The sequence below is a fragment of the Cyrtonyx montezumae genome, unplaced genomic scaffold (assembly GCF_038088225.1).
Source record: "Cyrtonyx montezumae isolate F1298 unplaced genomic scaffold, pur_monq_1.0 scaffold_13, whole genome shotgun sequence".
Classification (NCBI taxonomy): domain Eukaryota; kingdom Metazoa; phylum Chordata; class Aves; order Galliformes; family Odontophoridae; genus Cyrtonyx; species Cyrtonyx montezumae.
Genome location: NW_027071859.1, coordinates 10,467,869 through 10,612,047, shown reverse-complemented (window position 1 = coordinate 10,612,047; position 144,179 = coordinate 10,467,869). Strand labels below are relative to the sequence as shown.

The 144,179-nt window shown below is 40.5% G+C and overlaps 2 protein-coding genes across 3 annotated transcripts; one reads left to right on the top strand and one right to left on the bottom strand.

Moving 5' to 3' along the window:
- Nucleotides 1-41,865: 41,865 nt before the first annotated feature.
- RAD51AP2 (RAD51 associated protein 2) lies at nucleotides 41,866-49,957 on the bottom strand. The gene is made up of 3 exons (XM_065731087.1): nucleotides 46,075-49,957; nucleotides 44,847-44,948; nucleotides 41,866-41,984 (listed from the first exon to the last, which is right to left on the bottom strand). The coding sequence occupies exons 1-3, from the start codon at nucleotides 49,955-49,957 to the stop codon at nucleotides 41,866-41,868; spliced, it is 4,104 nt and encodes a 1,367-aa protein (XP_065587159.1).
- Nucleotides 49,958-68,822: 18,865 nt separating this feature from the next.
- On the top strand, nucleotides 68,823-143,747 carry VSNL1 (visinin like 1). Of its 2 annotated transcripts, none has more exons than XM_065730682.1 (4): nucleotides 68,823-68,946; nucleotides 101,711-101,877; nucleotides 141,341-141,556; nucleotides 142,772-143,747. In XM_065730682.1, exons 2-4 carry the CDS (start codon nucleotides 101,716-101,718, stop codon nucleotides 142,967-142,969), a joined length of 576 nt encoding a protein of 191 aa, XP_065586754.1. In that variant the 5' UTR covers nucleotides 68,823-68,946; nucleotides 101,711-101,715; the 3' UTR covers nucleotides 142,970-143,747. The 2 variants fall into 2 exon arrangements, with proteins under 2 accessions (XP_065586754.1, XP_065586755.1); XM_065730683.1 differs by lacking the exon at nucleotides 68,823-68,946 and adding an exon at nucleotides 76,884-76,903.
- Nucleotides 143,748-144,179: the final 432 nt, after the last annotated feature.

Genomic DNA, 144,179 nt, shown 5'->3' with positions numbered 1-144,179 from the left:
GAAGAGAGGAAGTGTTCCCTCCTCAGAAGAAATCCCAGCCTTTAACATTTCAGAACAAAACCCTCATTAGTAAGCAGGCTCTAGAAATTCACTGGGTTATGACAACTTTCTGAAAGGCATTCCCAAAACTTCAAGCATTTTCTTTGTTTGCCTAGCGGGAGTGCAACAGCAATGCATCTTCTTTTCAGACAGCCCTGGTCAGACAGACAATCTACAAGTACAGCCAAAATGGCTTTTGAAAGCATTCAGCTTCTGTGCTGCTACAGCTCAGCGCAAATGTCCCTCTGACCTCACTCAATCAGCAGGGCAGCTGATGGGGAACAGGCTGTATTCATACACAGCTGGCAAGAAGAAAAAAGGAGCCAGGATCTGGAGCTCCCCCCTACCATGCCCATGTGCTCATTCATCCCTGAGCAGAACTATTCTGTCCATCAGTTTTCCTGTAAAAGAGAAGACTCAAATCTTTCCAGCTTGTGTGCCTCCGATCACAGAATTTTGCATTTTCTGAAAGAAGGACATCAAGAATGACCCTGCATTTGAGCTATAACTTGTTTTTTGATGCCTTGAGAACCCTAAGCTACACTTTAAGACTTGTGAGGAAACATTTTGAAGTAAAATGGAGGATTCAAAGTGAAAATTCAAGTGCTTGCTAATTCTTTGATGCGACCCAGGAATATTTCAGTGGGAATGGTGTTGCACTGTACCGAAGTTAGCTTGAAAAAGAATGTCAGTGTCAGAAGGTCTGAAACAAATATGTTGGCACTTAATGTAGCTAGCTGAAAACATTCAGTGGCTTCAGGTCATACAGCAGAAAGCCTTGTAATGACTCTATAGGTCATTTGTAATAGAGAAGCTATCGGAGGTTTGTGCCATACGCTTTTAAGATGCCAGCCTTTTCTTAGCCTCTATTTCTGTTCCAACTGCTTCTCTAATCACTCAAGTGTCCTTCTGACCACAGCACACTTTGTACTCAAATAGATACAGGTATGCACTGCAAATCTGGGGCCAAACTCTGTGCTGCAGGTGGGATGTGCTCGTAAAAGTGTCAGAAAAGCTTCAGAAAAAGAAGAGTGACCAATGGTGTATGTTCTGCATGTTTAATCCCAAAAGGAACTCAGTCTTTGAGACTGAAAGATTATATTTAGATCAGACCAATGAGTTAATCGGTGTAAAAAGGACTGCCTAACACTTTTGATTTCTTTGCCCTTTTTAGCCCTCAGTTTTGCAGTACTTAGAAGATGGCCAGTTTTATATTTGCAGGGAGATAACATCTATTTATATTCCTTTGCATATTTCTTTTGTATAACAGACCAGTATTCAAGCAATAGGGTTTATAACACGTTATGTTAAACTTGCACTGTGGCATCATTTTGTCCAGTGGAGTCACACTGCATTACACAGGGAACTGGGAACGACGAAGCATTATTGCTTATAGATTGTTAGTCTTCAATATTCCATGATCCTGAAACAATTCTAAAAGCTGAAATGAACTACGAAGGGATCATAGAATCATAAAATGGCTGTATCTGAGATAGAAAAACACTGAAAAAAAATGCATGAGAAGAGTAAATAATACATCCGTGAATGTGGGCACTTGCCCCTGTGGATAGCAAGAGCTGTGTTACAGATGTTCTGCTGCTGCAAAGCTCTGGGGTAAAAACAAATCCTATAGACAGTGGTAAAAATTTTATCAGAGTGACATACACACAGGAAAACAGAACAAAACAAAACAAAGCAAAGAAAATAAAGGTAGAAAAAATGAAAACAAAAATAGAAAAGCAAAAAGCTTTCCAGCCCTCCAGTCCTTCAGACATGAAAGAAGCAGACAGAAGTCAGCTTTGTAAGGCACTGGCTTCCTACAGACTCTGCCTGCCAAAAGCTGGACTCACAGAAGAGCCTCTGCAGTTCAGTAGATGTATACAAATGCTGTAGGGGATAGATGATCACTGTGGCAACCTCCAAAAACAGGAGGGAGTATGGAGACAAAAGGATGATGGTTTAAGTGAACAGAAGGAGAGTTAGATAATAAACATTTCCTGAAGTCCTCCCATCTTAAAATCCATTCCATACTCATTCCTGAAGCAGAAGGCAAGGTGTGCTTTCCTATTAACCTCTCAGCTGTTGTCTTGAAGCATACGGACACTCACACCCTTTTCTTTCAGAAATGATTGTGCTGGAGAGGACACAACACAACAGTATCTTAAAGAAATTACAGAGGAAAAACAAAACAACCAGGCAGACAAAGAAATAAGGCAAATTAAGTAAAATTAGTCCTCAACATGGGTTATACAGCAGCTGGGGTTCTGTTAGACAGTTATGGCTGAGGATTTACAATCACAAAAATATATGTCTGAAATGTTTTTCAGAAATGAAAATCTCTTGGCCATTTTCATGTCCATAAAATTTAATTCTGCCACAGAATTAGCATTTTACTACCCAGTGTAGTGACAGTATTCACATTTTTAAAGCTACTACTTTGATTTGGCATCAAATTTACCAATGTGAATTGCATGCTGATGTGGAAGTACATAAGCACTGCTCCAAAAGTAGTGCCTCCTACTTTATTATGTTGGCCTGTGATGTCAGAGGTAGATGATGATGGTATGGCAGTAGAGGTTGAACCTTACCACCAATATCCTATTACATTTTGCTGGCATGTGACAGATGACAGCAGAAGGGCAGCCTGATAAAACGGAGTCTGATGTGGAAAAGCATGTGAAACAAAGGTGTGTCATTGAAGTCCTCCATGTGGAAAATATTGCACCCACTGATATTCACTGACGCTGAACGTTTATAGTGACCAAACAGTGGATGTGAGCACAGTGAAGTGGTGGGTTGTGTGTTTCCACAGTGACAACAGTGATGTCAAAGACAAGCCACATTCTGGAGGGCCATGTTCAGCTGCCACACCACAAAACAATCAGCTTATCCACAGAAATCATATAATGATGGTGGCTATGTTGAAAAATAGTTCTTTGTAGCTGAGAATTTGTTCTATCAATAGTTTTATTGTGCTCTTCATGTTTGTTGTAGTTTCCATGGAATTAAATAGAAGGCATTACTTTCAGAGCAACCTACATATAAAAACTTCTCCAATCAAATGCCATCAGAAATAGAGAGGAACGTCATCATTTTAATACAGCTTTTCAGTACAATTGAATTTTACAGGATTGTCAGGAGGAATGGTGCATTTTGATGTACCATTAGTACACTGGTAGAAAGGGAAAAGCTTCACCCTTGGTATGAGGAACACACTGCACACACCATGCTTTTATTGTAGTTAAGTAGTTCTACTTTTCAGGGTTTAAAATTGTTTAAATTAACCTTTGAACGCTCTTTGTAGCTATTTATCCATAAGCTATGTTTAAGCTGCTACAGCTCTTCTGAACAGTGAAAGGCAGAACTGTAAACAACCAATTTTACCATCAGTATTTCCACTCTACCTAATCCTCCCAGTTTTCGTTGCCTTACACCCACGTGAACAAGAATTTAATAATTTCAGAGTTACACTATTTTGTGTAACAAAAGCCATGTAATAAAAAAGACAGCCATATTTATTGCTTTTGATGCTTTCTTTAGAAGTGCAAAATTTTCATCATCCTAAGTCAAGAAACCATTACCAAGATGCAAACCTGAGTATTCCCACTCTCTGTATTCTGTGTCTCCTCTTTTTTTATTACTCTTGTAGATGAAGGTAAGACTTTTCCTCACAAATCACAGTATGGCCTTCCCTCCCACTTCTGTCTTAAATGATGGTCCTCCAACAAAATGCGATAGGGTTCAGAAAATGGGAGAACTGTCTTTGGGTTGTGTTGTTTGCTGTTTTGGTCTTTTGCTATTTTTTTTCTTTTTTGATCCCTATTGACTTGGCTCCAAATTATGAGAGTTACATGGAAGAGTCCAACTGCATTCTTTTTCACATCCCACACAAGAATGAATTTCCCTGATTCAGAAAGTTATGCATTAAAAACATACAGAACTTTTTCCTATATTTTCATTATGTTTCCAGTATGGTGGGAGACTGAAATACAAACAATACTATTTCTACTTATCCTTTTTGCAGCTATGCTCCTCACAAGCCCCAGTACCACAGAATTATCTCTTGGATATCAGTAGTGGTGTGCAAGTAAGACAAATGTCCAATCAGTTTTCCTTTCTCCAAGCTAAGCCAGCCCTACTCTCTTGAGATGCTCCTCTACACCCCAGGTCTTTTAGTAGACATAAGCACAGACTGGTCACAGTCTGGCATGGTGTGTTTATTGGCATTGCACCTCCTCTTAGTTGGACAACTACAGGAATCCTGGAGGCATTTATGCTGGATGCTGTCCTTACTCGCAGAGTTCAATAGGATACTAATTCTGTAAACTAAGAGAGACTTCAAATGGGTTACTTGTCATGGAAAAGTAGACATGTGCATGCTATTTTTTAATAAAAATTGAACCCCAACATCTTCCTCCTACATTAAGTAGCTTGGCTGAGGTCAGAATAAATTGTGAAGTAAGAACAGTGGAATATTGGCCCAAATTAGGGGTCGCTATTAAAGTAATAGCAATGCAGATGAAAAACGTATTCAGAAAGCTCAGTGATAAGTGCTAACTAGGAGCAATGTACTTGCATACTATCATGTTTTGATGATGCTGTGTAGAGATGAGTCATAACTGACTGTTTCACATGTCTGCTTCACACTTGTTATGTTCTTTTATTATATTTAGTTCTTTTCTTGCTTTCCAGGACATTCATAAGCCTTGAGGAACTGCTGCATTCAGAATAATTTTCTTGACAGTAAAGTTTGTTTTATAGAAGTATCACTAATGCCACAACAAAGGATAACATTGAAGATAAAGGTGTCTCATGCTTTGAGGAATTCACAGGCAACTGAAATCAATTTCTCTGGCTCCATTTTTCAGTTCTGAAACAAGTCATTTAGAAATAGTCCATGAGCAAGGGCAGCGTGCTGCAGTAGAGGCAGTTTTGTAGTCTCTCTTGTGTTTCAGACCAGTCTTAACAATTAAGTCAACAAACCTTCTCCTGGTTATCTGGAGAGGTCCCACAAGATTGGAGGCTTGCCGATGTGACTCCCATCTACAAGAAAGGCCGTAAGGAAGACCTGGGGAACTACAGGCCTGTCAGCCTGACCTCGGTATCAGGGAAAGTTATGGAGCAGATGATCTTGAGGGAGATCACATGACATGTACATGGCAACCAGGGGATCAGACCCAGCCAGCACGGGTTCACAAAGGCAGGTCGTGCTTGTCCAACCTCATCTCCTTCTATGACTGGGTGACCAGACTGGTAGATGAGGGAAAGGCTGTTGATGTAATCTACCTGGACTTCAGCAAGGCCTTTAACACGGTATTCTACTGGGGAAACTGGCAGCCTGTGGTGTGGACAGGTTCACTCTTCTCTGGGTGGAGAACTGGCTAGAGGGCCGTACCCAGTGGGTAGTGGTTAATGGAGTGGTTAATGGTCCAGCTGGAGTCCTGTTACGAGTGGTGTCCCCCAAGGGTCGGTATTGGGGCCCATCTTGTTTAATATCTTTATTGATGACCTAGATGAGGGGATTGAGTGTAAGTTTGCAGATGACACCAAGATGGGAGGATGTGTCAATCTGCCTGAGGGTAGGGAGGCCCTACAGAGGGATCTGGATAGGCTGAACAGCTGGGCTGAGCTCAATGGGATGAGGTTCAATAAGACCAAGTGCCGGGTCCTGCACTTTGGCCACAATAACCCCATGCAACGCTATAGGCTTGGGGCAGAATGGCTTGAAGAATGTAGAGAGGAAAAGGACCTGGGGGTGTTGGTTGATGCTCGGCTTAACATGAGCCAGCAGTGTGCTCAGGTGGCCAAGAAGGCCAACAGCATCCTGGCCTGTATTAGAAATAGTGTAGCCAGCAGGAGCAGGGAGGTGATCATCCCCCTGTACTCAGCTCTGGTACGGCCGCACCTCAAGTACTGTGTTCAGTTTTGGGCCCCTCACTACAAGAAGGACATTGAGGCCCTGGAGCGTGTTCAGAGAAGGGCAACAAAACTGGTGAGGGGTCTGGAGCACAAGTTTTATGAGGAGCGGCTGAGGGAGCTGGGATTGTTTAGTCTGGAGAAGAGGAGGCTCAGAGGAGAGCTTATCGCACTCTACCACTTCCTGAAGGGAGGTTGTGGTGAGGAGGGGGTGGGCCTCTTCTCCCTGATAAATAATGACAGGATGAGAGGGAATGGCCAGAAGTTGCGCCAGGGAAGATTTAGATTAGACCTGAGGAAACATTTTTTCTCTGAAAGAGTGGTCAGGCACTGGAATGGCCTGCCTAGGGAGGTGGTTGAGGCACCGTCCCTAGCGCAGTTCAAGAAGCGTTTAGATGAGGTGCTAAGGGATTTGATTTAGTAGTTCAGTGGGTAGGGATGGTGGTAGGAGGATGGTTGGACTAGATGATCTTGTAGGTCCTTTCCAACCTAATGTATCTATGAATCTATGAAAAAGGTTGTCAAAGATCTCATATGGCATGTTGTGTTGTTCTGCAAATGTATTCTTTCACATTTTATTTTATTTTAAGGTTACTTGGAAGAAGAATCATTGCTACAATAATTGAATTACATGCTGTTGAATTCTATGTCAAATTCTCTTATTGGTTTAAATTGCAGATTTGTGTATATAGCTCAAGAATAATTTTGTGAAAATGGAACCTTAAATGTCTGCTTTGGTGCCCTGGAGTAGCTGATAACAAACTTTCAACGAGTGTCACATCTTCCTGAAAGCTTCCTCTGCATTGATGGGTTCTTTCACTCCTTAGTTCATTCACAAGATCAATTTTATTCCATGTTCTCAAGATGAGTAAAGAGGTGAACATGATTTTTTTAGTCCTTTGGGTGTTGCCCCTCTTGCTCATTTCTACACATGCAGGTAAGACCTTGTTCATTGATGTGAATGTGACAGACATATCAGCCCATAAGCTTCTCTAATGAAAATATTTTAGTTTATGCTCATGGAGAATAGATAGAGGTGAGCTCTGGAAATAGTATTTCCCTCTGGATTACATTAATCTATTGTGTAAAATCAAACTCAGATTGGAGCTAGGTTGACAATCAGACTGAAATGTCATGAGAGTTTAACATGAATTTTGGAATTCACATGAAAAATATTAATTCACCTTAGACATTTTGTTGATTGATTTTATTTCTCTCAGTTTGAAGAGGAAATACATTCTCAGCTTTAGCCAAGTTTTTTTCTTTTTTCTTTTATATTTTTCTTTTATTAAGGTACATTTATACTTAGCAATTAAAACTTATTTTTGTTTTATGTTGATCCAGAAGTTGCTCCTGTATCAATTGGAGTCGCCTTCTTTCAGCAGCTTAATCTTAGATGCATTTCAAAACAAGCTGTACTGAAGAAGAGGAGGGAGAGGATAAGAATTGGTATGACCAGAAATGTCTGGAGGGATGTTGTATCTCTCTTCTAAATTGGCCAGACTCAGATGGACATACATTTTCAGTTACCTATAACAAACCACAGGATGGAATCTAGGTTTCAAGCTGACTGAAAAAAATAAATAAAAAATAGGTAGCTCAAGTATTCTCAGTCTCACACATATAGCTACACATATAAACTGTGAGTGTTACTGGTATGGAAAGGCAGTCACATTGAACTGCAGCTTGGGTCACTTCAGGATGCTGCACTCTATCACAGAGCTGCAGCACTGGATTAGTGAACACTGACAGTTGTTACTTAATCTAGAAGAATATCACATGTTGGTGTTAGATTACATAAAGGAAACTCTTTAACCTCCCGTAGTCACAACATCTTACTGTTCCATGTGATACCATCATAAAATCTTTGAGTCAGGAAGAGATCCTTAAAGATAAACTAGTCCAACTCCCCAGCAATGAGCAGGGATGCCTACAGCTCCATGAGGTGCTTAGTGTCCCATCCTGACCTTGAGCATCTCCAGGGATACTGCATTCACCAAGAGCACTATAAGTTTAACTTTTGCTGAAATACAGAGGTTTATCCAGGCCATCTTAATGAAATGAGAACCATTGTGCTAAGCTCCTCGTGTCCCTCACCATGTTCTATCCCACAAGACAGTGCTGCGCTGACATTGTGTGATGTTATTTGCCTTGTTGCAGAGCAGACTTGTGCAGAACCACAGATCAGTCTACACTAACGATGAAGGTGGACTGGTCGGTGGCATGGCAGTCATCTGTGCTGTTGAACTGGTAGGCTGCTCCCTGACATTTTTGTCCCAGGATGACTATTATTCCTCCTGAACAGCTCCTGGTCAGTGCTCAGAAGAAGCTGGTTGAAATCAGCCACCATTTCCAATGTGCGGTGTTCAGGCAGAAACCTCTAGGGGAAATCTGAATAGCCCAGATATGAGATGTTCTACACTGCAGAATGATCCCACACTTGTTTAATTTCCCAGAACAGACACAGCTTCTCTCTTACCCCTCAGCCACTAGCTAGTTGCTTATTTCACTTTCAAATCTGACTCTTGGAACCTCCTTTAAGCATCTCAAAATGTGCCTCTTGTTCAAAACAGGCTTGAGACTTGATCTCATTGCAGAGCAGGAACATTTCTTCCAACAAAATGAGTCTGAACTGGAATGTATATAAATTTGACTTCAACTTCTGTCTTCACTACTAATGTTACTTGAGACTGAGCACATTACTCAGATTTGGGGTAAAACTTGTCTAGGACACGATAAATCTGGAAGTAGATTAGGTTCTTTTTACATATGTCTGGATTAGAATATAATGTTGATGTGCATTGATAGCATTAATAACATAAATGTGTTTATGGATTCTGATATTATGCATTCCCTAACATTTTTAATGACTTTTTTTTGGTGATTAACAGCATAGTGGATATCAGAAATTATAGCATATGCCCTAAATCAACCACAAACAAAAACAAAAATAAAAACAAAACAAAAAAACAGCTATTTTTCAACTTTCTGTTTTAAATGACAGCACGAGGGAGTTTCATAAAATGAGATCAAATATATCCATGTAAGAGAAGCAGTAGTGCTTCAGTGATTGAAGTGCTAATAGTCTTTGAAAAGCTTCTGAAAAAAAACAAGCAACAAACACAACAGCTTATATTGTGGTGAGAGATAATCTTAAAGAGCATATGGTTCTAGTTGTGATTTACAGACAAAATCTGCCAAAAATGCATGTATTATTCCAAGTCTGATTTTCTCCAAATAAAACTTCAGTGACGGAGGAGTTTATTTTCTCTATTTTGTGTATCATTCACAATATTTTAGTAACTAAATCAAAACATACTTGTACAGTCCCTGAGATGTAATTCTAGAAACCAAACATCTATGTGTGTGTCTTTTGATATTTGCAAGGCATTTTTAAGGAAAAAAATAACCAACAAAAAATTGCATTATTTAAAAGTAAGAAACTAACTGCCAGCTAAGCACATAAATTGCTTAACTAATAAGAACTTCATTCAAATATATATGTTTACAATGGCAAATAGTTTGCCAATAGTTCTAATGTCTCTCTAAGTTCTCTGTGAGGTTTCTTCTGCAATTAAAAATTTCTCAGGTGAGGTGATAAGCAACTGAAAGCCCAACAGTTACAGTGAGATTCCCGAGGCGTTCTCCTGCATTAATAATTTTGAAAAGAAGTGCAGAATCACAGAATTGTAGGGGTTGGAAGGGACCTCTAGAGATCATTGAGTCCAACCCTCCCGCCAAAGCAGGCTCCCTAGACCAGGTCCAGCAGACTAACAAACTCTTAGAGTAAATGTGGATATTATTTTGCAGGCTAACTAATGGGAATTAAAAAATTCCTCAGATTTCAAGATACTAACGCTGGAAATAGTGTATGGCCTCAGTAGAGATAAAAATCTTGCTCTTGGTTTCATTGCTAAGAAGAAATTGTAGAGAGAAAATGAATTTTGGTAGCCAGATACAAATATCTTCCACGATAGTAATTGTTGGGTAGTTCTGTGTGAAGCCAGGAATTGGACTCGATGATCCTTATGGGTTCCTTTTATCTCCAGATATTCTGTGTTTTTTTTATTCTTTCCTTGCAATTTGAAAAATTTTTAGAATACTATGTGAGGATGTTCTTGCTGTGATCTCCTGCAATATGAATTTGCAAACATTCATGTGTAAATGATGACTTCAAATATAGATATATTATATATAGATATACAAAAAGAATGTCCTATCATCTATTGCGTTTCCAAGCTATATACGTAGAAAATAGAATAAAAATAAATAATAATATTTTAAAATAGCCAGAACAATCTGAGAGCTTCCTACTCAGCTAGCACAGAGGGGTCAAAACAATTTCCAAGAAATAAACAGAACCATAGATAATGCTGGCAGGTTAACTTGATTCACCCTATTCGCTGTGCTACTTTACAGTGAAAATGGTTAAGGAAGATGGAAGAGGGAAAAGTAGATTGAAAAAAAGGAGACAGAACAAATTTGTACATGTTGAGCATCAGGAGCTTAGATTCTCTGGGATACGACCTATGCAATATCGTGTCTCTTTAAAAGTCTTCCTAAACGCTAATTTAAATAATAACAAAAAATATAAAATAAAATAAAAATAAAGGAAAAACAAGACAATGCTGTCCTTCAGTAAAAGAACCAAGAAAATCCACCTCTTGCAGACTTTCAGCATTCTCAGTGCTTTCACCAGTGATGGACTGGAAGAGTTCTTGCAAATTTGCATTTGTCAAGACAGGATCACCGTGTTCCCTCGTGTATTTACATTGTAGATGAGGAATAAATGCTTTTGGCTTTTATTTCTGAATGTAAAATTATCAGCATGTCAGTTTTGGGTGTTTACACAAATATTTGGTAATTATGGATTGAGGTACCAGAGTAAAAAAGAGGCTTCTTAGGGCACAGCTGTCACCTGCCCCTATGGAGGAACGTACTCCAAAAAGCTTATAACTAGAGATGTTAACAGTGCTCATAGAGAATAACACTTAAAAAGTAGGACTGATTTGACATCTTTTTTCTTAGCTTAGGAGAAGAGGTCTCAAAAATCATAAGCAGTGGTGGAAATGAAAATAATAACCCTTCATGAATTAAAAAAGCTTACTGTTAAAACACATCTTTTCAACTTTGACATCAACTTACCATTCACTTTGATTTATAAAAAGACGTGTGACTTTTAGGAAGTAGCAAATACTTGCATATAGTCTGACAAAACCATTAAGTGAAGTTTTTTGGTTTTGCCAGAACGCATCAGCACCGTTCATTTATCTGGGTCGCTCCTTCCCTACTCACTCCTACCAGACAGTAAATTCACAAGAAAGGGGCTGTGATTCTGACTCGTCTCCTCTGCAAAATACAAAGTAATAATGTATACCCAAGCAGCTCTTTTCCTGCTTCCTTCTATTTTCTCTTTGTGGACATTCACCACGGTTTTATTTTCCACTCTCACTGGTTATTTGCCAGCAAATGACTTCTGGGTTGCAGTGGCATAAGAGAACAGCCAGGCTTACTAATTCCTGCAAACTTTTTGAGTGAATCATTTCTCATACACTAAGACAGTTCCTTCTATTGTTATAACATAAATTTTAAATGCCAAATGCAACATTTTGTGTGTGTGTGTGTGAACTATTAAATTTCATCAAATAGAAAGGACCAAATTAAAGTCTGCTATAATTTAAATGATTTCACCAAGAGCTCATCAAAGTTCAATTGCCTTTTGATCTTCAAATGCTGGAAGAGATAGTTATGATTACATGGATCCATATCGTGGAACAAATATATATCAAAGTGTGTAAGTAAATTATGTGGTTTTTCTTGCATTTTAAGATGTGCAGCATTACAAAGTAGTTTTGTAAAAATGTTTTTTTTTTTTTTTCAGAAAACACTGATTTATTGGAACTGAAACTTTTTGCCAGTGTGTAGCCTTTTTCTCACTCTCCTCACTTGGACAATTTTCACAAAGACAAAGTAAAACTGTAATTACAGTTTACAACATCACAACCTCCCCATTACTGATATTTTGGTTTTTGCAACACTTTTTGAGATGTAAGAAAAACTGCTCAGAGTTCCTAAGGTCAGTCAACCGATGGTACTTCTGTTTGAAGAATGATTTTTTGTTCCATCTCTTTTCCCCACACTTTGATTCCATCACATTTCAAAATAGGACTCTTTTTTTATTAACGTTAAGATTTTACAAGACTATTTTCCATGCATTGCAATAAGCAATGTGAAAAATGTTTGGGGTGGTATTTATGGCACTATGAAAATACATGTATCACCTATGACAAGGATGTATAGTAGAGGAAGATAAGTTTCTCTTTTCCTTCATCCATGCAATATGAGATTGCTGTCCATAGAGATAAGTCAGCTCATTGAGAACTTATCATTCTTGTTGACTGCACAGATATTTTCTCTTTATAATTAATTATTCCTTTTACATATAGAGAGAGTAGATAGAACTTTCTTTATTATTTAACATTATTCAGGTGTGCTGTGGCACTATTTAAAATGCTGGTTTAGATAGTTCAGTTAGGTCAATATGTTTTTACTTTGGCACTCGATTTTCATCACTGAATCAGCAAGGTTGGAAAAGTTGTACAAGATCATCCAGTCCGAAGTCCACCTATCACCAATTGTTCTCACTAAACCATGCCCCTTAACACAATCTCTAAACATTACTTGAATGTGATTTCACCATCTCTCTGGGCAGTCCATTCCAGTATAATGGAATGTATAATTCCAGGCAATTATAATAATAATAAAATACAACAACACAACTCATATCTTAGCTTCCAGGGCAAGAGGCAAAACACCCAAATTGGAACACAGGGGTTTCCATGAGAACACTGGTGAGCATTTCTGTGCTGTGTGAGTGACAGAGCACTGGCACAGGCTGCCCAGAGTCTGTGGGGTCTGCCTTGGGATCTCCAGCAGCCACTCAGATGTGGTGCTGTGCTCCTTGCTCTGGGTGTCCCTGTGGAGCTGGGGTCAGGCCAGAGGGACCCAGGGGTCCCTGGCAACCTGCTATTCTGTGGGTATGTGATTCAAAATCAAAATTATGTATATATATAATAGTAATAATTTTAAAAAGTGAAGCAACCTATCTACCTAGAATATTTACTGCTTCGCACCCTCTCAACAAATTATCTGGTCAAAAAAACAGGATATGATAGATAGGCCTTTCACCTTTTTGACAACATAGTACTCATTTATCCCTTTGCAATTTTCCTGCTGTCCCAAGAGTACAGTATGAAAAAATGAAGGATAGGAACATGAATCACAACTAATGTAATCTGAAAAAAAAGAACCCACAAAAAACAGCAGTGCATGTTTAGTAATTTTCCATTTGTTTTGCCTTTGAATTTCTTTTATCCACATGTACAAGATAGAATTGTTACTTCCCTTCACCTCCAAGGACAAAAGCAAAAGCAAGGATTTCTTCCTTTAGAAAGATGTTTATAGAGGTATCACTGTATCTACTATGTATGCACATTTAATGATATTTAATTTTGAATCCTGTCCAGCCAGGAAATGCTGTGCTGTACACTCATTAAATGGGCATTCTGCTTGGTTTTGTCCACTGAGGCACCAGAACCTCTCTAGGAAGATAGGTCATGCTACCTTGTCTTTGGCAATCATTTGGAGGTCTTTCTATCTTGATTTTGATTTAGGCTTCCAGAATGTTATTTTAGAAACAAAAGCAAGTGTGTGCATCTGAAACCAGAGCATTCAGATCTAAGAATGTATTTATTTCTCAACGGGAAAAATAATGAATGAGCTAGACAGGAGTTGTCATTTGAAGTAATGCCTTTAATATCCATGATATCTTGTTTGGTACCAATTTCATGGTAAAAGTTTATGTATGGATTTTGAGGTTATAATGCAAAATCAGAGGACTTAATTGTTATAACTTACTGAAGGGCCATAATGTGAAGAGACACATATCACAATTACAGAATGAATCACTTTTCATCTCTCAGAATTCAGACATTTCCATCCTTAAGAATAATCCTTTGACCTAGTTGCTGTAATCCTTCTCTCTAACAACTTCATTTAGCATCCCACTGCATCTGCTGCCTTCCTCTATAGAACTTCTCTTGCTCTTTTTTCTCTGACCCATTTTGCTCCCCAGTTAATGCACACAGCCCTGCAGCTTTTAGTTTCTTGCTACCTCTTTTGCCTCTGACTTCTTCAGTGCTGTACTCCGTTCTCAGAAATAATGATCAACAGCAGTAAAACAGACTCTCCTTTCAAACCCCTTGTAATACAGAGTTTCTCCTATGGCAAAGTTTGCCAAATCCCAACAAATATCACTCTGTCACATAAACCATTTAAACCTCATTCCTGTGCACTTGTCTAATATTTGATATAGGCTATGATTCTGTGTGTGCCTATCATGTTATGCAGCACATTGCCAACACCTAAGAAATCAAAATAATTATAAAACATAAAAGCGTTCATTGCATCTGGCCATATTTTACTTGAGAGTTTGAGTCTTCAAGTCAGCAGGAAAGATAGGTATCACTGGAAGAAAATTGGACCAGCTACAGTTAAAATTGGCTTCTGGAAACGCATTTCCAATTTAACATCTAAACATGGTAGGATGAATTTAGATTTATTAGATGGTTTGATATTGTGATTGGCAAGTTTGTTGCTGAAACAACTAAATGAAAGGTTAGAGTTCACAAAATTTAGGTTTGGAACTGCCTCACAGTTTCTGAATGGGATGAGTTAAGTCCTCTGAGTCAGCCCTTGTGCCTCAGAAGAAACACTGGTGACTAACTGAGCAAGAGGCACAATTCTTAAAAATAAATACGTGAAATAAATGTACATTTATAATGGCTAATTGTTGTGACAAATAATCTGCAAGGACATAATAAGTGATGAAGTCTTTATGCAAATAATGGAGTAAAATTACTTCACTGTTGGCTTGTTACTTTAATGGCATTACAAGAGAAATACGAAGGGCTGCTAGTTTGAGAGACAGAAGTTGTTTTCATGGCTAGGTAATTCCATGGTGGAATGGTGTTATCTCTAGAGTATTTTGCATTCAAAATAAATTCTATTTAATTTAAAATGTTTTATCAAACAGTGTCAGCTGCATGCTACCCTTAACAGAGACCAAACATAGAAAACATCTCCCTTTTTTGTTATTTGCAGTTCTTCTGCTCACACCCAGAAGTGCAGTGTTCTCAGTGAGCCCTCTTTCCCATCCAGTGCTGATTCACAGATTGATGCTCCTTTGTTCTGCTGCAGTGCTGCAGACTGGGAAACGTCCTCTTTAGAGCATATTTAACACAAATGTACAACACTTAGGGGCTCCTAAAATATGCATGTTTACTTGAGAAAACAAAACACAGAGAAAAACTGGAAAAAGATATAATCTTTTTAGATTCTATTTTTTAGATAGTGCTCATGAGAGACACTGGAGGCTTAAGCTCAGTTGCCACAACATTCTGAAGGAATTCAAGCTTTTACCTCCTGGAAATATGAGCTTTTCATACAGCTAAGACTCTGCTCATTTTTGTAGTCAAGAATATGACATTATTCACAAAGAATTGGTCTGAAAAGAGCTCAAGTAAGCAGCAATGCCACAGCACTCATAACAGAAAGTGTGATTTGGTTCTGAGCCCAGATTAAGATAAATATCTGAAGTAAACTCCTCATTTCCCATCTGAGACTTGTTTTTCTTTTTTTTTTCTGCTCTGTTAAAGTGCAATTAATTTAATTTAAAACCACAGTGGTTTTCAGCAGAGAAACTGTACTGATAGCTGTGTTTCCTACCAGAGTAATTGCTGCAAGCGTGTCTCTGTTCCATTGATGGAAAGACAAACAAGCTTCAGCTGCTGAAGAGAGAAAAAGAGGAGCACAGTTACGGGAAAGCCTCTGCTGAAAGGCAAGAGAACTCATCTCTGTTGCCACAGCCCAGCTGATGCTGGTGTCTGGCAGCATGAATGCTTTTCCTTCTCTGCTCAAGTTAAAAAAAATTATAAGAACCATTTCTTTGGCACCATCTTAACAGAAACACAATGTTGGTTCCAACCAATTCATGCTTGTGAAGGGACACCATTTTATGAGCGTAGGATGCTACCCATGCTGGTGCCTGGGAAGTTATGTCACTGTACTCCAGCCCAGGGTCATGCACAGTGAGATGGGGCTGTAGGTTGATGGTTGGCAGCTAGAAGGTTGTGATGTATGCCAGAACATATATATGTAGTTTATTCATATGTTCAACACTCAGACATGCAAAAAATAAGTAATGCCATTTCTTTTTTTTTTTTTAGCACCAGAAAATTAGTGATAAAAGTGCTAAGCCCAGTGGAGTTAGTAGTGTTAAAGCAGCCATTCAGTCTATTGATTTAAAATGGGTTTGGAATGCCTTTCTAGAAGAGCCTCCTGGAATTAAGAATAGCCAAACTGGAGTTCATTGCCTGTGGTACTATTTGCAGCAGCCTTGAAGTCTAATGCCAAAAATCTCCAGTCCAATAGTTTAACAACAATTTGTGTTCTTGAAATACAGCACTAAATGCATAGAGGATGCCAAATCACTTTCAGCATCAGGGCAATACTACAATACTATTATTTTCATGCATGGTAGCACTTTTCATACATGCAGCTGAAAGCAACAGTTCCAAAATGGCCATCTCAGTCAGAATATGAATTAAAAATTAATCTGAAGTCTTACAGCACAGACACACAGGGCATCACAGCAAATTCCAATTATTCTCGTTTTCAACTTTCATTTTTTAATTTGCACGTGGGCAGAAGGATTTCTGTATGCTTCTCTGCATTCATCAAATAGAGAGGTCAGAATTGCCTTGCATTTCTATGAAAGTGGAAGCATTTGTTCTTGGCTTGGATTTGGGGTCAGAAACAAACTCCACATAGATACCCAGCTCCTGGAAAGACTGGAAATACTCAGATGAACTGCCAGCACTAAACTTTATTTTGCTACTGCATATTTTTCTCTCTCGTTAATTTGAGAAGTAGACAAAATTTTTAAGAATGGCAATAGCTTTAGAGGATGAAGGCAGTCTAACCCATATGTGATTTTACAGTCTTCGTAAAGTATGAGTCTTCCCTGAAGGTCTGCAGTGAAACCATACAGTAAAAGGAATCTGGGCCTGAGATGCTTTGAAAGGTATGAAGATGTTATTTTCCTGCCCTGAAGAGTGAAAGTTCTGGCTAACATTGAGGTAACAAGCACAATTTTAATACCTCAGTCATATCAGAAATAATATTTGTAACTCTAGAGTTATTCTGAATCTCAGTAGTTCCTGGGTTCCTCTGGAGGCTTCCAGCCCACAAGTAATCAAAGTCTTAAAAACATGAAAGAGTATAAAAATTTATTTAGAAGAGGGGAAAAGCCATTACTTGTTGCTCACCAGTAAATCAGGAGGAGTAGACCAAGCCACTGGCCTGATTTTTAATTGTATTTCCTTTCAGACTTGTCATTAGTGACATCATCTGAATGCCAATGTGCAAGATCATTGTATCTCAGTTCCATAGCACACAGGCAACCCAGCCACTGCAATACAGCCTAGATCTGATTTTCTTTGCCACGTTATTACCTGGAACATTCCCAGGACCACAGTTTCATCTCCGTGCCAGAGTTTCTGGGAATTTAATGCCTGTGGATTTCTAGACAGGATGTGGGTACTTAATAGCAGCTATTAGGTGCCAGCACTACATCAGGAGTGTGTTAGTTCAGCCTCTCGTCTTTCATGCCGGGAATGATGTTATTGTAATTCTGTATATTCCATAAAAGTTAAATTCTTAAATTTCATACACCATAAACTTCATTTGTGTTCTCCAGATGCATGTAGGATGATTTAAATCCTAACCACTTTAACATCTTAAAGTATAAAAAGGTTCCCTTTGGAATTCTCAGATCAATAAAAATTAACTCTGTTTGGTGCCACTATAGCCCAGAAGCTTTTGAGGAATTATGTTCATTAAAAAAGGAAGTCTTTGGTTTACTGAAACTGTCACATCCTACTAATACAATTTGCCAACCAGCTTTTCACCAAGCTTTTAACTTTCCAGAGCAAACAAATACATCAGTGAGATTAATTTTGTTTTGGCCATTTCAATTTGAAAGGTTAAAAACCAGCCTCATACAGAAGCAACCAGCAACCTTAACTGCATACAATATATCATTAGGATGTCCTCTAGGCAGAAGATTCTGTCTTATGTCAATATAATGCACGTTGCTAAATCCTTGGGTTTCGCTTCACAGAAGATACACCTTCTTCCTGCAGTGATAGGCCCTGAGACAAACATGAGTTTATTGCATTTTTTATTTCTACATCCCCTCAGCAAGAAGGTAAAATGGATAAAGTGAAACACCACTGTGATTGGTAGAGTGGGTCCTTCACATTAAGCGACCCCTAAATGCATTAACAGGAGAACAGACAGAATAACTTGATGACTTCATGTAGAAGCACTTGTTACTGTCCAAAATCTGTCTAAAGGCAGCTTGTTCTATGTCACCATTGGTCCCATAAGGACACAGCTCACTCCCGCCTTCTGCGGGCTAAAAATGCTCTGAGGACAACTTCAGCCTGTGTGGGGTTTTGTGCTTTGTTTTCTTGTTGGTGTTTTTGCTTTTAAATCTGCACTCAGGCATCTGTGTATATGTTCTTTATATCCACCTTGTTCACATCTGCTGTTTTTCTGACTGTCTTTAAATGCCTGCCCCTGTATCCTCTGCATTGCAGACACTTGCTGGGGATTGTATTGATTTTAAGCGATGCCGGTGGATTTGCTGTCCTTTTCTTCCAGTGTAAATTACAGAAATGTCATCCATGCTCTGTCAAATATTTGGCAGAACATTTCTACATATAAACAGAGCAGGTTTTATGTGAGCAGTAATGTCATACATTTCAAGTTTTATTTTACTTCCATGCATTTATTGCAGTTGCCTCAGTTTTCACCATCCTTCCTATCTAGGTTTATATGAAATTGTTTCTTAATGTGATAAGCCATATCTAGTGATGACAGAGTCTGCATTTGACTAAGCTGGACCCTTAGAATGGCAACACCTTTAGCCTTTGGGGACAATCAGCCTAATTATAGTGATTTTCTGTGAGTCTTCTGAAACCAATCATACTGTCTATTCTGAAACTGGTCATATTTTCTATAAGGGGAACTGTTAGGTATAGCAAAGTATCTTTAAAAAATCCCAGTGAAAGTCCTCCAAAAGAGAGAGGTATTATGTATAACTTTGTTGGTCACTTGCTTTACTTTGAATTAAACTTGAAAAGAGCAGTTTAATTTATTTACAGTGCTCATTTATGATGCTGTTTATCCTTGAAGAAATGAGCAACATGGGAAAGGTGATACGTCTCAATGTGTGAGACTGAATCAGACCTATCAGCATAATTTTATAATTCTTTCCTTGAGAGCAGACACATACATTTTAATTTTCTGTTCCAGTAGACCAAGCAGAATGCATTATTTTTCTACAGATATATCTAACTTTTCAGAGACTACAGAACCTCTGCCACATTCAACATGAGCCATATCTCACTCATGTCAGATATATGGGAAAGAAGACAGTTTTCAAAATCCACTTCCTGTGGCCAGCTAAACCTCATTTTTGTAGCTGTTTACCTTTATTTTCCTTTAGCTTGCCATGCTAAAAGCACCTCTGTGTATGTCAAGCCACCCTACTGTGAGTACGGGCATATCAGCTCAGGCCCTGAGCCCCAGGACGTGCAGACATCTCCCTGTGGGATTTCATCTAGAAAGTTTCTCAGACTTCTCTGATGCTGGCAGAAGCAGACACCCTGCAGGACACATCTGTGACAGCATTACCCATCTTTTACCCTGCCATCTCTGTATAAAGTGGTATGAATTCTCTTTTCACCCTTAAAAGTGAAATCTCCATCTGTCAACCATACCAGCTAGAGATTCCTGCAGGCAGAATGAAAATGGTGGAACTAAAACCTGTACCCCATCCCTGAAACTGTCTCACTATCTCACCACAGAAGCTCTTTAGACCACTTTGCCAGCAACTTTGAGTAAAATGGTGACTACGGAATTCAGTTGAGAGCAGTGCGTGGTGTCCTTTTCCACTTCCAGAATACTGTTTCTGCATTTTCTGATTAAATATAAAACAATTTTAGGATTTGGAACTAGACAGGGAATCATCACTCTTTTATCTAAGTGCCCAATGGTCAAATTATTAAAACACAAACCTTATAATCCCTTCTGTTCTGAACTCTGTGAATGACCTATCTTCCTACGTGTAAAGACAGCCACCCCAGAGGCTGAGAATCCATCACTATAAAGGTATTTTCAACGTGAGGTGGGAAAAGATGGTTTAAACCTATGGCAAAGCAACAAATTGAAATGCGTTCTCATTACTCGAGTTCTGTATACAAACGTATACATACACCAAATGTGCAAGGGCATGTATCACCACATTCAGGTGTGCATTTACTGAGCTGGGAGAAAGGTAAGATTTGATCTCTGGGATCCTGTTGAAGCGTTACATCTGCAGTCATTTCCTCACTCCCTGGAGCCTTCCCTGCTGCCCAGCCATGGCCTTGAGGCCAGAGATCATACAGGCCAGGTCAGACGGAGCCCTGGGCAGCCTGATCTAGTGCTTGATCTGGTCAATGCAGCCCATGGCAGAGGGCTGGGGCTAGATGATCTTTGAGGTCTCTTCCAACCCAAGCCATTTTATGAATAAACTACACCTAGAACAAAAAGCCAGCAAACAGTCTGATGGTGTTGAAAAAGTGATGATATGCCAGCTTGAGTTCGCAGCATAAATTCAATCTGTAATTAAAACCAAGAGTTAAACTTGAAGTTTAAAGGTGTTTATAATAACAACGCAGTGCTGAAATTCCCTTTATATTCAGAAGTTTGCTCATTTTTGGCTGAAATGTTAAGTCAGCACCCTTCTACTCCTTAGCATTTGTTCATTAATTCCTTAATGCTGAAGTGCTACTTTTTTTTACAAGTAAAGATTTTGCTGCAGTGCCCTGGCCAAGCACCAGCTTGGCACTTGGACAATTTTGCCTGACTAAATTGGAGTTCTGCTTGATACGAGACAATTATTTGTTCTCTTAAACTGAGGTGCTCTCCATTTCACTTCACAGCTAGCTGTTCTTCAGCAGTGATGGTCAATAATTCCACAAATTAGTGTAAATTTACAGTTTTTTGGGGACCTTTCAGAGTGCATATGTATGCATCTCTGATAGACTGTCTTGGAGCAAGAGCCAACTGATAGCCCATAAGTCCTCTTTCAAATTAGATTTTCCAAAGCAGAAAAGAAAAAAGGTTTTAAATATACAGAAGAAAGTTTCAAGGAGAGGTATCCAGTCTTCCTCCCACGATTATCTTTTGGCTGACCTTTGCAAGATTCTAGTGAGTGAATATTAACGAATCACCAGCACAAAAGTAATTTAATGAGGAAAACTTAACAGAGTATTTTGGTCATAGGGAAGCTGCTTCCTGTTTGCCTAGTAAACCCATTTGCTAAACGTTCAAGTATAAACATAAATGTAAATTTAATATTAATGTATTGTAATGGGATTTTTGTTACAGATCACTAAATCGAGAGCTTCAAATTGAAACATATCTATTTTAAGAGAGATTCAAATTATTTCTCTCAAGCTACAATTAGATTTCATTTTATTTTACTGTCTCCTTCATTCTTCATAGGTTTGAATTACTTTTCTCACTCATGAAATTAAACCAAGGTATATTTTACCCTTACGTCTATATTAGAAGATTTAACATTAATGTTATTTAAGTAGAAGATGCATTTACCTCACCATGTTTTCAATATTCCTTCTTTATATTTTAATGTAGAGATCTAAGGGTTTACAGTTTAATCCCAACTAAATCTTGTTTCACCATGTTACAAAATCAGTGAGAACGAAAAGCAGCTGACAAAGCAATGATGGTTATTCTGATTACAAGTCAGGCCTGATCCAAAGGACTGAATTATTGATGTCACCCCCTGTCTTCAAACAGCCTGGAATTAGACCCTTTGAGAAGACAATCAATAGTGCCAGTCAGAACTGGGAATGAATAGCCTCATCAGTTGATAAATAAGAAATAGCAAGTAAACTTTGTTTAGATGGTTACAGAAAATTGAACAGTGTAAAGTTATACAGTGAATTAACATCTTGATGAGTCATGTTCCTATGTGGAAAGATCAATTCTGGCTGTTAAGTCTATTAAATTTTTGACTGAGATAAAAGATTGAAATGAGAATTAGTTTGCCTATACCATATAGAAAAAGAATAGAATTTAAAGTGTTTTTAAAAGAAATGTGTTAAAATTGCTGTGTACTTCAGAGCAATGGAAGCACTGGAATCACAGGATGAGTGGAAGGGAAAATAACAACATTGTCTGTACTGTTAACATCTTTTCTCTCTTCCTGTATGCTCATCTCCTCTCACGATAACTTCAGGTTCTCAATCTTCATATCATTTACCAACTTATTCATACTACTCATACTGAATAAACTGGTATTAGAGTTCTATAACTGAGAAGAATACCAAGCATTTAATCTATTGTGAACAGCACAAATCTATAGAATCTTGTAAAAAATAAAAATAAAAAAGATACTATTGCTCTAAATTCTAGAACGTTTTTTTACATCTGACAAGTGCTGTACCTGAGGTGAAACTTAATTTATAGAAGATGGACTATTGGATGATGCCAGTTACTTCTATCTCCTAAGCACTGCTGTTGTCCCTGCTATAAACATGTGGGATCATGTGGCTGCCTTCAGTGAAATCGGAGATCTATGAACAGCTGAATAATGACAGAATGTTTCCTTGCTTTACTGGCTCAGTGTTATGCAAAATGGGTTCTGCAAAGAATATGCAACATTGCATCAGCTCACACTCAGAAAGCACTGCTTACCTGTTAGACAGCACAAACAAAATGCTTCATTGCTCTCTTTGTTCAAATTGTACATTCACAAAATGTATGTATTTTTCAGAAGTTCGTACAAATATTGAGTTTTATATTTCTGGAAAGATTAATTTGAAACAATCATAGAATTATTGAATCATAGAACATCCTGAGTTGGAAGGGACCCATAAGGATAGTCAAGTGTACACACAACCACTCAAAAATCAGTCTTCTGAAGCCTATTTTCCTTGATATTTCCACTGACTCCTTTCCTTTTTTTTTTCAGAACGTTTGTGTCATTCCCAGATCTACGCTGTATAATCTTATCTCATTGCTCTTACTTTTTATACAGCTCCATTATTCATGACAACAATCCTGCAGCTGATGTGAGGAACCAGATAAGAACACAGGGAATTCCGCTCTAGGAAACACATTTTAGAGTGCATGTTCTGAAGGTGCACATTGGTGCATATTCCTGACATAATGTTAAGTAAAGGTTATCAGTGAAAAGTAAGGTTTGAAATCATATTTCCTTATGTTTATCTTCAAGGAAAAATGACAGTCATCAGAATGGGGCCTCAGAAAGTGGTCAGTGCTGCCAGCAGAGGTGCAGGAGCATTCTGTACCTCAGAGAAACACACTGGGAACATCAGTACAGATATTTGAAAAATTATGATTTTTATATGCTCTGCATGAAAAAATGCATAAGCAATAAGACAGTCCATCTCCTTCACTTTCTAAGGAAAGTACAGACGAGTCCAGACTGAAAGTGCTCTTGTAGGTATGTGTGATCAGATCAGCTAGGAAGTGCTGGAGGAACTGAAGTTTCTGCCTCTTTCACTTTGACTGAAATCTGGCAGCCATCCTAGAACAGGCTTACTAAATCGAGAACGTGAGAGAGGAGGTGACTGCTGGTGGGTAAGACTGACAGTAGGGAACTTGCCAATCAAATTCATTGAAACATAATCTTCATAATAAGGAGAATGGTCTGAGGCATGATGTTTGTTTGATCATAATCAAGTTAAAATACTTCTGGCAGCTTCCACAAGACCAGTACAAATTCAGCGCAGCATTCATCAAAGAAACTGAATATAAAAACATTTGATACAGTTACATGAATAAAAAATGGAAAGATCTTGCAATAAACATGAAATGAAAACATTCTTGTTGGCAAGGATGACAACATCAAGCAGAGAATACAAGGACAGGAGAAAAGAAGTTGACATTTTTCTATGCCGTTAATTGATTACATATGAATACAGTGTGAAGGAGTAAGCTTCAAACAGGCTCAGTTTGTGTGGTTCTACAGAGAAATGTAATCTCAAATTCTGCAATTTATCACCCAGTATTGCAGGATTAAATATGTTGATACAGAGTCTCTTTACTTCTTTAGGTACCTTAGCTCCTGAAAGGACCAGAAAAAAAGAGAGTTGCAAGAGTTGCAAGAGTTGTTAGAGGTACAAGACCTCAAAACTGTTAGTAACCAGAGGACTTGCTCTTCAGTTCTGAGCTTTTTATTTGGCACTGGGAGAGAATAATAATGCTTCTGAATGGGATTTATTCAACAGACCATTAGTCATCATACTCACTGTGAACAGACTAGAATGGGCCAAGTGGTGCTGACAGAAGCTGTGGTTGGGGCAATTAAGTATCGTCCCCGTGCTAATAAGTCAGATCCAGAGGAATCCTACTGCCAGAGTTGACAAGAGGAGCAGACTGGGCATATGACCGCAAAGCAACAAAGATCTCTGTACCATGACAGCTAGCAGAGAGGACCAGAAACCATTTCCAGTTTATTTATACCTAAGCTTAATGGCTTTTACTAACAAGTAATAAAGTCAGACTAAAACAAGGAGAGAGTTTTTGGAGAATCTGCTCAGCAAGAATCTACCACCAATTTTTCCAACCATAATGTACCATTTTGACATCAGAATTAACTCCATACTAAGCATAAGTACTTGGATTTGATTTTCCAGTGGAGTGCATTTCTGTGAAACTGCAGTTGAGTCCTTTCTAAGTATAGTTTTGTATACTTTAACACTTACACTAATCTAGGAACTGAAATGATGAAACACTCAATAAGAAGTCAACTCCTTCAAGAAAGACAGCTCATTATTATGTCAGCCTGACCTCGGTATCAGGGAAAGTTATGGAACAGATGATATTGAGGGAGATCACACGACACGTGCATGGCAATAAAGGGATCAGACCCAGCCAGCACGGGTTCACCAGGGGCAGGTCGTGCTTGTCCAACCTCATCTCCTTCTATGACTGGGTGACCAGACAGGTAGATGAGGGAAAGGCTGTTGATGTAGTCTACCTGGACTTCAGCAAGGCCTTTGACACGGTCTCCCACAGTATTCTCCTAAGGAAACTGGCAGCCCGTGGTGTGGACAGGTTCACTCTTCTCTGGGTGGAGAACTGGCTGGAGGGCCGTGCCCAGAGGGTAGTGGTTAATGGAGTTAAGTCCAGCTGGCGTCCTGTAATGAGTGGCGTCCCCCAAGGGTCAGTTTTGGGGCCCATCTTGTTTAATATCTTTATTGATGACCTAGACGAGGGAATTGAGTGTATGCTCAGTAAGTTTGCAGATGACACAAAGCTGGGAGGATGTGTCAAACTGCCTGAGGGTAGGGAGGCCCTTCAGAGGGATTTGGATAGGCTGAACAGCTGGGCTGAGCAAAATGGGATGAGGTTCAATAAGACCAAGTGCCGGGTCCTGCACTTTGGCCACAATAACCCCATGCAATGCTATAGGCTTGGGGCAGAATGGCTTGAAGAATGTAGAGAGGAAAAGGACCTGGGGGTGTTGGTTGATGCTCGGCTCAACATGAGCCGGCAGTGTGCCCAGGTGGCTAAGAAGGCCAACAGCATCCTGGCCTGTATTAGAAATAGTGTAGCCAGCAGGAGCAGGGAGGTGATCATCCCCCTGTACTCAGCTCTGGTACGGCCGCACCTCGAGTACTGTGTTCAGTTTTGGGCCCCTCACTACAAGAAGGACATTGAGGCCCTGGAGCGTGTTCAGAGAAGGGCAACAAAACTGGTGAGGGGCCTGGAGCACAAGTCTTATGAGGAGCGGCTGAGGGAGCTGGGATTGTTTAGTCTGGAGAAGAGGAGGCTCAGAGGAGACCTTATTGCACTCTACCACTTCCTGAAGGGGGGTTGTGGTGAGGAGGGGGTAGGCCTCTTCTCCCTGATAAGTAATGACAGGACGAGAAGGAATGGCCACAAGTTGCGCCGGGGAAGATTTAGATTAGACCTGAGGAAGCATTTCTTTTCTGAAAGAGTGGTCAGGCACTGGAATGGCCTGCCTAAGGAGGTGGTTGAGGCACCATCCCTAGCGCTGTTCAAGAAGCGTTTAGATGAGGTGCTAAAGGACTTAATTTAGTAGTTGGGTAGAGATAGTGATAGGAGGATGGTTGGACTAGATGATCTTATAGGTCCTTTCCAACCTTACGAACTTATGAACTTATTAATGTTGCCATCTGAGATGCTAATCCTCCTTCAAAGAACTGACATTAGCACGAGACTGAGATGGAAAACAAACCATCTAGCTGCATGTGTAGCTCCTGCTCCAAAAATCACTGTCCCCATCACAGAATTTATTTTTCACCTCATTTATACACAAAATAATTTGGAATTATGTTCGAAGGTACCATGCAGATATAACAACAGTTACAATAGTGTGTAGTTAAGAACTGGGAAGCTCAGAATGCTGTCTCAGAACAGAATATATGACCACAGCAGTAATCACTGTGTTCTAGCATGTTACTCTAATTTCTTCTTCCAAAGTTCTTCTCTCTTGTGCAAATACTTAAATATTCATGATAGAAGAGATCAGAATGACAGACGAGGTTAAGTGCTCACATACTTATTGAGAAGGTAGGGCAAGCAGCTGTCAATTCTTGTTAAAACTGTCTGCAGCTGATGTCTGAGTAAAGATACATCCACACAGTACGTCACCTAAAGCATTCATGAGGCAGGCAGAAGTGAAAATATTTCTTAAGGCAGGATTTGAACAAAAGACTCCTACATCTTTGTTATGTAAGTGTCCTGACTCCTCACTGAGGGCAATGTTCTTGGCTGGTGGTGCAACTGGTGCCTGAGCTTTCCTGCTGCATTTCTGTTGTTTGCTTTTGTTAGAAATGTCTACGCTGGGAATAAAGTGTTATGTCTGAGAATGAACTAAGTGTAGTCTTGGAACAAAATTAGTATTTTTCTAATGAGAAAAAAAAATGTAGACAACAACAAAACTATTCCAAAGTAGGTATTACTTTTTCACATTTGTGTCAGTCAGAAAACAAAAAATAATCTGTTGCAGAGCCTCCAATCTTTGTACCCTATACTTATTTTCTCATAAAGAAACAATATTACATAAATTGTCAGTAATTCACAAGAGCACAGTAAGAAATGCACAGTATAGTGTGGAGTAAGGATAGAAATAAGAGAGCCATACTTTTGCTGTGCATACAGTGTCAGTACCTCAATAGGCAGCCTGACAGTGATAATGATGGTCAACTTGCAAAGCCATTGGCAGCACAGCATCAACAGCAGGAAGCACAGATATGATACTGAATGAGTCTGAGGAGGAAAATAACGTAGTTTAAACTTTAATCAACAACAATATTTTCTGTAGAACAGTAGAGCCAGGAGACAGAGTTGTACGGCAACATGGAAATGCAGTGTGATATTTGTAAGCTCATCACTCCCTGGAATTTCAGGTGTCTATGTGCCAAAGAAACAATATGAAATGATATCAAATTGAGAAACTCAGTGCCACTTCCTTGAAACATAACAATGACAGTGTCTGAATCTGGTAGTCAAAACAATTGACAATAAAGGGAAATCTCTGATAGTAATTTTCCTCATTATCCTTCTAGTATCCTGAAGGAGAATCACGGAATCACAGAACTGTAGGGCTTGGAAGGGACCTCTAGAGATCATCTAGTCCAACCCCCCTGCCAAAGCAGGCTCCCCAGACCAGGTTGCACAGGTAAGACCAGATTGCACAGGTTAGTAGTTAGTAGAGTAGCAGTTCTGAAAGTTTTGGACCACAGTGTTGCCCAACAATGTCCATCTGCTGTTCTATGGGCTGTCTGAGATTGTTGGGAAGAAATGTCAAGAATGAAGCTGTAAATGTCTGAGCATATAGGTATTAGATACAAAGACTGACAAATTCCTACTATTCCTGTTCTTGCTTACCCAGGAGTATCTTCTACCTCATTGTCTTACAGATTAGTTTCTCAAGAAATCCTTAAGGACCATATCTGTAAATCAGGCTGAATTAGATTATATTCGTTTTTATTTTTTATTATCCAGAAAAAAAAAAGAAAGAAAAAATATTAATAATGCAAAAAAAAAAAAAATCCTACAAGATTTTTTCCTTAAGAAAATCTGGCACTAGCAAGAAAAAGTAATATTTGATCTAGCAATTAAAAAAAAGACATTGGAAAAGAGGACTACTTTTTTCTCGCTTTCCATGGAAGCTCCAGAAAAAATGTCAGCTTTAATATTATAAGTGTACAAAATAATACTGTACTTCCCTTTGGATTATTTTGTCATTAATGACGTAATTCATGCAGGTCAAGATTCATCACAGAAATAAAAACAATTACACATACAATTTTATGTTTCCAAGGATTACCCCTAATGGTGAATCCTTTATATTTTTTATCAAATTCTTCTGACTTATCTGGGAAATGCAGCAAATACAGTATTCCTTTGTTACTGAATGTGAAAACATGATAGCAGTGTGCAGCTGAGAACTTGTTTGTACATATTCCAGAGACAAAACAGAAAGTGGGGAACAAGTATAATAAAGGACTTGATATAAGCTTGGACTGATGATGTTTTTAATGGAAATTTATTTAATAGAAGAGCACACGCATGTATTTTTAAAAGCTGTATAAACAAATCAGAGTAGCTCTGGGCAAATCTAATCTTCACAGCTAGCACTTACAGCATGCATTAAAGAATTCAGGCTGACACTGACCTTGACAGCACTTGCAAAAGAAGAATTTTCACAAGGATGAACACATCCTACACTGTGTCTTCAGCTTTGTGAACAGTCTTGTAATCTTTTCATTTTTAACTATATTTAATTCTCATACCTCCACTTTTTGCACCCTATAATTATTTTCAAGCAGTAACATTCTAAATAGGAGGAATAAAAGAACAGTATTATAGTGTAGTGTACAATCATAATTCAGGCCTTCATCCTCCTCTTAAAATGATCCTCTTCTGAAAATATGTCAAAACATTTTTTCTATAGCTTTCTTTTATCCTGTTATCCTTCTAACTATTTTACAGGCATATTGCTAATGACAGGGTTTTTAAAAAACAAGTAACAAAATATACGTGTTAAATAGAAAGATTTAAAAAAAGAGCAAGCATAGGACTGTCCACAAATGCTTATTACATAGGCAGAAAAAGAAGATTTATGTGTTAATTCTCTTGGCACTTGTAGCGCTGACTTCAAAATCTGCACCATGTTCAAGTTTCCTTGACAGTCACATTCCATAGATACCTGGAAAATGAAGATTTCTAACACTGCTGTTTTTAACAACCATTCCTGTTACAAAGCTGGATAACTCAGAACAGCTAGTGTTAACACAGGCATACAGAAGTGTTTGGAAAGCGTTCTGAGATAATTCTGCATCTGTCTGTTACCAAGGAACATCTCCCAGAGGGAAGACAGTAGAACAGACCAGTAGTTCACCCCAACTGATAAGTTATGATGTACTTCTGAAGCCCAGCCTAGCTTCTGTTGTAACCAGGAAGGTCAACTCTATTTGCTTTACCTCTGTGCTGACAGAACCTTAGCAAATTCAGGGATGAAAGCAGCTATGAAGTGAAAAGGAAGTGAGATAAAAAGAAGAATGCCACAGTACCTAGGGTAAAGGGCACAAGTTTCTGGCTGAATTAGCACAGAAGACATTAATAGTTTGCTCAAATAAAAGTCTGTTCCAGAAAGGCTGGGAATGGTTGGAATATAGGAGAACATAATTAAAGATCTGTTTTCAGACATCTGTAAGATTTTAACTTTCCCACTATCAGCTCCTGCCTGTGGCATACACATGATCCATCCTTCAACTCTTGTATCCTTCAATATACTCCTCCAATAAACTAAATAATGTTCAACTTAAAAAAATTCCTTGACCTAATGTGTAAACAAAATGAAAACGGAACTATCCAAAAATAGTTATGCTCTGGAAATAACATCTCCCATTTTATTATGTTGGCCCACAGTGTGAGAGGAGGATGGTGGTGATACGGCAGAAGATGTTGAACCTTCACGTTAATATTCCATTCCATTTCATTTCTGTGTGACAGATGGCAGCAGAGGTGCAGCCTGACAAAATGGCACGTGACATGGAAGTGCAGATGAAGCAAAGCTGTGTCACTGAATTTCTCCATGTAGAAAAAAAAATGATACTATTGCCCTTAATCGATGCTTTCTGGACATTTAGGGACACCAAACAGTTGAAGAGGTTTTGCTCTTGATTATATAGTGCTGTGAGCCATTCCTTTCCAGTACCAGGCACTTTTTCTTTTAAAATACTATACAAAAGGAAAAAAAAACAAAAACAAACAAACAAAAAACATAGGTTCTGTGAGTGATGTAAACGAATACATAGTACAGAAATTTGGGAAGAAGCTGTAGAAGGTATCAGTGGGAACATCAACCGGGAAATGAAAGTCCATGAAGGCTTACCTCGCTTTGTGAGCAACGCAGGCAGGCTAGAGACAACAGACAAGGAGAAAGCTGAAGTATTCAACATTTTTGCCTCAGTCAGCACTACTGACTGCTCTACACACAGCCCTCAAGCAGATTGTTTGGAAAGTTGGAACTGGGGAGCAATGTCCCTACCACAGCAAGAAAATAATAAAATGATAGAATCACAGAGTGCTTAGAGTTGGAAGGGACCTCAGAAAGACATCTAGTCCAACTCCCCTGCAGTGAACAGGGACACCACAGCTAGATCAGGTTGTCCAGGGCCTGATACACCTTTGCCTTGAAAGTCTCCAGGGACGGGGCATCAAATACATCTCTGGGCAACCTGTTCCAGTGCCTCAACATTCTCACTGTACAAGACTTTTTCCTTATATGTAACCTAAATCTATCCTCTTTAAGCTTGAAACCATTTCCCCTTGTTCCATCACCAGAGACCCTGCTAAAGAGACTGTCCCCTTCTTTCCAGTAGCTGCTCTTTACTGAAAGGCCGCTAAGAGGTCACTTTGCAGCCTTCTCTTCTCCAGGCTGAACAGCCCCAGCTCCCTCAGCCTGCCCTTGTAGGAGAGGTGTTCCACCCTTGGATCATTTCTGTGGCCCTTCTCTGGGTGCACTCCAACAGTTCTATGTCTCTCCTGTACTGAGGACTCCATGTGTGGATGCAGTACTGTAGTGAGGCCTCACCAGCACAGATAGGCAGGATCTGAGATAGGCCCTCTCCCTGCTGTCCATGCTTCTTTTGGTGCAGCCCAGGATATCATTGGCTTTCTGGGCTGTGAGAGCACACTGCTGGCTCATGTCTAGCCTCCCATCCAGCAGCCTCAGGTCTTTTCAGCCAGAACTGCACTCAACCCAAAGTCCTGAGGAAACTGGCTGACATAGTAGCCATGCCACAATCAATGACACTTGAATAGTCATGGTGGTCAGTCCCCAGTGACTGGAAAAAGGCAATGTCTATCCTATTTTTAAGAAAAGTAGAAAGGTTGGCCTAGGGATCTACCACTCCATAAGCCACACTTCAGTGCCAGAGAAAATCTTGGAGCAGATCCTCCTGGAATCTATTCTAAGGCAAATGGAAGAGTGGAAAGTGATATGGGACAACCAGGATGGCTGCAACAAGGGCAGGTTGAAAAGACACTGTGCATTTTTTTCCCAGAGAAAGGGGAAAGTGTTCTCTTTGGTTCATAAAAAATGTGTGTTTTGCACTTGGGTCAGAGTAATCCTAGATATATATACAGACTGGGAGAAGGGCTCCTTGAGAGCAGCCCTGCAGAGAAGGACATGAGGGTTCTGGTGGATGAATAATCGAACATGAGCCTACAGTGTGATCTTGAAGCTTGAAAGGCCAATAGTATCCTTGGCTCCACCAGAAGAGGGGTGGCCAGCAGGGATAGGGAGGTGATTGTCCCTCTCTGTTCTGCTCTCATGAGTCCCCATCTGGAGTACTCTGTCCAGGTCTGGGTCCCCCAATACAGGAAAGATGTGAAGCTGTTGGAGAGGGTCCAGAGGAGGTCCACAAAGATGATCAGAACTCTGGATCACCTCCTCCTGCGAAGACAAGTTGAGAGAGCTGGGCTTGTTCTGCCTGGAGGAAAGAAGGCTGTGAGGAAACTTCATTGCAGACTTTCAGTATTTAAAGGGGGATTATAAATAGGAGGGGAATCAACTTTTCACAAGGGTAGACAGTGATAGGACAAGGGGGAATGGTTTTAAGCACGAGGAGGGAAGGTTTAGGTTGGATGTCAGGGATAAGTTCCTTACAGAGAGAGAAGTGAGGTGCTGGAACGGGCTGCCCAGGGAGGCTGAGGATGCCCCATCCCTGGAGGTGTTCAAGACCAGGTTGGATGGGGTCCTGGGCAACCTGGTCTAGTACCAGATCTGGAGGTTGGTGGCCCTGCTTGTAGCAGGGGAGTTGGAAATCTATGATCCTTGAGGTCCCTTCCAACCCGGTGGCACAGTCTATTTGGAGGCCTGTAACTTGCAGTATCCCCAGGGGTCAATACTGGGTCCAGTCTTGTTCAATATCTTCATCAGCAATCTGGGTGAAGGGATAGAGTCCTCTCTCAGCAAGCTGACACACCATATGGCTGTGCTGCCATTCAGTGAGACCTGGGCAGATTAGTGAGTTGGGTAGAGAGGAACCTCTGGCAGAATGTGTATATAAAAATGGCCAAGAGATTTTCATTTCTGAGAAACATTTCAGATATATGATTTGGTGGTTGTAAATTCTCATCCATATCTGTGTTTCTAACAAAACTCCAGCTGCTGTCTAGCCCTTCTTGAGCACAAATTTTATTTAATTTGCCTTATTTCCCTGTCTGCCAGATTCGTCTTTTTTTTTTTTCCTCTCTGTAATTTCTTTAAGACACTGCTTGTGTTTCTTGTGTTCTCTCCAGCACAATCATTACTGAAACAACAGAGCAGACATGTCCAACCCATGGCCTGTGACTGCTCCGTGCCCCATGCCATCATGGCAGCAGCTCTGCTTCACCAAGTGTCACAGCCTGATCGTGTCCATGCACCCACTGCTCACAAGAACCATTGGTGTGTGATCAGCACAGTCTGGGCTGAGACTGGGACATCAGGGCAATGCAGTGATCAAGTGATGGCAAATGATTTTATGCATTTTGTAGCATTGGTTAAACACAGTTCTGTGAACAGCAAGAAATAGGCAGCTGTGCTTTCCATTTTGACAAAGGAATTTGAGAATAGATTTCAAGATTGACAAAAGATCATCAGTTTGCAACTAAATTTTCAACCCAAATACATTACCTTCCAATTTTCAAATGGAATGTATAGAGCAGCAGTCAGACACTCGATTTAAATCTTGTCATGTCTCTTTAGACTTCTATATGCCTTCTCTTACCGGATAAACTTATTCCTCACTTCACAGTCACGCTTCATTTATGTCATCACTTCTTGGCAGTACATACATATGTGCACAACTGTTTTCCAAGATGAAGCATACTTATATACCTTAACTATGCTACGTATTTTATGAGGGCTGCTCTGAAAGTAATGTTTTGTGTTGAGAATTAATATATAAATACTGTATAATTGTTTGTGATTGTATTATTTTGCTGCATTTTGTTGTTGTTGATGGAATGTCATCTGTTTTTGGTCATAGTTCTATTTTTAATGTTATTCCTGGAGAAGCTCATTTCAAGATGGTTCAGATTCTTGTACACTGCTTTTGTTGTTTATCAGAATCTCACAAACTGCATTTCCTCTACTGCCTATTGTGAACGTGTATAAGGGGCTCAAGATCATGCCTGAAGATAAAGCTATGAAAGTTGCTGCAAAAACAGTGCCTCCTACTTTATTATGTTGGCCCACAATGTCAGAGGCAGATGATGATGGTATGGCAGTAGAGGTTGAACCTTCCCACCAATATCCCATTATATTTTGTTGTCGTGAGACAGATAGCAGCACTGGGGCAGTCTGATAAAATGGAATCTGACACAGAAATGCGGATGAAGCAAAGGTGTGTCGTTGAATTACTCCATGTGGAAAAACACAGCACTTACCGACGTTCACCAACACTTCCTGAACGTTTATGGAGACCAAACAGTGGATGTGAGCACAGAGAGGTGATGGATGGGGTAATGGTGACAAATATGGAAGACATGCCACATTTTGGACAGCCACAGAGATTTTTACAAATAAGAAATGCAGGCTCTTGTTCACCAGTGCTGAAAATGCATACCTAATGGTGGTGACTATGCTGAAAACTGAAGTTTTGTAGCTGAGAATTTGCTCTGTCCAATAATGTCATTGTGCTCTTTGTAGCTGTTGGATTTTCCAAGGAAATAAGTAGGAGGTATTACTTTTGGAGCAACATAAGAGGATTGTTCTTTGTGAACAAGTTCAGTAACAGCTCCTATTTATTAAAAAAAAATCGATATTTGTACGTACAAGAGAATTCAATTTTTCATTAGACTATAATTAAATCCTTTTGTATTAAATAAGCTTCAACTATATATATCATTTTAGTAGCTGATAACAAACGTTCCAGAAATGTTTTTTGTGCATTATTGTTAAGATATAAAGATGCTTCAACATTTGTGTTTCTGTTAGAGTCAGCATTCGTAATTGAACTTAGTTAATTAAAAAAATATATATCACTAGATAACATTGCTTTAATGAAAAAAACCTCTATACATGTTGCTTACACACAAAGGCATATGGTGGGCTCCTCACCTGGCAGCCAGCCACACAGCTCCAGAGGAGCCAATGCAGCAAGGCCAGTTCATAGAGCTGATCTATACAGCTGAACACTTGCATCCTTCTCTCTGGTGTAACAATGTACCTGAGCTTTTCCAGTCCACAGTGGAAAGGGAGGATGAAGCTGGCAGAAGGCCAGACTGGCATGCCCAGTGCCAGTGTGCCTCTGTTATTTAAGAAGAAAGCATGCTGCTAGCAGCTATCTCCAGCTGAATGCCCAGCAAAGCATAAAGTTTACATAATGTCTCAGCTGGACTTCCCTCTTATTTGCATGGTCTGATTGTGTATCCTTTTATCTGGTAGATCTGTGGTAATGCTGATTTTGCTTATTAGTTGCTTGGTTGCTTGGTTTTTAAGTTTGAGAAGGCAAGTTTGAATTTCCAGTATGTTTTCCAGTATGCTTTGGGACATTTTGCTAAAACTTTACAAAATTAAACACAGTTGTCTCTAAGTAAAACTTCAGTGAATTAGGACTTTGCTGTGAAACAAGTGGTTCTAGGCACAAGAGAGCAGTCTGGTATTTTCAAACAAATCCATCAGCTAAAGGGATATTTTGCAAAAACAATATTTCACTGATTTAAAAGCAGTCGTGTTTCTAAGTTCTAAAACCTGTATAAAATGCAGACAGTTACTACCTAACATCTTCATATTTTAACAATATTTTAAGGAATTTCTACATTTTTATACCTTGACTTTTTACCAAATAACAAAGCTCTTTAGAGGAAGCATGATTCATTACAGAGATAATGATGAGGGAATTTAGAATTTTTCCTTGACATCGTTTCCCACAGGTTTTAGTATAATGTTGCCTTCCAGGCATCCACAGTGTTAGTTATGGCAGAACAGAAATATTTAAGTATTTCAAGGAACACTGTGTTCTTTAGTATCAGAATATTATGGGCAATAAACAAGAAGAGCTTGAAGCCATTGTGAGGCAGGCTAACTATGACCTTGTAGCTATTACAGAAACATGGTGGGACCTCTCCCATGACTGGAATACTGGGATTGATGGCTACAAGCTCTTCAGAAGGGATAGACAGGGAAGAAAGGGTGGTGGCATAGCTCTCTATATCAAAGAGTGTTTTGATGTTGAAGAACTAGTGGTTGGAAATGACAAAGTAGAGTGTCTATGGATAAGGATCAGGGGGATAGTCCTTAGGAGTGACATCGTGGTGGGGGTCTGTTACAGACCACCTAGTCAGGATGAAGAAATAGATGAGAAGTTCTATAAACAACTCGTAGATGTTGCACGATGGCCAGCACTCGTTCTCATGGGGGACTTCAACTTCCCTGATATATGCTGGAAATACAATACTGCGCAGAGGAAGCAGTCCTTGAGATTTCTAGAATGTGTGGATGATTGCTTCCTGACTCAGCTGGTGCAAGAGCCTACCAGGGGAGATGCCTTGCTTGACCTACTTTTCACTAACAGGGAAGGACTAGTAGGGGATGTGAAGGTTGGAGATTGTCTTGGCCAGAGTGACCATGAAATGGTGGAGTTTGCTATTCTGGGTGCCGTCAAGAGGGTGACTAGCAAAACTATTACCTTGGACTTCCAGAGGGCAGACTTTGACCTGTTCAGGACACTTGTTGCAAGGGTCCCTTGGGACTTGCTCCTGAAGGGTAAAGGGGTCCAGGAAGCCTGGATGCTCTTCAAGATGGAAATCTTAAAGGCACAGGAGCAGGCAGTCCCGGAGTCCTGTAAGTCAAGCCGGAGGAGCAAAAGACCAGTGTGGATGAACCGGGATCTTTTGTTGAGACTCCGAGAGAAAAGGAGAGTCTATGTCCTCTGGAAGATGGGTCAGGCTACTTGGGGTGACTACAGAGAACTGGCCAAGATCTGCAGGCAGAAAATTAGAAATGCTAAAGCCCAGCTTGAAATTAGGCTGGCTACTGCTGTAAAGGAGAACAGGAAACCCTTTTACAAATATATTAACAGCAGGAGAAAAACTAAGGAAAATTTCCCTCCTTTACTCAACGAGGCAGGCAATATAACCACAGATGATAAGGAAAAGGCTGAGGTTCTCAATGCCTTCTTCACATCTGTCTTTAATAAACAGGACAGTTATCCAAATGGTACTTGCCCTGACCTGGAAGTCTGGGACGGGGTGCATAATGCACCCCCTGTGATTCAAGCAGAGACGGTCAGAGATCTTCTCCTCCATCTGAACTCCCACAAGTCCATGGGGCCAGATGGGATCCACCCAAGGGTGCTGAGGGAGCTAGCAGAGGTGATTGCCGAGCCACTTTCTGCCATCTATCAGCATTCCTGGTTATCTGGAGAGGTCCCACAAGATTGGAGGCTTGCCGATGTGACTCCCATCTTCAAGAAAGGCCGTAAGGAAGACCCGGGGAACTACAGGCCTGTCAGCCTGACCTCGGTATCAGGGAAAGTTATGGAACAGATGTTATTGAGGGAGATCACACGACACGTGCATGGCAATAAAGGGATCAGACCCAGCCAGCACGGGTTCACCAGGGGCAGGTCGTGCTTGTCCAACCTCATCTCCTTCTATGACTGGGTGACCAGACAGGTAGATGAGGGAAAGGCTGTTGATGTAGTCTACCTGGACTTCAGCAAGGCCTTTGACACGGTCTCCCACAGTATTCTCCTAAGGAAACTGGCAGCCCGTGGTGTGGACAGGTTCACTCTTCTCTGGGTGGAGAACTGGCTGGAGGGCCGTGCCCAGAGGGTAGTGGTTAATGGAGTTAAGTCCAGCTGGCGTCCTGTTACGAGTGGTGTCCCCCAAGGGTCAGTTTTGGGGCCCATCTTGTTTAATATCTTTATTGATGACCTAGATGAGGGAATTGAGTGTACCCTCAGTAAGTTTGCAGATGACACAAAGCTGGGAGGATGTGTCAAACTGCCTGAGGGTAGGGAGGCCCTTCAGAGGGATTTGGATAGGCTGAACAGCTGGGCTGAGCAAAATGGGATGAGGTTCAATAAGACCAAGTGCCGGGTCCTGCACTTTGGCCACAATAACCCCATGCAATGCTATAGGCTTGGGGCAGAATGGCTTGAAGAATGTAGAGAGGAAAAGGACCTGGGGGTGTTGGTTGATGCTCGGCTCAACATGAGCCGGCAGTGTGCCCAGGTGGCTAAGAAGGCCAACAGCATCCTGGCCTGTATTAGAAATAGTGTAGCCAGCAGGAGCAGGGAGGTGATCATTCCCCTGTACTCAGCTCTGGTACGGCCGCACCTCGAGTACTGTGTTCAGTTTTGGGCCCCTCACTACAAGAAGGACATTGAGGCCCTGGAGCGTGTTCAGAGAAGGGCAACAAAACTGGTGAGGGGCCTGGAGCACAAGTCTTATGAGGAGCGGCTGAGGGAGCTGGGATTGTTTAGTCTGGAGAAGAGGAGGCTCAGAGGAGACCTTATTGCACTCTACCACTTCCTGAAGGGGGGTTGTGGTGAGGAGGGGGTAGGCCTCTTCTCCCTGATAAGTAATGACAGGACAAGAGGGAATGGCCACAAGTTGCGCCAGGGAAGATTTAGATTAGACCTCAGGAAGCATTTCTTTTCTGAAAGAGTGGTCAGGCACTGGAATGGCCTGCCTAGGGAGGTGGTTGAGGCACCATCCCTAGCGCTGTTCAAGAAGCGTTTAGATGAGGTGCTAAAGGACTTAATTTAGTAGTTGGGTAGAGATAGTGATAGGAGGATGGTTGGACTAGATGATCTTATAGGTCCTTTCCAACCTTATGAACTTATGAACTTATGAACTTATGAGAATTAGCTATGTGAATGTTCATCACAGCTCACACTTCGATGGGGTCACATCCATTCTAGACGTGATTTAGCAACTTACATTGATTTAACAAATTTCAGGATAATGAAGGCTATTTTCATGACTCCACACTAATAACACAGAGTTATGAGACCACTGCTATAGACTTCAAAGCTTTGAACTCTGGACACTACAAACTCTGATTAATCTGTGCTTGTGGAAGTCAGTGTGGACTCATCTACCATGGTCTATAAAGCCCTGTGGTTAATAGCTTCTTTTTAGAACAGTTGTCATCTAGTATCACAGTGCCCTGAACACTGGGAGTTCCCATTTGTGGTAGGACAAAAGTGAGATATGTCTAAGCCTTCTGTTAACTTCCTTCTCTTGCCTGGGGACAGCACCCAGAACAAGCTGTTCCATCACCTTTCCAGGGACAGAGGTGAGGACTCTTTAGTGTATGAAGTTATGTTTGAATCCACGGTTGGGCGCTATGATTGCCCCTTAATACATTACCTTTGTAACACAGGAATTTCCTACATAGTACTATCAACTCTATCAACTTTTTAATGGTTTAAGTGTATAAAAGCCAGTTCTAAGCCACTTGAAAATGGGCTGCAGGTGCAGCAGGTGGATGTGGCTTGAAAGAGGTCACAGCCCATGGAGAAGCCCCGCAGGAGCAGGCTCCAGGCTGGAGTTGCAGCCCATGGAGAAAAGCCTGCAATGGAGCAGAAGGTCTGGGGGGGCTGCCACCCATGGTGACCTGTGCTGTAGTAGGTCCTAAACACGGGCAATCCTGCTGAGCAGTGCTTGAAGAGCTGCAGCCTGTGGTAAGCCCACACAGGATCAGTTCAGCAAGGATGGCATCCTTGAGGGACGCTCAGCTGGAGCAGGGGCAGAGAGTGATAAGGACTGACCACAGCCCCCATTCCTTGTTCCTGTGCACTGCTTGGTAGAAGGAGGGAAAAGAGGAAGGTCAAGAGGTGGAAGATGCTTTCAGTTGCTTTTAGATCTTACTGCTATAGTCTGGTTTCAGTAGGTAAAAAATGGCATTAATTTTCCTTATGCTGAGTCCTGTGGCAGTAATTGGTGAGTGATATCCCTGTCCTTATCTCAACTCATAAGCCTTTCTGCACCGTATTTTCTCATCCTGTCCTTTCAAGGCTGGGGATGAGAGAGCAGTGTTGTTCATCCAGCACTGTAAGTTAGTGAGTTTCAGTGTAAAGAAGTGTTTTTTTATAACAGATAAAAGATGCTTACTATGCCTTTTGGACAAAATGCAGTCCGCAGAGAGCAATTTAGGAACATAAGTTTTAGAACCAGCTGTTCCCAGAAAGAAACGTTCATTGGACGTTTTTACTATTTCATAGGAGAATAATAGAAAGTATCAAGTAGATTGCAATCATTTTCTTAGAAGTTATTATCTCAGTGACTCCTCTCAACATTTTATACTAAATTTCCTTCTCTTATTTAGATCCATGTAGGATATACATCCTGACATTTTTAGTATAATACATATTCTGAGTGTTCATCTAATTAGATTCAACTACGTAGTGATTTATTCTTTGCATCACTGCAATAGACCCATAAAATTCTACAGATTCCATAGAATAATTTATCTATAGATGTGTTTCCCTATCAATTCAGTTTGCTCAGCTTTCCTTGTGTCAGCTTCAACCAATCATTATTACATATTGGAGTTTATCATCATTCCTTCACTATTTGATTCACTCTCTAATGTTTGCCATAGTGAAATTCTCAACAAATGCAATGTAAAGTATGCTCCTTTTTAAGAAAGCATGCAGTCACACAGAGATGGTTGAAAGTTTTCTTCCTGATTTGTGAAGGGCCATGAAGATCATATAATCACAGAATGGCCAAGGTTGGAAAAGACCTCCAAGATCATCCAGTCCAATCATCCACATATCAATATTTCCCACTAAGCCATGTCCCTCAGCACAACATCTAAACATTACTTGAACACCTCCAGGGACAGTGACTTCATCACCTCCCTGGGCAGCCCATTCCAGCACCTGACCACTCTTTTGGAGAAGTAATTTTTCCTATTGTCCAACCTGAATCTGCCCTAGCACAACTTGAGGCCATCCCCTCTAGTCCTATTGCTAGTTACAAGGGAGAAGAGGTCGACCCCCACTACTCCACGGCCTCCTTTCATGGAGCTGTAGGGAGAAATAAGGTGTCCCCTGAGATTCCTCTTCTCCAGACAAAGCAATTCCAGTTCCCTCAGCCACTCCCCATAAGCATTTTGCTCCAGAACCCTCACCAGATTCACTGCCTGTCTCTGAACATGCTCCAGGACCTCAGTTTCTTGTACTGAAGATGAACAGATGGCTGGAGCATCTCTTCTTTGAAAACAGGCTGAGATTTGGGGTCATTTAGTCTAGAGAAGAAAAGGCCTCAACGAGACTTTATGATAGTCTTTCAAAGATAATGGGAACCTGCAGGAAAGATGAGGAGGGACTTTATCAGGTACTGTAGTGATTGAACCAGGAGTAAGAGTTTTAAACTAAAAGAGCATACATAAAGAATGGATATTAGGAAGAAATTCTTCACTATTATGGTAGAAAGGTACTGGACAGTAAGGTTACCCATGGAAGTTCTGGGTGCCCCATGGGGCTTTGAGCAACCTGATTTAGTGGAAGGTGTCCCTGCACATGGCAAGGGAGTAGGAATTAGATGATTGTTAAGGTCTCTTCCAGCCCAAACCATTCTATTATTCTATGATTCTGTCCTGAATTTCTCTTACATTTATGCTTCACCTCCTTTTGAACTCTGTACTGCAACTGAAAAATTTTCTTTGTCTAACCTAACAAGTACATGGAACTGAGAGTACATCAGATGAAACTGACTCTGAAGCCTAAACCAAAATCCTTCAACTTAGTAAATTTATATTCCCGGAATTGTCCCGTACACATCCATAAACATTTGTAACAAATCACTTCAGAAAATAATGAGTTGTTTTAAAACAACTTAAACAGGCAGAGGATCTTAATGATGTGTGAGTAAGACAGAAAATTTCGACAGTATATTCTAATAGATGAGAAAAATATGTCAAATTTTATTAATACTGCATGAACTTTAAAAGGGTCTCATCTTTCCATTAACATTTCTACTAGCAAACATTCATCATAAAATTCTTTGCCATGAAATATTCACAGGAATATTCCTAAATAAATAAATAAGTTACTAGTGAGTACTGCAATATTAATACCTAAAAAATATATAAACCACAAAGATCAAACTAACAACATGGAAATGTAGCATAAAAACATTTCAACAATTTTCAGGCAGACTGTTTCCATTTGAAGACTGGTAAGAGATTAAAGCAAGTCATTTCAAATAAGGATGAAGTTTTTGGAGCCTAGCTTTTTTTGACAGACCAATTCTGATGGGTCTCTTGCATGTTTTAAGAGGCTGTACTCTTGTAACTTCGTGTGTCAGAAAGTATCCTAAGTATCCTACAAACAAGCAAACAAAAATGTGAAAGTAAGTGAAAGTAAAAACAGAGTTCCACACCATATTACACCTGAAATATATCAAGATATGTAGATTTGGTGAACACTATTTGCAACTTCTTAGACCTGTCCCATCTGCATTTTGTTATGCTGTAGAGTCTCTGACATACTCCTTTAGGCTGAAGTTGAAATACTGACAGATGTGTCACACTTAGATCCTTTCTAATTAGAAGGATCCTCAACATCATACTGCAAAACTTTCCTAACATACTGGTAAGTCATGTCCAGTTTATATCAATCAGCATTCTGAGAGTGGAGGAACAAACTGAGAGAAGTATGCTTTAGTACTTACCACTAGTCTGAGGGATTTCGATGTGCAACAGCAAATCAGAGTGACGCATCACTCCACTGTGGAGATAATAATCATAACACTTCAACTCATGCCACTCATTTTTCATGAAGAAGAAGAGGAGGATTTAGGTTTTCTGCTCAAAAACCTAGTCTGCTAGGTAAGGTACAGAGCATCTGGTAATCTAGAGCATTATTAAATCATCCTTGAGAAGCTATTTTGTTTTTCAGATCAGTGGGATAGAATGAAAGACAATGACTTTTTCAACTAGAGATTAGGATAATGAACCACCTGAAAGAAACAACAATCACACAAGTGAGAAAGTGTCAAAGTTTAAGACCCTTTCCAGATCTAGTTTTCATGAGTCTGTGAGAAGAAGAAGCAATGGGTAATTAGCTAGGATGTCAAATAGTGAGCCCATCAGAATCATAGGCACTCCTACTGACAGGGGATAAAAAAAATAATTCCATTTTTAAATCAATAATGAGATAGTACTGCTGCTATGCCTTTTATAAGACTCATAAGAGTCTATAGGAAGAAAAATAGTGTGCAATAAAAGTCAATCAAATATTATGGGCTTATATGCAGCCTGTAAAGCATAGCAGTTCTGAAATCAAGATGAACAGTAAAACTGCTGATGATAAATCCATTTGTCCCACCTTGGTACCTCCTTACCAATCAGTCACAGCTTGAGGCAACAGTCACTTCACGTGATGAATCAGTGGGATGTAAAACAAAGAAATTATTGATATCAGAAAGTAATAAACTGCCCTTACCAATCTTCCTTTTAACTGTGGGAGTAATATGCTGAATTATGGCAGTTTCGGTAGCTTAACTGGCTAAATTAACAGGCTTGGATGCTATAGCAGAAACAGTTCTTATAAAAAATCTGAAAACAAATTAAATCATGTAAGAGCACATTTGATGGCTCAAAATCCTATTGAAAAATTGAAGGAGACAGACACACATCAGCAGAACTTCTGGCATCAACTCCTATCAATACAGTTAGTATTCCCACTGATATGGTCTTTCCTTCAGAATAATCAATGACAATGTTCATCATAAATGGCATAAAATTCTCTCTGCTAACCATGGATGAGAGCAAAGAAGTAAAGTGCTGACTCAAGGAAAGAGGATACTCAAAGTATATATTCCATCAGCTGAAAAGGTCAATGAATTGAACATGAAATTTTTTCACATTCTTCTAGTACGCTAGAAGTGTACTAGGTGCCTATTGATTCTGACAAGTTCTGGAAATAAAGTATAGAGTGGGGCATTTCCCTAGAAATCAGATGTCTGGAAAAGGTGATTGTTACCGATCATGAGCTCAAAAGGAAATCAATCATTGTTAAGGTTTGTTTACAAACCTAGAGAAGCTTAGATGGGAAATTATAAAGACTAGAAAGTGGTGCATAGAAAATAGTTGCTGCTAATAGCAGTAAAGAAATTGTACACTTTTCTCTGTCCTTGGCTTTGTGGCTGAAAGCAGTAGAGGATGACAAAAGGGAAGTTAAACTGCTGCTCTTTTGCAGGAGCTACAGTGTTTGATCTAGCAAGCTGAACTCAACTGACAAGAAGATATGCATCCATGTTGTGCTGTTGTGCACAATGCAGCACTCTAGAATTTGAGTTTTCCCTAAGCAGTAATAACAGCTACTCCAAAAGGCAGAGGCTAGAATCCACTTGCCCCTAAAAAACAACTGTAGATCAGTGGTAAACCAAGTAGATCAGTGATAAAGTGTAAATCAAGTAAAAAAAAATTATAGCAAAACTCTCCATAAAATTTTGAAGTTAGTGTATTAAATATATGATCACAAGATGATATTTTCATTAAAAAATATGGTGGAAAACAAAAAACAATCAGAGCACATCTGTAAATGTTCAAGATTTTCAGCCATGTTATCTCATAAAATGGCCTCAGTGAGAGAAGCAACTTCCTGAATTGTAAATGATTTGCCCGAGTGAAACAGAAGATATCCATAGCTTTTTTGTTTCAAAGTTTTACAATTTCACTTCAGAATCATCTAATGGCTTTGATCTACTAAATGTTATTAGTTGTTATTAAAATTGCAAACACAATTGCAAACATTAGGTTCTTTTGGAAAACCTAATAGCTTCATGGGCTCTGTTGTTCTGAATTTTCTTTCACAAGGAGCCCAACACTACAACAATTTCAAGGAAAGTATAGCAAATCATATTTTCTTGAAGATACATTTTGCAATGATATTTGTTCCCAACAGCTCCAAAGCAGGTAAAGAAGGAGACACTACATTTTTAGACTTCTCTTCTACCCATAGAATAGAATGGTTCAGCTGTATGACTTTGCTTTGTGACCAAAGTAAAGATAGGACAGCTCTCCAGTAATGTATCAAACAAACAGATTGTTATATATATCTACATAAGTTATATTATTTCTTGCTACAATAAATAAATAAATATGTGTTTCATAAAGCAGTTCATTAGCACTGGCATCTGTGGGATAGATATCACAAAAATAATATTCTTACCTCCCTCTTTCTGTAAATTATAATTTTCCTCCTTCAAAAGTGTGCAGGATAGAAAAGCAGGGTCCCACGTGTATGGCTTTTTGTAAACTGAATAAAAATGGCCTTAAAAGGGAAGTGTAAGAAACATTTCTTAACCAACTTATAAACAAATAATTACATTTGTTTAACCAATTTATTAATTTGTAAATGTAAGTAAAACATTTGCGTGCATATTACAAGAAATATGAAGTTTTGCTTTCAGAGGTCTGTGAAAAGCTCATTAGCATATTTGTGTAGATATAATAGATGCATATTTTCTTCCCTCAAATCTTCTTACTCCACATTTAGGTAGAAAAGTGATCACTTAGTGAACAATTAATGCAGTATCTAGTTAGGTTCTCATACACCGGGACAAGGGATGCAGGTTTAACTGGCAGCATATTTTACTGTTACAATTTCACTGAACAGAACACTCTCCAGAGCTTTTCTATGATACTCTTCTAATTGTTTCATGAACACTAATCACCTTCATGAAACCTCTGCAATTTCATAGATAGTCTTGATAGCCAGAATCTTAAGTGCTGTGGAAGTGCACCCTGCTTGCTGGATGGAAAAATGCCATTCAATATAGAATGCTACACAGGCAATGAAACAGCTGAGGAACTGCCTAACTCTTTATGTGAGCATTCTACTCTTCCATTTTCTCAGACTGAAGAAAGTTCTGAATATTATGCAAAATTTGTTTTGAAAAGTTAAAGTTGATATTCATAACAGTGTGAAATTTTCCAGTGGAATACATTTGTTCTATGACCGTTTCCTTATGTGTTTATACCCTTCATTCTTATTGTTTATAAGTATCATAGAATGGTTTGGGCTGGAAGGGACCTCTTAGATCATCTAGTTCAAACCCCCTGCTAATAGGCAGGGACACCTCCCCCTATATACTTATTTAGGGCTCATTATTACAAAGTTTAAGAAAAAAAGAAATAATCTGTAGAGGAATAAGCCTGAATTCAGAGCTACAACTGCTACTACAGTGCTCAGCAGCATCAGTAGCATGGCTGTTTCACATTTGGCTACCCATAGGGAAATCTCTTTGGCCCCACAGACATTGTACAGTTCAGTGAAAACTCAGATACAGCTATGGTACTTTTTGAGTTGAGAAATGCAACTTCAAAGAAAAATATATATGCATTTGCAAAAAACAATTATATCTGTTTATTGAAAGACAATAATTTCATGTACTTACGTTCTGCAATAGGTGAATGTAGCAACTCTTCACTGGGCACACTTGAACAGTACTCGTTAGATGCTTTCATATTTTCATTTTCAAGTGATATTTTTTCATTTGATAAACTTTCATCACTGTCAGTTACATTTTCCCCTTTTATAGTACCACAGACTGGGGAGGGAAGATTTGTTTTCTTTTCAGAAACACTTTCCATATTTTCTTCTATACCCTCAGAACTAATTGATTCACAGTAATTGTTGTGAGAGTTTGTTTCCACACTAGACAAATTGTTTTCATCTTCCTTGCTAATTTTATGAAACATATGTAGCTCTTCTAGCACTAGATCAAATTTTCTTTTCAGTTCAAATTCATATGTGATTTTATTTTCTGAAGGTAAACATTCATTTTTTACATCTCCAATATATCCATTGTTCATTAAAGATAAACGCATTTCTAATTTCTCTTCTGCAGCAATGAATGTTTTAGCTTCATCTTCTGAATATGACATAATCAAGTCATTCATTACTGGCTCACATTGACTTTCATTAGTTCCATGCATTTGTTCATCACTTATCTCTTCCTGTTCTTTTACATATTCAAGATGTTGTTTCAGAGCTGTTGGCTCTAAGCTGACAGCGTTATTTGTCTCAGTATGTCCTGGTAAAGAAAAATACACTGTTTCATTTGCCTGTAATTGCAAGTATGCGGAAGTAGGACTTCTCGTGGATAGATAGGGCACAGTGGTGTGATTTTTTTCAGACTGTTTTAGTTTCTCTGCACTTAAGGAAATCCTTCTATGTCTGTCTTCACCTATGACTCCAGCTTTATAGACAAAAGAGCTGCTAGGGAGTAGTGGAGTGATATACAGACAACAACTTAAAGAACTAGGAAATATATTTCCAGAATCCGAATGTGTGTTTGGAAATTGTACAAATTCCTTTTCATGAAATAAATGTAGGGTATATGCATCTGTTTCTCTGCAATATTCCGGTCTGCTCGTTTGGATACCTTGTAACAGGAGAGAACTGCATTTTTCCATGGCTGGTTTTGACTGCTCAGGTAACATTACAGCATCTTTACTTTTAGCAGGCAAATTATGAACGCTTTCTGAACTTGTGACTGTGTTCTGTACAAGTGACAGCTTTTTGAGAGAATTATCTTGATATACAAGTGAGATCTGGTCGAACTCTTCAGAATCACTAGTAAGGGGAATTTTTTTGTATGTGTCAAAAAGAGGAAACGAGTTTTTAGACAGAAAACTATGAGAATTTCTTTGCAGCCCTTTGGACTTGAAATTCTCCTTCCTACCAGCCTTTATGCAATTAAAAGTAACTAAGAATTTTTTCACTTTACATATCATTTCCTTCGTAATCTTCACGCAACTTCTACATTTACTGGTGTTGTGTTCTTTATTGTCTCTCAAATTAAGAGGTAAAGCTCTAAGTTCCTCTCCATGAAAATAACTGTTGAGCATTTTCTTTGGTTTGTTCTTTGCCCACTTCGTGGTAGTTACCGACATTTGCCAATCTGCACATTTATTATTTACCTTTTCCAACCTCGGTTGTGAACAGGCAGGAAGGTAACTCAAACATCTAAGACTGTAATGCATCTTCTCTGGCGAAGAAGGATCACAATTGTCCTTAGACAAATTTAGACTTTTAGCAACCAACACTTGCTTTCTCACAGCCTTTCTATGACTGACAGACTCTGAGTATGTGCTGTGGATTCGTTCACTCTTTCTGGGCAAGAGGTGGTGCTTTCTGACAAATCTTCCCTTAGATAATCCACTTCCTTGGTTACGAAAGAAGATCCTTCTGGGTAGGAAAGTGGAGGTTTCATTACCTAAAGATAAAGAAAAATATCTTTTCTGGCATTCACTATGTAACTGTAAACTAATGTTTTCCACAGATTTAGAGCTTACAGTGCCTGGATAAGTTTCATATTTTTTGTAAAAATCTGTGTTTTGCATCAGATTAATCTCTGTGTGTGAATTTAACAGCATCTGCTTTCTGCCATGTGAAGCACGTTTCTCCGCTCTCACAAATTTCCCTTCAGTCAGTAATAATGCCTTCTTCTTATTGAAAACAGAAGCAAGCATTTTCTTCGGTAGTTTCACCCTCAGATGCTTTGAAATGATAGCCAGCAAACAAATGAGGGTTTTATTCTTGTGGCTTGCACCAATACTGCTCCCTACTACCTCTGGAGTATCATACTGCTCATTTAATGCTTCACAAACATCAAACCAGGGCACAATATTGTCAGCCTGACACATAAGCGTAACTTTAGCTAACGATTTGGTCCATGTCCTGCATGCTCCAAATAAAAGGTTTTGAAATGAAAACTTTATTTTGAACATTTTCTTTTCCCTCGTTACACCAAAACTCACTTTTACGTCTGGAAAATTGTGCACATCAATGGGAGTACAACTACTTTCACGTGTAATGTTTTCAATTAAATATCTTTTGATATCAAGTAGTTCATTTGTAAATAGTTCTGACTCTGCTTCTTGCAAACTAATACCACTGTTGGAATCATGCAGACCACAGTGTAGGTCTAACTTATTTTTCTCTAATGTTATTGCTGCAGTGCTTGTCTGTATATGAAATGTGTTCTCATGACTGCTATTCCTCCTCGTAACGCTGATGAATTTCTTGTTCTGAACTTGTTTAGCACCGATGTAGATGTGAATCCTTGACTTCTGGTCATCATCATTATCTGAATTCTCCAGCACTTTACAATCACTTTCAGCAAATATTTGACTACATTCTGAATTAGTGCTGCTGTCCCTGGCGTTAGTTAGAGGCAGGTTTCCTCCTTCTGCCACAGCACTGTGCTTTTGTTTGTTAGTTGCTTGATAATTCTGTTCTTCAAATTCCAAACCAACAGATGAAGCTTTCACAATGTTTTTAACATTCTGCCATTTCTGTTTCCCTACATCAGACATTTTTTGCTCACCACGTATCTGTTTTGATTGCATCAGAGTTGTTTGGCCTTTTAGCATCTTCCCAACCATCTCCTTCAAGTTAGTTGATGGCATTTCACTGCTTAATCTATTTGAGATACTAGGAAATTGAAATGTGTTCTCTGTCATCAAAAACGTAGGGATTTCCAATGGTTGCATGCATTTAAAAGGGTTTGGTGTTGGAACTATAGATGATGAATTATTGTCACCTCTTTCTGTAGTAATTCCATGATCATTAAAGTAATCATCCTTGGTTCCTGTACTGTATACTTCTTCCAGAAAAACATTTTTCTCATTTTCTGCGTAAGACAGCACAGAACAAGTATTGCATGAAAATGGAACTTGTGAAAGCTGATATTTTCTCCACCTCTGAAACAAGTTCCTGTTTAAAGGTGTATCTGAAGACTTCTGTTTAAGTTCATTGTCAGCTATTTTATTCTGCTCTGTATCATTCTGATGCAGTCGGAAGGGATTAGGTACATGTAGGTTTTTGTGTGTGTTAGTAGAACTCCACAGATTGCGTAATTCTCTTTCACCCTGCTGTCTACGGATATTTAGTGAAATGTCATCTTCTATAGCATTGTGACTTCCATTTTCGTGACTCCATTTTTTGGTGGTCAGTTTACTTTCAAGTACTTTATATAACAGTCTTTCACTGTTAGAAACTTGAGAATGGAAAGATTCTCTTATGCAAGGTTTTCTGCCTCTATCACATCTTCCATTTTCTGATGCCCAGCTGCTTTGTATTTCTGATAAATATAGAGGCTCATTTGGAGGTGTTTGATAACTGTTTGCACGTATACTTTGTTCCAACTTCTGCTGCTCCTCTTTCTCCATGCTTTTCTGATGGCTTTCTCTTTTAACACACTTTGGATACAGATGGAATTCATTGTCATTTGATGGTACAGGTAAAAATGTTGGAGAATATGTGTTTTTCATGTTCAGAAAAGTTCTATACTTGCAGAGACAGGCTGAAAGTTAAGAAAATAATAAAGTATTTATAATAAACGATCTTTTAGTTATTTCTAATCTGTACAAAATACCAATCGATAATTCTATCTCAGATCAAGTTGATATTTGTTCTGTATGCATGGCAGAGATAAACACATTATTTAAGACCACAATCTAGAATTCAAGAGATTAGTTACAAAAGACAGATGAATGCAAAATCAAAATAAGCACGATAATTTCATTGTGTCAACAAGTAAAAGGGACTAACTGCATATTCTATGCATTTTGGAAGAAAAAAAGTAGTTAGAAGAAATGTGGGGAAAATGGTGGTGATGCAGTCTTCAGGAGAAGGCCCTTTTGAGTCGTTAAAAGCTGACAGAAGTTGACAGAAATTTCTAGTCCTCTCCTCACTGTGGGACAGTTAAGTTTTGTTCATCAAATCTCCTCAGGTATGACAAAAACCTCCACCTGCCTTCATGCGCAAAGAAACGCGGTGTTGCAGGAGATGCAAATCCCAATCATGAGACACTTTATGGCGTCACACGATGTATCCCTTAAAGAAAAAGCATGCAGCAGCTCATCCAAGCAGTCCAAGAAGCCGCCTCCATCCTGGTCCGCTCATCTGCCCGACGCCGGGGCGCTCCTACCCGCCGGGGCTGAGGGGAGCCCGCCTCAGGGCGGAGCGTCCGGAGGCGGGAAGCAGCCCTGCCCCCGACAGTCGCCTCTCGCCGCCCTCCCTCAGGGACGCCGGGTCCCTCCTGCACTGCGGCGCGTGAGCCTGCAGGCGATTCTCTCTACGAGCTGGATGTCATTTTGTGTCGTTCCGAAAGCAGATGCTCACATCCAGGGCCTTTTCCCACTTTTTCCCTTATTGTTTTCACATTGATTTAAGTCAAGAACATTATCCTAGAAATACCAAGCGCTCACATTGGTCAGTGCCACTAAAATAGGTGTCTCCTGATGAAATTTCCTTTCATAATGCTTTTTTTTTTTTTTTTTTTTACGTGTGCACAAGACCAGCTGGCTGCTGTAACATCATTAACAACAGGGATTTAAAATAGAAACATCCTTAAGGATACCAGTATTTCTTTTAGGGTTTACCTCCATGCCACAGTGATCAAGTCCTCTGAAGCCCAACAGATCCTTTGTTCCTGGCAATAAACGCATTCAGGAACTGAGACTTAAAACAGTTTTCAGTATTTCTGCTTTTGTAAACAAATCTGGCCAATATCTGCTTCCTAATGCTCAAGACATAATACTAATTGAATCAATCTTTATTTAACAAGATATGATTCCTGTCTGCATTCAAGCAACAAAAAGCCTCATTGAAATCAATTAGATTACATTCACATTTCAAAATGCTGACAATGCCGTATGGAACTACAGTATCTAAAGGGAGACTGTAAGAAAGAAGGGGACAAACTCTTTATCAGGGTTTGTTGTGATAGGACAAGGGGAAACGGTTTCAAAATACAGTAAAAGGGGAGATTTAGATTTTATGTAAGGAAAAAGTTTTTTTTACTATAAAGGTGGTGAAGCACTGACACAGGTTGCAAAGAGAGATGGTGGTTGCCACATTCCTGAAGACATTCAAGGTCACTCTGGACAGGGTAGTGAGCACCTGATGGAGCTGTAGGTGTCCCTGTTCATTGTATGGAGACTGGGCTAGATGGGCCTTAAGGGTCCCTTCCAGCTCAAACAATTCTGTGATGATTCTATGATGAACAAAGATCATGATATAAACTAGAAATAGGATTTTAAGGCTGCAACATAACAGTAGGTTCACACACTTCTGTGTGCTACTCCCTACACTGAGAACATACTCCCAGAAAACAAATGATTGAGAAGCTATTCTGTTCACAGTGGTTTTTCACATCTTCTGAATGGAACAGCTCCTTGCTTGTTTGTTGATGTGAAATCCCTTGGCATGCATGTGTTACAGGTAGATAGGGGTTGGTTTAAAAATGGTTATGTCTCTGAAGAGTGAAAATAATGAGAATTATATGAAAAATAAAGAGTAGCTTTTCTTACATCTTTATGGCTATAAAATAAGATTGTTTACTGAAGTCTATCCAGTTGTTTCACACCTGTGGCTTATTTAGTTGTATATAATGTAGATTGCAAGAATAAATTGACAGACTTTCACTGAAGCACATTCTGAATGCTCCGCATTCTTCAGTTTTCAACTCCTTCAAAATAGAAAAGTGAAGCATTGCAAACTATTAAAAAAGAAAGATCAGAGAAAATGTATCATGATATTAAGTTAAATATCATCAAAGACAGTATCAAAAATAATGGCAACAGTCCATGTGAGGTGTAAGACACTAAAACTTGACTGTCTTGATTGGCCAAATGCAACAGTACGATGCTGCTCAAGAACTTATCTCAGTTTGGCTATGCTAGCTTAATGCCTGCAGCATGGTCCATGCAGTTTATTGTAAGTAAACTGCATTTTAAGAAGACAAAATTCAAGACCAAAGGTCTGTAGCAATCCATCATGTTTCTGTCATGAATCACACTGCAAAACTTTCCACTCTGAAAGTAGCTCTCCTTGTACTAATTAAGAATCAAAAGGTAATGTTGCTGTTTTAGTAGGAAATTATTATCATCTTCCACTTTTTTCATAATTAAAAAGACATTTTCACACTTATGGACAGAGTAATTAGTATTCTTAGAATTATATTTTACAAATTAATCTTTTTTGACATTTTACTGTCACACATCTAGAACAAGCACGCCATCATTAAAATGTCCATAGACATAGTTGCTGTGTGAAAATACTTTTATACCATCTATCATATCTATTCTATCTGCACCTCAAACTCAAATACATCCTGTCTAACTATGTAATTTTGAAACAGTTTAAATAAAAGATTCCACCAATCCATATTATCCCCAATAATAAATACTTAGCTGTTATCTTTTTTGGTATATATTCTTTGATAAATTAAAGGTAGAACTTCAACTTTACCCACTGTGCTTGCAATCATAACAAAGCTCACTTGCTTCTGTAGGCATTACACACCTTAAATCCATATTCTCAGCAGAATGCATACGCATTAACAAACTAAAAACATCACAGAGGAAATTTACTATGCCATCAGCTTCCATGTTTATGGAATAGCTCTTTGAGAAGAGAATGATTCAGCAGTGTTAGTTCCACAGAGCTGGACCTGGAATAAAACTGTCCCCAGAACCACAATCTAACTGAACAGTTATTCAGTAAATATTCACCACATGCTTAAGTAGCATGGAGATATTTTTATATTCCATTTGTACTCAAACTTTTATTTTTCTCTTTGTTTCTACCATTATAAAATGGTGACAACACTTTTGTTACCATCATAAAGTAGCCTTCTTCAAAAACAAAATAAAACTATTTCAAAACCAAGCTCTCTTCCAAACTCAGAGTGAAATTAAAAAATGCTGATGTAAAACAAAGGAAATAAAGGGCTTGAAGAACCACAGCAAGATTGCTTTAGGCTCTGTATCTAGAGCTTATAGGGACAAAGGACCTCCTCTTTAACCCTTTGAAAAGAGTTACATACATCGCCTTCCACTGACTTCAGTCCTCTGACCACAGGCATGACTTGAATTCTCTGAAGATCATTTGGTCCTCTTCTTTCTACCCATAAAACTCTTCTATTGCTTCTGAAAGGAGCTACTTTGCATCTTGGGGGATATGAAAAGAACATGCTTAAGATGCATTGAACAACTTAACCCACCCCCATATAACTGCAGTGTGAATCATCCCCGCATGACCCCTTTCTTATGTCCACTGCAATGACGTTACTGCTTGACTGCTTCAAATCCTACACATTTGACAGCTGTCACTTAGAATAAAAATTGTTCCATGTTGGACTTGGTATGTTGGACACATTCTCTTCCTATCACCTGAGACACTGTTTGATCATATTGCTCGGCTGCTGTGATCATATCATTCTCTATTATATTAACTCCCTCTACATCCCCGAAGACATTCTCAGTTTCCAGCTGAAGTACCTTGTTTGCAACTTGATTCCAAAACAGAAGCAAAAAGTGGTATTTTGTATACAGAGTACTAGGCACAGAAATACAAAGGACCTTCATCTCATTTTAGCTGCCACTATCTTCTTCATAAAGGGAAAGGGAGAAAACTGTTCTGCCTGCCAGACAGTTCAAAACTTCTTTGTTCTAAGGCTGCACTGTTGCTGAATTCAGGTCATACACACTTGAATGCATTCAGAATGCAGTACTCTTCATGCTAGCAAGATAATCAACTCAGTCCATATAATCCCTAAGCCTGACTTATTTTTGTTAAGAGACTGTGCATAACATGTGGTCATCTTCAAAGAACTGCAGAAAAAAAAAAATGAAACTAGACTGGAGATCATCAGGACAAATCTGCTCAGAGCAGAGCTAAGCTTCAGGTTGCGTGCAGCTTCAACCTTTGATCAAGCTGCACAGGGCTTTTCCAGTTAAGCTCTGAGTATTTCAAAGAGTGGAGATTCCCCAGTGTCCCTAGGGTGCTTGATATAAACTAGTCATAGCACTGCATTTTAAGCAATCCACTTTCCCTTTTTCAGTGTTGCAGTCTTCTTTTAATCTCTGCTTATCATGTGCAGACTAACTAAACCAGGGGTGATGCATGAGAAACATGCAGTGATTCACTTCGTCTTAGAATAGTATCTATTTCTGTTAAAAAGCTACCAAGAATAAGAGCTTATGTTTAAACAAACATTACTTCCACAAAACACATAGTGAAGATACAAAATATCTACATTTCTGCTTTTGTGTGTGTGTGTGTGCTGTTGTTGTTAAGAAGTTCTGTGTCAGAGTCACAATAAAACGAAGAGTTAGTCATAGCTACTTAACAGTAGATTTTTATGTCCTTCGAAATGGTTAACCACAAGCAGATCACTCAACTCTGCAGTGGGTACACTGCACAAGCTTCTCAGACAGCTTCTTAGATAAGTGGAGCCCTTTAGGAGCTGATAAAGTGTCACAGAAAGCCTAGCTTACCTTGGGAAGTCCATGGTGTCCAAGCCAAGGGTAAGCTGCACGCACATATCATTCTGCAAAAACATAATCAATGTGCAAAATACCCTTGGGCAACCGAGAAGTTTCCTAAGTTAGCTTTCCCTACATTGACTGCATCTCCTGCATAAGCAAAAGACAACTTAAAGAAGTTCTAGACTGTCTTAAGGTAATGAAAGCAGTGCCGTTTACTCATTTTGGTTCCCAAACTCTCACAAAAAGGTATTTGTCCAAGTGCATGATGTATCATGTCTTGATAGCCTGGGGACATTCTGGATGCAGAAGAATGAATGTTCTCTCATCAGTGGAATTAGGAAGATTCTGAAGTCCTGCTCAGCCACTTCCCCTCTAGCTTCTCAAGATTTTCAAGATTGCATTGCTAAATAAGTGTGCAAAATTGAAGTGCCCTTTGAAGTGAAAAATAAGAACCTGAAGTGCACCTTTGAGTACCGTGTATTTAGTCAATACCTAAGGCCATCAAACTTCACAGGAAACCAAACTGATGGGCTTGACATGGCTTTTATTAGTTTTCCCTCTATTTCTGAACAGCCTGTGCTGGAAAATATTTCAACATATATATAAATGATGTGGTAAACTATCAGCTATAGCTGATTCTGAAAAAAATGCCAGAATCATCCTAAGTGGCTACATGATTAAAATGTCTATAGATTTTATTATTGATAAATGAGAAATAATAACCTTAAATTGTAAATGTGCGTTTAGGATACATTCACTAGCTGTTACTGCTCAGGAAAATAGATTAACAAATAATAAAAAAAAGATCTGGAGGAATTGGCAGACAGTCTCTGAAAACAGTAATTAGCTGAAGAAGTGAGATGATTAAAGGAAAAAAGAATTCAAGTCTATAAAGTGATGAAATTATAAAACAGGTAAAATAAAATTGTGATTCGTAGAAATTTATAAGTGCTGTGTCACACTCAGGTCAGCCAGCCTGGCATCCTGTCTGACAGCAACCAGGAGCTCAGACACTTTGGAGAGACAATAAGAATAGGATAAAATATACACATCCTCTAAGAACTTTCACAGTCTCCAGCCATTCCTGGTTTGGTCCCAGTCTACATATTTGGGATTTTTATTAAATGGATTTTTCTCCAGTCTCCCTTTAAATACACATAAATGTTTATCAGCCACAAAAAGCAGGAACAAAGAATATGATTTTAAGAACAAGCCCTTTTTGTTTATTTAAAACTGTGCCCTGCTTCGATGCCTCCCTTTCTTGCATTGAAAGACAGTGACCAATCAATCCCTACAAACCTTTGCAATGCTATTTATTGAACATTTTCAAAGCTGTCATATCCTGCTCAAGGATTTACTTTTCAGATCAAAGAAGAGTCTGGTGGATCCCAATACAGATGCAGTTTCATACTTTGATTATTCTCAGTGCTTCCTCTGATCCGTTTTCAGTTCCACTAAATCCACGTACTATATAGGATGGGGCATTAGAAGTGCACAGTGATCCAGTTGCAGATGCTTCACGTACTGCGGCAGTGGCATATGAACATTCTCCTACTCTCTAGTTTGTTTTTTTATTCCTTTCCTATCAATTTTAAAATTCAGCTCCTTGTATTGCTATTTTTTTTCCTTCTTTAGTTCTGGTTGGTTGATTTGGGGTTGGTATAGTTTTTTTTTGTGCTTTTCTTTTTTTGGCTACTGAATGCTGAGACTTTCATTGAACCATCTATCATAACCTGAAGAGCTTCTGTGCAATAACAGTCATTTCAAAGCCCATCAATTTAAATGTGAAGCCGAAGCAGTTTACATTACTCCAAACTGAATTTTAAATGCCAGGTTATTATTTCATCTCACAAGGTCCTTCTATAGTGGTTCACGTGGTTCTCATTTTTACTACACTAAACAAATCAATGTCATCAGTGAACCTTCTCACCTTGCTATGCACTCCTCTTTCCAGTTCTTTTTTGGATGTCAACTAGGCAATAAGAAATTCCTTTCAGGAAAAGAACTGGGTGTATCACTAAAATTAGTGTTCTGGAAGGTCCAACAGCACAAACAAAATGTAGCACTTTTCATATACAACTAAAAGGTGGAACTCCCTACAACATGGAGCCATGAGGCTCAAAGGTGTAAGTGTTTTCAGGACTAATCATAACAAAATTCAGGAAATATATATCCATAATCTATTAAACACAATCCCTTGATTGTAAACCAAGATTCATAAAACAGCAGAACGTTAATTGTCAGAAACTAGACAACTCTAAGTGCATTCTTATACACTTTCCCAAAGTACTGCTGTTGGACTGTTGGAAGCAAGACTGTACATGTCCATGTATGTGTACATATACATTTACATATAGACATACACGTACACACACATATATACACATATACACACGCACATATTTATAGACACATATGATCCAGTATGGCCATTTTTACTACACTTTTTAAATCAGATTTGTATTTCAGATTATGACTTAAAAATGTGCTACATTCATGGAATTTACAGGAAGAATAAATTTACACTTATGTGAATGACGGAAACTGATTTCCTTTCTTTTGTCTCTAAGCTTGCTTTGTAAGGCCTTTTCTGGTGTCAAGACTGTGACTGATAACTGCTGATTATCCAGATGGGTGTCCTCGTGCCTCAGTGTCTCTGCTTATGGTTGTAAAGATAGGCAGAAATAGGGGCTAATAGTCTTTTCCTGGGGGGTATGGCTTGGAGAAGCTGACCACCACAAAAAGACAACAATGCTCCTGCATGGCAATGAAGGCGACATCCTCTGCTGGCTTATCTATTAGGCCTGACATGTCACACAAACAAAGGGAAAAGAAAACTAACCTGAGAAATGGGGGATAAAAGGCCTTCACTGAACCAAGAACTTTGGAGAAGAACTCCCAAAGAAATAAAATCTTTGAGTAGAACCCCCGAAGAGAAAACGGAGAGTTCCCTGAGGGGAGAAACTCTTAGGACAGACCCTGAGGCCTGCTTGCTGCCATCTCCCATCTCCTGCAGTGACCAGACAAGTTCCTGAGATCAACGGAGCTACTACGAACGTTGCTGGATCCACGGTGATGATTGTATCTCTCTTGCTTTCTGCCAAGACTCCTTGCATTTTATCTCTTTTCTATCGCTCACCTTCCCTTCCCCATATCCCTTAGCAACTAGTATTTGTAATAAACTGGCTGGGCTAACATTTGACCCGTTGTGTCTTAATCTCACACCGGGCATACACATAATCAAAGAACCTCGTCTCTCTCCTTTATATGGGAGCGTTACAACTTACAAAAAGTGATAGACTCCAAGTATTCAAGAAATAACAAGTGACTGGCATCACAAACTCGGTGCCCAATCTGCAGGTTGAATATCCGTCCCTCTTTAAACCTATTAAAGATTTGTAAATAAATGCTTCACCTTTTTCTTGATTGTTCATGTTTGAACTTGCTCTGAAAAGAGAGGGTATGCCGATCCTTCATCAGGCAGAACAGCATAGTGCTATGTCTTGTTCTAGTGACAGGAGGTTTTGACTTTGAGAACAACTGACTGGAATTACTCAGTGGTAAATATTGCAGAGAGTGCTTTCATTACACACTCATATTCCATAAGGTCTTCATATTTAAAATGTCTGATTTGGACACTGGAAACATTTCTTGCAATGGGATCATAATGTCAGACTTGTCATATTTCTTAGACAAAAATCTACTCTCAGTTATTCACATCTGCAAACCATGACTCTAAAACTCTCCTCCAGACACAAGCTCCTCTGTTCCTATATACCAGATGATACAAGTACATCATTTCTGAATTCATTAATTCAATGTGATTATGAAATATTTGCAAGATTTAAGTATCAATAAGTATCAAGATTTAAGTATCAATCATCAAGCAAGATCAATAAAGTATCAGTAAATCAGATGCATTTGTAAGGAAATCAGGGCACTGTAACTTATATATACATTATTTTTATTATTATTTATTATTATTATTACTATTACCCACTCTCCATCTCAGTCTAAAAAACAGTATTATTTTTGGCCATCAAACAGGGCCACAGAACACTCATGCTCGATCAGGCATCCCAGTTTGGTTCTCAGATGTTCTTTTTGGCAGTCACACAGAACTAATGTGAAGTAGCTGAAGTGTATCACTGAGCACATGGGCAACTTCTGTGTTAGCAGTTAGTTCTGTGAAGTCTTCAGATGTTGTGGCTGTTAATATCAATATTGCTTCTAGGCTGGAAAACATCTCACAGGAGGCATGAATTCAACTCCTAGATGAGGTGCAGCTCATACACCAGCACATCTGGAAATGTGATTATTTAATGTACTGTAGCCTCATTTTTTACAACACATCTTGTATAACTGGACATCTTGTATAACTGGGCATTTTGAAACTGTCTTTTAATATATTTCATATGGAATCACCAGTAGTTGATTATGCCTTTTTGTGAACAAATCTGGTATATATAGAACGATGACTAAAAGATGAATGTTAGCAGTGTTGACAAGGCTGAAACTCAACACAATGACAAAAGCAAGAATATTTGCTATTATTTGAGGAAAATGCATTTTATAATCATGAGATGCTCTACATTGCTTCTAATCAAAGTGAAAGTTTTTTCCCTACGGAAGCACTACTAACAATAACCTCATGAATTTGGAATAATCAATAACAACACTTAGACATCTTGAGCATTATTTGCAAAGTGAACTTTTATCTAAGTTAATTGTAAGGGGAATGGATGGCAATTTTCATAGCTTTTAATGTCTTCCCAGTCTGAATAGTATAAAAGAGAGAGACTAAGTATAAAATACTGTAGATGCAGATGCATACTTTCACTTGTTAGTGTGTCAGACAGCAAAGAACAGGAAAAATGGAAAAGATGACAGATCCTGCCCACCCTGTTGACTGAGCTGAATGAGAGTACATTTTCCTGTGATCGTGGGCTTTCCTGACACTGCTGTAAATAGCAAGAGCACAGTATGTGACTTCAGCAAGCCCTGGAACTCAGGCACAGCATACAGGTAGGTAGGCTGTTCCTCACTACATATCAAAACATGTAATGATTTGGTATGGCTGAAGGTCAACAAATGAGACATTCCAGCAAAAGGTAAATGCTTTCAGTACTGCTTCCTAAAACAGTTGTAAGACTGTGTTGATTTAATACACATTTTGCATTTAAATTCACAGCTATTATTCTTTATAAACTATTTTCATATATTCAAATGTTGCTACTTCAAAAGAGAAATGGAATTTAAGTAACACTCATGACATGAATAGAGATCATTCAATCATTTTGATCAAAATCTGCCTTTTAAATTATTTCCACAGTCTTAGGAAAAGAAGAAAAAAAAGAGGAAATTATGGAGGAGAAAAAAGGAAATAAGTGAGGGCTTAAGGGAAGAATTGAGTGTTCTCTTTTCAAGAATATGCATCACATTTGTGTTCAGTAAAAGCCATAGGGAAAAAAATTGTTACAAACACAAAGCCTTTTCTTGAGCTGCAAAGTTAGATGGCTTCTCTTTTCTGCTAGGTCAAACTTAAACATGGTCAGCTACCAAACTCTGATCTGTTAGAAATCATAGGCCTTTTGTTTTATACAAAGTATGATGCAAAATGACAAACATGATTCTCACATAAAAGATATACCACATATACACAGTTCTTTTTATTTATTAAAAATCATTAAATATATTATTTCATATCATAATTATGTCAACACATTTTATATAATATATATAAATATATAAAATACAGTGTATTCAAACATACACAGAAATAAAAAATATCAGCTCCCTGAAAACCAACTAAGAGATAAGTTATGCCAAAAAAAAAAAGATTCTGTAATACTTTAATAGGAGCATCTGAGCAACGGATCATAGATTACTAGCTGTTTTGCAAAGATGAGATATCTAGAACACAACTGAACTTTAAAACCTGAATCACAGCTTCTAAGGTATGGAGCTTGAGAGCAATATTCTTAGAAATAAACGAGTTCTCGACAGTAGGACCTCTCACTGTGCTTCCAATGATCACCTAATCTCTGTAATTTAAAAGTTAAATGTCCAGTATGGGATACTCTCCACTAGATGCTGATTCATCTAAGTCTCTAAGACAAAGAAGATGTGTTGCAGTGTGGTGATATCACAGTCAATTATGGAGAATGTAAATTGACTTACGCTAACGGTGATTTCTTTATAATAAAGTTGAATTAGGTACAATTACTTCCACTAAACTGCTAAAAAATCAACATGCTTTACTTCTAAAAGGTACATCTACAACTGACCTATTAACCATTTCTTATTGAACTTACCTAAAAGATACTATTAAAAACAGAGCATCGATTAAGGGATAATTAGACTCAAATGATCATGGACTGGATCTTCTGTTTTAGAAAATACACTATGTCTGCAGAAGAGGAAATAGAATCTAAATCGATGCAAAATCAGCAGTGAAGCAATTGGGACAATGGTGTAGATCCCTCAGATTTGAGCATTGCCATTTATAAAATTAAAGATATTTCTTACCAGCCTGAAAACTACAGGGTGCTTTTCATGTAATCTAATTTCGTTCATCTGCACTAAGGGAGCCACTCAAGGTTCTCTTTACAGATAGTGGAAAAAATAGGCACTTCTAGGCTGATGCTAAATCTCAGGTCTTAAAAATGTTTTTTCTTCCAGCTGACAATACTGGTAGCACAGTGTGCAACTCAGAAATAGAGGGCTACTCCAATGTCAAAATTTTGGTCAATTTTAGCCCATGCTTGCAAATAGATGCTAACGATGGGAGATGTCAATACAGTTAATACAGAAAAGGATGGAAAGAAAATGAGAGAAAAAGACTGTGCAATAAATGGCATTGCAGAATGCAGCATCATGAACTCTAAACGGCTCATAAACAGAAGGAGTTGCACCAAGGAGTAAAAAAAAACTGGATCCTGAATAGCACTGGAATGACTGACCTACTGATAGAATGTCAGTGAGCTTGTTTGGCATTAAATGTCACTATCTGGCATAGCATTATGAAGCACAGACAACTTTTTCATCCAATACTATTATTTTACTGGCTGCTACCCTAATAAAACCTGTCAGTTTTTTTACTAGACAAACTCAGTGGGATCAGAAGAGAGAAATATTATCTTCAATGAGACTGCTGTGTGCAAGATACATTTAGACTGAAGCATCTCATATACCTCTTGATTTTCTGCATTGTATATGCCAATGGAGTTGCTTCATGCAGAAAAGAGAATGTGGGACACACTCTGCTCTTATCAGTGGGCAGCTTTTCAGAACACCAGATATGAACAACTGCCTCCCTCCTTGGGTTTGTTGCTTTGTAATACAGTTAGTGCAGAGAACAGGAATCATGTAGATTGGTCACAAGCTGCATTATCCAGGGTTGGTCCCGGGGCCTGTCCTGTTCAGTATCTTTATTGATGAGTGCATTGAATGCACCCTCAAGAAGTCTGTAGACGATACCAAGTTGGAAGTAAATGTCAATCTGCCTGGGGGGAGGAAGGCCCTAGAGAGGGATTTGGACAGGCTGAATCACCAGGTCAAGACCAGTGGGATGAAGTACATGGTGGATGGTTGGACTGGATGATCTTGGAGGTCCTTTCCAATTCTGGTGATTCCATGATTCCATATGCTGTGATCAGCTTCTGGAACTCCCATAGTTAAGGTACTGAAGAAATACAAGGATAGGATCTTACCTTCTTCATCCCAGTATATGACTACAGGTTGTGATGAATATTTGTCTAACAATGCATGAAAAAGAACAGTATGGTAAAAGGAAGACATCTAAATAGGTTTGCTGTGTTCATAGACCTGCGCAGTTCCAGTTTACTTATTTGAAAAGCATTTATACTTTTTTTTTTGTTTTATTAACTGGGAAAATATCATTTCTTGAGTTAGAACAATCACCAAAGTAAACCATTTTCCTTGTAAAATTCTTTCAAAAATCATTATCTAAGGCAGTATATGAGAGGCGTATTAAGAGACATTTTTTAACTACTCATCTAACACTTCTGATCTGGAAAGACAAATTACTGCTCAGAAACTCAGGACTGTTGGGTCTAATAATATTACATGAAGTAAAATATAGTCAACATTTCCCTAGACCTCGTTAAATCTGATGAAAAGGTGTTATAAATACTGATTAGTTAAAATATCTCCTCTCAAGCCTCCATTACTTTCTGGGTTTATTGAAACTCATCCAAGTCAGCACTACTTTCATTTCTTTGCTCTTCATGCTGAGGTACAGTGCTATATTACAATGCACTATCTAGTCAGCAGCAGCCTGTAGTGATATAATAGTGAGCTGGGGCATTTTTATTTTTTTCAGTGAGTTGATCTTGAATTAATTTCAACTTAGTTCATCATTTGTTCACTTCCCAGATTACAGAAACTAACGGGATCATTATTGGACAAAACAGCATCCAGGAATGACTTGATGTACTCTGCCTAGTTATTTAGGCACCATTTAATACATGGTACAAAACCCATTATCAGTAAAGACTTGGAAAACTGGAGGAAGGCTGCTCCTACAGTACACACTACAGGATAATACGAAATAATTTATCAAACAGTTAAGAATAATTAAAAATCCCTGTTAAAAATAAAACAAGATTCTGTACACATAGTAAGCACTCATTATACCCAAATCAGATAAATATAACAAAAGCATATAACAGTGCATAAATATTTTTCATTAATTTCCAGATCCACAGATATCTCGGGCAACAGCAGTGTAATGAATATATCCAGAAATGTTTCTAATGCTTCTGATGACAATTTTGCAAAGAATTTGCTCCATTTCTTTGATGTATTCTGCTTTCAATTCTATATTGCTACAGCACGATTGGTTTCTGACAGCAATAGTATAGTGATCCCCATTTTGCTTAGTTTACTTTCCTATTAGCACTAAACAAATCACAAGAGAAGGTAAAAAAAATCACCTGATATGAGCTAATCAGCCACTTCTGAATTAAGATACATACACAGTTGTTCGCTTCCTTTTTTGGCACAAATCCTCATCAGGAACAACAGGCACTCTGAGCTTGTGTCCCAGGTAATAGGCAACTCAATGAGACAGAGAATATGGGAAACTCCAGGAATGAGGCAGACATGTAGGGTGGCCATACAGGGATCTAAGGTGGAAGACGGAATGGACAGAAGTGTAACAATAAGGACTAACCATAGGTTTTCAAAAGGGAGTGGAAATTACTTCACTTGAGAATGTTTGGTGCAGAGTTGTACTATTTAAGATGGTTCTCAGAGATCACAGAACCACAGTGGCACCTCTGTCTGGTGCCACTGAACATATCCTGCGCCCTGCCACCTGCTTCCTGAATGCAGCACCACTCTTAGCAGCATGTCCTGATTTTGTGACTGTGATCCAATCATTATTTACTTGAAGCTTATACTACTCAGGTCCAGAATATCAACCTTTTATTTCCACTTGAGCTCGCTTAAGAAGAACCACCAGAAAAGCTTCTGTAGGAAACATTTACGGGTATAAAGCCTGGGCTCACGCCATTTCGCTTTAGGCACTTTATTTACATGCCTCAATTTAAGTATATTTTTTCTTCACTCTCAGTAGCCAGGTTTCTGGTCTGATTTACTCTTTCAATACTTAGTTTTATTTCCATTGATACCAGAGGCAATGCAAGGGAATAGAAAATTAACAGCTATCAAGTTCAGGTATCTAAAGTTAGGCATTGCATGTACTCCTCGGTTGTAAGTACATTACATAACACCAGAGATGATGTTACATAAATGATATCTCTTTACATTTCATTCCACGAGACTGAGAAAATGAGGACTAACAAATAATCTGATTAATTAAAAGAATGAATTATAGATTACTTGGTTTGGCACATAAAAAAGTGATCTACCTACATAAAATACTTATATTTCTCACGGAAGAAAAAGATGCACTTATTAGTGAAGCACATTTTATTCTGTTTTCTCAGGGACTTTATTTAAAAGAAATGATTAAGATATGAACATGAAAGATAACATAAATACACGTAAAATCTATGTAGCACATTACAGAAGCAATAATCCATCTACAATCATTTTGAAACTGATAATCTTGGTCACACGCACTGTTTTCATCTGAGTATCAAGGATCTCACCCTTCTCCAACTGCAGTGTGTTGCAGCAGCTTCATTTAATCATAAAGCCATGAAGCAGCTCTCTTCTGCCAATCCTTGCAGCCGCATTGCTGCTTTCAGCTCCCCGTGTAACAGACAAGTAGATTCCAGCATGCAGAAACTGCACGAGGGGGGCACAGAAAGGAGAAAGGAAATGTCTCCTCCAAAAGGCCTGGCAGAATATGAAGTCTATAGTTGCAGACGTAGATATACACTCAAATTATTCTGCAGTTGATATGTACAATACATATGTTGTTAATCACAGAATCATAGAACACGTAACAGTTAGCAAGTATATGAGGATTAGGAACTATTCACAGCATAACAGGGGGAGAGAAAATGCAAACTCTGAAATGGTGTTCTGCAATTAAATTGGTTTCTCTAAAATAGGAGGGCATGCAAAAAGCAAAAAATCAACACATAATCTTATTATCAGTAAGGCACCTGGCGAGATAGTGACTTCTCTCAGAGACTGCTGTGCCTTTTAATACTGAATTCTCTAAAGCAAGGAAGAGAGAGAAAATAGAAGAAGATGCTCAATTTCATTAGATTTTGAATTTCCCTCTGGAGATGCCTATCTCCCTTGATAAGAACAGAAGTACAGAGCATCACTTGGCTTTTTTCAAAGGCATGGGCAGCTCAGGATTCAATGCTGAAACCTTAAAGGGGACCCATGTGAACCATCAGAGGCTGTAAAAGGAGAATGGCCTTGACTTATGTGCTATTCATTTGCATGCTAAGAATTATTACATTTATACTGCTCAGTATTATACTAAAATAAACTCTGATACACATTAAGTAGAAAATTTTGGGTCAGATCTTGACTTTGTTGAAACTGCTGTAGCTCCATTATGAGCAATCTGTTCTTTAGCTTCGAAACAAATTTAAAGTTGCTAAATGGCAACAATTAGTTTCATTTGCTAAATCCAAAGAATTGAATGGCACGAAAATGAAAAATCCTACAATTATCTATATGATAAACAAGCAAGACGATCTAATTCTCTGCAGACTAACATACAATATTATCATTTACATAGATTAAAAATGAATGTGAAGTGGCTGAAAATGGCAGTGGTCTGAACTAGTAGAATGTCACACCCAGCTAACAAAAGCCTCCAGTAACTGCAGATGTAAGACAGCACAGCACACGACATATCGTGAGAGTGCAAATGCTCATCGTAGCATTATTTCCTTTTTAATGGTAACCCTGTGCATGGCTAATTAGGCAACATTGATTGAATTGTTGACTTAGGGCAAAACGAAGCATTTTTCATGGATATTTTAGACTGAGCAGTACTACAAGGAGTTCATATTTATATTGAATTTTCAAAATGGCTTGCATGCTGCATCGGTACTGTGATGCAGTACACAAGAACACAAACTAAAGTTTTCCAGAACGATGAATAGCTTACAAGTTTACCTAAACACCATGCTTCAAAATGCACTTGAAAACATAAGTAACCTGAATTTATGAAGAATTATCAAAACGTAGGTGAGGAAAGTCACACATGAAAGCTCACTACATATCACCTGCTCAAATGGCACTTTTTTTATAGTAGGTGGAATTTCTTCCACCAAATGTCCTGAAAAAAAAAGAAAAAGCCACATGTGAAAAGTCCTATTTAAAGGTGCACTATCTCCAGTGTTTAAAAATAAAACCTACGCTTCTCTCTTTGGGGGGAAGCAAATGCTCAGCACCTCCTCGAAATGCATGCTCCTCAACAATACTGACAGGCATGTGTCATCAGTAGGTGACAGTCACGCAGCAGACAATCCCAAGCTAGCTTTCAACTAGCTGAGATATTCCCGCCTTGGTAGCTGTGGGAGAACAAAAAAGCAGCAAGATCACCTAAGACATGAAGGAAACACCCAGTCGTGCAGCCAACTGAGAGCTCTATGCTCACACAGCCACACTGCTGCCACCAGATTTGTGACAAGATGCACTGAAGTCACACGGTCACTGCAATATGGGCGCAATCAGAACAGGTCAACAAGCGAGATGGTACTGTGATGGCAAGAGGCAAACTTAGAAAGAGTGCAAGGAGACACAGGAAATACGTGGTTAAAACACAGCAAGCAGATGCCACAGCACTCTATCTTTCATTACGCTGAAGATGATTATTAATGATCTGGCAGGCAGGGCAAGCAATGAGGTAGTAAATATGGAGATGACACAAAACAATTTAAATTAATCAAGATCAAATAAACCAGGAATTTCAGACGCTCGCTGAGGTGCATCACTTCCTAACGGTACGCTTGGAAGCAACCTCCATTTTTAGCATTTTCAGGCTGCATTTTTGCCCATGCAGAAAATCAAAAGAGGAACTGAGGAAGAGAAATGCTGTGGGAAAAGAAAAATCATATACAAACTTCAAGTCACAGAATGCCTCAAGTTGGAAGGGACACATAAGGATCGAGTCCAACTCCTGGATCCACACAGGAGCACTCGGAAATTGGACCTTATGTGTGAGAGCATTATCCAGACACTCCTTGAACTCTTGCAAGCTCAGTGCCAAAACCATTGCCCAGGGGAGCCTGTCACTGTCTCCCTGCACAGCAGCTAAACCTGAGCGCAAAATTAGTGATTTCTCCTTATCACAGAAGAACAACTTAGAAATTCTGCTATCTTTATTAGCAAAGTGAAAATACTCCATCTTCCTGTGCATTGTACAAAGCCTAACACATCACTTTGTGCTGTAATTGAATACTTGGAGCATTTCAACAGTAAGCCAAATCTTGTTACCATCTACCATGCATCGTGCATATTCATTGGTTGTGGGTTGTTTTTTTTCTGAACTAAAGAGTACCAAAATAAAACTGAGTACGATTTGCTCCTTTTCTTAATATATAGATGTCATTATTTTGCCCTCATTTCATCTCCTTGCTGTATACATCTGCTTCCTCTACCATTACTCTTAGGGCACGCTAAATACACTTAATTTACGCACTGTAAACAGTCGGTAGCAGAACTCACCATGCGTAAAAGTAAATATTTATGTATAGCTTTGAAACAGAGAGGGCCTAGCAATTAGTTATATGCTGTACTACAGCAGCAGCGATATCGAGGGAAACACTAGATGAGCTGGGTCTTACACCGAACATCAGTTGGGTTGCATACCCAGGGCAGGATCGGTTGGGTTTTATATCAAAGGGCTGAACAACATTACGCCAGCCTAAACATCTAACATGAAGTTCAATGCTATTTTAAGAGGCTTGTGGAAAAGAGCCATCGCTGAGAGCGCAGCCTGGAACGCCAGGCTGCTGCACGAGGGCTGCGATCGGCTCCGGGCGCAGCAGCTCCGCTCACACGCGTGTGCGGGTAGAGGGGCTTCAGCCACGAGGGGACGGCTGCCACGCGTGGCACGACACACGCGCGCAATCGCTCCGGATGGCACCGGGAACAACCTGAAGGCTGCGGGCCACCGCGCTGGAGGCTCTTCAGGGACCATTTCACTCCGGCCCACGTGCACACGCGTTGGTCTGTGAGGCAGCAGGTGCTCGTAACGCTGCGGGTACCCGAGATACCCCTCACCCCATCGCATCCCGCAACGCACCGCGGGGCCGCGCCTCCCGCGCGCTCCCCCTTTCCCTCCCGCCCGCGGCGGCCGCGCGCATGCTCGCGGGCGGCGCGTGCGCGGGGCCGGCGCGGGGCGGCGGCGGTCTGCAGTGCGGGGCGGGCGGGCGGGAGCGGGGGCGCGCACTGAGCTGCGGCGCGAGCGGTGCGGGCGGGCGCGCAGCGAGGCGCCGTCCCTCCGGCCCCAGCACCCCGGCGGGACCCCGCGGCCCCAGCGCCCTCCTCCGCACCGCCGACCGCTCCCAGCGCCGTCTGTAAGTGCGTCCGGGGGCCGCGGGCCGGGCAGCGGTGCGGGCGGGACGCGGGACGCAGCGCGGAGAGGCGGCGAGGGAGCGGGCTGCGGGACGGCGGCGATGCGGGGGATCGCGTTCGCGGCGCTCTGCCCCGAGCTGCGCTGAGCGTGGGGGTACCCGAGCGATCGGCGCTCTGAAGTGCGTTCCGAGCGAGCGGAGCGCTCCTTCAGTTCCCAGTGAAAAAGAAACGAACAGTATAAAAAAAAGCCCACGCTGAAGGAGCGGAGCAGCCCGCAAGGTCACCGCGAGGAGGGAGCGCAACCGACCCTCGCCATCGCCGTGCTCGCACCGCACGTCTGAGCTCTGTTATCGTTTCGATTGCTCCTGTGCGCGCTCGGCTGCTGGGGACGGAGGTGGGTGGGGACGGCGGTGCTCCGCGGTGCCGGGCATTTCTCACCCGAAAGCGCGAGGAGGAGGAAGGCGAGGAAGGAGGAGGCGCGGGGAGAGAGGCTTCCATATCCCGAGCCCACAACAAAGGAGCCCGGGCTGAGGCACGGAGTGAGCGGCTTCGGAGGGCGGTGACGGGGGTGCGGGGCGCGCAGCCCAACGCGGGGCTCTGCGGGGCGAGAGCGGGCGGTGGGGGAGCGGAGCCGGGGACAGCGGCGGCGGGGCGCGGGCTGAGCACGGAGCTGCGGAGCGGACGGGGCTGTGGCCACGGGATGGGATGGTGCGCCGAGCGGTGCGGTGCGGTGCGGGCTCTCCGGTGGCGGCGGCTGGAAGCCCCCGTGTTCCCCCCGAGCGCCACTTTCCCTCCCGCTGCCCTCTGCAACACTGCCGTGCCCCCCTCTGTGCGGGGCTCCCCCTAGCCTTCCGCGCCGCTTTGCGCAGGGGGTGTCCCCGGCCCCCCGCAGCCCCCTCCGTGTTGGGTATACCCACCCCACCTCCCCACCCTCGGCCGGAGTGTCCCCTTCTCCCTTTTCTCCCTTTTCCCAGGCTCTCTCCTCCTTTTCCCCCATCCTGAGCGCGGCGCGGTGAACCCCTCCTCACCGTGGGGATGGGTATTTCTACGGGAGGGCAGCGCGATCTTATGCAACTGCAGCCCCCCCCAGGAGGAGTCCCGTGAAGGCTTTGCTGGGACGGCCCTCTGTGCCTTTCTAGGGCAGGGAGAACGAGCCCGAGTCCGGGTACCGGTAGGTGTAGCAGGTACCGGTGGGTATACAGGTACCGGCGGGTACCGGAGCACCGCTGCCCGCAGCGCTGGGCTTCCCACCTTTCAAAGAAAGGGCATTTCGCAAACCTGCCCTTTTCATCACGACTGAAGCATGATTACTCACGAGCCAATTAGCCGAGTGCAAATACATGAGTAAATTCCGCACTGAAGATGTTAACGTGGCAGATGTGCATAACAGATGCAGCTGCTTTTCCCAACCATTTCGCCAGCAAAATATTTTTAGTGATATTTTCGGGTGAGTGTTTCTGTAGATAGGCATTCTCTTCCTTCATTAGAAAGTTGGGCTCACGGAGATCGCACCGCCTCTTACGAAGAGGAGAAAGACACACGCATTTATTAAGCTGGATGTGATGGGGAACAGAATCATCACATGCAGAGGAGAATAAGAACGTGAGGAAGCTCAGACTCCGTGAGATGTATACACACTGCCTCTTTCAGAATACACTGTTTGTTTCTGTGGCACATCTTCAGATTCATTAGTTTTCACTACTACTCTTATTCCTGACGGAATGCTCTTTTTTGGTTAAAGAACATAGCTCGTTTAACAGCATCCATTTACTTGAAAAGTTTTCCAGTACGGGGTTAGCACGGCACTATCCATTTCAGTTTTGTGGACTGCGATCAATTTTAATTAAAACTTTAATTACATTTTGCTTCTCCTTTCAAACAAAGCACGAAGCAGTCTGGGCTAATGTTGCTGTGAAGGAAAAATAAGGAAACATTCTTAATCTTCATTACGTGTTATTCCTGCCTTTTAATTAAGGACTGAATCCTTATCCTGTTGGACTCAAAAAGGGAATTGAGTCCCAAACTTCTGTGGCATAGAAGTGCAGCGTTTAATCAGACTGGTGTTTTCGTGCCCCACATGAACACCTTGTATATAAAATCACACCACTGGATTTTCATGAATTTTTAGAAGTTCTGGTGTTCTGGAACACTGAGCTGACATCGCATCAGCAGTAGTGTTGAGCAGCACCTGTCTGAGGCGGGCACAGCTTTATGTAACCTCACAACTGCAGAGCAAATGCCAGAGCTGTCGCATTTCCCTGGTACACGAGAAGAATCGCAGCTGATAGCACGCCGTGGCACCAACCAGGAGAAGAACTGTAGTCCAGACAGAAGGGTAAGGCTGAGGCTGAGTGAACTGGGGTAGGACAGGGCAGGATGTGCTGGCAGGAATTTTGCTGGCTGCATAGGTTGGCAGTGGTGCATCAGAGCCAGCTTTGGTGCTGCTGGGAAAAGGAACCACATGGTGTAGGAGGTGTGACATCCCGCTGCCAGCAGTGGGGCTGCGGTTGTGCCGGGCTCTCTGCCTTCCAGCTCCTCTCCATACCATGCTCCTGTATCACCATTCCTTCTCTTTTCAGTCTGTTGGAGTGGTTTAGGTCTAAGAATGCAGATTCTTTTAAACAGGCGCACCAATGTAGTGAGCTTTGCTACAGAGCTTCCAAAATTGTTCACTTGTCAAGCTGTTTGTTCTGGTTTTGTTTTTCTGTTTGGGGATTCTAATTTTATGTCTGGCTGCACCGTGCATTCCTGCATTTTTTTGTGTGTTGTATGGGAGCATCACACTCCTTTTAGGGGTTCAGTTGCACAAATTGTAGGGATTCCCTTGGATTTCCAGAGCTTTGTGTCTGGGGCAAATAATACTGGCTCTTCTAAGTGTGAATTAAACCTCAGCATACACTGGCTGGAATTACAGTCAGAAGGTTTAAAATGTGATAGGTACATTTGATTTTAAAATACGTACTGCTGAGACGTGACGCCATGACAAAATATTCTTCTTACTGGTGATATAGAATGTTTTCAGAACTGGTCTCCATCCCTTTGTTAATGCATGTTGTTTTCTTATTGTGGATAGTATCCTTTGTTTTTTAACAGTGGTCCAAAAGGAAGCTTGTTTCAGAGCAGTTCTGATTGCCTATGGGTTGTGCCCTTCTAGCTTTATCTTTCACTTGTGGAGAACAGCTGTGTGGTCTCCCTGCGTTGTTCCTCATGCCTAATTTTGATTCAGACTTCATCGTAATGAGCCAGACAGTTTAATCTGTTCTTTTTTCTCTTGTGGGTCCCCATTACTGCTATCTGCATGTCTCTTGCTGTCCCATGCACCTTTCACCTTTTTATTCTTTCTTCCTTTGGAGTGTAATTTTGTTTCTTCTCCAACCTTTGTGTGCCTTGCTTGCATCTTTAGATCCCTTTTCTTAACCAGTTCTGTTCTTCTCTGCTTATTTCCCTTAACCCTTGGGAAGAATTGTGACTTACTCTCTGGCTTCTGTACGTGGCATTGCTCTGAGCAGTGCCTGCTACGAGAGTCCACAGGAGCAGGGAAGGCTGTGAGCATGTGCAGTGCTGCAGGATGCTGGGATCCAGCTGAGCTCCATCACACTGAGGTGCTTTCTCCCTTTAGCTCCTGCTCTCATCTTTATTCACCAAAACATTTCAACCTTTCAATTTTATACTAATGCTTTACGGGTGATAGCCATAATCCTTTTCAAAGATTATGAAATATGATAGAAAGGATATTTGTTGTGAAATACATAATATCCAGGTAGAGCTTCAAATCCATGTGGCTTTTTAAGTTGTTAAGTTGTAAAGAAGATGTATTTTTTGTGTTTTAAAGTTACGTGGATGTTACTTGTAGGATCTCTGCTCTGCTCTAAGTCATGTTTTCAAGTGTATAAATATGCAAATTTAAGGGATCATATTATCGTTTCCATGATCACAGTATTTTGTCAGAGTCAGAATTTGTTATGTTCTTGAGTTTATCAACAGTCCATGATTTTAGAAGTCATGAGAGGTGATAAGTTGATGTAATCAAGTGGATCTTTAATTATAAAAAATATTTTCCTACTAGGAAAATAAAGACTTTTAAAAGAACTTCATCATCGCAGAGCAGTCTGATGCGGAGTATCTGTGGTCAGTATTACACAACTATAGAATGGGGGCAAAATACACAAAGCCAAGCTGTAATAGTATTTATAGCTTTTAGACACTAAAATGTGAGACACTAAACTTTTAAATGGAAATTACTTTAATCACTTTTGACTTACACCTGATTTACCTTTAAAGATGATGATTTCAGAACAGTGTCATCCGTTCTGTGCACCTCTGCCATGTCGTCTACCAAATACGAGAAAGAATGTGTGTACCTAATGTCTGCAGGCAGACCTTCCCAGAGTTTATGGAAACACCTACAAACTGAGATCTGTGCTGACAACACAAATGGCATATTAGTGCTTTTTTAGGTCTTATTTTTTTTTAATAGTGGAATTTTGTTTAGCTCCACATGAGTTGAATCAAACAGTGTAACACCAGTCAGTGGGATTACCTTGATTGTTCAGTCTTTGATGAAGACTATATTCTCAGCACTTCACAAGTAAAAATGTATACTCAGGAAGAAAACAAGCTGTGACGGTAATTTACAGAGCTTTTAGACTGATAAATATAAGGCTCTCAACCATTTGATGAAAATTGCTTTAATTATTTTAACTTGTAGCTAAATTTGAAGCTCAGAGAGAGGGAAGGTTTCAGGCCCGTGACTATTTACAAGGAGTAATGAAAATTTTAACCAAGCATCCAGCACAGCCCCCTAACACTGACTCACTGTTACCCATGTCTAATCTCCTGGGCATAGAATCGTACCATCATAGAATCACTCAGGCTGGAAAAGACCTCAAAAATCATCGAGTCCAACCACAACCCAACCATAGTACCCTACCTCGAACAACCCTCTGCTGCATCATGTCCCTGAGCACCACATCCAGATGGTTTTTAAACACATCCAGGGATAGTGACTCAACCACCTCCCTGTGGAGCTTTTCCAGTGCTTCACAACTCTTTCTATGAAAAGATGTTTCTTGATATCCAATCTAACTTCCCCTGGTGCAACTTGAGGCCATTTTCCCTCGTCCTGTCACTGTCCCCAGTGAGAAGAGCCCAACCCTGCTCTCGCTGTAGGCACCTTTCAGATACTGGAAGAGCAATGAGGTCACTCCTCAGCCTTTTTTTCCCCAGACTAAACAGACCCGGTTCCTTCAGTCTCTCCTCGTAGGGCATATTTTCCAAGCCTTTCACAGCCTTGTTGCCCTTCTTTGGGCAACAGTGTCATGATCCACATTTTTTTTGGGGGCGGGGGAACAAATAAATCAGTCTTTGATTTAAAGACCATAGGTCATGAAAAATTACCACGGTTCCCCTTGAGATTTTCTAACAGTTAATGACCCTTGGTGTTAAAATCGTACACCTTGCATCTTGCTTCTGGACTTCATTACTGGTTCTTGAGCCAATACCTCCCTGAAGCATTTGAAAGGGTATCACTTAAATAGGTCATCTCTTGAGCCAGGTGTCTGTAAAGGATCTGTGACTTGATTTTAGCATCTAAAAATAATTCTGCAAAGGCAGTGTGTTACTGGAAACGTTTGTGTTTGTGGGTTGGGTTTTTGTTGTTGTTGTATTTTTTTTTTCTTCATTTTAAATAAAAGATGAGTGTTCCACTTAGGAGAAGACGTTTTTACTCAAAAGTAGATATTAAATCATTCGCTATGAAATGGAATTAAATGGCATTGAGGAGAGCTGAATAAAATCCTTTTTGCAGACTGCATTTCAGAATATCTGTGTATTTAATTAAACTTTATTCAGAATGGAGTCATCTAAAATTAGAACATCTTGTTTATAAAAGCTGGTAGAATACGGCATATTTCTGCGTACTCTTATCGGCCATATTTAGAAATATAAAGTAACTGAGGACTCTCAGAGGATGAAATTGTGGATATTAGCAGTTTGAATTAAAATGTTCTTGCTTTTTAATAGAATTTGGCATACATAAAACATTGTTATTTTAAAGACGTTAATAAAAATAAACATTTTTATGAAGCTTTGGCACAGTAAATAAAATCTGCTTATGTAATGGATAATGCTGCAAGAAATTATTTGTGTCAGTATTGCTAATGTTCAGCATGTATCCAACTGACGTCACCATAGTTGACAGCCTTTCTTTACAACAACATATACTGTACTTTCTTAGGCCATCATTTTTCATTTTAAATGTACTTTATTTTTCTAATGATACAAACGAGGTCCAACATTCAGGATATCAGACAGCCTGGAATACCTGTCTTGAAGTGGATAAAGATTTCAGTTTGAAAATGCAGTAGAATTTTTGTTTGACCATACTGATGGTCTCTGCAAATCCAACTGGTTTGTACAACAGAACTGTATCTTCAAATGAACTCTTAACTAATTTTGACTTGTATTTTTCACTTTGGTTTTTTGCATCTGTCTGACAGATAAGTAGTTGTGTATCTAATCACATTGCTCACCTTCTAAGGGCAAAGGGTGCTCAGCAGTGAGCTCCAGCAGGCATGAGAACATACAAAAGGTTAGCATACTTTTGGATTTGAAATCAGACGATCATGTTTTACCTTGTTGAAACTCCAATTTATGCACCCGTAGCGGAAGAGGGTCAGGGAGTCACAAACTGTTTTTCCTGTACAAGTAGATAAGATATGCCTGCCTTCTCCTGTCAGTGAACTTCTGATGACAACTGTGTGACTGAAATGCCACAGTGTTTAAGAGAGGTATCTGCCAAGGCTCCATGTCCCTCCTCAGGTATGGTAAGCGGGTCACAAGGTAGCTTTTATCATTTTTAATTAAAAGCAACATTTACTGTCTCTTGCTGTGGTACACATTAGGCAAGTGCTTAGCTATCCAGTTCCCTGACATTGTTTAATTTAATTCTTACCTGGGGAAATAGGAGGATTGGAAGGGGTTATTATTATTTTTATTTTTCTCCAGTGCCTACCACAGACAGGTGCTGCTGGACCACAGATCTTTTAAGTGTTATTACTTTCTGCGTGGTTAAAAGGTGAATATAACTCATCCAGGCTTCCCTCTCTGGTATGAGAGTGTAACCCTGAGGTGTCAGCAGGTGCTAAGTCTGTCTTATCTCATCCTTCAGCTTTCCCTGATCCCCTTTTTTCCTCTCTGTCTCTGCTTCCTCTCTGCAGTAATTGTGCTCCATCAGTCCCTACAAGCTGAGAGGCTCCCAGTCCTTTTTGCAGACTGGCACTGCACGCTTCATTACTATGCATGCTTCCTCCATTTTGGGCATTTGAATCATGTTTTTTTTTTGTTTGTTTTCAACTGTGAGCTTTGTAAAATATGATCTGTCCCTGTTCTAGGAATTGTGTGTCTGTATTTACAGTGCTGTAATGTTAAATATTTATATTAAATTTTAACAAAATATAGGAGATGTAGTAACTGCACTCCGTGCAGAAAGATAAGATGCGTATTCAGGGGCTTCACAGAGCAACTGAACCAATCCATGAGTGATAGCAGTGACTGAGATCGTCTCCTGCAGGGCTTATTAAGGTGCATTCAGTCTGCAGCCGCTAGGTTGTGAATGAGCTGTGCTGACACACTGCAGGCAGTATTAGATGTACCTGCAGCAAGCCGGACACAGCAGTTCAGTGCTTAGCATGGCTTAGTGCTCGGGTCTTCAGCATGCCCTTGTAGGGGTTTTGCAGCCTACACTGCCCTCTGCTTTGCCCTGATGGGGATGTTCCCAGTGCCAAAGCCAGCAGGACTGCAATGCAGACAGACCCTAGAAGATGTTATGTGCAACTGGGTTTGCATCCAGGTATCTCTAGACCGGTATTTGCAAAGAGAAGTCTGTAAGAAGGCACAGTACAGTGTGAGCAGATGTTGAATGCAGCTGTGTTCCTGCTGTGTGCCTGTCTGCTTTATCAAGTGAGTCTCAATCTAATATGCTCTAACTGTGTCTTAGTGCCAGGTCCACTGTGTCGCTCCTGATAAATCTGTGTAGTGGGATGTCACATCCTCCACATGGGATCAGAGCCTGTATATACATACTTTTATTTGTTTTGCTTTGTTTTCTGTGTTGTGTAATTACAGGGTAGGAAGATGTGATGTAGGAGACTGCTAAATTATTATTAAACTTTCATAACATATTCTTTGGATATAAATCCTAGTTAGTGTTGTCAATAATCAGATGTATATATCAATTAATGCTTTAACATCTACGCTGCTAATGAGCTGGCTTTAGACAAGGATAAGCTGGGCAGCACTTTGCTAGTTATCTGCTATGTGATGCATTGCTGTAGAACCTCCTTCAAAGACTCTTCACTGAATGTAGGGTTTTGTTGTAATATGTAATTTTAAATAAATGAGAAACAAGGTTCTGAATTGGTGCATGAGAAATCTGCAGTAAACATAATAAAGTATTTTGTTTTCAGTATCTGGCAGCCCTATCATTTTTTCTTGCTGTTGTTTCATTGTTAGTGAAACACAGTCCATTTAGAATTAATTGAAAAAAAAATCCTACAACTTAATCTGCTTCAAATATAGGAAAAATAACTGTTTAAGTGTGACTTGAGTTGTAGTGGGTGTCTTATGTTTCTGATTAGGCTGAAGAGAAGACAGGTCATTTCAAACATTTCACTTCTTCCCTCCAAATTAAAATGGGTGCAGGAGCACTGTACACGTGTTACCCGCTGCTTCTCAATGAAGTGTCCTATTGCCAACAGGAGTGTGTTAGTGAAGATTAACTGCAATATATCAGTGGTGTCAGCTAATCTCCAGATAGAAGAAATGATGTCCTGAGCCACTAAAACACTTGTGCAGGTGGCTAGATTGAAATGCATAGGAAAATTAGTGGTTTGAAGTCACAGAGTTGACTGCAGATGTAGGTGTAAGTGTTCAGCAAGCTGGTAGCCTGAAGGAGATGAAATTTGGGGAAAAAGAGCAAGTGTGATTGTGAATCATGCCAGAGATGTAGGCAGGATGGCATCAGTGAGGATTTCAGTGCTAGGGAGATGAGGTTTTAAATGAATCAGTAAGGAGGGGGGGAAGTGAGCACAGACACTTAGGAAAGGGAATAGGATTTCATTTGTAAATAGCAGAGTGTAGAGGTGTCAGCATCTAGGAGGAGCTGAAAGGCTGAGGCGTGCAGAGCCTCTCTCAAAAGAGGTGATTAATTTGAAACGTGACGCTACAACAGTTGGAACGCGTCTCGTGATTTTGTAGATGTTGTGAGGAAAAAAAACTGTTGAATTACCGGGAAAAATTGAATTTGGTGAAAATCCAGCTGATTCGTTCTGCTTTTTTCTGAGCAGCTTTGTCACAGGCAATGATGGCCAGGCTACATCAAAACTGCTCTAGATGAAAAGCATCCACTGATCCAGGAGCTTAGAGAATGTCTTACTGAGATGAACTGTGATAACTTCATTTGTATACATGAGAGAGGTGCTAGGTGTTGCTGTTGAGGAACAAGAGGAATCAAGATGGCATTCAGCAGGACAAGTCCTAAGCGTGACCAGTGAAGCTCCCCCTGGCAGAGCAGGCTCCCCCTGGCAGTGAGTTCTGTGCGGGTGTAGTGAAACTGGTTCATTTAGAGGCGTTTGGGACACGAAACTTAGCATGGGGAAGGACTGAAAAGTAAAATGTAAGTGTTCGCATAAGACTTTCTAAGTTCTCTCATATGATTCATTGGTCTTATGATTAAACTGCTGCTTTTTAAAATCTTGATTTTCCACAGTGAGAAGCTGTTAGTGTGGGGCTCTGATTTTCAAGAATCTAAATGACAAGTTGCTCATTGTTTTGCATTTGTTTTTATGTGCAATGTAGTTTTTTATTGCAGATGTCAGTTTTGGACGGGATAAGACACCTACGGTATTGGCAAATTTATAGGATTTGAAATGATTTCACTCACATCATATTGAATGATGGAACGGGAGGCAGTAACGAGTCTTGGCCCAGAGCTTCTGCCAAAGTGATGGCAGAGCAGAGGATGGGATCCAGGACCCTGGAGTCCTGCAGTGAATGTCAGGCTGCATTTTACCTGTCTGCTTGATAGCAGTGCCATTTCTCTCACGGAAGGAATTCACTAATTTGAAAGAAGTAGGAAAAAAAACCACCTCAAAACCCCTATTTCTAGTTGTTACAAGTTGTATTGAAAAATGCTGGCATGTAAGTTTTGTTCTGAAGCTACAAGGCTTTGTCCTTTATGTGAGTAATGGACAATCTCTTCCTCAGAGGAGTTTCCCATACAGCCCAAGTGTAGTTCCCATATTGTTGTCTGGCTTCTGGATCTGTCAGCAAGGTGAGTCATACAAGAGCTGTCGATGAGGTTATCAGGTTTGGGGTTAAAAAGAATGAGGATGCAGACTTAGAAATTTGGATGGCAGCAGAATCCCATTTTTACACTGGTCTGTCCCAGCCATACAAATCCTTGGATGTACACAAGACTTTGGGTAAAGAGTTGTTTCCAAAAACGGTAGAGGTTTTCTTTGGAGGTTATAACTCTTTCTAGCAGCAGAACTGGGCTATATCAGATGAAAGTCCCTATGAAGTCATAGCTCTGCTCACACATGAATGGCACCAGTACAGAGCTGCTGTCTGCCTGTGACCTGTTCCTGAGGCCGATCTTTCCTCGTGGCACTCCGATGTACTCAACATGAAACTAAGCAGCATGGTTCAGAAATACCGGCTACCTTTATGCATTTTTACAGGAGCAAGTCATTTCTGAGCTGCTTCTATATAGTTCATGAATGAAAATAAAAGCAACAGTGGACTAAACGTTTTAATTATTTTTTTACCTTAATTTCAAGTTACTGGGCTACTACCAGTTTAACTTTGTATGAAGTGGAAACATCAAGTTATTCCATTTTCTCCCAGGTTCCTCTGCTTCTGTGGCTGAGATCTGTTGGACAGTGACACAGGAATAAGGATCCATATGGGCTAGAACTGGTGAGAAGGTGAATTACAGAGCAGAGATTGGACTCTTAGATAGTGAGGAAATATGTCTCTGTTATCTTTGAGTTTTAATTACTCTGGATTAATTGCATCACTTTATACATAATTATTGTATCATGTTTAATTCTCAGTTTAGCCATAGTCCTTGACATATTTTTTCATCTTTTATTTCTTTTAGTAATAAAATGCAGATGTCAGCACTTCACTCCACGTATGAAAATTGCTCATGCACAGATGCTTGTCAAAGAACTGATAAAAAAGGAGGTCCCTTGTCAGTTTCACATATGGATTTGAACAGTTAGCTTTATAAAGAAACAGCATCTGACCTCAGTTGAATGCTTTATGGTGGACTATAAAATGGGAGAGCTCTGCTATAATTTATAGCTGCGTTCTGCTTTAGACAGACTTTGTGGCTTTTCCCCTTTGAAATGTGAAGTGTTACCCAGAGATCAGTTTGATGTGGATAAATAGGGACGTGAAAATTTATCAGTACAGTGCAATAAACCTGCATAACCAGTTACATTCTGCTAATCTGTGGGCTGTGCCTGAGATTTGTCACTACAGTAAGAGTAGGCAGAGGCAGCCATTATGTGTGCTTGCTTATTTCTGAGGGGAATGGGTGTGACACTGTCAAGACTGAGACCAGGTAAAAATACATTCTTCTAAATATTACAGCTGAAGAAGAGGGAAGGTACATCCTTTATGAGGAATGGCCCAGAAGTTGTGCGTTCCCTGCTTCTCATTTGAAAAATTGTTTCTTTGGCCAGCTGTGCTGGTGATGGTTACTCCTACATTTGAAAGTGAAGTTGTTTGAGTACCAAATCACGCTGGCTGGAAGCCAGTTTAACTCCATCAGATGCCATTGAGTTGTTTTTAAAGTGCTGTCAGCCAGCTACACATTGCAAAAGACAAAAGATGAAAATCTGCCTTTAGTAAGCATTTGTTATCAAATTTTTTGGCACAGCAAGGATCTGGAGCTTCTGCAACAAACTTCAGTTCAGCTGCCTGTTCTGGAGGTAGGACTCTGGTCAGCCTGGTTGCTCTTCAGCTAAAGAGCTTGCCAGTTCTCATGTGTCTGTGTCTTCAGGCCATTCGTTGGAACTTGAGAGCCGTAAATAAGGGTTTTAAAGGCATGTTGTAACTGCAGTGGGGCTTTGCTTGGGCTGGAACAGCCCTACATCCCATGGTGAGCTAAAGGGGTTCAGTCACTTGATTTTTTGCTTATTTTTCTGCCTGAGGCATTTCAACAGCATGTACCCTAATGAGTCCCTGCAGTTGTGCTTGTTCCCAGGGGGAAATGAATAAGCAAGAGGAGACGATGTCTGTCAGTGCTTCTCTGGGCAGCAGGCATTGCTAACCAGCAGGGCAGCTCCCTGAGCTGTGCCATTCCTGCAAGGTTTTCCCCAAATCTCCTTTCCACTCAACCAAGAGAAAATCAAGCCTCAATAGCAGAAAAGCAGAATATGCCTGGTGGAAAATGGCAAACAGCCCTTTCATCTGCAGTGAGCAGATGAAACACTGGTTCAAAAGGAATGTTATTTTTGAAATACACTCCCTAGTGTGGTGCTTCTTTGACCTGTCTACATTTTTCTCAGAGCTGATCAGATGGCTTCTTCTGGTTTTGTGTCAGGTAATAACCTCATATGCTTTCTGTAGTGAAGTGAATAACAAATAGGAGCTTGCCTGCTTCTGATGTTCTCTGTGAAAAGACGCTCAGAAAAGGTGGACACATTCTCTTAGTCCAGAAAACTGGAAAAAAAATGGCTACGTTAACAGAATGCCCTTCTAAAAAGCAAGAAAGGGACAGGAGTGTTATTACTTCAAATTTCTCCATAATAGCTTTTGTAGTTCTTATCCACTACCTATTTTAGTCTGAATTAATATTCAGTCATAGGCATGTCTGTAGTGATTGCATCATTAGATGAATTTGGAAGAACTACAGAAACTTGAAAGACTGCTGTTAGGAAGCAGTGAGAGCCCAGGATAGCTCTGAATGGAAGAACAGAAAGCAAAGCATGAGAGTGAAACCATGGCTTCTTAAATGGGCTGACTACACAGAGCATTCCTGCCCACAAAATCCAGGAGGTAATTACCTGGCTTAATCAGGCACAAATGAAAGGCTGTCCCAGGAAGAAATTACCTCATCCTGCGCTTGGAACAAAGACAAACCTTCCTGGGCCTGAGAAAGGTGTATTTACCTTTCTCAGGGTTCCCATGCTGTAACAACCTATTGGTGAGGTGCTAGGTGGTTAATACCTCCTTTCTGTCTCAGTGATGCAATGCACCTGAATTCATTTTCAAAAGCTGAGCATTGTCTGAATTACCACTGCTTGGCCCCTGGAGCTCAGTGCTGAGTCTGTGGAGCTTGAAGGGCAGCCTGTGCATTGTCCAGGGTATAGGAAATATTAGGAAATAGTAACAAGATAGGTGTGATGAGGTATAGTGGGTAGGGATGGTGATAGGAGGATGGTTGGACTAGATGATCTTGTAGGTCTATTCCAACCTAATGAACCTATGTATAGAGTTCAGGCTCAGGCTACTCTTCATCTTTCTTTGAAAACGTTACTTTTTATGGGCAGATTTTCTAGGGGGGAACACAGAATGCAGCTCAGGACTAGCTTTGTCTAGACCTCCACTGGGTCTAACTAGCTCAAAAAAACCTCTTAGGCTCTTTGTTCACTGCGTAAAGCTGGGGTAAATTCTCTGCTGAGAGGAAGTCCCCACCTGATTCATTACCGAAGGCCTTTAATGCAGTGCTAGTGATGCACTGGAGATCTATATCAGCTTGTTTGATGGATAAATAACTTTTGCTTTACCTACATTTGCATGTTAATATCCTAACTTAGGTGTAGCATTTGTTGGTCACTTAATCTCAGGTATTTTGGTTACCTGAAAAGCGCTGTAGCAGTGCACGCTGCAGTTGTCTAGGTGGTGGAGGTGGTTTTGCTGTTTCTATATCATTGTTCTGCAGATATTAACAGTGCTGCACTTCAGAGAGAGCTATAGCCATAAACTCGAGAAATGAATCCTGACATGAAGCTCGGCTCAATAGTCTGCTGGAATTGGACGACTCTGGCTGTACCCACTTGAGGCTTGCTGCCAATCTTGTATTTTATCCTGAAATTCCACGAGGAGACACTCAAAATAAACACTACGGTAACAACAGTTTGAGTTACCTTTAATGCAGTAGCTAGCATCAGTTTCTCTTGAGCCTTTGTGTGGCTTTCTTCATTGAAAATCCATGAAGTTTGACCTTTTGGATAGATTTGCTTTTATTTATTCACCCTCTTGAATACGGTGGGAATTGAATAGGTGTAGCTGAGAAAAGAATGGGTAAAATGTAGATGCTGAGCTGTTATGACTAAATTGTCCCTGTTAGTCTCATGTTGCCCAGTGCCAGCCACTTTCCATCTTCTCACTAGCTTGCTTTCAGGCATAAAAACCTAACTACTAGATTTGCATCTGATGTTTCTTAGGAGGAATGAAAAAAAAAACAATTTGGAAAGGACAGGATTGTTGCAGGCACCATTGCTGAGGTATTCGGCTTTTTGTTATGCAAATGCTGCTTCTTTCTTCCCACTTTTGAGAATAAGCTGATCTGCTCGTTTGGTATTAAAGCCTAAAGGTGAATGTGATCAAAATAAGCAGTTGCCAGGGCCAGGAGAGTCCTTGAATCAGTTTGCTAATTTTAAACTTCAGTGTTTTTGAGAAAGTAGTGTATTTCTCAAGAACAGAAGAGGTAGAATGTGGGATTGGGACAGTGCGGATGCATAGATGTTGCTGCCAATGTAAGCAAACTTTGCAGGTCTAATTTTAGGCATTTCAGCCTTGGTATTGCTCCTTACAGCACAGTTATTTTCCATACAATACAAAGCGGTCCTTTTTTCATGTTTTATAAACTGCTTTGGAGAGCAAAGCAAGGACAAAGTGAGCATATGTCACAGTTGAAAGTAAATCAAAGAACTTTAACTGAGGCTGAGGTTAGTGGCAATTGCACATCATTTCTATTTTCAGGTGTCAGAAAAGTGAGTATCCAGAGAAACCTATCGTGAGGCATGAAGAGAGTTACATAGTGCCTGAACAGGGACCCTTGGTTATGAATGGGTTTGCTGCACTCCATTTAACTCAGGCAGTTTTGCATTGTGTTTAGATGCCTAATAACTTATTTCTCTTAAAATGGAAAAAACTACCTGTAGTGTTTGAAGAAGCAGGACTTTGTAGGATGTCTTTCTACCTTCAGGTGCTGTATTCTTTTACATAACTCTTCTTCTTTACATATAACATATATGCTGTATTCTAAAATAGCCTTTTATTGGTACATTCTTAAGGAATCACATTTCTAGGTACTCTACAAAGTTATTACAGGTACAAGTTGTTTTTTTTTTCCCTATATATGACCTTAACCAGTGGGTACTAAACCACTCCCCGTGGAACTGTTGGCAAGTCACTGGCACTAATATGTTTAAATTATTAAAAATAGCTTTAAAACTAAAGGAATTGGCATATTCCCATTTTTAGACTGAAAGCAAGTTATCAACTAATGGAATGTATGATTATGGCTTCTAGGTAAGGACTGGAGATGAACTAAACTTTGCCTCAGTGGGATTTCTGTTAGCAAATGTGGGCCCTCAAATGATCTGTTTGAGCCAAGTGGATAGTAGGCCATATTGTCAGAAAACTTCTTGGTCGGAATCTGCACAGGAGCTGCTGTAACATCAGGTTGCTGTTTTGTCTTCACAGTTTTAGCAGAAATCCACTGCCTTTTCACTGGACTTCAGTAGCCAGACAGTGCCTAAGGTCCCAAGGATTGAAGCAAAGTTAGGTTATGGGCTCTGCAGTTGTCCCAAAGACAGGAGAGTCACCTGAGTCTGAGCTCCAGGGTGAACTTTGTTTTGTGCCATCTTTGCTGTCTGACAGTTCTGATTTATCATCTCTAGTAATCACGTAAGCTTTCTTGCTGGTCAAACAAGAATAGGCAACCCTAGAAAGCAACTAATTCCATTTATCTTGTATACACGCAGCATAGGATGAATTACCTCTTGGTGAGTTGGGTGCCTGTTTCTTTCCATTGTACACTGGAGCCTTGATGACTAGTTTAGATTAGATATCCAGCATTTAATGGCTACCACCCAGGTAGAAACAGCTGTAATTAATCATGTTCCCTGCCACAGTACTACTCTGTGCATGATTTGTGGAAGCTGTGCTAGAGAAGGTGTTATGGATTCCTTTGCAATCATTTCAGATTGTTTGGTGTTAATAGCACGATTGCTCAGTTTTCTGTTGTGCCTTATCACGTCAAAGTTTTGAGAACTGAAACTGATTTTTGCTATTAACTGTCATCATTAATAATAGAAATCATTTTCATTCAGTTTCTCGAGGCAACAAACCAGTACAGACAGGCAGTTTGATGTCCTTCTGGAGCCTGGCCAGATTCTGGGAGTCGTAAATCAACCTAGTTCATTTCAAGTTAAGGAAAAATAATGTTTCTAAGCAAGTTTGGAGCAGCGATACTGGAACAGGTTGGAAGTATGGCATCAGAAAAGAATGAGTAGTGTTGAGTGGCTTTCCTTGGTGGTGGGAAGTCTGTTCGGAGGATTGCATCTCCTCAGGGCTTTCCCATGCCTGTTAGATTTGAGAACAGACAAAAAATTGATTGTTCCTCATAACACTGATCGTTCCTTTTTTTTTTTTTTTTTTTTTTTTTAAGAAAATGTACAAATGGAAATGACATTTCTGACCCCACCATCTCTTTTTTTTTTTTTTTTTTCCCCACATTTTATCCTTTTGCAGGGGCAGACCAGCAGCAGTAAGGGTCAGATTTGTTTCTACTTTTGCTCTGGGAAGAGAAATGAACCAATCAGGTCAAGCCTCTGCCAAGAAACCTGGGTGAGGAGATGGGTCGCAGACACCACTGCTACCCCACTTACAAGAGGCAAGCATAGGTTTGCTCTACTCTCTTTGTTAGGGATGAGAAGAATTAGGGACCAAGGCGCTGTGCTGCATCTCACTCTCCAGCTCCATCACTGAAGGCAGCTGCATGTTCTCTGCAGCCACCAAAAGTCCTCCAGGGAGCATTTCCTCCTCTGAGCAGCCCTGAGTGGTTTCAGGTGGTCAGAGAAGGACACATGTGCACACAAACCGCACACATTTGCCTGTACTTGAGGAGATACGCAGCAGTTTCCCTCCTTGCATTGGCATCTTGCACCTGCGAACCACAGCATTTCTCAGCTGGCAGCCTTGGGCTGTTTAGGCATTGCACACCATAATTAAAAGCCACATAATTCACTTCACAGTCTGCTTTTTTAACAGAAACGCTCTCAAACATTGTACAGTGCAGCATCGTGCCCAGGCCTGCCCCATCCCTCCTGGTTCGTGCCTTTGCAAGATGCTGGCAGAGCCCCACTCTCACTCTGCTCCACCGGGTTCCTGCCTTATCTCTGTGCTTGAAGGGGCCCACACTGTTTAAATGTCAATAAGGTGTTGCCTGGATGATTCTTCTTGCAGCTTAAGCAAATTTAGGTCTTTTCTTTACACTTAGGCATACACCTGGCATGCTATGAACATAGCTGCTCTCACTGTTCTTGCCAAGGAGGAGCCAACAAGGGATAAGTGCAGATATTACACCGAGGGTGATGAGAATTGGCACTGAGCAGGGAATAGGAGCCAGGTAGGAAGGAGAGAGGGAAGGAAGCTGGGAGAAAGAATGAGGATAAGCTGGTGCAGACTCACTGGGAGTGGCTTGGCAGGTGCTAATGGGGCAGGAGGGAGCCAGAAGTGTAGGAAAAGGATGAGAGGAGGGACAGCCTGGGACTGAGGCCGACAGTCAATTTGCTGTTATCTAACCTGCCTGACAAGAGCCAGGGTCATGCTGCATGGACACCTTCAGCGCTAAGCGTGTCTGCAAAATAAAGCCAGCTTAGCCTATATTTATTGTATGTATCTAGAGGTGAATCTTTAGAAGGCTAGGTGTTATTCAGCAGCTTTATAACCAGGGCTTGCACTGGGCACATCCATTATCCCAGTCTGTCAATGTGCTCTCAGCTTGGCCTGCTTAACTCCCCAGGACACTGTTAGTATGACATGGTTATTCATGTGGCCAGCTATTTTTATGAAGGAATAAATGCCCACCTGCATGTTACATAGTGTGCAGGAGAAATTGAGACCCCCCAGAATGCAGAGCAGTGGTACCTCACAAAGCAAGACACGGATGCACTGTCTTTCACAATGAAGCTCAGTGCCTGTGCTGCTTTGTATGCTGGTGTCATTTGCTTAGAAAGTGGAGGTGACAGAGTTTAAGTTGCATTTTGAGCAGGGGATACAGCAGCTAAATACTTCAGATGAGATTTGCATAGCTATTTAGGTACTTGGTGAGATTTCATAAGAGCACTCAAGCTGTTGGAGAGCCGGTAGATGCATTTATCCTGAACCTCACCTTGACTTGCTCAAATATAAAGGAACCAAGGAAGTTAAGTAACAGTGCCTGCATTAAGCAAGATCCCCAGTCTCATGGAAGTGCTTACATGTCTTTGTAAACCTGATTCCTTACACTGCCTGTCTCAAAGTCTTCGTTTTCCATTCCACGTTTTGCACATTTTCCCATAGAACACAATGCAGAGTTTGGTAGCAGTGAGAAAAGACAGTGAATCTTTTTCCCTGGGACTGTTTCTTGACCTATGTAATTCTTGACTTGCTCACCTCCCTGTTTGCTTGGCCTAAGTTACCAGGCTGCTGTGGTCAGGAAAGATGAAGGGATTTTTTCCACCATGCAAAAAGCAGACAGATTTCCTGAATATCGTTCGTTCTGTTTTCCTTTTTTTTTTTTTTTTTTCTCAGGGATTGAAAATATTTCTTCTGAAAGTCCATCATTTGGAGTCTTTTCTTGTTCAGTTCCAGAGGGGATTCTGTAACAGGTTCTTTAATACTGAGTCTTTTTGGAGTAATTAAAAAAAAAAAAAAAAGCTGCAACTATAACCAGCTCAGACAATTATTTGCCTTCTGGCAGCCAACAGTATTTTATATTGCATCCCCTGATTTGATTTTCTGGCTGCTCCAAGCTCCTGGCAACTGCCACAATAGCTTTTAAGATTGCACTGTTTCTTGCTGCTGCTTTTTTATTACTATTATTCTGCTGTTTACCTTTTTTTTTCTGATCTGTGTCCTTTATTTCCTTTAACTTTTCTTCTGTATTGTCAAGCCAGAGAGAAGTAAAAGCTCTATAACATATCTCCAATATAACATTTAGCACGTACAGGGCCTGATCCAAAGACTATGCTGCTGTTTGAGCAATACATACTGTCTGTACTTATAGCCACTTGTGTGATAAGCAGGTGGTACAATCACAAAAATTTAGAAGAATGACACAGAGTTTCTTAGGAGTATGGAATAAAGGCTGGACGGAGTCTGGCTGTGTCATGACCAGAGAGGAGCAGCTGATTAAGAAATAGTCACTGTTTCTCATGGTACAAGAAATAGGGTCACCAATGAAGTTATTGTATAACATTTAATTAAATTATGAAACTGATTTCCACAGGATGTTGTGGAGACCAGGATATAAATGTGGTCAAAAAGGGATCAGACAATTTCAGAAAAGGTAATTTAATCAGTGATTATTAGACAGGATAGTCTGGAGAGTCAACAGAGAGAGAACAGCACCTCCATAGCATGACTCATCCCATCCTAGGAGAAATGTCTTAGCTCAGCTCACTGAATTGCTGTCTGGAGATTGGTGTCTCCATTGGCCTAAAGATCTACTGCAGTATAGGTGCTCAAATCAGAGAGCATTAAAGGTGATTGGGTTCCACTGTCAATGGGATCTCTATTGTAAAGTTTCCGGGCACTTCTGAAGTTAAAAAAGCTGTGGGTAAAATTAAATGGTAAATATGGTATTGACTATAAAGAAAAGATATTTATGTTTGTCATTCAAGATATTTTTTTTCTTTCCTAGCAGCAATTTGTATACTTTATTGCAGCAGCATAAGAAATATGAAATAGATAATGGCATCATCAAAATCACTCCTAGCTTCTGGAATCATTAGGGTGTGCAAGTCGTATTTTATGATAAGCCTTTTCACTTCAGCATTCCCCAGAGATGAACGGAGCAATCATGATGTAATGCCAGGGAGGACAGTGTTCGATGTTCCTGGCTTTCCAAATTCGACAAACCTAAGTAGGGGATGGTAGCTGCCAATGCAGTTGCAGCTGTAAAGTGTCACAGAAGAAAATAGAAGTATTTCACCCATTGCTGTCGCCTGTCACCTGGGGGAGCAGTTGCTATGAACGTCACAGCTGTGTGAGCGCTGTCCAGATAGATCCTCCTTGCTTGTTCCCTCCTGCAATTCCCCTTTGACTTGGAGAGGGACTCCTTTGTGGGCTTCAGGAAGACCGTCAGAGTTGTCTCAGCTAGAGCTATGCTCTTTAAAACTGTAATATACATATATTACTAGTTTGCTGTTTTATTTATTTATTTGTTTATTTTTCTGTCCATCACCTTCATAGTCCAGTGTTGTGGACCTCATCTGTTCCCATGGACAATCCATTGACAGCCAGCCCTATTAGGAACAAGCACCCTGCCCCCCTGAGAATTAAAATTACATATCATGCCTTCTGGGCTTCGTAGCCTGTAGTACTGTCTTTTTCTTGCTGGGTCTTCTGAAGTAGTTTTCCCAGGTGGTCTTTATCTGTATAGCAGGCAGTGAACCCAAACAAAATTTTATTTTCCCAGGGCATTTAATGGAACTGCAGCTGGTGTTTTAGATATGCTATTTACAGACCATTGCAGGGATTCCAAACCATCTTGTCAGGCTGTAGCAGGCTCTGTCAATTGCTCTATCTTGGTAGATAATAAACACGAGGAATTCAGACAGCATTTTTGGTAGATTTCATAATGCTATAATTTAAACATTTATATAGCTTTCTCTTGTTTTCTTTCATGTTCTTCATCTGCATTACCACGGCTTTCTACTCTTCTATTGGATATATCACTACCTCCTGTTCCCATGTATTTTGCTGAAGGAATTCTGAACTCATGGATGTCCAAATAAAAAATGTTGCTAGCATTTTTTTGTTCACCTTTTTCTCTCCTCTCTAGAGAGGTAACTCCTGAACTGCATGTCCTAGAAAAACAGCACTTAGAAATTTATCTGAAAAGCAAACGTATCCTTCAAGTAGAGAAAAAAAACCCTCTGTACCTTGCTTATTGTGTTTTACAGGATGTGGCACAGAAGTTCTGGATGTGGTAGTACTACAAATGTGTCCTTTATTGTATGGGTCTCTTCCTTTTCCTCCTCCTTCCTCAGCAAAACAGATTTTATTATACTTGGCCATGATAAGTAATGGTGAAATTGAGATTTTGCCACGCACCGATTTCTGTCTGTCTTTGATTTCTCACCACAAAAATAGCATGTGTGCATACAGAGATTCAGCTGGGCAAGGATATGAGTGTTTTATTAGCAAAACTACAAAAAACAGCTATAAAAATTTATTCCAGTAGAGCTCTCATTGAAAACAGTTGGAAGAAATTGTTCCAATTATTTTTAATGTATGAAATTATAAAATTATGCAGTCCTTTAGCATGAGAGGTTTTCTCTCTCTCCCTCCCTCTGGCTTATCTTTTAACAGAAAGACCATATGCTGTGATTCATGCTTGGGATGTATAAAAACTGGCATTTTTTTTACCTTACTGTCTTCCGTAACAACTGTGCAATATAAAAGAAGTCAAAACTGGAAAAAAATAGGTAAGAGCTTTCAGTGATTGCACATCCCCGATCTTCTGCTTTATATCTGTAATAAATTTTAAGTTATGAAGGGCATACACAAGGCTTAGAGGTTTGCCATTAAGGTCATGAAATAATAATGAGGTTCCTGTATTGGGGACAGAGTCTCCTCGCAGAGAGGCAGCTTTCCTTTTGCTCTGTCCTTCTTGCTCATTTCGCAGTTTCTATCAATATTAATGTCAGAGTGCATTCTTTCCTTTTTCTCCCCATAAATATATAACCTTGCTAGGAGTTCTGTCATCTGTAAAAATACTTACGTTGTTCCAGAAAGAATGGTTTGTGAGTCTCATCTAAATTATCTTATCAGACTGATTTCAAACAGCGTGCGGTAATTAACGAGGAAATACTAGGGAATGGTAATGATTATGTGCATTTTTGGTGCTGTGCTTGCCGACGTAGCATGGATTCTTTGTGCTGAAGGATTCGTTTTCTAAATCTGCATTGTAGCCACCCTTGTATTTTGAATCAGTTGTGTGTTTTAGGATACATATTAGATCGAGAGCTCTGGAAATTGAAACTCTTAAAGGAGGAAGCACGCATAATGAATCCTTCTAACTTCAGTCCTAGTTCAGTCTCATGCTTCTCCAGCCTTGACCTTTTTGCTCCAGTGCCCATTAACTATACTAGTCACAGCTAAGAAATTACTTGAAGATCTCAACTGTGATTAAACCCCTTGTGTGTTATGCCATAAAATAGCAAAGGGGCAGCCTGGAAGGTCAGGCTCCCTGCACAGGACTCCCTGAGCTGACGTGACAGCTGACTGTGCACTCTGCTGGCTGCATGCATGCTAGCATGAGTAAATAGAGGGCTGACAGCTTGGTAGGCATGGTGTAGCAGACCACTGGGTGGTTCTGCTAGGCCAGGAACACTTTATTTCTTGCCTAACTGCCAGGTGCACAGCAAAGCACCTCACATAACCACAGGTTAAGGGAAGGCATTGCTGGAGAGCTCCAGAGGGAGAGCCTATAGATAGAAGCCTCGTGAATTAGTTTAGATGAGCAGGATTTCTCTGATGACTTTTTGCTCTTGACCAAGCAGGTTTAGGTCACAGCAGTCGATACTTTCTAAAGCATGAGTTCATCCTCTCTTTGCTGTGAGATGGTTCCCAGCCTGCCTACATAGAATGACAGTGAAAAACAACACAAAGAAGCTGTCAAGTAGCAAATCTTCCAAACTGTAAAAATCAAAAGCAATGAGAAAACTTTATAATTCATACTAGAGCAGTGAAGCGTTTTTTTGTTTGAAAATTATTTCTGAAGGAAGCATGTTAAGGTTTTCTTCTTTGTTTCTCTTTATAGTCGGTCTTACTGCCAGTCAAGTTTGAACTGTAGTCTTCCTCATGGAGCAGTTTACGTGATTCATTTGCTCACTTGTTTCTGTGAGTAACATTTGACCGCCCTTCAGTGTACAACTCAGAAGTGTAAAGCCATTGATTTCGTTCCGCAGAATCATGATTCATCCTCTCAGTAATGTATTTCCTCTGCATTTAATCATGCTTCATCTGAAGCAGTCACAAGGGATAGTTCTGACGATTGGTTTATAATGAATTTGGAGCGAACGTTGTGCCAATGGATCACTACCCACAATGTAAGCGCTTTGTTTTGACTCTGAAAGGGTTTTAGTAAAATAAAAAGCTGTAATCCGCTTTCCCACTAACCTCTTCTGTTAATATCTATCATAATACAGTCATGTGGTTTTTAGTAATGTAGTTGTTGAGCGCTCAGGTCAGAATCATCAGTTGAAATGAACTCATTCACAGTGGTCAGAGATGTGTGTGCAGAAGCAAACTAACTCCAGAGTCTGAAGTGTGCTTTTTTCCTGCAGGAACAGAGTGGAAGCAAAAGATAAAATTTATCTTTTTGTATCAGCTTGTATTTATTTCAAACCAACATAGTGTTAAGATGCCCACAGTGAAGTTTCTTGCCAAATAATATTGTGTTTATTAATATTTTTCTCATTCTTCGAGGCTGGAACTTTAGCTGACATTAAGGGCGTATTGAAACAATATTTAGGAGCGTGATCTCTGCAATTTGACTGCTTAAAACTTTTATTTTGGGGAACTTGAAATGAGGGAAGAGTTGATTTTTCCACTGTCTTGTTAAAAGTAAATAGCAATAAAGAAGAGGGCCTGTACTTGGTAAGCCAGCACTGTGCTTGTATTGGTGTCCGTCACACCTGAATAGAAGTTTTAATACAAAGTGACAATCAACTCCAGCAATCTGCTTCTTAGTGAGATCAGGAACGGCATTTCAATTCTGCATTCTCCGTTGCTGATGAGCGTTGTGGGATCTTTTAAGCATCTAGAAATCGAATTTCACATCTAAGCAAGTTTGCCATGTGGCTTGTACAACCATCAGTAAGAAAGGAACACTTGTAGAGTGTGACTCATCCTGTCTTAAAATAGATGTACATATACTCATCCTGCCTCTTTCAGACAACTTTCTCTGCATGGAGTGAATCACTCAAGATTGCTGGCTGTCTCCATTGACTGCAGAAGGACCAAAGACAGCTAACACTTTCGACAGCTAGTGTTCAATGTGATTCATCCACCAGGGCCAAAAAGTAAGGTGCTGATAAGGAATGTAGATAGAAAGCTTGTATCATAAGCAGAACTCCACAGTCCTGAAAAGGCACGTGATGACTTCAAACCCAAATTAAACAAGACTGGAAGGTGAGCAAGAACTCTTAGTAAACATACCAATGTAGAGCATTTTGATAATTTTCTCATATCAAGCATAAGGCTACAGTGACTAAACCAGCAATAATGCATACTGCAAGCATATCAGACTGAAATATGTGTGCAATGAAAACGTGTATTCTTTCTCCAGAAAATTGCCTTGAATAAATGAGTACTGACTTAAAAAGGAACGAAACTTAAAGAGGAGGGAAAAAAAAAAGCGATTGTATGTAACTGTGGTCAAGAGCAGCATCTGAAGTCTAAGAAATCTTATCCCTAAGCATGAATCATCAACACTTTGGATCAGAAAGAGAAGTAGTATTTGAATAAACTCTGGTCTTCAAATTGACAAAAAAAAAAATCAATTTCTCAGGCAGAAGTGATGCTGGTCTAGTTTGACATAACAAAACCTAGATGTGTTTTTATACATGTATTTATACATAAATGGGATCCCATGGTTCCAAAAGAAGAATGGAATTCACTCAGAGAAACCATTCTGTTCAAACACACCTTGTCAATTTTGCCCTCCAAACGGGCAAAGTTTGCAGCAGCTGTCCCAGAAGAGGTGGAATAGTCAGTAAGTCTCTGAAATATTTAAAAATCAGCTGTTTTGAAATACAAGTCTTGTAAAGATCAGTGCTGAAATGCAACTTGTTCCAGAGAGCACAGTGAAATACTGATGTCCCAGATATCATGGATTTCAGGGCGTCTCACATGGGAAAACCCTTTGGAAGCCATAGATTGTAGAATAAAACCTCAGACCAATCAATCAAATTATGTTTGATGTAAGGCACATAACAAACTTGTTACAAAATCCAAACCCCTACTGGGGGAACATTGGGTAATCATACTAACCATTACATAAATTAATTGGAAAGGTATTTAGCATGTGAATTATTACAAAAATATGCAGCAAATGTACTGCATTAATGAGGGCAAAATTGGAAAGAATAGATTGGTTTAGAAAATATGAATCCAACTGCTGATAAATGAAACTTCTTCCACAGCTCACATTCCGTGTTACTTACTGATGACCTCAGCTGATAGAGGCTGGGCCAGTAGCAAAATGAAACTATGGCAACAGATTCACTTACATGTTTATCTGACACTTAACAAGCATATTTATTGTTCCCTTCAGGAATGATTCTCTAAATTGTCTTGGAGATCTCAAATAGGTCACCAAATGCAGTCTGAATGTTGGAGAAAGAGAAGTGGACATGACAAAATATATATGTATTATGGCATAAAATGAAGCAAAAAAGAATTAAGGAGGAAAAGTTAAGTAAAAATTTTCTGGAGGTCATACAGAACCAGTACTTTCTGTATAAATATGGATGCCCTCCTCATTCTGATCTAAATAGAGAGAAAGAATAGGAGAAGGTGAGGTTTTGTCCCTGCCTGTCCAAGGTTAGAGCTAAGTGGTAAAGCCTGGAAGCTGATCTGAGTTCTTTGGTCTTGTTGAGCGACACGAGTTTCTCCTTTATGATACATATTTTCTTCTAAGTGCACTTGAAGAGGAGAAAAGACAGTTACAGCATGCTGTAAGCAGTTCCCTAATCCAGATGAGGAGAGGAGCAGAAATAGGACCCTGAGATGCACATCAGATCCCAACCTGCTGGCTTCAGAGTTGGGCTTTGAATAAGAGCCCTACTGTGACCCACAGGAGTGGATCAGCTGTGGAGTGTGTTTAGGATTGCTCTCAATCTGCATGTTCAGAGTTTGGAAAATTCCCATTTGGGTTTCATTTCACACTCAAAACAAATCCCAGTGCTTCCCCATCTTTAATAAAATAAATCCAATTTCTGTCACCTAGACAAAAAAAAAAAAAAAAGCCCTACATACCAATTGTAATGTTAAAGCATCTTCCTTTGCAGCTTTTACCCTTTCAAATGTTTTTTATTATTATTGCTTGAATCTAATTGAATATCCATCTAGTTTCAAGTAACATTTAAAAATATATATCTTTTCTTTTGCTTAAACCTCTTCTCTATGTTTATTATTCAATTCAGTTGGATAATTGCATTCCTTAATGTTATTACCCTCTATTTTTCCCATTTCTTCTAGGCAAAGAGATTGCAGGCCTGAATCTAATCTTCAGTAAAACCAGTAGAGTAATCTGAAATAACTGGATTTATTCCAGTTTTTACTGTAGTGTAACGTTATCAGAATCTAGCCTGTTTGTTTCAGACTTAGTTCATGACGTATGTTATCAGCAGTGGGTTATGACTGCTCCTAACATCAGTATGGGGTTACACATATACATTCTGCTTAATTACGCAGTTTCCTCAGTTTAAAACAGTCTAAGTTTGGTGAAAATTTCATAGTGGAAGCCTCATTATTGTGTAAGGGGGAGACTTCTGCATTGCCTATCCCTGTTGATCTTTCACTGTTCCAATGTTCCTTCAAATTGTAGGAGTTATCTGGTGCTGCAGGATCCTTCCGGTACATACAACAGTAGCAGGACTACTTGGTCTCAAGGATTATAATCTTTTTCATGTGTTGCAGGTAGAAAGAGCATTTCCTGTGCAGTGTGCTCCTGTGGTGGGGTAGGGCATAGCTGGGAGTCATCCCTACGTCACGTAAAATGACTTGGATATAGTGATAGCAGCTCAAGGAAAGAGATGCTTCGTAAGTTGCCAAGGAAGCACTGCTGTTGGACAGGGTCATTAGAATTGTAACCTGTATTTGTGGTTTGGATGAGAAAATTCCTCTTCCACGCATACAATTCCGTGGGTATTTCTTCTCCTGGGGCTTTGGATGAGATGGTTGAATTTATTGTTTGTGATAGGATACAGCTTGATTTCCTCTTTTGTGAAGCAAACAGTAAGTGTATGTGAGGGATCGAAGCATCTGTGTGATTTGATAGCTGCTTCTGTCCGTCCTTAGCAGAGGAAGGGAGGTGGAAGAAGTAGCCTGAGGAGGAAGGAACAATGCTGAGGGCTGTCAAGAGTTACAGTTCTTAGCAGTACATAGCTGGAAATTTGGTAAACAGCCTGATCAAAAATAGCAAAAAAATCATTCTGTAATTGTGGATGATATGCATAGTTCTGTGCTTTCCCCAGCATTCAGTTGCTTTGGGTTTTGTTCCCTCCATATATCCGTGTATGTTGGAGTCTATGCAGTGTTTAATGTACCATTAATAGATTTGTATTGTGTCAAAGATTGCAAAGACACCCACCACGCTTGCTTGCTTAGTGCCTGGATTTCACTTGTAGTCCTCAGGAGTCAGCACGTTCGTGTGGGAGTTCGTGGGCTGGGAGTGGGCAGAGGGGTGGGGATGAAGCACAGCTTTCCTTCCAACCTAATGAGTGCCTGCCAGCACAGCTGAGCTGGCAAAGGGAGTGTTGTCATTTGCTTCTGGCATAGTCCACACGACTCATTCCCATTTCCCTGAGCCAGGCAAGAGCAAGAAAAAATGTTTGCCTTACAGGAGGACTCATTTAATGCACATACCCCATGAAGCTGCAGAGATGTTGACTGACCTTCCTCCTCAGCTCATGCAGAATCGCTGGGAAAGCAAGAGCAGGAAAGCAGCAGGTGTTAAAGCAGACAAAATGTACTGAAAAGTTGGGGCAGTCTTTAGTGGCAGGTAGGTGTCTGTGCCTAGGGTCATAGGTGAATCTGCCTGCACTCCTGGATCAATAAGGGGAGGAGGTGACTGTGGTCACCGCTTCTAAATGATCCTTTTGATGAACCTTTTTCTTCCCAGCTACCTAGGGAATGAATTTAGTGAAACTAGACTACTGAGGGTACCAGAAGTCAGGCAGTATGACTGCTCCATTTTTCCCTAATTGTTTCACAGAGTCAGTGAGGTTGGAAGGAACCTCTGGAGGCACTGTAGTCCAGTACCCTTCTGATGGAGGCTTCTCAGGCAGGCTGTATCTGGCAGGACTTAATATTGCTGGGGATGCAGAGTCCACAGCCTCTGTGGGTAACATGTACCTGTAAAAAAAAAAAAGTTTTTGTACATTCAGAATTTCCTGAATTTCAGTTTGTGCCCACTGCATCTTATCTTCCTGATCACTACTAGAAGATCCCCTCTCTGTTCTCTTTAAATACCGCTTGGGAACTTGTACATTTAATAGGATGCAGTCAGCATGAGCAGCCCCAGCTCTCATCAGGTACTGCAGTCCCTCCATGGCTCTGTTCTGGGCTCTCTACACTATGCTCAAGTCTCTCTTGTACTCGGGTTGCAGAACTGGACACAGCTCTCCAGGTGTGCCTCCCCAGTGCTGAGCAGAGCGAAAGGATCACATCTCTCAACCTGCTGGCAACACTCTCCTTAACACAACTTTGAAAGAAAACGGTATTATATAACTGATTTCAGCAAAGCAAGCAAAAAGGCACCAAACTGGATTTTTAGAGACCTGACTGGACATTGCTAGTGCTGTCTTTTCAAAGGAATTTGGGTCATTTTTCAGCACAAATAGGACATCTTTAGCAGTACTGTTTACTCTTCCATAGAAACGACCAGAGTTCTGTTTGTTTGCACTTGGTACCTTTCAGAATTGAAAACCTGCCGAGGAGGCCAAAGGGGAACAGAGAGAAAGGGGAAAAGGAAACAGGTGGGACTGGAGCTGTGTTAGCAACAGTTCGGAGGTGTTTTGAAATCACTAAAGAGCAAAGGAGCTTCCGTAAGTCATGTTCTGCTATAGAAATTTAGCCTTTTTTATTTTAATTTTTTTTCTGCTTCGGCCTTAGTACTCAGAACTTTAATCTGGTTAATAACTGATCTCACACTGGCAGTTTAGTACCAGCAAACCATCTGGGAAAGGCAAACCTGATGAGCCTGTGTGGGAAGAGCTGCAAAATATTGCAGGGAAAAGTCCTGCTGTTGGCCAGGGGATTTGGATGGTGGCCGTATGGAGAGCAGAGGTCTGAAGCTCATGTGGGACATGGGGTAGCATTGCAGGAAAGATACCGAGCAAAATGTTTATCAGGGAAAAACTGGAAGACATCCTTGTCTTTTCCCTGCCTGCTGCTGGCGCGGCCTGGGCTGTCCCAGGTTAGCAATCTGTTTTTTCACAGAATTCCAGCTTTTAAAACTGACCCTCCTAGTGTAAAAGCAGCCATTCTGGTGCTGCTCTGTGGCAGCCGACATCCTGCTGCCCTGGGCGGTTCTGGGAGGATGATGTCTGTGTGAGGCTGACGGTCTCTTGCAGCACTTCAGCCAAAAGGATGTGCCTTTTAAGTTCAGCCTTTATTGCTGTGTGTGGCACAACAGTAGAGCTTCAGTATTTTTCTTGATCTCTAACCTGCATTGTATGGCTCTTGCTAATGCTAATAAGCGTTCTCCTACTAAAGTAATTTCACTGAGAACAAGCTCGACACCTTTGCTCATTCTCATAGCCACCCACTTCACTCATTCCTTGTTTATCATGAATCTTTCCCCCATACTCATTTGGAACCGAAGCACGTTGCCTTTTTTTTCCCTTTGTTTCCCCCCACCTTTTTTTTAACAATCGGAAAGTGCAACAGAAAGTGAATAGCACTGCTTGAATAGTCACGTTGCGTGGTTGGAAGCATGGAAGTTGGAAGCAAATGTGTAGTTGGAAAGAATAAAATTTACTAGACAAAGAAAAGCTTGCAGAGTGACCTTTCCTCTTGAAGATTTAGTGATTGTGCAGCTGTGCTCTCCTGTATTTTCCTAATGCATATTCATCTTCACAAGGAAAAAAAAAAACCAACAAAAAAAAACCCATGTTTGGGAAACCATGATTATAAGTTAATTAAAAGTAGTTTTCATTTTAGAAAATTAAATGTGTTGGCAGTGGCGTGCTCATTACTAATGGGTGATTGTACTTTTTCAATAATAAGATATTCAATGAAACTCTAGAAGATGTTAGAATGTGATTAACTAGATAATCTATGTATTTGAGTTTTTATTCCCAAATAAGCTGGATCTCCCAGAGGCAGAAGTGTGCGTTTATATTTGATAATTATATGAGCCTCTTGAGCTTTCTTACAGATCGTAATTCAATTCTGTAGGAAAAGAGCTTTGAATCAGGAAGAAAGAATGGGTGCCTAATTACAGGAAAGTATTGTGACCAGCTTGGTCAGCCTTCCCAGTCCTTCATCTCAAACAGAGCAGAGCACAGCGTGTCCCATACTGTACTGGAGCAGCAGGTAAAAGTACAAAGCCAATCGGTCCCAAATTATACCTCCTTCAAATACTGGTTTGGTTCTGTGGAACACTTTATTAAGATCTTAGCCATGCTTTTCACTGATTTAGGTGAGGATGGAAGATTTTTTAGGACTCACTGGACAATCTACATCTGAACAAGTAGCTTACCAAAACTAGGGACAAGCCAGAAAAACCCTGTCTTGTCTCTCTGCATCTGGTATTAGAAGAGGTTTCCTATGTGGATGTTTGTCCAGCTCTTTATTTTTACACAGGTGCAGACCCACTCCGTTTTTTATGGTGTTTTGTGCCCATGTTGCCAAGTAATAACACAGCTAGCTGTGGAACACGGTGCTGATTCACAGGTCCTGCCTGCTTCCATCGTAGCGTAGGTTCATGGACTGTAAAGCAAACACAGTCAGTGCAGAAAAGTGATTTTTACATTAGCAAGGACAGAAAAATTGCCAGTCAAAAATACCAGATCTTTGCCTGTCTGAGGATGGTTTTTTTTAACATGGAAGTAGATATTAATGGGGTTAAAGATCCAAGTGAAACGAGTCACTTAAAAGCACACCTGGCTAAAGTACGGGATCTAGAAGCTGCCTTGCGAATCTACCTGAGGTAGTTACTACAATTGATGAAAATTTTTAAGGGTCCTCTGGGTCCTAAGCAAAGGACTTTAGACTGCAAAGGGTAATATGGTTTAGAGAAGAAGAAAAAAAAAAAAAGACAAAATAGGCTGGGGCATCTATGGGGTACATGCCATAAATTGCATTTCCAGACACCTGCACATACAGTTAGACCTGTGGGAGTTAACAGACAGGTCAAACTCTCCAGTATTTGTGGTGAAATGACCCTTGCACTTTCCAAAGACCGCATTTCTCAATCATGTACCAGCTGAACGCTTTGGAGAATGATGCCATCCTTCTTGGTGCTGGGGCTGCTGCTGGTAGCACGGCACCAGGGGATGTATTGGTCGTGCAGACATGGAGAGGAATGGGAAGCTCTGTGCCCATTCAGGGATGATTCCTGTAAAGTTTATAAGTAATCGATTTGCTGGAACAGAACAAAGTATCTCCTTCTGAGGGGAAAGAAACTAAACATAGAAATAGGAGAAGATGCCAAAAGCGATAGATGAATATCAGTAATGGGTGATGCTGTGGACTAGAAACCAATGCGTTCAGTGCAGTGCTGTCAGTAGAGACAGATGCTATACTGGAAGATAAAAATGGAAATGCTAAGCTAGGCTCAGGCAAGAAATTATTCATCTCTTTGCAGCACTGTACAGGACAAGTTAAGTACTGTGTGTCATCCAATTACAAAGTAACTAAAAGACATCTCCTGTCATGAACTAACTGTAGTACAGTAGTACTGTTACAGGCTAAAGGCAAGGATTTCATTTAAAAATTATCTCAAAAGATATCTGAAAGGAAAAGGTCAGCATCAGTAGCTCAGTGTTTTGTACTTACACATGCAAATGTGTGTATTTTGTGTTTCTGTATGTTTGGTATCTGTGTATGCAAGGTGCATTTGACAAATGCAGTGGGTATTTCTGGAGTTAACAGTGATGCTGTATGTGTCATTGCTTCCCTGCAGTGCAGCCTGCCAGCAGCCCTGTACCTGTGAGGAGTAGCTGCAAATGCGAATGTCATATCAGAGAGATTTTCAAGAGAAAGATTCTGTGGACATCCCTGAATGTGTGAAAAGTTTTTGTTACTTTTCTTCTTTTTAAAGGAAAGAAGTGAAGTCATCGTTTTCAGCCTTACTAAGAGGAAAAGCTTAAGAGTTACAGAAATCACTAATATAGAGGCAACTCTGATGTGGTAACAGCGTGGCAGTGAAATGGGGTAGTACTTTCCAAAGGATCCGTAGTAATCTCTCACCAAATTGGAAAGAAAATAAATCTTTCACTTAGATGATATTGTTATTAAAGACAAGAGATTTCATCATTAATTTGAAGGTAGATGTGCAGTCTGTCTCCAGACCTTGATACGTCTGAATGATAGAAGTACATTGTATTTTTCACTATTTCATCCTCTGATGTTCAAACATAGCACAGCTTCCTGTTCACTGGGGGAATCTGCAAAGTGGTGTTTGATTAAAGGCAGCAGTCAGTGACTACAGAACAAGTGATGTGTTTGAGCTTTGTCCCTAACCAAGTTTAAAATGATCACGGCGACTTGGCTAATTGTATTAATTTATTTCTTCTTAAGGCAGAATGGGGAAACAGAACAGCAAGCTGGCCCCTGAGGTGATGGAAGATCTGGTGAAGAGCACGGAGTTCAACGAGCACGAGCTAAAACAGTGGTACAAAGGATTTCTAAAGGACTGTCCAAGTGGTAGACTGAACCTTGAGGAGTTTCAGCAGCTTTATGTAAAGGTAAGCTATTAAGTTCCTACTGTTGGGCCTTAGAAGACGTTGCAAGTAGTGTAAAGCAGCCCATGGTCATGAGCTGCCTTTCTTGGAGACTAAGGAATTCCTTCACTAGGCGAAGCCATGGTGAATACAAAATGGTCAGTGGGCAGTGTTACCCTCATGATGTTACCAGCTCTTCTGATGGCAACAGTAACTGGAGCCAAAAGTTTTAAGAGAAAAAACTGTGATTTACTCAAAGAAATGCACCCTCTGTCATTTACGGGCCTCTCATCTTCAGTGAGTGGTTGCAGTTCAGTTCAATCAACCATGCTCTATCTGTGTGATACCAGTGGAATATAAATCCTGTGACTGATGGACCCTCACTGTCCTTCCGTTAGTTGCAGCAAGAGAGGTGAGGCTTTGTGGCAGTATGTCCTGTAGGTAAATTATGCACTATGTACAAAGAATTTCCTTCTCTAAATTTTAGGTACTGCCTTTCTTTTCTCCCTATCGACTCTCCAATCTTGCTAGATATGAAAGGAAAGCCAGGTTGCTCAGTTTATTTTCTTCTAATTCTTCATTATTTTATCAAGTGCAATGTAGTCTTTTCCTTATATTTAGTATGCATTTATTCTGTAACAAGAAGTGCATGGGGGCAACATTGAAAGTGTATTCATGTTACAAAGATAATTATATTTTAATTCAGAATCGAGTGTCTGCCTGAAGGTCAGAGACTTCAAAGTAATTTTAATTAGGAAAAATACAGGATGGCAGTGATGAAGAATAGGATCAGAACAATTCATAAATACAATGTGAGGCTGAATAAAAGTTAAAAGCCCTTTCAAATGTGAGAAGTTCATCCCGAGTAAGCTGATGATTTCTGTAGAGAAGTGGGACTATCTTTTTCTGTAGACGTGTACTAGAGTCCAGTCCTGAAATTCTTCAGCCTTCAATCAGATGACTGTAAATTTTCACTTCTCCCCTTCTTCCTTTTAATGAGCGCCCTTGCAAAAACTGCTAACTTCAGCTAACATAAATAAGCCTCTGTCTTCATATTTTAATATTAATGGCTAGAGATGTTGCCTCACAATCCTTTTCTTAAAGAAGACTGACTTTTTAATAACTGTTATTTTCAGTTGAAAGAATTTTTACTGCCTCAGGTATTGTGCTTGTTATTGACTGATAATTTATAGCTTCTATTTTAAATAGTACTCGGTGTACAACCCTGGGATTAGACATCTAATAATTTCTCTTACGTGTTTCTGAGGAATGTAAATGGTCTCTATAAAATATTCCTAATAAAGTACGTCAAGTCTTTAACTCTTTAGAAATCATGATTTTCTTTTTGACAAACTGCAGTAGAGGGATTTTATTTTATTTATTTTTTTTATGATTTTGGGTGTTGTGAGGGAACTTCTGAAAAAGCTTGGTGCTGCTAGGACTTCATCCCTTCAAAAAGCTGTTTGGAGTGTTCACTTATCACTCACGAGATACTTTACTCATGGCAAGTAATTTCAGTATTAAATTCACAAAATGGTACTGCAGAAGGTGAAACGAAGAGTACATGAGTAATGAAATTTGGAGACAGCCCTGTACTCCTAGGGAGCTGTAGTATCTGGCTTTTAGTTTTATGACTTTACATATTTTTAGAAGTGTACCAAATAAGATCGTTTCCCTTGCTTTGGTATTTATGCTTTGTGAGACCTGCTCTGTGATGTTGCTGTCATATATTTATTTCCAGTTTTTTGTTGTTCTATAAATAATATATACATATGTACAGGGCAAAATACCAATTTTGCAGAAGAGAAATATGATTAGCTGTAGTAAATCCAGAGCTTTACTTCTTCTGCTGTCACAGAATTTCTTCTAAACTGATGGCCCTTGGCTGTCTGAGAACTAATGGTCTGAGTGTTGTTAGTCATGAGGACCTGTTGTCTGTAGGGTGTTCTGCCTGGTTGCAGACAAAAACTCAGATTCAGCATTTAATCTTGCCAGAGGAAGCCACCAGCAGGAGATCCAAACATTTCAATTCCCTTAATTGAGTATTCAGGGTAAAAAGGTATGAAGCTCATTTTGATTAATAACTTCTCCGTGTGAACTTTTAGTGGGATAGATGACATTTCAGTTCTTGGTCAGAACAGGATTTTATTGAAGAAGATTTCTGTACTTTTTCATATGGATTAATCAAAGAGTGTTGGTCATTATACTAAGGTGCTAAGAAAGTTGTTTAATTGTACTGATATACAATATAAAATATGCTCAGCTTAAGGAAAAAGCACATTTTAGGATTTCCAGAAGCATTATTTTAAGGTAATGTCCTGATTATCTCTTGGTACTCTTTTGCTTTTTTGTTTGGTTGGTTTGGTTTGTTTGTTTTTGAATAATTACAGTGTGAGTGCACAGTCCTGGGGCACAGAAGCTGCATTTTTGGGGATGAAACTGTTCCAGAAAATGCGTCCTGGAATCACACCCCTTATTACTGTTTCTCATGCCTGCTCGGAGGCATGCACTTACACCATAGGTCCAGGCTAGCACTCATCCAAGTTAAAACATCCAGAACGTGTGTGATGTGGATGTCAGGTCTTCAACATGAACTCCTCCACTGCGTATTTGCGTCAATTGTACTGTCCTGTTTACTGATGTAGATGGAGACGGTATTGACTCAAAGGGGGAATCACTGTAGCTTGGCACGGAAATGTTTGCTATTGAAGTTTCCATTAGGAATACAAATCAGGCAATGCTTAAAATAAATAGCAGTTGCACAAATGGACTATACGCAAAAATCATATGCATCACTTTAAGTGGCAGTGTTTATAAAAATATTTCATCAAGAACAATATTTTAAGTAAACATCAAATAAGAGGGAACATAATGGATCCTGCTGTATTTTTAGCATTGCTTGTAGTCGTGTAGGTTCATCAAAACTTCTGGTATGCTTTTGGTACTCTTTTTCAGATGCAGAATCTTTGGTCAGTTTTTAGGTCACACGTCTAACTCCATGGTGCTGAATTTCTTGAAGGCTTGTACAGCTTTCCAGTTAATTTCCTGATAACTTCTTTGTGCATTGTAGGCCCAGGGTCACCAGGAGATTTAAATGCTGCCCCAGCAGCCTACACAGAGCATGGGAGCAGGAGAAACTTGTGGATACCATTCTCAGAAAGCTAAACATCAAGGCAGCCTGCTGTAAACCAGTATGCCAAAGCAAAACCACAGGATAATGCTCAGGACAGGAATGTGTATGAAGCTCAACATTTCTGCAGGGTATATGCATCTGTTTCCATGTGGGAGTGGTATACTTCAAGCCTCTCCTGCTGAGAAATATCTAGGAAATATCTATTAAAAGTCAAAGCAAAATCAGGTGACTGGAGTCCTCTTTTTCTCTTAAGGAAGATAATGTGAGAGCCTTATCTTTACCACACTGCTTAAAGTACTCTTGGAGCTGTAGGAAATCTGGAATCAATTACCATGTCTCTGTTAGGAGTTAGAATCTGCTCGTATTCCCCTGCATCCTTGCTCTACCTGTGATGAAATGAGTCCTTCTGGTCTGCTCACAGCACTCCAACCAACCTCTTGCTGCAAGGAGTAGTATTAGGTATCTAAGTGGGTCCATGGGACAGTCTAGAACCTATGGTTTGCATCTCCAAAGTGAATGTTCTAACCATTAAGCTAAATCCTTGCTTGTTTCCTTCTCCTTTTTATGTCTTTTTTTTTTCTTCTATCCTAAGAACTCTCTAATTCCTCTGTCTTATGTAAAACATCGTGGGCACAGAGATGGACGAATTAATACATAAAATTCTCATTAAAATAAAATATACAAATAAAACATGCTGGACTATTCCCATCATTATTTAGGGTTTCTTTCAGTCTAGAGGGCCAAATAAATTTTGCTTCAGATGTTTCGAAATCACTGGGTTTAGATGAATATGCCCTAGAGTGTGCAAGTGTGCATAAACAGCACTAATATTCACAGGAATTATGCACGTCTATTAACTGGAAAATAAGCCTCTATATTTTGATACTTGTTGGAACTAGGTCACTGAACATGAGAAGTATATCCTCTGGATTATTAATAACAGAAACAAGCACCAATGGTCCTTTAACAGGAAGGGTAGGGCTGTAGTATAATGCTATCATTAAATAATGTGGGTTGCTCTGTGAATTTATTACACATCCATTATTTAGCATTGTGTTTGGGCTTTATAGATATAAAATATAGTAATGCCATTTGCTAAATTACAGACAAATAGTTTTGTCATATTTTTGGCTTCTATCTCATATTTCCTGCCTTGAAAGGAATTGATTTCTAGCTGCTTGTTTTAATGTGCATGTAGAAAAAAAAATGACTCTCAAAAATCTGTTGAAATATAAGTGGGTATATTTGCATCTTCTCTATCCAGATTTTCAAGATGGAGTAGCATCCTTCTAAAGACAGCACATTGCTCCTTGAAACATTAGGGTTAGAGCTGCATTTCAGGCTTTCAGTGCATGTTAAGAAGTGGAACTCCAGAGCAGCACAACTGTGCTTGTGGATGATGCAAGCACAGATGCAGCTACTCTGGTAAAAGCTGATTTTCCTGAGATATATCTCTGTTAACTGGAAGAGCTGTGCTGGTTTCACAAGTGCCATCTGACCGCTGAAGTTCTCACTGTAACAAAAGTAATTTTTAGGTATGTTATTCCAGTACTTCTGTATTGCTAAGGATCTACAGCATCTTTTGAAATCAGGCAGATTATCAAAAATACTGATGTATCTAGTCATACAATAAATTTATATATGCTGCTGATGTCTTCCAAAAAATGACATTCACAGTGCTTGCAGTCTTCCTGGACAATATGATGGTGTCTTCCTGCACAGTAGGGCACATAATTTTACCTGCAACTCAGAAAACCACGCATGTGTTCCTTTATTTGTAAACATGTTTCTAGAAATCGTTAGACAGGTTAATAGTACTGCTGCGTTATTGAATTTTTTAAATTGATATGGGATAATAAAACCATTATTGTTACATTAGAGTCAATTAGAAATAGCATTGGATGCAAACAAGCAAAGCAAAGAATAGCTCTGGTCCAGGGCCATGAGAAGGCAGCTCTACAAGGAGCAGTGCTTGTAGTAAGAAATAACAGTAACAGCACTGGCGTCTGTGAGTGTTTTGCTTGGTGGGGGAACTGTAGAGCAATCTGCTAGGTGAAGATCCTTAAAGCGTTCCTCAAACATTTAATCAAAATCCACGTGTTTGAGACAACTTCGGGCAGAATAGTTTCAAATACATGCTCCTAAGGAGGAAAAAACCTTTCAGTAGAAGTGGAATTGAGGTTTTGGGGGAAGGAAAATTAATATAGCAGAACTCTAAAGCAATGTAAAGTATTGCTGAAAAGCAAATATATTTGCAGTCCAGCCTTGCAGACTGAAGCACATGTTTAGTACTCCAGTGCTGCATCAAAATGGATTCTGATAAAGTTAAAACCAGAGGAGACAAGATTTGCTCTTCATGCTGAACTTGGTTTATAAAAATAATAATAATAATAATAAATATGGTCTTGCTGCCTGGTCACCTTCCTTGCAAACTGCTTTTGCTATTGTTCCTCTTCCTCTTTCTCCACGTAAACACAGTCAGGTGCTCTACCAAAAAGCAGGCCTACTAGAAAACCACATAATAGCCTTATTGTACGTTTCAAACAGAAGCTCAGATTGTGCTGTGTGAATTTAAAACAAAGGCTCAGAATGTGCCTTCCACATAAAAACAAAATCAGTCGATGCCCAAAGGCAGTGTTAACTTTGAAGCTGACGGAATGATTCGGGGGAGGATGCTGGTAACATGTCTTTCTGCTGCATTTCTTTCTTGTGCAGATCCCAGGAAAAACACTGAGTGGAAGTAATTTTATGGAACATCTTTTGAAATCTGTCTTCAGTATATGGAGCTTTAAAGTTCAACAACTGTACTGAAGAATAAAATACCGTTAAAAAAAGCAAACAAGAATTTTCATTTAAGCTACAAAGTAGGATGAGAGTAGTAATTAGGAACTTCTGAAATTACGGCCATTAAACACAACACTGTGTACTAAGAAACCTCAACAAGGTAGAAGTTCTGCTCTGAATAGCAGCTTGTGGAGTAACCAGGTCTCTGGAATGAGTCTTGCTGATACCAATTCAGTCATACATGCTAACAGCCCTTCCATGAGAGGAAGGAGGGATGGTCACAGATCTATAAATCTGTCTGAAAAAGAAGCAAAAAAAAGAGTCTGAATAAATTCTCCAACAACAGCATGTAAATCATTGTTTTTGCTTTCTAAACTGTTATTATTTTTGAAGTAAGCTAGCCAGTTCTAAAAAATGATCATGCACCTTCATAAGGAGCTTTGTTCCTTTACAGCTTAATTTTGATCGGTGTTGGATTCCTTCAGAGAAATCAAAGCAATAAATTTTGGATGCTGTAATTATTTCTGTAGAAAAACACTGAATTTATGCATACAGTTATGATTCCCCTGAAGGATAATACAGAAAGTGTGTGGTGGAGCCATGAAGGAGACAGCCACTGTTATCACTTGAATATTGAAGACCTCAAAAACAAAAACAGCGACCAAACAAACCTGTGGATGGAGCCACGTTTCAGAGCAGTTATGGTGTTCAGGTTTAGTATTTATTGTAACAATACTTATTTGAATAGTATTACAGTAGTCCTTATAGCAGTTGTCAAGACTAATCAGTAGTTCACTGCTTTTATGAAACTTCTAACAGAACTCAAGTAATTTGGACTTCTTCACTCCTGAAACTTTGTGTCTCCTAGCTCCCTTCATTCCACCTCAGGGTTTTCCTTCTCATCACAAGGAAGACTGCTCACAAACTAGTGTAAACCCTTCAGGATTGCACAGTGCAGAGAGGGATTAGTGATGTTAACTGTTCTTTTTTAAGATATATTTTTTTTCTTCAGCAATTAAATTAAAATGAATTGAGCGTACAAACTCTACATTATGTGTGGATAGTCAAGAGATCAGTGATTGAATCACTTGCTTAACGTTACCCTTTGTGTCTTAGGTAGTTTTTTCATGGGTTGAAATACTAAGAATGTCCTTCGTTTTATGTCTTTGATGTTAAGTTGTTTTGTTCTTTATTCTTCCTACAAAATGGTTTGGAAAAAGGTTTCTTTGTCTTCTGGGGATCGTACATACACATCATGGCATAGTATTCATGACCAGAAGTAGTACCAGAATCTGCTTTCAGTATCTCACACGCAAAACCCGAAAACCACTTTCTGGTTTCATAGAACATAAATGGGAACATGGCATTCTGAATGGGTCCCTGCACCCCGAGAGTACATCTGCCTCCATGCTGTATCTTCAGCCCCATTCTACTCTCTCCTCTCCACTGATCTCATCATTCCTTTAGAAAGCTACCTTAGTACATTTCTGTACTTCCCAGACAGACATTTGTGAGTCGCTGTAACTGGGTAGGAATACTCAAAAATTAAAGGATCTCAGTTAGTCTGAAACATTACTTTCCTGGCCAACCATTGCATCTCATCTTGCTTCATGTGCTTGTGGTATTTGACATGGCATGTCACAGCTAGCACTGCAGTGCATGCTGCTATGGGTAGCTGTAGCTATGCAGGTAATGAAACGAGAAGTGTTTTAACATGATTCTGGGCTATGGAGAACCCTGGAAGCTCAGCTCATCATTAACTTAAATTCGGTTATTGTCATCATGTAGATTGTAGTTGAAATTCTGGTCAGGTTTCTACTAATCATAGTCTGAACATTTCCAGTACTTGAGATAGCAACTTTACTTCTCTTCAGTGAGAGTAAATTTTGATCTTTATGTGTTTAATTAAAGCTCACAGGAATACACTTTTCACTGACAAACCTATTGATTGCTGAATTGGTGACTGTAAGTCATGCTCCTCGGCATGAGAATTAGCTATCTATCTTAATTGTGTATTCAGTCACAAAACAAAATGAGAAAAAGTAGTCAACACAAATTCAGATAGAAGTGACTGTTGCCATTTTGCAGAAATTCATGTGAAGCATTTTCAGAAGAGTTAGGTGTGAAATCCACCTGTATAAGAAGTTGTGATACTTGGCTGTCTGGTTGCATTGATAGCCCAGAACTGAATACTCAGTTTTAAGTAGAATCTCCCTGCAGTCTGCAGAAACAGCAGTGCAGGCACAAGGGTGAACCAACACTACAGTCCACCTCAGAGTGAGTATCAAAGTCCATTTGGGCTTATTTGCACGTTAACAAAGGCAGTTGAAAAAAAATTGTAACTAATTAATTGAAATAAGATTATGTCTGTAGCTTGTCAGCATTTTCCAATAGAAGCTTATTTAATTACCAAGTTATTTCTAGGTACTTGTATCCCCTTGAAAAGATATGTCCTAGAAATACAGTTACTCCTTAGTAAGAAACTATGCACCTGTATGCATACTCATGGCTCTTCACAGCTTTCTTTGAAGGGTATTCATTGTTCTCCTTGTTCTTGTCAAACTGATCATGCCAAGTACCTAAGAACTGATTGAAAGTAAGGAGCCAGCCTTTTGTGTTTGCACGCTCCAGTCTGCAGTATTTTGTGTGTCCATACTGACTAGGTCTGTGCTCTTTGCATTACACCTCTTTGGTAATGGAAAAGCTTTTAGTTGTGTTGGTGTTTATTAATGTATCAGTAAACAGTGCCTGATTTTATGATGCTTGTCAGTGCAGATGATGATGTAATTAATGAAAACCAGATACTGTACAGTGAAAGCCTTGCAGGTAGAGCCCACAGATGACTTCAGAAGCCAACCTCCCTCTTAGCTTCATTCTGTTTTCACCGGAATAAAGTCCAGCCAGCTGCTTCTCAGCCAGCTGCTAAACAGTGGTAGCTAGGAGGTGATGTTCGTTGGATGTGGTCCCAGGGAGATGCTTGTGTCCTCTGTTCCCTTCGGAGTCTCCCTGCCCATATGCACATGCCTTAGCCCTAGCAGGGAGGGATGCAGATGTTCTTCCTAGTAAATCACAGCTTCTCACTTTCTTTCTCACAGATGCTGGTGTCACTTGGGCAGGTCAGGTGCTGTCCCCTCTACTTGAATAACATGCATACCTTCTTTTAGAAGTAAAGCACATCTCCTTTCCTCAGGATCCAATTTCTTCAGCCCGTTGAGTCTTATATTACATGTAGGCTGGTAAACGTGATGTAAACTTAGGCACACATTAAACTTCCTGTTTCTTGATGAGAACAAATCACTTAGATCGTGATCCACTGCCCTGAGCTCACAATTGCATAGTGGTGACCAAATCCCAAAGCTGATTTGGAAGAATACAGTCCTGCTATTTTGTGCACATCTAAAGGTACAGAAAGGTAGAGCTAAGCATCAGCATTGCACTAGTGGTACTGCACATATTTTCTTCTCATCTTTTTTGTTGCTCATTTGTGCAGGAGAGACTCTCCATTTATTGCTTTAGAAGTTCATGGTTCCCAGTATTTAACTCCTTCAAATATAAAGTCTGTACATGTTTTTTTTTAATACTTCAATAACACTTGGTCTGAGAAAGGTAAATGTACTGAAATCCAGTATCAGGTAGTTCTTAAAAAATCAGCAAGAAAGCTGCAATTTAAATTGAGAACAGCTCTTTAAAGCTTATCTAATGTCATATTTTTCTGAGCTGGAGGAACTGCTGGTATCTGAAATATGATTCTGAAAATGAGAGTTCATAATAGAAATAGTTACATTATTTAATTGTAAGGATGCAATATTAATATTGTCTTACTGAAGCAATTATTTATCTATCACTTAGTTCTTGCTACAGACAAATATAGTGTGTAACATGGGTTGCCCAACAGATTGCTGGCATTGTGTTATTACTGCCAAATCCACAGTGCAAATCAGCCCCTATGGTTTATTAGTCTGTCCGCTCATTTATTTTTGAGATTCTTTTCCCCTGGAGTTTTCCTGTATGGCAGACAAACACTGTTTAATGGGCCTGATTTTATTTTCACAGGCATAAATTCTGCAGTTATTCTAATGAATGGCCAAGAACAGGGAGAGTAAGCATGCTCTCTGTTCCCAGCCTCTTCTAACCTGAGGTGTCCTCGAAACATGAAAGAACATGAAAGAGTATATGGTCTAAAAGAACACGTATGGAAATCCCATCTCTTTGAAGATTAAGTAGAAAATCTCCAGCATGTTCAGGGCAATGAAGCTGAATAAAAAAATAATTCTAACAAAAATGTAGGAAATAATGTCTTTGTATGAAACAGTGTCTTGTAAAGTCATACACCTCTTTATTACCTCTTTCTGTAAGAATAATGTTTCTTCAGAGTAATCAAATCTGTTTCCAAAGACAGAGTTTAGCACACTCGTTATAGAAAATTACATTAACACCTAGCCAAACGTATTAAAGGCTTTTGGAAATGATTAATTTGGCACACAAACTTCTGATGGGATCCTGTAGAAGGGAAATGTCAGTGAGAAATTAGTTCTTGAGCTCTGTCCAGCAGGAGATTGTCAGTGCGAGGTGAAAGAACCGCATTCTGACTCCATCCAAGAGTGGAATTTTTCTTGCACAGGCACAATAAAAACAATTTTTGCTAGAAATAGAGAGGCTGCCAAATCAACCTATCTGAATAAAAATTATGTTGTGCTTTACACGTGGGAAAAGTGCTCAAGAACAGTTAATCCCTATGAAAACATTATCCCTGCTTTGTCTCCAATAGTACATGCTTTCAAGCAGTTTTCAGTTGTTTGCATTTTCTATATATGCACCCGGTGTTCTTTATTTCCATGGGATTGTTCATCCCAATTGTTGGGTTTTTTTTTAGCTCTTGTCTGTTTTGGGCTCATGCCCATGCTTTCTTCATATTGCCAGAATACTGTGGTCTGTTTCTAAGTTTCCAGATTCATAAAAATACTGTCCTACATACTTGCTACAAAAGCAAGTATACAGTCCTAAGAGGACCACTTATTTCAGTGGGATGGCAAATGTTACTGCCTAAGTACAACATTGTTCAGGAACACTTTTTCCTCTTCTCCTTTCTTCTCATATACAGTAAAAATATAGAGTGGTATAAAACTCCCACGTGTGGTGTGAGTGAGTCAACATAGCTTTCTGGTGAAGCATTTGATGCAGAATACTAGGGAATTCATTTTCTTGCAGTTTTCACTGCCAGCATGTTGGTGTAATATCTGGGTCAGTGGACAGCTGAAGTTGTGCCACTGTGCAGAGAAGAATGCCAATCTTGGTGCCAAAAGAACAAGGGGAGAAAATGAGGAAAAAAAAAAACAAAACAAAAAAAAGCAACAAACACACACAAAGAAACAGTAATCTTTTTTATGAGAAAAGGAATCTATTCTCTTTAGTGAGGGAGGAGCTTCCTTTCCCTTCCCCTTCTTCCCCCTCCCCTTTTTTCCGTTTCCATTTCCTTTCTTACAGTTCCTCTTCCAGGGCACTGACTAGATGAATGGCAAAGCCTGATGTGATTGTGTATAACTCAATCATTTTCTTCTCCAGCTTTTGAATGAATGCAAATTTGTCTTGTTGAGTAAGGAATGCTATGGCTTCACCGTGCTTGCTGTTGGTTGTGCTTATTCATCCTGTGTGGTGAACTTTGTCATTTTATCTCTCTTCTTTACGAGAAGTGCAGTCCAACATCAGAAAGCCCACCCAGTCTTTTATGTAAAGGGTGACTTGAATTTATAGCTGAAAACTTACAGAACATACAAACCTATGGGCATATTTCTGCATAGTAAAGCAAAGAGAGTGGACATAATTGGGCATTCCATATTTACTGTTAGTGGAGCCTTTTAAGAAATACAAATAGAACTATACAGAATGAGTTACTTAGAACTTCTGCAGAATGATTTTTTAATATTTGAAAAGATATTTCTAATTTGCTATTTCAGTTTTATTTTTTATTTCACTTCTTGACATCATTTTATTTGTTAAATTGTCAGTAATCTTAGTCAAGTGGCTGTGATGTCAAACAGTATGAGTTTGAGTAGTGAAAGGACAGGAAAAACAAGTAAAGTAGTGTAACCTCATTATAGTCACTGGAATGTTTAAAATGGCATACTATTTTATAAACTTGTTTTAATTCTTAAGACAGGTGATGAAGGAAGTGTTGTTAAGGGACATTATCTAGAGAATCCATTTCATATTTGATGTTATTGCAGAATCAGAGTTAGAAGGGACCTATAGGGATCATCTAGTCAAACCCCCCTGCTACAGGAGGTTCCCTACTGTAGGTTGTACATTTGTGATAAGATACATAGTTCTGATAAGAACTGCATTGCTGTCTTTAAATAGCTATTCCGTAGGTTATAAATGAACAGATTGAATAGCCACTGGTCCTGTTGAAATCCATGGGAGATTTAACACCTTTTGTGGGACCAAGGTTTGGCTTGCATTTTACCAGTTTCTTCTTTTATAACATACTATATACTCCGGAAAAGAACAACAGATGGCCTTGCAAGTCTTTCTTTCTTTTTTTTTTTTTTTGTGTGTGTGTGTGTGTGTATGATGAGAATATGTTCACCTCTTTTTATCATTTACTTTAAATTTCCTTCTCCCTTGGTAACTTCCACAGACAAGTAATCTGTTTACCAAGTTCCTCTGTGAATGGCAAACATAGTATTTAGAAGTGTGCATGAGAAGAAGCTGGACATCTGGAGACTCCCATTGAAAACATTGTGGTGTTTTGTGTTTTTTTATTGGTTGGGCTTTTTTTCAGTTAAGTTTTTCAGACCAAACAAATTATATTATCATATCTGTTTAAATGGTCATTCAAGTGTCATGAGGCAAACACAGTTAAAATACTGTCTACAATTAGCACAAAGATTGTATTGTCAACTCTCTGGAGAAAAAAAAGAGTTTGATTATGGAAAACCTCTGTTGCTGGCATTTGATAATGACTACCTTTTCTTTAGGCAAATGAACTAGAAGCATGTTGTGTGGTTAGGGTGTGCATGTAGTTGTGGCAAGCTATAAGACTGAGTAGTGATGTAGGTGATCCCAGGATTGCCAGTTAGAAACTGTATGGGAACTGAGCCACTGATTGATCACCTGAGGTGTGCACCGAGTCAGCTGTGGAGCACAGGTGAAGGCAGTGTACCTGTGTGACTGGAAGGAGTGGAGACTGACTCCAACTCTCCCAGACCACGTTTCAGGGCTGACCACCACTGGGGAAGGATTTCTTGTTGGAGATCCTTCTTGTGTGGAGTTCTAGGTGAGCCTTGACCTTCAGTGACAGGTGAACCTTTCCTTATTTACTGGTTGTCTTTATGCCATCTGGATAAGCCATACAAAAATAAACCGTACACCTTCATTATCTTATATGGATAGTATTCTTTCAGGGTATTCACTCTACAGAAACATGAATTTTCCAAGGCAAGGCCTTACCTGCTTAATGTTACCAGATCTCTTCACTTAGTTTATTTCTCCAGCAGCTTCCAACAAAACAATATTAAAAGTCTGTTCAGTTCATTAGACTAGTCCTGAATTCATTGTATGTATTTTTCTCTTCTGCTGAATTCATTGTATGTGCATTAGTACATACGATGGGTCTATACTACGTAATTAAAAAAGAAGGAAATTACTACAGTTGCTATCCTTCCAATTAAAAGAAACCACCTGAGAACCTTTTCCAAATTATTATTCCATTCAAAAGCCTTACACGGAGACTTTTTTCTGAGGCTAGTCCAGCTCCGATTAACCCGCAAGAAATTGCAGTGCCTGGCTACAATGATGAAGCCAGATGAAAGTTCAAATGTTGCATGTCACTTTGGCATTCTTAATAAAATGGACTTTATCCCCAAAGTCCTTGAAAGTTCTAATATTACAAGGGAAACTTACATGAGCATGCTATGACTGGAGAGCAAAGGCATCTCCAATGGGCAAATCATGTTGTTAGAAGGTATATCTTTGAGAAGGGAAGCAAAATCCATTCTCCAAAGGAATTCATTTAACAATATCTCAGGAATTCCAGTGAACTATTAGATGGCCAGTGTATTTTATAGGCAGTTTTAAGCTATTTATTTGCTTGGCTAAGTGCAGATTCATACCACAAAAAATACGATTATTTCTGATTTTTATTAGTTTTATGATAATTATAATAATTACTTTAAAAGTCACAAGCCAGAAAATTCTAAATGAGATGGTATAATTATAATATATATCCATAATAATGCGTCCTTCCATTACTCACTTGGGTATTGTGAGGGCTAATTAGTTAATGTTTGTACAGCGACAAAATGCAAAACACCATGCAATCATTAACCATTTTTCCTGCTTTTTTTTTTAAGTGTAACTGCTTATCTTTCATAAAGATCTTAAAGAGGGACAATTTAAAAATATCTATGTAAGCCAAAGTATATTGTATGTTTCTCTTGCTGGTTGGAGTGGCAAATCACTGTTAATTGCATCAGTATTTCTTAAGGACATGCAGGCACTCTGACAATGGCTTTGACCAAGAAGTATTTGTTGATTATCGTATTTCTAGACCTTGCAGCAAAATCAAAGTGTTCTCATGGGATCCAGAGACACAGCTGATGGAAATGAATAGAGAATGAGCGAGATGAGCTGACAAACCACCATAAAATCACAAATAAATGGTATTCCATTGGAATAAATAAAACATCTTGTCACATGTTTACAGTGAGAAGTTTTGAAATGTGAATTCTTCCTTTCGGCTGAACAGAGCTTAGGAGAGAAATAAAACATAAGTAAATCCAATCCTGTGCAGTATGTCCATATGTAATGTGTAAGTAACAAAAGGAGTCAGAGCTCTGGGGGATGTGACATTGTAGACTGGAGTACAGTGTTTGTTGATAGAGTATCATACAAGGTTTAGGTATCAAAATAATTGCTTTACAGACTGTAAGAACCAGTTTGGGTTAGGAAATGGAAATATACTAGAGGCAATTTTCAGGAGATGATTAGTCCAGAGCTTAGATCTTGTGAGTTTAAATGCAGGGCATTCTTTATTTTGTCACACTCATCCCTGACTTTGAGCTCCTGCACAGATATAAAAGTGCTAACTTTGCCATCTGAAGGTTAGTTTATCATTGAGGCTTCACTGGAGTCAATGAAAGAGAAGCATTTCCAGATGATTATTCATTTCATCTACTTTATATAAAACCACCTTAGTGTCTTTAACGAGCATTGTACTGAAGGACAGTTATCAGAAGAATTTATCTCATCTTAGACATTTATTTTTGGCAGAATGTAATGTTTCTGTGGAAATAACTATTCTATACTCACTATAACGGGATTCCTGGGTTTTGCAGCTGTCTTTTAGGCTCAGACAATTAGCTTCTGGACATCTAAGCTAAATTGTATCCTGCACATACAAAGGATTAGGCCTTATGCATGCAGTGATGAACATGGGTACAATCCTCCTGCCAGCACATGTATGGATGGACAGCCCTCATCTTTGACCTGGATCATGGTCATCCATTTCTTTCAGTTTGGGGGCCAATTAGGTTCGTTATTGCTGTAGAATTAGGAAGCATCAGTTGTAGTCGATATTTCATTTCTGTGAATGTGTAGACCTGCTTTTAAAAGTAGGTTTTAGTGGAATAAATTGTGATAATATGAAATCGCAGTTCTGTAAAGGCAGTGAAAGTTTTGCAGTAGACTTCCTCCCACTAAATGAAATGGGAGGTGATCTGTTTTAGTAGTAATCCTATGACAGTTTAAATGCTACAGTGATCATTACATAAAAACAATCATAATTAAATATTGACTCTTGTTTGTTTGTTTGTTTTTAACCTCAGTCTATTATCTAGGCTGGTCAGCTATGTATTCAAGACTGTATTTTGTTTGGAAAGAATTTTTCTAATCCAATATTGCCACTTACTCTGCTTCCAGCCAATTTATAAACATCCGTTTTCAGCAGGCAAGAGCTTTCCACTTTTGTAACCGCGAGAATTTCCATTATTGCATTTACATGTGTCTCAGCTGCTGCTAAGCAACAGGGCTGAGTTACCTGCCAAGGCTGGGATTTAAATCCCGGGTCTGCGAAAAGGATGGGTAGCAATACACATGTGTAATATACTTAAAATAACAAGTCAAGTATGTGGTTTTGGAAATATGTGGAAATGTGGAGGTAGAAAAGCAGTAGAGTTCCAGTCTGGAAACATGTAAATAAAGGTGATGTGTTGTGTTTGAGAAAACTTAGAGTGAATTGTAATTTAGAGTCAATTATAATTCTGTTCAATTCCGATGATTTGTTCTTGAAAATAAACTGTTGTCAGGCTGCTTTTGTTCTGACACATCTTACCGTAAAGTTTTAGGTCTGTGTGCAGTGTTAGGTATTGGAGGGCAAGGAGCAGAGTGAACATCAAGAAGGAAATGTAGCTGCAAAGGTGGTGAAGGGTCTGGAGGGCAAGGTGTGAGAGATGGTTGAGGTCTCTGGGTTTGATCAGCTTGGAGCAGAGCAGGCTGAGGGCAGGCTTCATGGCGGCCTGTTTTGTTTTTTGTTTTCTGATCCAGTATTTGCCATGACACACTTTGGCTGTGGTTTGTAAGGTACGGTTTGGATGTTGGAAATGTTTTTGCTGTTAATAACATCTGCATTTAAAGCTGAGGATGCGTCCATTATGCATGGTGCTGTATCTGCACACAGCATACAGACGGTCTTCACTCTGCAGGCCTTACGGTCTGGATTTAAGGAGGAAAACGTGCATGGGGGAAATGGATCATAAAAGTAGACAGAAAGACAGTGCCAATAGCTGCAAAATCCACAATGCAAAAGCCTGCTGAGCGTTGCCAAGCCTTTGGTAGCCACAGGCAGATTTTGAGAGGATATTTTGAAGAGGGGGAAGTTGTGGGTGTGTAGTGGAAAGACACATAATATTGCCTGCACCCAAACTGTTAGGGTGCGATCATTCCTTGAAGAGACGAGCTGATCTCTATTTGTGTCTCTGTTGAGATGGTGGGCAGGACAGGATGGAATGATTTTAGAGACGATTTCTGCTTGGGACAGTGTAGAAAGAGGTTCCACGAAGGCTGCAGTTTTTTGCCTGCTTTTGAAACCATTTTATAATGCTTGAAAACACTCCTTTAGAAGGCCACGTAAGAATTTGCTGTTTTATTAGAGCATATAAGAGAAGTTTTCTACAAAATGGTTACTCTTATGCACTTCACAACACACAGTCTGATAAGAATATAGCATCATAAAACGTCATTTTAGACAGGCAGTTTATGCAATAAATTCCTAGTACCTACTTTAGTTCCTTGTATTTGTGTGGAAACGTGTATACATGTGATCCCTTAATGCTGGAGTTCTGGGAAGCAAAGCAAGTTTTACACATATTGCTTGTACTCTGGTGCACAGTTTCACTAACAACACTGTTGAAACAAGGCAACAAAACTGTTTTGACATTTGGGGCAAAACATTTAGGAGCTGAAAAACAATGAAACAAAATATTGTGAAAAATACGATGCTAACATTTATGGCTGTGGAAAACAAGAACAGGATAACTAGATTTCTAACATAATTCAGAAATTTCAGGACGAGTTTATCTTTCTGTTACAGAACTGCACTGTACTTTTTAAAAGGAAATTTGGCAAGTGTCATGGAAAAATGGCATACAAGAAATCAGATTAAATCAATGGTTCTTTCTGACTGAACTCAGATTTTTTTCTTCAGCACCAGGGTAGCTGTGTCTCCTTTTGCTGTGTTTTGGCAGCATCGCTAGTATGGGGTCTGTGATCCATCCATTGGGATTCGTACATTTAGGGTCTGCTGGGACGGAGTCAACACTGTGCATTCCTTCCACACATCTGGGAATCTTCTGAGGGAAGGGTGGGCATGTGTATGAAGGTAACTGGATTGATACCATTCACATCTCTTTTAAAGACTTCTGACAGAGTCCCTCTCTAAATGGGAAATGAGTGTCACCTACATTTCTCTGTGGTTACAGAAGAGGGATCAGCTCCTCCCCGGGGTCACCTCTTACAAGTCCTCTAATCTGACCCGATGTGAAATGTTTCACGCTCTGTCGATGGCAGAGGACTGTAAGGAAACAACTCTCCCTTGAACAATGCCAGCCTTTGGAATTGCTCCCTTTTATATCCGTGCTGGGCCTTTAACTGGATTTTCTGGATTCCTATGTCTCACTGCACTTTATTACTTTTGTTGACTATAACATGTTAATGCTGTTTTAAAGGGCAGTGTATTCTTAGTCTTAACTGTCTTTCCTTCTGGGGTTATACCTAATGCTGTAATGAGAAGCAATGGTTATCTCATTTAAAAATCCTAGTGCCATCCTCAGAGGAGAATTTTCTGTCTCAAGGAGCATGGCTATCTTTCCTTTTCTCATATGTATTATGATTCATAAGAGGGGATCTAATTACTTCTTAAACAGCAGTGCCTGAAGGTGCCAACCTCTAAAGCACTTGGAATAAAGAGATTTTCTCACTGGCACCAGTGGAGGAAAGCCATGGGAAGAAAAGTAAACCTTCAGCTAATTTGATTATTTCTCATGCCAGGACTTCCATTAAAGTAAGCTCTCACCTAGGCCCATGTGTTTTAACTTCTCCAAAACAATTTGAGCAAATGTACCTGGGGAGCACTTGAAGAGCAAAATAAAGACTAAATAGCATTCAGGATCACAAGTAAAACACTCATAAGTAAGATAAAACAAAAACAAAATGAAAACAGCAACAGCCATGCTTTGATGACATCAGTCAAGGCAAGCATTTTTCATTCTCTTCAGTAGCACAGTTAAAGAGGAGCATGAAGGGACCATGTCCCTGTTTGCCAGGTTAATTAGATGAGTGATCCCTTAATATCACTGATTTGGGATCAGAGGGAGATTGTGTTTGCCCATGATTGTGCTGGCAGCAGTGCCTGCACTGACCCCAGCTGGGACTCCTGGGGGACAAGATTATATTATTACCCCTGAACCAGAAGCTCTTGAAGCTGGAAAGACAGAGCACATCCAGAAAAAGCAGATAGCCTTTATTTCATCTCTCTTCAAACTGACATCTCAGAGCATCCTTACGAAATACTATTGTGTGCTGAAGGAAGAAGAAACAGTGCTTCACTTCTGGATAAAATAGGATCAGTATACTTAGAGCAGAAGGGAAAGTCCTAGTCAGATGTGCAGTTCTTGTAATGGGCAGGCAGCAGGAGCTGTTGAAAAGCTCTGATGGTTTCGGTTGTGAAAGCAGTCTTTAATTCTTCTGGGCCTTCACTAAACTGAGAAGAAATAAATCATAGTCTGGTCTTGTGAAGCAGTGTTTTAACTCCTTAAATATGTACCTTTCTCTCTTTGCCTTGCCCACATCCTTAAAGGACACCTTCCTTCTGTAGATAAAAGCACCTTCCCACCAAGAAGGGTTGCTGATGTCAGTGAGCTATCCTTCTGTGATGTGCAACCAGGAGCCAGGTTGTTTGGCTTTCTGTTGCTTGTGGAGGGCTCTGTGTGTAAACGATATGCAGGGTGTGAGCAGTGGCTGTTCTGGATGGCAAACCATCCAGATGGCAGGTGTGAGGAAATTGAGACAGCAGTCACAGGGGAGAGCTGCTTCTCCAAGGAGAAGTACCAAGAAGGGAGCTCTAGGCTGAGCCTGGCTCTCTGGAAGACGTGCATTCCGAGACTGGGCTTAAGATGGCTGTGTGCCTCCATTGCAGATTCCTGGAGCCAGACACCAAAGCCTTTCCACCAAATCCCAGCCTTTCCATGAAAGTTGTGCTCCCGCCTCCTTTTATAGCGTAGCACCTAAAATATTTCTCAGTTTGAGATGTAATCGTACTCCTACTCAAGGGATTTAAACTTAATTTTGCAGACTCCCACTACAATGCTGACTCTTGGTTTTAATGCATCCTCTCAAGCTCTTCCATGTTGTACTGAATAAAGGGGGTAGCTCTGCTCTGTCCTCTGTCAGAGCTTCTGGCTGAGGTCACTGCTGGGTCCTAGTTAGTCTGTCATTTTGTGTCTGTCTGGACAGTATTTGCTGTCACCTTACTAAAGGAAATAAAGCTGATGTGATTGAGCTGTGTGCATGTTTGGAACTGTCATTCTGACTTCCCCTAATGAGTTTTGAATCTATGTCCATGATTCATACAGTTTGGACAGAGGAATAAAAGCCTCCATGCAAAAAATTCCTCCAAGTTTTACATAACAAAGATTTACATGAAACCAGGCACACCTGTAAATACCCCCGTGCAGGAAAGACACCACTGTGTGCTGAGACCTTCTTAGACATCAGAGAAATATCATTGGAGCTCTACTGTGAGATACAGAAAGCAATGGAGTTGCAGTTGTCTGCTGCTCTTGAAGTTGTCTACGCCTTGTTGAATGAGTTTGATGTCTATTTCAGTGGCTCCTTAATAATTAAACTCTATTGTTAAAGAGTTTAATAAGGTATTTAATACTAACTCATTAAGATTATGAAGAAGCAATCAAGTTCATGTTTCCAGTTAATAAAATTTCAAAATGTGGTAAAAAAAAAAGTATTAAATTATTTTTGTATTGTCATTCTGATTATAAATGTATGGCTTTACATACAGATCTTGATAAGCTTCTCTGTTGGTTGTAAATTTGTCAGTCAGGACCTCAAGTCCCGCAGACTATTTTTATGGCTCTTTTGTTGTGATGTATCCTTAACACTCCAGTGATGTGATGAAGTGTTTGTGGATGTGGAATAGAACTTCATTAATAAAATAATAACTCTTCTTAAGAGCTACATGTGCTCAAAGGCCCCCACATTTTTGAAGCATTTTAGATGTGTCTGACTTTTTCAGGAATGACCAGTTTAGTGCCTCATTGTCATCTAGCACTGCTTGTTTCTTCCAGTCATGAATCAGTTTTGCAGCTTCACTCCCAAGTGCACCCTACTGGTGATATTTTGAGAAGCATCACACAGTTTGCTACGTGATTATTGTAGAGCTTGTATTAGAAAAGAACTGCTTATAAAATCAATATAACCAGTCCATATTTAGAAATAATATTATGAGGCAAGATCATATAATAATTAGAAACCAAAACATCGTGAAGTAATTTGTTTGCATTATAGCTGAATTTAAGAGATGCTTCACTGCAACGCATCAGCTGTAGTAAGGAATAATCCCTATCCCTTGCCCTGACAGGTGTCGTGTATTTCAAGTCACCATGTAAATGCATGTGGTTGAAAGACTCAAGGAAAAATGTGGTGATGTGCATCACTTGTCCATCAGAGTCATGTCTTAAATGTATTTTCCTCTTTGTAAAACTACCCAAGGGATCTTTTCTCAAGTTAGATCATTAAAATAATCTTCTTTCTTTCTAATCTGGGATGATCAGCTTTGAATGAGGTTTGGGGGTAGGGCTTTCCAGTCGCCTGCTGTTATCATCCAGTGGTGATTGTACTGAAATTAAAAGTCTCTAGAGCTAAGCTGTTAACGCCATAACTGAACACTTTATTATCACTTATTTGGAAATGTGTTTTGTAATGGGAGAGAGCTCTAGAAATCCAAGATCTGCATTGCAGATGTTAGAGAACAGGTTCTCAGGAAAAAAAAAATCAATAAATAAAATTAAGAAGAGGCTAGATGTGGGTGTCTCACTTGGTAGACGTGATCCCCGGCTAATGGTAGAGGATTTTTGAGGATGGTAGGTTGATTTCAGCAGGAAGCCCTCACGTAGAAGAGCACTTGACTGTGCAGCCTCCCACTGCTCAGAGGCTGGGCATTCCAGGGGGTGCGGTGTGCAGGATGAGCTATATAACCTTGCTGTACATCAGCAGCACAACTCAGAATGGGACTACTAATTGCAGCACCTTTTAAAGTGAAGAGCTTTCAAAATGCAAAACACAAGAAGTTGACATACAAGAGATGCTTGAAGTAGTTTCACTTAAAGCTGAAAAAGCTTTGGGATGCAATCCTGTTTCATCCAACCTGTTTGCAAATTAATTATGCTAAGCAGGTTCTTTTAATTACATTGCTTGAAGGAAGAGCAGCAGAACACGTAAATTCCATGAGAGAGAAAGCAAAGATTTGTACTGCCAATTACAGAGCTAGATTCAACAGAGGCTGATGCAGCACGATGTGACAGAATGTGATTATTTTAACTGCAGTCTAGAGAAACTCAAATTCCTTATTTCTGTTTTTGTAAAAGTCCTGCAGAGTAGGTTGTATCACAGCATTTTTCCAAAGGATTACAGTTTTGTATGATGCAACTTTTGTGGCAGAACAGTCTGTAGAAAGTTGGCTCTTGTGTGTGGGGTAGATCAGGGTTGTGTGACCCAAATCACAGTGGAGGTCTATGCCCTGTGCTGAAATGCTGCTTCTTCACTGTTGTGGAGAAAGGCAAGCAAAAGGTGGTGGACTCTCAGCGTGTGGGGTACACCACCACCATCTAGTGGTTACTGGAGAGCTGGATGGAAAACACTAAGCAGGACTGACCTGGAAATTGGGAAGATTCTCACCTGGACCTGTTCTGCTTCAGTGTATTTCTGTATCTACTTAGTGAAGGTGTTCAAAGAGAAAGAGATGACAAGATCTGTTGCTAAGTCTGTCCCTGACCACGAGCTGGAGCAGCTATTAGAATGACGAGTTGTAGACACTGGGCAATTACAAAATGCAATAGGAAAGAGGCCTATTTTTATGAGGTACAAATACTTGGATAAGTGACTTGTGTGTGTCACCGTCACAGTTCCGAAAGTACGTGGAGAAGTTTAAAAAATTACTTAAAAAATAAAGCATGATTCCTATTTTGGCACATTACTGATGCTGAATGGAAAAAACCAACTGGTGGTTGGGAGGAAGGAAGACTTAAAACGATCATTTTTAACTCTAATCTATTCTGTTCAGGCATGTGTTCGTTTTGCTGTTTTTGTAAGCAAATACCTTTGGATGACTTGGCTATTACGTATAAAAATCTTATACTTTGAATGATAGAATTATATTACATATATAATCAGGAGTGCATTGTTGGAGGCCTAACCCAAGGCATTCATGCAGAACATCTATGCAATGCTTGAAGAGACACTGGCTACAAAAGGCAGTGTTCAGCTCCCTTACCTCTTGCACTGCTGGAGCCTGAGCAAGTTACCCAGTGAGCACCTTCACCAGCCTCCTACTGAGAGCAGAGCTCATCCTGCCTGCTCTGAGCAGCTGTCTGTTTTAAGGGGCAAATGTCGTGATGGATGTGATTGCTTCTTTCTGGACATTGTGGCAGGGACTTTGGTAACACACTGAGATGGGATGTGTGATTTTAGGGCAGATAAAGTAAGCTAAATCTCTTCCAAAAAATAGAGGTACTATTATTAGAGCAAAGTGGGAGGATCTGTTTTTCAAGCTATAGAATCTCTTTCATTTCCTAATATGAACGTTAGATAGCTTACCCAGGCTTTGGAAATTCAAGCCTGTCCCTTATTTTAAAGAAAAGACCTTAAGCAGTAAGGAGTTTTCTTTCTTGTTCATAATTTTTGTGGGGTTGAAACCAGATGATCTCTATGGTCCCTTCCAACCCAGCCTTCTTACGATTCTGTGGCCCTTAATTCTCTGTGTGAATAAGAGCTGCATCCTACATCCACTTCTCACTCCTTCTTTCCTCTCAGTCTCTTTCTAACTGCTATGGTCTGCTCTCTGCCTTCCTTCCCCCACTCCATAGCTCAGTCTGTCTGCCCTCTCATCTGCTGGTCCACGCTTCTGTTTGGAGATATGAGGGAGAAGCTGTGGGAGGGCAGTGTAAGCTGCTGTAGCTCTGCCATATTAGGGGGAAAACCAGCTTGGAGTCAGACCCTCGATCTGTGTTCAGGGCAGTAGGGTTTCTCTTCAACCCATGTTTTTCTTTCTTTATCCTCTGTTCCTTTACGAAGACTCATTGCCTTTGAGATATCTCAAGCTGGCACTGACAGGAAATGAAGCTTTTTGGCGAGGGGCTAGAGGTCCTTGACCTTCCCGCCTAGACTGTTAACAGCATTATCAGTTCTGTTGATAAGTTTTATTTTGCAGATACTACCAGCAATTAAAGCAGGGCCAGCATCTCATTTTCCATCACTGCAAGACAGCTGTCAGATATTAATGACCAGAGTTTGTTACGACCAGAGCTGGATTAAAACTGGTGACCTACATGTGAAAGATTCTGTATCTCATTACCTCAAGCTGTTCACTCCTAGATTTCTTTGAAATGTAATGCTGTTTTCTGTCTTGCTGATATTAATGCTGTTAGTTATCTGTGTGCTCTGTTCACTGAGGTGTTTGGGGATCGATGTCCTCTCATTGGTATTGCACACATTTTTCATCCATCCTCATTTTTGTCCTCTCTGATTGACCTTGGGAGATCTAGAAACTGGATAAAAACCCAGGAGTAAGAAGATCAAAGATTTTTTGCATCTAGGTCACTACTAATGATCCAGTGGTGGTCATTAGAGTTTAGCAACTGATGTAAATGCTTTCAATCACCTTCCATGTAGTCACGAAAATAAAGTGTGCAACACTTCTTGCCTTCAGTGGGTGCTTGATTAAGAACGAAGCTTTTGTGAGGAAGGCATCTGTTTGGGATTTAACCCCATTTTGGTAAGCTGATCAGCTGTTGGAAAATTACAATGCTCCAAAGCTTAGACCTTGCCTCGGTGTGTGCTTCCATTTTGGGGGAAGATTGTTGAGGTGGTGGTCCTACAGAAAAGCTGCAGCTGCTCTATGCTCACGGAGAACATTGAATATGAAGAAAGGAAGGTTCTAGGCAGGGTTCCAGTGCAGGGGTGCTGCCAGAGTTCAGTCTGCATTTCAGTCCGCCTGTGTGCACATTTTCCAGACAGACTGGTTCAGCAGTTTGGATGGTCCCACCCCAACTCCTGGACAAAGCAAGCAAGGCACATGACACACACACGTGTGAGGAGAAATCATTGTGCTGTGTGTGCTGCCTAGCTACTGGCTGATATAAAGTACCATTATGGAACAGTGAAATGTTTTCAATTCTGTCATGCATGCTTTTGGAAGGAGAGTGATGTTATTAGCAGTGAAATTCTCTCCTGAAATGGAAATACATAATTCAGTCTGTGGTTCACTTATTTCTATTAAAACTTAGTCTTTATTTCTGCTGTCAAAATACATTTAGAAAGAAACCTTCAAGTAGAAGGCAGGAAAAATTAAATTGCTTTTATCTTTTCAGTTAAACTTAAAAGAGATGTTAGTGGAAGGGGACTCTGGAGGTAGAACAATCTGTGCCTTTTGGGATCTGCTGCCCAAATGGAGGGAGGAGGATGAGCCTACAGGATGTCAGTGCAAGCTGAGGAATGAGGGGATCTTCTTTCCGATGTTGTAACTGTTCCCAGTGCAAATAGTAACTGCTTGCTGTGCCCCAGAGCTCTGCCTGCTCCCCAAAGCTCATTTGGATCCGTGGGTTTAGCAGACTGAGAAATGGAGAGACATAGAGGCAGAAAGAAACCATCCCTCCACTGTGTTTGTGCTTCTTATTCCCCTCAGCTGTGGGCAGTCTTTAAGTAAAAACTGTAAGCCTGACCTTAAAAGTGCAGTGTAGGGCAGTGAATGTTGTGGGATTCCAGAGAGGGCGACTGACTGCAAGGAAACGGTCAGGGCTTGTTCGGAAACAGAACTCGGGCATAAAAGCCTCATCTTGGCTCATTGGTTGGCCTTGGCATTTGTTTCTATTGCCTAAAAACAAACTCCAGCCTTTCCGTGGAGAATTTGGAAGAAGATCTGATTTGTGATCCAAGGTATTTATAAACCAAGATCTCACCTGCTTTACATGGGAACTGTAATTCCTGGGCTTTTTGGAGCAGCCAGAAGTTGGCTTTCCCTCTCAGTACTGCACTGCTTACTGACTCGAGTGCTGGGAAGGATTCAGCCATGCTAATTCTTGTAAATACCCAAAATTAAAAATAAAATAAAAAAGCTGGTTCCTATAGTTGTGTCCGGATTTGAGAATCCTCCTGGGGAGAGTTATGTGCCTCCACACCTCCCAGTAGAGACTGCAGTTAAATTGTCACCTCCTGATGTCTACATACTGTATAATTTGCAGCAAGCTTTGGACTTTAGATGTCAGCACTGCACACGTTGTACATGTGTAGGTTGACTCCGCCATGCATGGACTTTGGCTTTGTTCTGCCCAGTACATCTCAGACTTGCTCTATTTCAGTGGGGAGCCAGTCTTCAAATGTGAGGTGCTCTCTGGTCAAAAGACCCAAGCAGATGGACCCAAAAAATAATGAAGTGATAGGTAAGGTATAAAAAGTGGCAGAGTTGGTAAGAGGCTTATTTATCTATAATTTGTTCCTTCTGTTGCCTTGCTTTGCTGGTACGCTGGTGTCCACCCATATGGGTTGGTTGTGGGGTTAGACTGATGCTAGCAAATCCCTTTGGGATCACTCAGATCTCTGTGGGTGTGAAAGCAGCTCTTTTTTAAACTGAAAGCCTGTTATTAACCACACATCTCGTGAATCAGTACAGTTAGCTAAATCTACACACTGTTACCTCTCCAGAGGCAATAGGAACTTCATATCTATCAAAGGAAAAGCACAAAATAGGTCACTGTGACTAGAAACTGTACATTGCCCTCTTGTGAAAACACAGCCAGCTGCAGCAATTGAAATATCCGAGGATGCATTTCAGTTCAAAAGTCAATGTGTTATGCCACTCTTTATAAATACAGTGTAAGTTCATAAGTTCATAAGTTCATAAGTTCATAAGGTTGGAAAGGACCTATAAGATCATCTAGTCCAACCATCCTCCTATCACTATCTCTACCCAACTACTAAATTAAGTCCTTTAGCACCTCATCTAGACGCTTCTTGAACAGCGCTAGGGATGGTGCCTCAACCACCTCTCTAGGCAGGCCATTCCAGTGCCTGACCACTCTTTCAGAAAAGAAATGCTTCCTGAGGTCTAATCTAAATCTTCCCTGGCGCAACTTGTGGCCATTCCCTCTCGTCCTGTCATTACTTATCAGGGAGAAGAGGCCTACCCCCTCCTCACCACAACCCCCCTTCAGGAAGTGGTAGAGTGCAATAAGGTCTCCTCTGAGCCTCCTCTTCTCCAGACTAAACAATCCCAGCTCCCTCAGCCGCTCCTCATAAGACTTGTGCTCCAGGCCCCTCACCAGTTTTGTTGCCCTTCTCTGAACACGCTCCAGGGCCTCAATGTCCTTCTTGTAGTGAGGGGCCCAAAACTGAACACAGTACTCGAGGTGCGGCCGTACCAGAGCTGAGTACAGGGGGATGATCACCTCCCTGCTCCTGCTGGCTACACTATTTCTAATACAGGCCAGGATGCTGTTGGCCTTCTTAGCCACCTGGGCACACTGCCGGCTCATGTTGAGCCGAGCATCAACCAACACCCCCAGGTCCTTTTCCTCTCTACATTCTTCAAGCCATTCTGCCCCAAGCCTATAGCATTGCATGGGGTTATTGTGGCCAAAGTGCAGGACCCGGCACTTGGTCTTATTGAACCTCATCCCATTTTGCTCAGCCCAGCTGTTCAGCCTATCCAAATCCCTCTGAAGGGCCTCCCTACCCTCAGGCAGTTTGACACATCCTCCCAGCTTTGTGTCATCTGCAAACTTACTGAGGGTACACTCAATTCCCTCATCTAGGTCAGTTGGTGCTTCTGACTGACATCTCAGGGAGCATGCTTACAGGACAACAGCACCAAATTTATATGCTCAGGGATAGAAGAAAAAGCCCAGCTTCTCCCCTTGGCTCTACAGTCATTGTGGATTTCAGGCATCTCATCAGCATGCTAAACAGTACTGCCACTGTATCACTGTGACAGCTTAGGTTATATTTCAGCTTTGTGACAGGTCTCAAACACATGGTCTTGTGGCCTCAAATTTGCATTGCATTCAAGCTTCAGCACCACGCTGCTGCTGTCTCTGAATGTCATTTTGCATCAGTGGCTAGAATGGTTTATTGCAGATATTTATGAATTCTACTGAAAAAAAAATCATAAATTTTTCATTGGTAGATCTGGAAAGGTTATAGGTATGTCATCAGTTAAAGACAGCAGGGGGAGAATAGCACTTCATATTTCAGATGAGAATTAAAATTGTGTTCTTAACTAGGCTAGTCATGTTTTCAGGATATCATGCAATTCTTCATAATGGAAGAAGTCACAGAGTGCTCACCGGGAACGGGATGCATGTCATGGCTGCTGTTATGTACCTGTCATGGGATGTGTCACCCAGCAAGACACAGCACCTCTTGCCACTGATAAAGAAGAGTGAAGCAATGAACTCAGCATTGGTGTTTGTCAGACTGGCTGCTAAGCTACACACAGCAGACTTTATTTATTTGGTGAGCATTGGCTCGCAAAAACGTTTTTTCTCAACAAACAGTGCTGCCAGAATAGAGGTAGCATGGGTGATGCTGTTGTTCCAATTAGATACCAGGACTGCCTCAGCTGAGTGATGATCTGGTCAATAAGAGAAGCCAGACACAGCCATTGGGGATGGAGGGTGGGGATGGAAGAACTATTGATGCCTAGGTTCCTCAGCAGCGGGTGGAAATGCTTAAGTTTGAGACTTTTCTCTACCATCAGAACTCTTATTTAGGTTAAATGTAGATAGTTTTCTTTCCAAGACTGGAAGACTTGGGTCTATCCCAATGCCATATTTTAGCATCAGTAAAAAGCCCTGGAGCCCATAAGCCACAGCAGGCTATCTTTTTTTAACTTTAGACATGTACTGTCTGAGGCACATTTCTGATTTCTGCTGTTGTTTGACAGGGACTATCTGTATCTATACAGTGGCCCTTTGTTCAGCACTCGTTACTTCCTCAGAGGCTGAATTCTCTGCCCGCTTTGCTGAAGGCCTTTGCCTGCGTAGTATTATCACTGAGGTATGTAGCTGTCATTGAGTAAAGAATTCTGAGATTCCTTTACAAGGAAATCTGGTTGCAGCCTTAGTTATGAAGATGCTACCACCTCTCCATAAAAATCTCAGGCTATGAGGAGGGGGGCTTTGCCTTATTTTTATGAGAGCACAAACACTGAAGCAGACTCAGTGCCAACTCTGTCATACATTATAAATAAGATGCCACGTGGAGATGAATTCTAGAGACAGCTGCCTTAACATAGTGGTTGTTCATCAGATACCTCTGGGCGGATGATTTATGATGTTTAGAGGTTTGAAAATCCTTTGGCCATCAAAAAGACCCTTTAAGCCAGGAGTGTATTGAGAAAGGAATGTGATGGGAGGACAGAGTCAAGAGAAGTGCTCGTGCTGGAGCGTGAATATGCCAACCTGTTAAGTCCGTGTAAATAGAAACCAATCAGGAGGATGCTTTATTGGATCGTTCTAATCTAGTACTGCTGTAATTTTTGTTGCTTTTCTTGGAAAATTTTAACATTTTATGAGATTTGGCTCATTATTTTTCATCCTTAATTGCATCTGACGTGAAATGTGAGTCTTATCAAATATGTGTGAAATGTATTATATTAGTGCTTATTTATAAGTAACCCCCAGAGGCCATTATATGCAGTCAGGTCATAGAGGAGGTATGAATGAACTTGGAAGATGGCAGGAACTGAGATGTATCTCCCAGCTACAAACCTTAAAAGGACAGTTTTGCAATTGGCATCACTGGGAACAGTTCCTGGGAGGATCCTTCCTGGCAAGTGTAAACCAGCATCCTTCTGGAAGCAAGTTGGTAGTGCAGAGTTTGGTCATGATTACACAGTTTATTGTTCTACTCTTAATGGCTGTAGGGCTTTTTATTCATCATTACTGACTCTAAAATGCAAGAATATTAAAGATGATGAGATTTTCCCTGGAGGTGTTCAAGAAAAGGGTAAATGTAGCACTGAGGGGCGTGGTTTATGGGCATGATGGTGATGGGTTGATGGTTAAGCTAGATGATCTTAGCAGTTTTTTCCAGCCTTAATGATTCTGTGATCTGCTGCTCTATTAAAATAAGAGAGCTAACTTATCCAAAGGCAGGTATGACTAATCTTCCTCTGAATTCTCACCCCTATATGGAACACTTTCTAAGCTATTATTCTTGTTATTGTATTGCCTGCTTGCTAAGGACTGAGTAGCTGTTATTGTTTATTCATGAGAGCCTACAGACTGATTTATCCAATATGTTTAAAAGAATACTTAGGGAAAAAACTCAAATCTATTACTCATATTCATTACTCAGTGTTGAAAATCAACAGTTAATCCTTAGTGTGAGATAGTTTCCATAATTATACTGCTGGGCAGTTCAGATGGCACCGCTCTGCATTTTTGGGTGTATTTTTGAAGTAATGTTTATTAGTGGTAAACATTGATTTTGATCCATCCCTCCAGTTCTTCTTCACTGCATGTAGAAATAGACCTTGATTTCGCTTCTTGCAAGTGGACTTAGTTGGACGTCAGGTTTTAGACATTTTTTGTGGGAGAGAGGAAAAATTCCAATGGAACTAATCTTGAACCAAAAATACATCAGCACTACAGTGAAGGCATCAGCTCTACATTTGTGCATTTCATGCACAGTGTAAGTGGTGTGGGTATCTTCGGTTTATGTGGTGCAGAGCGTGAGGTAATCTGAAGGAGAGCACGTCCCTACTCTAAGCTTGAGTGATAAAAAGGCAGCAAGGAATCAACATTAGAAAAGCATAGTGCTTATATGCCTTTATTGTATCCTTTTCAGCTGACTCAGAGTTATGTTATTGAAACTTTATTTGTTATGACCATGTCAGATAGTGCGTGCTGTGGCATACCTTGGTGATAACCAACGAGCACGGGTAGCAGATTCCTTTAAAGATGCATACTGATGTATTTTTTTTATTTTTTAATAGAGCTTTCTTCGCCTTTTTAAATAAAGATCATTTCAAATGTAAAAGTCACTTATTCTCTTGCACTTTTTAGAATTTATTTTCTGCTACCCTTTTGTATGGCTGATGGTGGCAGGTCTAGTAGTGAGTCACGTATAGAGTGAGTAAATGAACTATAAGAGCTTAAATGAACCGAGTGCTGGATAAATTCATAACTGGCTGGTACATCTGTAGAAGAGGCTGCTCCCCCCATTGTAGCTTTTTCCTTCAGACTAAGGCATGCATGATGGTGGCTTTCTGATGGCAAAAAGGAGCTTCAGCTGCTTTTCAGAGGTTCCATGTGCTGAAGAATTTAAGTTACTCGGGAGCTTCACTGCGTTATTCCAGCAGGCAGATGCAGGAGAGATGCCTGCTTCCCACCTTTCCCCCACAAATTCGTTTAAATTAATTTTGTATAAGTCTGCATTCCCTAAGAATTTGTTGGAATAAGAAAGATGAAAGTAGGGAGAAGCTCTGTTCTGCAGGATGATACTATCTGCTTTAGCAGACCAACAGCCTAGAAAGGAGAAACCTTTAGGAAACATTGGCTTGTGAGCACAGCCAGTAATTGTGCAGCAACAGCCTATCCAGGGAGGTGGCATCTTTGTATGAGGGCAGAGATCCATTTGGCACGTGGGGGGGTGGTTTTACATCTCCTTCTACAGATGACAAAGATAAATGATGGAAAGAAAAAATGACTTACAGCAGGACTTTCCTTTCTTGAACCGTTTTAGACATGGAAGAAGAGTATAATGCTCCTTTACATTCTTGGAAAGTTTTGGTCAAGATCCCCTCCCTTAAGGGGAGTTGATCTGTAGAGCTAGAAGAAAAGGAGCAGAGTACCCAAGGTTTCTTATTTCTTGGATTCCTGGTTTTCTTCTAGACCAGCTCATATGCCCACCTTTTCCCAGGTGATACTGGCTGTTTCATTCCCTTCTTTCCCATCCATGGGAAAAATCCATTGTAGTCAAGTCACAGAGAAAAGTCTTCCAGGCTCCTTGCACTGACTCTTCTTTCCTCTTCTTTTTAGTTTATTTTTGGACACTAGTTTTTGTTGGAATCTCTCTCAACCACGGTTCATAGATACTGTGATAGCTAATAACAGTGATAACAATACTGTTATTGATGTGGAACCGTGTTATTCATGGTTGTTTTTTCAGCATCAGTCAAGAGTGAAGTCTTTCAAGATATTTTTCCTAAGTAAGAACTGATTTAGCCCCCTTCTTTTATACAGGCATGTATATGTCTGATCCTTTGTGTCAGAATGCTGTTATTTCATAGTATTTATATGCTGCTGGGCTTGCAATTCTTGTCACTGACCTTTTAAAAGGTTCATACTTCAAGAGAAAGCCTAGATATGGAAGAAATTATGTTATCCTGAGAAGCTATAATCTTAAAATCCCACTGTATTGAGTACTATTTTGTTATTATTCTCCATAAGAAAATAATTGGAAAGATTACAAATGGATGAATATTCAGTGCAAGTCTGTTCAGAATTTTCAGAAGGAAACCTGAAAATTTCTGCTCATAGCCTCATTGCAAAAGAAAAGCTTTGAGATAGGCATTGCAGAAATTAGAAATGTGGGCCTCTTTCCAGTTTCAAATCATTAGTAACTTCATACACTTCTTCTGGTTGGATTGCTTTCAAATTCAGTACTGAAAGTCACTAAGACGTGCCTGGAGACACAAGGGAAAAAAGAAAGGTGATATCAAATCATTGTCACCTACCTTCTATCTATTAAACAAAAATTGATAGCAGCCTTCCTCCACCTAACTTGAGGGTGTTTTCATTCCCTCAGCTTTACTCCCTTTTGTTCTGCATTAGAACTTTCTTCTGCAATACACCCTTTCGCCAACTCTGTTCAGGTATCAGTCTGTGTGCACTTAGGGACAGTTATGTGGCCTCCAAACAAAGAGATGTCAGGATTTACCCATGTTGGTTCCCAAGTACTCACTGTAGCCCTCAGGCGATGTAAAAGGTTTTCAGTTTGTGATATAAAACAAAAAATAACCGTGTCCAGTCCATCCCCCAGAGTTGCTTGGGCACAGAGTGATGAAGATAAGGGTTATGTGCACATGGCTCCATGGTGACTGGCTTAGAGACTGTGGCTGTAATGCAGTTATTTAGCCTGTTACGTGTTCCTGTTGGGCCCAGCTGCCTTCTATGTGTGTGTCTGGGGGTTCCCTTTCCTAGCCCAGCAGCAAGCATCAGGCCATGCTGGTTTTGTGGGCAGTCACCTCTTTCCATTTTCTGTCCTCAAATACTTCATGCTTATCTCGGTGGAGCAAGTTCTTGCAGAGTGCTTGTGGTGTTGTATAGCTTTCATCTTTCTCCACTCCTTTGGTCTCTCTGGACTTCAGGTTGTAGTTTTCTTCCTTGGATTGAAAGGTTTATGGACTGCCCTGCTGCCAAAGGCTGGATGAGCAGGAAGAAAAACCTGAGTCCACAGGTTCCCAGCTCACTGGAGTGTGCTGTGGCTGTGCAGGGCTTGCTTGCTCTCCCTAGAAGCGAAAGCACTTCATTGGTAACTCCTGAACAGACAGATTTTGCACTTGGTATTAAGAGATTGGGAGCTCATCACTCACTGAGATCTTAGAGAATCATAGAATATCCTGAGTTGGAAGGGACCTTTAAGGATCACCAAGTCCATCCCCTGGTTCCACACAGGACTACCTGAAAATCAAGCCACGTGACTGAGAGCACTGTTCAGATGTTTCTTGAACTCCAGCACCCGGAGCCGTGAGCACTGCCCTGAGGAGCCTGATCCATAGCCACCACCCTCTGGTGAAAAACCTTTTCCTGATGGCCAACCTGATGAGGTTCGAGTCCTCAGTTCTCTCATACTCCCACCTGCAGTCATCTTCTGTAGTTCCCTTTCGGTGCTTTGCTGTAACAGCTCCGCAGTGCTGTAAACATTTTATGAGGCTGTATTACATAAAGTGTTTGAGATATTTCAGGCAGAAGAATCTTTTCTGCGGCTCCATCTGTATATTCATAAGACGGATATCTCAGACTACAGTGGCTCGTGATTCAAATCCCTTTCTGGCTGGAAATAGCACTTACTGATGCTTGCTTCCATGGCCCTGTTCTTTTGGGAAATTTGCACTAAGGGCTTCACAGCCCAGCAGGCATAGCATTCAACTTAATGCTCTGAATCTTTGGATCCAAAACTCGCTGGGAAGATAAAGCGTTTTTGCAGAAATGAAGGGAAACCAAATAAAAAGAAATGTCCCAGATCAGTGTATTCTCCATCTGGTGCGTTCCCAGATTCCTAAAGAGATATAACACAATGTCAAGAAGAAGGATGTTGTAATGAGCCTGGTGCCTAGCTGCAGCACAGCAGGATCCTGACATTGTCGTAGCCCTGTGCTGTCCCTGACCTTGGGGTAGTGGAAGGCTGTGCCAAACTTACACAAAGTGTTCCAGTGCTGTTGCTCAGTTAAGGGAGATCAAAGAGAAATAACATTTAATCAGCCCTACTCCTCCTGCTATAGGGCAGCAGTACTAATTGTTTTGATGGCAGTTCTCTGAAGATTTTTCTTTTAGCACTGAGTAATAACTGATGCTATTGTATTGACCTGTAGCACTACCACAGTTCAATTAAGTTTCTCATTGTCCAAATCTAATCAGAGAAAAGCTGGGATTGAAAATCGATTCATTTCCTGCTAGTCACTGACTAATTCCCTCACAGACGAGAATATAGAGATTAATTTTTCAGCCTGAAAGATGTGTAGAGGAGGACCCTGCCACGTCTGTGTTTCAGAAGGGGAAACACGGTCTCTTACTTCCCATTCATCTTTCTCCAACACCTTGGCATATGCTGGCTCTGCTTTTTTACTGTGGGTCTTCGCTTTCGCACAAGCTTTGATTTGTTTTCTGCTCTCTGAGCCCGACCTGTATCTCAGACAACTGCAGAGAGCCAGTACTGACGATCCAGGGTCAGCTCCTGAATTCTCAAGTATTTATTCTCTGCGTGCTTCAGATTGTCCATTTCTGCAGTGTCACTGGTGTACACATGGAGAACCAAGACTTGGATCTGAAGAGTCATTTGGGCTCTGATATTTGGGATTATCCTTCACAGACACTCAGCACTGCAGCTCAGCTGCCCCATTTTTCTCGGCCTTTCCTAAATGCTCACCTCAAGTAATTTCAACAGTATTTCAGCCTTCTTGTGTCCTTTGATGAGATCCATTTATCGTGTTTCCACATGTTTTTTAGGGATGTTTTCTCCCTATTGTTTTTATTCCCCTTGCTGCTGCAGACACCTCTGCATTGCTTTGCAGCAGTGAATCGTGGCAGTGTTGAAAGGTTCGAGTCCACGCCTTTCAGCTGAAGCCCAGATACATGTGTGTGTTGATCCGCTGTAATTCTGTGCCCTGATAACTCAGCAGAACACAGTCAGACCCACATTTTTCGATGGCTTGAGAGGACAGCTTTATTACGGGCCTTGGAAGCAATCTGGCCAATGAGCCCATGCAGCCCTGTGTTACCAGGTCGTGGTATTGCACACTCAGATCCTGCGTCTTCCCACTGTGATAGCTCTGGAGCTTTTGCCTCCATAAAGCAAACGAAAGGACTAGAGCTGAGCCACAAAACAGCTCTGTCCTGTTACATTGCAGGCATTCACATGCTTCAGATGAGAAGTGCTTTGGGATGCCAGTGACAAGCTGGGGGGAATTAATAACTCCTGGAAGGCTGAATGGGAGAAGAGGGTAGAAAAAGAAATTGGGTCATATTGTGCTGTCTGTAAAGGCAGCAGCAAGAGGAAAGCAAACATAAAATGACCTCTGAAGCAATGCAGCTACGTTAAAACAAGAGAAAAATGGATTCATACAGTGGCTTCATTGCCTATCCCATCAGTAGATGTAGATATGGACAAGGTAAATACAGCCATCTTGCCGTTTCTTGGATTCTGCTAGTGTCCAAGAATAACATGTTGAGCTTGAACTTTAAAAGGCACAAATCCTGATGCAGCAGCACCAGTTTTGTTCATCTGTTTTCCTGCTGGAAGGCAGAGGGAACACAATTCACAGATGGTGAACGGAGTTTATTAGAAGGCCATGCTTATTCTTTCCAGCTTTATCGGCGAAGTAAAAATAGCTAGGAAAAAGTAATTGAAATGTTCTCCACAGAACCCCTGCAGTTCTTACATGCATCATTAACCCACAGAGCCAGATCAACCAGCCAGTTTTCCTCTGGCTTTACCTGTGCTGGAGCAGGGATCCGGCATCCCTCATGAGACCCAGTGGTGCAGCACTTGCTTCGACTCGTGGAGAGCTGAACTGAAGCATCACTGATTCTCCCCCACGGAGATCAGCACTGTAGCTGAGGGCGGCCACTGAGAGAACTTTCAGACCTCTCTTAGGATTTCTCTGCCTGATGGAGTGATGACACAGGGCGAGGAGGAACAGGGGATAGGATGGAAAAGCTGTGCCTTACAAGTGAATGTCATGTTTGGATTTGTTTCTGGGATTCTCGGTCATGTTACAGCATCACAGCACTAGCACTGCGTGGGGACATGGTCCGATTCCATCTCCAAGAATATCAGTGATGAAATTGAAATGTTATATCTGTCACTCCATTTCCAGTGGCATGTGGTCCAGCGGGGTACGTGTGCCACTCTGTGCCGAGCTCTGCTACTCTGTGGCTGAGAGCAGAGAACAGGACAGGAGCACCCGCATTTCTGGGATCCAGATCAATTAACATTTGGTTAAACTGTGAATGGAAACACGCACAGCTTCCAGAACGACTTCGGCTTTTGTGGAGCCGTATTCTTGGCTACTTCTTCCTTGCCTGTTGTTGTAGTGAAGTTCTGCCTTGGAAAGCTCTGAGTCTCAAATGCTCAGTGGTTATCTAAGTCTGAATGCTTGTCTTTTAAAGGGCACTTGGGGATGGTACCACAGAACTTCAGTGTAGCAGGGTGCTGGTAATTGCCTCTGGAGCAGGGTGTCCAAAGTTTGCTCAGATGTGTTGTGTGAGGAAATCCATAGACCGGACATCTGGACACCTTAGAGCAGTGGAAGACCCGGCTATGGAGGTGATGGCTCTGCACTCCTTCTTGCCTGGGTCCTGTTTTGGAATTTGCCTTGTTTGCCCAAATGTCTTGGGGAGTCCTGACTTCAGTAGCAACATTTAGATCGTTCAGTTCATTCAGTATCACTTCCAAAGAATGGTGACTCATGGAGAACTGTTGCCAGGTGACCAAGGGTGACGGAGCAGTGGCACAGCTGCACAGAGAGGTGGTGGGGTCTCCTTCTCTGGAGACATTCAAGACCCACCTGGACGCCTACCTGTGCAACCTGGGCTAGGGAGCTGCTTTGGCAGGGGGTTGGACTCAGTGATCTCTAGAGGTCTCTTCCAACCCCTACAATTCTGTGATTCTGTGACAGAACTAGAAGTAAGGAAATGGTTTCAAATTTACTGTTACCATAGGCACTGTTCAAACCCCACTGGAGTCACTAGATTACTGCTAACGATACATTGCGTTCATTGTTGTGATACAGATGGGATTAAAGAAAAATTGTGAAAATTACCTGAGATGAAGTCAATTTCAACATACTCTTACTGAAGGAAATGCTAGAATCCAAATCTTCTGCCTCCTTACAAAGATGCTCAGCCACTGATTTGATTAAGAAAAACAGTTGTGCACTGTCTGATTCCTCTGATACAAGTCCGTGTAAGCTGTTCCCGTTTGGGAACTCAGAGTTCCCTGATCTCCAGTGTTCTGTAGCTGGCATTTTCCCCCCACCCTTGCAGGAATGCTCTCTTCCAACAGTCAGCTCTATGGCTCTAGAGAATGAGACTTAACACGAATAACAGTGGCGTGTTGTGCCCTTCCTGTCCTTATTTTGCTCCTCATCAGCAACTCTTTACCATGTGGGTTTCATCTGTTTTAAAGACGTACCAGTCCTGACCTGCTCACAAACCATGCATCCTCAAGGTAGTCAAAGCTTGTCCGGCAGGAGGAGAAAAGTGCTGGCTCATATTTCTTCCTTCTGTGGTGACCCTTGGGGCTGTTCTGGTCATGCTCTTGTTATGTGGGTTCTGTGCAGAAAGGTGCAGCCCTGCAGTTCACCCTGGGACCAGGGCAGGTAGAACCTTCCCAAAGCATCTCAGCCCATGCATCTCCTCCCATCCTTATGCCTTAACAGGTGTATTGTAAGAACACCATAAATTATAATAAGTTACATTCTCTAAAGGACAGAAAGTAAACCAACTCTTGTGTTTGTACGTGGAAGTTCTGGCAGGAACCCAGAGCTCTGTCCTCCTGAAAAGCTACGGAGCAGCACTCTGCTCCCCAGTTGTTTCAGGCATCCTCCTCAGAGACCAGAGTACTGCTGCAGCTTCTGCTCACAATGAACACACCAATTGCATTCACGTGCTGTGGTTTCAGATAGACTTAACGCCGTGGCTGTGTGTCCGGGGAGCTCAGTCTGGGCTTCTGCAGAACCTAGACTTCCCTGCTTCAAAGTCCTCGTTTGCTCAGCTCCCAGAGGTGAACTGCGTGGCTAGTAAACTTAAAGAGAGGAAATAAAATCCTAACACTGCAGATAAATAGGGTAAGCAAGTACTTTCTAACACGTAACTGTAGCAACAGGAATTGCCTAAGGCTTTTCTCATGGGAGCCAACTGCACCTCCAGCCAGTTGCAGTACCCTGCAGTAGCCTTTTACTCTCCCTTTGAGGCTTAAAATTGGGTGATAAAATCAAAAGAACCACAGAACACCCTGGGCTGGAAAGGATTCATGAGGATCATCGAGTCCAACCCCTGCCCCTGTGTCCTAGCTATTCTGGACCTTCTGAAACCCTCCCAGGCACGTGCCCAGCTGCTGTAGGCCTGGGACAGTCCCCGTTGTGTTCCTTTTCTTGTCTTTGAGACTGTCAATGAGTGCCATATGAGGCGACATAAGCACGTGTACTCCATCGTGCTGAAATCAGGTGCTTGTCTGCCCATGCTCTGCATCTCCCATTTCCACTTGGCTAAGACTACGGTTTAACACAGAAGCCTTCAGGGCGGTTTTTAAACACGTTTTGACAATGTTTTTCAGTTGTTGTGAGCTAAAAGTAATACAGATCAGCAGGTACAGACTGGAGAAGAGTGTCCTCAATCCCTGAAGGACCTTTTACTGCGTTTTCTCCCTAGAGGGAAGTACACAGAGATAACAAAAAAAAAGGCATCGATCCCATTTGTTCCCCTCACAAGGCTGTGAATGCCGCTGCCTTTCTCAGCTGAGAAAAAACACTGCCCTGGTTCTCAGCTGAGAAAAATGGCCCTGGTTGTGATGAAAAAATTAGGATGGTTTTCTCCGTTATGTGCCATGGATGTTGTAGAGTGGCATGAGGGACAGACACACCTGGCTGACGCTCACTGGATGGGGTGAGACGTTCAGGTTTCCCAATGACTGACTCAGAAATGGCCATCAGCACCCCCAGCCAGCAGCAGCTCCTGGCGCCTCACTTCATCCCTCCCTTCTCTCAGAGTGGCTGCCACTTCTCATCCTTTTCATAGGTGACGTTCTCCATCGCAGTGTGCTGTGCTATTACAGAGTCCGAAATGCAGAGAAAGCTGAAGTCCTCCACGTGATGCTCATCTGTAATGCTGCTCTGCTGCGGCATTTCCGAACAGAGGATATTAAACGTGAGCAGCACAGCCCCATGTCGTTTAACCACATCTCAGCTTCCATCTTAGCCACTTGTGTTCAGTTACTGGCAAAAGAGAACGTGGTTTGGGTTGTATTCTACTATAACCGTTTTCTATTTATTCTTTGATTTTGCAGTTCTTTCCGTACGGAGATGCTTCCAAGTTTGCCCAGCACGCCTTCCGAACCTTTGATAAAAACGGAGATGGGACCATCGACTTCAGAGAGTTCATCTGTGCACTGTCCATCACCTCGAGAGGCAGCTTTGAGCAGAAGCTGAACTGGGCCTTCAACATGTACGACCTGGATGGGGATGGGAAGATTACAAGGGTGGAAATGCTGGAAATCATAGAGGTGAGATCCGTGCGGTACTCAAAAGGAGCACATCTGAACATCACATATCTCTTAGCTTTTAAACACACAGGAGAGGCCGTGTGCTGTGTCACTGAAACAGCATGTTATGCACACCTGTCCAGTACTGACCCAAGCCAAAGTGATTTAAACAGGCTGATATTTTAATGGCCGCAGGAGCACAGGTGCAGGCAATGCACCTGTGTGACCGGAAGGAGTGGAGTCTGACTCCACCTCTCCCAGACCCCATTTCAGGGCTGACTACCACTGGGGAAGGATCTCTTGTTGGAGATCCCTCCCCTGTGGAGTTCCAGGTGAGCCTTGACCATCAGTGACAGGTGAACCTTTCCTTAGTTTACCAGTTGTCTTCATGCCATCTGGATGAGCCATACAAAAATATACTGTACACCTTCATTATGTTGTGTGGGTACTATTCTTTCAGGGTATTCACCCTACAGACGTGTAACCTCTGAGAATTGCTGTGAATATATACATGCACGTGAGCTGTTAAAGATCAGCAGGCCCGTGTGTCTGCTGACCGGTGGATCCAACACGAGAACAGCGTGGCAAAGGATTTAGGAAGCCCGCTGCAAAACCACGTGACACGTGTGAAACTTCTGCCTTACAGCCTCAGTGGCTGAAACCTTAATGGAGATTTAAGTTGTGGCAGAAATTTGCACAGGGATAACAGCATGCAGCCTTAAGAAGGCTTTCACTAATGGACTTCAAGGTTTAAGACAACTGTTGTATGTGAGGAGAAGCATTAAGTTTCCTTCCCCAGTCTCTGGCAGCTCCCAGCACGGTGGTTACCTCCAAGCTTACACACGGTGAGCTTTTCAAAGCAGATGACTTCTAAAACTTTATTCATCACTTCCATGCAATTTCCCAAGGGAGTGACTGAAAACCAAACAAACCACCACAGCATACAGGCTACGGAAGTTCGGTGCTGTAGAACCAAAGAAATGTACTCCAGCGTGCAGAGTGCAAGCACTGAAAGACACCTGCACCTGAAGGAGGGAGTAAAAGACATCCGCCTGTGTTGTCAGTGAGCAGACATCAGGTTCTGTGAAAGAGGGAGCCGTCCTCAGGGACACTGGCCGTTGCTTCACTGTGAGAGCACGGTGCCAGAATTCGAACGCGTTAAAAAATAGATGAACAAAACCAAATAGAATCGAGCTGGCCCTTACGTTGACTTCTCTGTTTGGTTTCTTTCCAAAGGCCATCTACAAAATGGTGGGCACCGTGATCATGATGAAGATGAATGAGGATGGCCTGACGCCCGAGCAGCGGGTAGACAAGATCTTCAGTAAGATGGATAAGAACAAAGACGACCAGATCACACTGGATGAGTTCAAAGAAGCTGCAAAGAGTGATCCTTCCATCGTATTACTCCTGCAGTGTGACATTCAAAAATGAGCTCGTGTATAATGCATCATAGACTGCACAGAAGTTTAATGTTCCATTCAGTTTGCAGCTGTTTCCACACACACAGAAATCTGCTTGGACTACCTATAAATGGACTTGCTTCTTGTGTTTGAAACACTCGTGTGCATGAGAATGTCATTTGCTAAAGAATTTTAAAGGTATATATTACAAAAATAAACTGCCACGACGTGATGTGTGCAATGTCATTTCATCCCAGCCCTGTTCCTCCGAAGCCTGTGCAGCAGTCCCGTGCTGCAGTGAATTATATTATTTATTGTTCATGTTTTACTGATGCTAGCTCTGTGTCTCCTAGACTGAGTAATGTTAGTGACACTGAATTCCCACGGTAATGTTGATTGTTTATTATAAACCATGCCACCATTCTGCTGTAAAGTAGTATTGGACAGACGGAGGGGAGAGCTCTCAGCTCTCGAGTCTGATCCACACGTGTGCTCGTACTGTCAGTGGATATAAACGTACTTCATTTGCATGCCTTTTAGGTTTGCCTTAATTCTTACCTCATTTGCATCCCTTCAATCTGGAAAGAGCTATGTCAGAGGAATGCAGTACAAAAACAAAGCGATCCCTGCTAAAATGTTCCCCTTAAAAGTATATATAAATATATATATATATAATGTTTAAACTATTGTTTTATTGGCAGTTTAAAGGTTTTATTGGAAGTGTATTGATCTTTGCCTGAATTTTCAAAAGCTTCCACAGAGGTTGCAATATATATGTCCCAAATAAATTTATAACGTTTGACCTCTTCCCCTAATTCTTATTTCACGTCTTCAGCATGGCAATAGGAAAAGAAAATCTATCTTTAATTATCTGTCGCTGTACTACTGGGAAATATATATATATTTCATTATGGAAAGCATGAAGAAAACCTTGCACTCACTCGGTATGAGTCGTGTTATACAAAGTGAACACTTGTAGTGCTTGTATTTCCAACAGAGCAGCTGTTTATCCTCTGAGATGTTGATGCTACAATTAACAGTATACCTACTGGACCTGTGCTTACATCACTTTTGCAGCTAGCTGGAAGTCAAATACAGTTTATTTGCTTGGCCTCACCCTGGTCTTCTAATGTTTTTCCCATCTTAAGTAAGAGTTTTTCCACTTGTAATATGCCATGAAACTACTACAGGTGTTATATAAAGAAATGCTCTCTACATTTGTTACCCATCATTAGCAGTAT

Excerpts from the sequence above, each read along its gene's own strand:
- RAD51AP2 (XM_065731087.1), bottom strand. The coding sequence starts at position 49,957 with ATGAAAAACACATATTCTCCAACATTTTTACCTGTACCATCAAATGAC. Across the intron at positions 44,949-46,074 it reads ACATTCACCTATTGCAGAAC|GCCATTTTTATTCAGTTTAC; the intron begins GTAAGTACATGA and ends TTCCCTTTTAAG. Across the intron at positions 41,985-44,846 it reads TAATTTACAGAAAGAGGGAG|GATACTTTCTGACACACGAA; the intron begins GTAAGAATATTA and ends TAGGATACTTAG.
- VSNL1 (XM_065730682.1), top strand. The coding sequence starts at position 101,716 with ATGGGGAAACAGAACAGCAAGCTGGCCCCTGAGGTGATGGAAGATCTG. Across the intron at positions 101,878-141,340 it reads TTCAGCAGCTTTATGTAAAG|TTCTTTCCGTACGGAGATGC; the intron begins GTAAGCTATTAA and ends TTGATTTTGCAG. Across the intron at positions 141,557-142,771 it reads AAATGCTGGAAATCATAGAG|GCCATCTACAAAATGGTGGG; the intron begins GTGAGATCCGTG and ends TTCTTTCCAAAG.